Source organism: Leucoraja erinacea, chromosome 7 (genome assembly GCF_028641065.1).
Source record: "Leucoraja erinacea ecotype New England chromosome 7, Leri_hhj_1, whole genome shotgun sequence".
NCBI classification, from domain to species: domain Eukaryota; kingdom Metazoa; phylum Chordata; class Chondrichthyes; order Rajiformes; family Rajidae; genus Leucoraja; species Leucoraja erinaceus.
The window spans coordinates 22651470-22795648 of record NC_073383.1 but is presented as its reverse complement, the minus strand read 5'-3'; the positions used below and the strand labels follow the sequence as shown (position 1 = coordinate 22795648).

Genomic DNA, 144179 nt, shown 5'->3' with positions numbered 1-144179 from the left:
AGCAAGAAACTAGCCAAACGATGTTTCATGCTGAGCTTCGAATTAGCCTGCAAAACCCGTTTCTTGAGAGCATCTTTGACAACTCGAACAGACCTTTCCGCCGCCCCGTTGGAGGCTGGATGGTATGGTGGAAATAAGTGTCTGTTTTACACCATTCCACTGCATGAATTCTTTCAACCGTTCTGAACGAAACTGAGGCCCGTTATCAGAATCAGTAAACCATGGCTTGCAGAAATGGATCTAAACTCATCTATGGTATGCTCAGTAGTAGTGCTTGACCCCATATGCTAAACCTCAATCCATTTGGAATGACCATCTACTAGTACCAGAAAGTGATCATTACCCTTTTCGCAAAAATCTCCATGAACTCTCTGAAAAGGTCTAATTGGCCATGACCAGGGTTGCAGTGGTGTTTTTGGTGGTTTACTCTGGCAATTTTGGCAGACGCTACATTTGCTCACCGGTGACTCGATGTCATTGTCAATACCAGGCCAATACACAAAACCTCTGGCAATTGACTTCATTCTTATTATGCCAGAATGTTCGGCATGAAGTTCATTCATAATTTTGTTTGTCAAAGACTCTGGTACAACCACTCTGTAACCCCACTTATTGCATCCCTGCTCACATGATAATTCATGGTGTCGATTATGGAAAGGCTTCAGCTCTGAGTTCAGAACTGAGTTCAATACACTATCGATTTCAGTCCAACCGTTCAATGTCTGTTCATACACCCACTTCAGTACAGTGTCTTTCTCTGTTTCTGTCACTGGAAAGTCTTCATCTACAACTTGCAGTGTGTGGATTGAGTTCTCACTTCCCACGCCAGAGATCTCATGGGGCAAACAGGACAACACATCTGCAACAGCATTGCACTTGGAGCTTCTGTACTCAACCTTGTAGTCATACATGGACAGCAAAATTGCCCAGCGCTGCATCCTTGATGCTGCCATGGAAGGTATAGCTGACTTGGGACCAAGTATCACTAGTAGTGGCTTGTGATCAGTCACTAGGGTGAATGGTCTGCCAAGAAGAAACTGATGGAATTTATTGATTCCAAACACGATGCTGAATGCTTCCTTTTCTATTTGTGCATAATTGCGTTCACTCGGTGATAGGGTGCGGGATGCAAAAGCAATAGGCTTTTCCTGTCCGTCATTCATTACGTGGGAGATCACTGCACCTACACCCTAACGAAGCATCACAAGCAAGTTTCAACTTGCGTGTCGTATTGTAGTGAACAAGGAGTTTGTCACTTGTCAAGTTTTCCTTGCAGATGTCAAATGCACGTTGCTGCTCCTTTCCCCAAGTCCATTTCACTTCTTTTTGTAGCAGATGATGTTGCGGCTTTAACACAGTTGCTAAATCTGGAAGGAATCGTGCATAGAACTGCACCATCCCAAGGAATGATCGTAGCTCTGACACATTGTTGGGTTTTGGAGCATTCACTATTGCTTCAACTTTCGCCTTCACAGGGCGAAGTCCGTTGGCGTCTACTTTGAGTCCAAGGTAGACCACCTCTGACCGTGCAAATGCACATTTACTTTGTCGCAGTTTGACATTGTGGCAGTTGAGTCGTGTGAGAACTTGCTCGAGGATTTCCAGATGTTCTACCATGCCCTCTGTGAATATCAGTATGTCATCCTGGTTGCACACACAGTGCGGAATGCCTTGTAACATTTTGTCCATGACAGACTGAAACATTTTCGGGGAGGATTTCACACCATAGGGCAGCTTTGTATATGAATACAAGCCCTTATGTGTGTTGATAGTCAAGTACTGTTGACTCTCCTTGTCGACATTGAGTTGGGCGTAAGCGTGAGACAAATCCAGTTTAGTGAAGACTCTTGCTCCGCTAAGTTCTGCGTACAGATCTTGCGAAGTTGGTAACGGATATTGTTCGTCATCAACGGCTTGGTTGATTGTGACTTTGTAGTCACCAAATAGTCGAACAGTTTTGTCGGCCTTGGGTACGGCCACAATTGGCGTTGCCCAGTTACTCTGGTCTGTCTTCACGAGTACTCCATTACGCTCTAACTTGTCGAGTTCTTCCTCCACTTGTTGCTTTAGTGCATATGGTACAGGTCTTAGTCGACAATACACAGGTCTCACATCTTTCTTAAGTCGAATGTGTGCAGAGTACCATGTTATTCCCATGTAATTGTCGGCAAAAATGTTTGCATGTTTGCTTATGACGTTTTCAAGACGTGATTTGGACAAATCGACGCTGAAAATGTTCTTTCAGTCTATTCTACTCAGCTAATCCTTTCCAAGGAGGATTGGTTTATTTCTGTAGCTGGCCACTATGATGGGAAGTGTTACCGACTGACCATTATGATGAACTTTACAGTTCATTTGTCCACATGTCTCCAAAACTTCGCCCGAGTAGGTTCTCAGCTTGACTTTACTCTGAAACAATGGTATTTGTGGGAACTTTGTTTCGTGCAGGTCTTTACTCATGACCGAACAATCTGCTGCCGTGTCAATACACATATCGATTAACTGTTCATTAATCAATAGTTTCGTTCGAAAGTCCTTGCCTTGGCTGGTTGTAGGCTTATCGATGTTGGTTGCATAAATGATGTACAACCCATGTTCATTTCCATCTGGGTTCATCTCCAAGTTGTGAACTCCTCTCTGATGTTGTCGCTTGTTTCCCACAGATTGTTGGTTTCCTGTTTTAAGCTTGGCCCGACATGCTGAGGCGATATGGCCTTTCTTCTGGCAGTTATAGCACTTGGCCATTATGAACTGACAAAATTGGGAAGAGTGATTTCCGTTGCAACGGTAACAACTGGCTGAACTCGGCTCCCGGCCATACTTTGGTTTTGGTTTAGCACCTCTTGGTTTGGCCATTGTGACTGTAAATGGCCACTGCAGTTCGTGGTGGACGAAACTCACGAGCATTCTTTGATGCCATCTCCATTGTGGTAGCAATCTTGCGTGCTTTCTGAATTGCATGAATTTGCATTGCATGAATTTGTTCATCCACTAGACCACAAACAAGTCTGTTGCGTAGTGCGCGTCTGGGAAAGGTTCCAAACTTACAGTGCAAAGTTACGTTTTTCAAGGCAACAATGTACTCATTGATTGTCTCATTTTGCTTCTGGTTTCTAGTGCCAAATTTATAGCTTTCTGCAATTTCCAGAGGCTTTGGGTTGAAGTACTCCTCCAACTTCTTCATTATGTCATTGAATGGCACGTCTTTTGCCTTTATGGGTGCATGGAGATTCACGATTCTGCTCACGATCTTTGTGAAAAACATATTTGCTCTCTCCATATAGGAGCTGAACGGCTCTCTACTCTTGTCAAAAGTGCCGAGATTTCCGATGTAGCCCGTGGACGCTGCCATCGTGTCGTTCTCATTTTTTTAAAGTCTGTTCAAAAACCACGATTTCCTGTCTGATCTGGTGTAACAATTCACCTAAAACTTAGCTGTACAAAGACTATACAGCGTAAGGAACTTGACAAAAGAAACTCAGTCTAAAATGTTATACAATCTCAAGGATGACATCTTGCCACATAAACACAGCATAGAGATAGCCTGACAAACTCTCGCCGATTTGTACAGCTGCTGTTTTAAACTACAGTCCCCTGCATAGAAGGATCTGCGGCCTGTCGTGTCCAGCTAGCAAACAACTGCGACACAACTCCGTATTTACTGTTTAAAATGTTAAACAATACTGCATGTTACAAAACTGTCCTGCACTGTATTTAAAGGAATCAATCAATCAATCAATCAATCAAAGGATGAGTTCACAAACTCTATCCCATCCTCGTCGCCAATTTTGTTATATTCCGGCAGAATGAATAACAACTTACACGCTGGTTGCCTGGATCACGAGAGAGGTTTATTACCCAACATTCCCAGCTTATATTGAACACCAACTCATTAACATTTACATGAATATGTATGAATACATTACAAAGACACTTGAGTTTATTGAAGGTAGAAGTTGGGAAGCCAGTCAGGATAACCAGAATAGCATTGGATTAATTGAGTTTGGAAGTAGGAACATGGATAACAGTTTCAGTATTTGAAGAGCTAAGGCTGAAGAATATTGGTGAAGATGGAGGAAGGCAGTTTTACTGCTGATGGAGGGGATATGGAGGAGAAGCTCACCCCATGATCAAATAAATACTGATACTGCAAACAGTCTGATTCACCTTTTGGCAGTGGTTAGGAAGAGGGATGAAATTGATCTGAAGAAATTGATTTATGGTATGGAATTGATATTCTTATCAATATTCCAATGTTTAATAATCAAGGATTTATGTTCATATGGTGAGAGATATTGGAAGCCATCTTTACAGCGAGGTGATAGTGAAGGGCTCATGAGAAATGGTAGGTACATGTGAAGCTTGTGCTGTATTTTAATGTGAAGCTTTGCCTAAATGCAGAATAGCATGTGTGCTTGGATAGGTCTCTGGGGAACTCCAGAAGTAACAGTGTTGAGGACAGAAAGAGAAGCCTTGAAAAGGATTCTGTGACTATGAATCAAAGTTCTGCGAGAGTAGTCTTGTTCAGCTGGACCACAGAAGATAGACATTGAAGGGGGATGCTGTCGGCAATTGTCTCATAGGCTTCACGTTGAGTTATTGATGAAGGGGATATGAGGGAGAAGCTCACCCCAAGCTCAAATAAATAGTGAGACTCCAAACAGTCTGGCCCACCTTGTAGCAGTGGTCAGCAAGGGGGATGAAAATTACAGTCATCCGGGACGTAATTTATGACTTTGATTAGGACCATTTAGGTGCCGTGGCAGGCTGTACAAAATCTTAGGACTGTACTAGGAGAGAGCAACCATTACAAATAAGATTTAAATATATATTAAGAATGCAAATAACTTACATTGTTTGATTCCTGATCAGACTTCATGTGCTCTGCAATATATTTGACTCCCTCAATAGCACTTTTGACATCTGGATTTTTAATTAAAGGTGTATGGAAAACTGCACCTCCTGATACTTGCTTTCCAGAAATATCCGATATATCAATGTCCTCAGTAAATATCTGTTTATCTTGCTTCTCCTTAGCTGCTCGCTTCATTGTTGAGAAGAACATGACATTGGGTATAGTATCAATAAAAATCTGTAAAACAAAATTACATAATAAAAAGTTATAAATAAAATTGGTGAACGATATTATGTTGTAACAAACAATGTCTCAACAGCAACTTGCATTTATATAGTGGCATTGAATATATACATTGAATGTATATTTAACAATACTCACAAGTGTCAGATGAAAGAATAGATACTAATTTATAAAAAGGGTAGATTAGGAGAAGGAACAGAAAGATTGTTTGAAAAGGTTTTCAGAAAAACCTCAAAGGAGGAGCAAAATGATTAAGTTGAGAGTTTCGAGAGTGTGGGGCATAGTTAACTGAAGGCATCCTGTTAGTGCCAAGGAAGGACAATATCTGGGTCAAAGCTGTGAAAAGTTGTCAGCAAAAATTGTTCATGGAGAAAGTGAGCACATCCTTCATAAAGGGATTTAAAGATAATAGGAATTTTACACCGGAACAATTGGAGAACCAGCAGAAATTGTTTGTTGAAGGGGCAAGGGTGGAGCTGATCAGGACCTGGGTATCAAAGGGAAACCTTTGGAAGTTTCTAACCTTGAGTTAGAATGAACCGTTCAATGATTTAAAAAAAAAAGGCAGTCAGAAAAGCATTGGAACTGTTGGCTTTGGATGTTAAACAGGTGTAAGCAGGGCTTACTCATAAGGTCATGTCATAAGGTCATAAGGAATAGTAGAAGCAGGCCATTCGGCCCATCAAATCTACTCCATCATTCAATCATAACTCTCCCTCCTAACCCCATTCTCCTGCCTTCTCCTCATAATCTCTGACACCCATATTAATCAAGAATCTATCTATCTCTACCCCAAAAAATATCCACTGACTTGGTCTCCACAGCCTTCTGTGGCAAAGAATTCCATAGATTCTTTCTGACAAAAGAAATTTCTCATCTCCTTCCTAAAAGAACGTCCTTTAATTCTGAAGCTATGACCTTTAGTCCTAGACTCTCCCACTAGTGGAAACATCCTATCCACATCCACTCTATCCAAGCCTTTCACAATTCTGTATGTTTCAACGAGGTCCTCCCTCATTCTTCTAAACTCCAGCGAGCACAGGCCCAGTGCCGACTAATGCTCACCATAGGTTAACCTACTCAAGTTGAACTGGGTAGTTCGGCAGATGTCACTGTGATAGAGAGGATATGGGATTTTAAACTCAACCTAAGTACATGCCCTCCTCTACGACTGCCTGAGTTATGGACACCCCATAAAGATATGAATCCGTTTCCATAAATATCAATCAATTCAACCAAGAACCAATCATGAAAAAAACACTACAACCCCCCCACTGCAAGCACACACCAGTGTCTCTTAAGCACACAGACTGCCTGTTTAACCATGCAAGGCCACGAAATAGAAAGTGGCAAGCAATTGCTTCTTTTGATACATGGTACATGGATAGGATAGGTTTAAAGGGATATGGGCCAAACGCAGGTAGGTGGAACTAGTGTGGATGGGCATCTTGGTCAACGTCGGCAAGCTGGGCCAAAGAGCCTGTTTCCACACTTTATGGCTCCATGATACTTTTGCAAGATACTCTATTAAATCATTTAACAGCAGACAATTTAAGGCCGTTGAAACCAGCTTTTCAGAGTGGGACATCCTGATTCTGCACCTTTGTAACTTTGCTGAGGAAGACCTAACTAAATGTTTGTTAATTGGCTCTAATCAGCACCATTCCTTATAATGGTTACCATATTGAGTGTTTTCATGTATTTTCCGATTTACGGACATCTGTTAAAAACAGAACCTGTTCACAACCCAGGGATGGCCTCTATTGCAAATAGTCTGCTTCATCCCGAGACAGTGGCCAGGGAAGGAGACTGATTATTGGCAAGGATGCAGCATTTCTGGTGAAGCTTCAGCATTTCCAATAATGAACTGAGAAATATTGGGACTCATCCCAGACTCAGCATTACTCATCCTAGTAAAAAGACTATGGAAGGGGCAATATGGTAATGAAAATATGGAGCAGCACATAGAGCAACAGTACAGATGAAAGTAACTTCCATATCTATAAATATAAGGGACCCCCCCCCCCCCATCATATTATGTGACTGGGGTGCTGGAAAACAGGCATTGTGGTGACTTTTCCATAATATAAACCCTGCATTATCTGTGTCTTCATCAAGAAATGGGGGTTAAATCAAAATTATGCTATTTGTGATTTTATTCCTCATGTCAACTTTTGAGTACTTTTTGCTTTGTGAATTCTATAAGGTAGAATTCTGTGGTAGTGCTTTGTGAATTCTGTAAGTAGAATTTTTGTAACCCAAAAGGCCATAAAGCAGGGGTTGCCTGAAGGGACACCAAGCATGTGAATGATGCAGATGACTAGCCTTCATGGCACTCCATGCATATGTCATTGCTGGGAAAGATCTGGCTTAAGTCAAATTGATAATATCAAAACTGAAGCCAACCTGTCAGAGCGAGAGACATGGACTCATTCTCAATTTAAGTTAAATAGGTGTTCAACCCATCATATCTTCCAGACATACAGTTTTAGTTCTTTTTTTAAAGTTGGCAAACATGTAATAAGCCTGCCTCCTGCTGATGAGTATGACGACATATTGTTGGGTGGTCAGGGCCTATTTCCCTACCTTTGAACAGATCTTAGTTTAGTTTAGAGATAGTTTAGTTTAGTCTTTGACCCACCGATTCCACGCCGACCAACGATCACCCGTACACCAGTTCTATCCGACACACTAAAGACAATTTACAGAGGCCAATTCACCTACAAACCTGCATGTCTTTGGAATGTGGGAGGGAGCTGGAGCACCTGGAGGTCACAGTGAGAGCATGCAAACTCCGTACAGACAGCACATGTAGTCTACCGCTGCACCACTGTGCTGACCAGGTCTTGATACAACATCATGTATTTTAGCTCAAGTGTTTAATGCATTAAGGCAGCAAACCTCATAAAAAATTGAGTATAGGAGCAGCGAGGTTCTACTGCAGTTGTACAGGGTCTTGGTGAGACCACACCTGGAGTATTGCGTACAGTTTTGGTCTCCTAATCTGAGGAAAGACATTCTTGCCATAGAGGGAGTACAGAGAAGGTTCACCAGACTGATTCCTGTGATGTCAGGACTTTCATATGAAGAAAGACTGGATAGACTCGGTTTGTACTCGCTAGAAATTAGAAGATTTAGGGGGGATCTTATAGAAACTTACAAAATTCTTAAGGGGTTGGACAGGCTAGATGCAGGAAGATTGTTCCCGATGTTGGGGAAGTCCAGAACAAAGGGTCATAGTTTAAGGATAAGGGGGAAATCTTTTAGGACCGAGATGAGGAAAACTTTTTTCACACAGAGAGTGGTGAATCTCTGGAATTCTCTGCCGCAGAAGGTAGTTGAGGCCAGTTCATTGGCTATATTTAAGAGGGAGTTAGATGTGACCCTTGTGGCTAAAGGGATCAGGGGGTATGGAGAGAAGGCAGGAACAGGATATTGAGTTGGATGATCAGCCATGATCATATTGAATGGTGGTGCAGGCTCAAAGGGCCGAATGGCCTACTACTGCACCTATTTTCTATGTTTCTATGTTTCTAAAACTGCTCTTTAAAATTTACAACACAGAAAGTAGAATCTCAACACCTCACATTTCCTTTGCTATTCTTCTCAAATTCAATCAGAGCATCTGCTTGAATTTGATGGCTGGTTTAAGCTGATGGGATGTGACCCAGTTCAAGGAGTTGCTCGCAACGCAAAAATAAAGAATAGGATGTCCGAATGTGCATGCACTTAGCTGGGAACTATTCCTATCCTACACACGATGGCAGCACGGTGGAGCAACGATACAGTGCCAGAGAGACCCGGGTTCAATGCTGACTACTGGTGCTGTCTGTACAGAGTTTGTATGTTCTCCCTGTAACCTGCGTGGGTTTTCTCCGGGTGCACTGGTTTCCTTCAACATTCCAAAGACGTACAGGTTTCTAGGTTACTTAGCTTCCATAAATTGTCCCTACTGTGTAGGATCGAACTAGAACTGGAGTACGGGTGATCAGGGCAGGTACGGTGGGCTGAGGGCCTGTTTCCATGCTGTATCTCTCAACTAAAACTAAACTAAGTGGATGCTGCTTCAGATTTTCTGAATTACAAGTCCACACAGAATGTATTCTCTCTCATGATGGTCTCCAATCACACCATGTGTACTCAGGGCTTCACACAATAATACTGTTCATGCACAAATAGCTGAGCATTGTACTGTCGCTGCTCTGTAGGTTCTAAACTAAATTCTCAAGAACATAAAGAAACAAGGAACTACAGATGCTGGAATCTTGAGCAAAACACAGTGTGCCGGAGTAATTCAGTGGGTTAGGTAGCAATGTTACAACATTTTGAGATTTTAAAAATCAAGTCTGCAATTTATCTCATCAGATAAAGCATAAAATGAAGTTTAATTTGACACCTAATTCACTTTCATATCTTCAGTATTAAAAACGTTATGGCCATTTTCATATTCGGAAATTAGCATCTTGTTCCCTATTGCTTTTCCATTGACAACACAAAAGCTGTGATCGAGGACAGTCAAAAGCCCATAACTTTCTTAAAAATTAAGAGAACTGAAAGAAAATTTCAGTTATTGTAGATTGAAGCATTCTGAAACAAATATGAAACAATCTTACTTGGATGACCTGAAATTAAAGCATATAATTAGTTAGTTACCTAATTGTAGCTAATTACAAAATTCAATTACTAAATCTAAACATCTATCCATTTCTTAAGAAAAGGTTAACATTTTTAAATAGCCTAAGTGTGCAAATAACATTCACACAAGAATTCACAATATAACATGATTTTTAAATCTCATCGTCATGAATTTATAGGCCAAATGGAAGGAATTTAATGTTTAATTCCCGTAAATTAATGGCCATTTTAATCATCTTGCGAGTGGGTTTTTGTGGAACGCAATCGATTGGAACGTTGCGATTGTAGTGAATTTAAACCCCCATATCGGCAGGAAAAACACTGCCAGTTCGTATGGGGCCAAAATCACATTTTCACCAAGAAAATGTTGATTAAAGTCATCCTAAGAAGCAAGTTTATATGTAAAATACACAACTTATATTATGTTTTGTCCCCTACATGAGATCCATCCCCTTGTCGGCGTTGACGGCATTAGAAGTCGCCGTTTTATTTTACTCCAGCGATTAAATTATCCCGCAATTTTTTTTTTTAAACTTCCGAGAACGAAAGTCGGAACGATTTTTCTGCAGAGCTGGCAGGCCAAGAAAATATATCTCGGACAGGCAGGAGAAAACGGCATTTTAATCCCTCCCCCCCCTCAAATGCGCCAAAGTCCTGCACACGTCCAGTGGCAGAACTGCTGCGCCGCTGAAGGTAAGTATTGTAACATACCTAGGTTAGGCTGCATTTGTGGAGGACAGGCCCTTCAGAGAAGCTGCCTGACCTGCTGAGTTAATCTAGTACTTTGTGTCTTGCTTATCATCATGAATACCTTTGTTTGTGCACTCAATCAATAGTTTCTTCAATGTACTCTAGTTAATTAGCCAACGTAAAAAATCATTTTGCCTGGAGGAGCTGCAGTGAAGATGGCTCTCCTGCCTCAAGCCAAGAGCCCAACAACACTGCGCTATATTACCGGAGTTCCAGTGTTGAAATGTATAACAATGAAATCAAACTTTTAGTTGTATTGTTATATCATATTACAAATTCTTGCTCAAATCATTGTCTCTTTTGATGCCTTGTGATAAATTAAGTTCATAAATGGTTGTCTATGGTACCTATGTTTCCTAGCTCTAAATGTTACTTCCGACACGCTGCTTGTTAGTACATGAAAGATGACTCACCTTCCGTACCCAGTACGGCATTGTATGTGTACTTGGAGAGCGATGATGAGTATTAATTACAACAACAGTAATGAAGATGGAACTGATGACAAAAATCATTGTAAAAAGCATGTATTTGCCAATCAATGGCACAGCGCTGGAAGTTGAAGGAATCAGCTCAACAATAACCAGAAGGAACACAGTCAGAGACAGCAAAACAGAAATACTCAAAGTCATTTTTTCACCTGCAAGAAAAAGAAAGACCAGAGCTGTATAAAATACATGTGAAGTCACAACAAGAAAAACCTCTCCCATTTGTGAATGTATTTACAATGAGACGAGGGAGTATTTTTAAATTGATGGAACGAATATGGGCTGAAGTGAGATCAGGAAAACAAATCAATGAAGGAGTCTGTACTACAGGTAAAGAGCACAAGCAAACCTCATGGAGATTATAACCGTAGGAGAGAAAGCTCATCAATAATGGTATGAAGAAAGAGACAGGTTATGTTATCCTTTGATGGTGCAACAAAAAATAAATAATTTGACGAAAACAGGGAATTAAAGTACAATACATAGCGCACTGCAAGGGTGAATATAGGTGAATATGAGGTATGTGAGAGAGGGTTTAAGTACGAAACAAGAGAAAGAATGTGGGAGTGAACATGAGATCTATTGGAGAGTGGATATTACTTGGTATGTTTATGCCTAATGTGTTGTAGGATTGTCACTGAATTGTATGTAAAAGAAGGTAGCAAATGTCATCCCACTTTTTAAGAAAGGCGGGAGAGAGAAAACAGGGAATTATAAACCAGTTAGCCTGACATTGGTGATGGAGAAGATGCTGGAGTTAATTATAAAAGATGAAATAGCGGCACATTTGGATAGCAGTAACAGGATCGGTCCGAGTCAGCATGGATTTACGAAGGGGAAATCATGTTTGACTAATCTTCTGGAATTTTTTGAGGATGTAACTAAGAAAATGGACAAGGGAGAGCCAGTGGATGTAGTGTATCTGGACTTTCAGAAAGCATTTGATAAGGTCCCACGTAGGAAACTTTTAGATCTCTTCCCTGTGGACGGGGACCTGACCTTTTCCCTGTTGGGTCTCCGTTGCCGTTGGGGCCTAGCGCCGTGGAGCGGCCTCCAACCGGAACGACAGCTCAAGTGACGGAGCCGGCGGAGCTGCGGACCTACCATCGTGGAGCTGGCCGGCTTCGGAGCGTGGAGAGCTGTGGTGGCGCGCTGCTGCGACCCGACTCCGGTGGATGGTGACACCGGGAGCTCGCGGGTCCCCGGTGGGAGACTGCTTCACGGAGCACCAGCAGCAGTAACTTCTCCCGCCCGAATTGCGGGGTTGTAAGTGACCTGGAGCGGGGCCTTACATCGCCCGGCGCGGCTTAAACAGCCGCGGGACTTGCTAGCGCCCGCCGGGGGCTCCAACATCGGGACCCGGAGCAGGGCCTTACATCGCCCGGCGCGGCTTTAAGTGGCCGTGGGACTTGCTAGCGCCCGCCGGGGGCTTTGACTTTGGGAGAGGAATGGAGAGCAGGGGAGAGACAAGACTTTGCCTTCCATCACAGTGAGGAGGAGATTCACTGTGATGGATGTTTGTGTAAATTGTGTTGGTGTGTGTCTTGGTTATTTTCTTGCATGACTGCAGAAACCAAATTTCGTTTGAACTTCATGTGAGGTTCAAATGACAAATAAACGGTATTGTATTGTATTGTATTATCTGAATGGTGTCAAATTGGGAAAATGGGAAGTACAATGAGATCTGGGGATCCTTGTTCATCAGTCACTGAAAGTAAGCATGCAGGTACAGCTGGCAGTGAAGAAAGCGAATGGCATGTTGGCCTTCATAACAAGAGGAGTTGAGTATAAGAGCAAAGAGGTCCTTCTGAAGTTGTAAAGGGCCCTAGTGAGATCACACTTGGAGTATTGTGTGCAGTTTTGGTCTCCAAATTTGAGGAAGGACATTCTTGCTATTGAGAGAGTGCAGCATAGGTTCATGAGGTTAATTCCCGGGACTGTCATATGTTGATAGAATGGAGCGGCTGGGCTTGTATACTCTGGAATTTAGAAGCATGAGAGAGTATCTTAATGAGACATGTAAGATTATTAACGGTTTAAGCCCGCGAGAGGCAGGAAACATGTTCCCAATGTTGGGGAGAGTCCAGAACCAGGGGCCACAGTTTAAGAATAAGGGGTAAGCCATTTAGAACGGAAATTAGGAAAAACTTTTTCACACAGAGGGTTGTGGATCTGTGGAATTCTCTGCCTCAGAATGCAGTGGAGGCCAATTCTCTGGATGCTTTTAAGAGAGAGTTGGACAGAGCTCTTAAAGATAGCAGAGTCAAGGGATATGGGGAGAAGGCAGGAGCAGGGTACTGATTGTGGATGATCAGCCAAGATCACAGTGAATGGCGGTGCTGACTCTAAGGGCCGTATGGCCTACTCCTGCACCTGTTGTTTATTGTCTTACATAATTCCACCATACATGTGACAATACCAGTGAACCATTGAGTCTAGGAATGAAGGTGAGATACACCACGGAGCCCAGGAGCAAAGATGGCATACATGAAATAATGGGAATGAGAGTGGAAAGAGAATGGGAATGAGGACGAGTTCATGAAAGGATATGGAAAAAAGGGGGCGGGACAATGGTTAAAAACTGGAGAGAAGGCAAGTGAAACCCAACTTTGAACACAACAAATGTCAACAGAAGGCAAGGAGAAAGCACATAACAAATCAAAAATTGGAACAATCTCAATTTGCATTTTACACTTTCTGATAGTATGGAGTGAAAATTTCCCTGCAATTACGGCAAAATATAGTAAAATATTTTAAAATATTCTTTATCCTCAACAAAAAAAATGTAGCGGAATGCGTGGCAGAATGAGAAGATGAATGCGAGGTATATGGGAATGGGTTTAGGCACAAAACAAGAAAAGGAATGTGGGAGTGAACATGAGATAGACGGGAGAGTGGATGTGTGGCACATCAGAAAGTCTAGGAATAAAGGTGAGATACATGAAGTAGCTTAGGAGTAAAGATGGCTTACATTCAATTATGGGAATGTGAGTGGAAAGGAAATGGGAATGAGGAGGAGTTCATGGAAGGATATGGAAAGGAATGGATATAATTCCCAGGTTGAACAAGTTAGGGCTTTATTCTTTGGAGCGCAGAAGGTTAAGGGGGGACTTGATAGAGGTTTTTAAAATGATGAGAGGGATAGACAGAGTTGACATGGAAAAGCTTTTCCCACTGAGAGTAGGGAAGATTCAAACAAGGGGACATGACATGAGAATTAAGGGACTGAAGTTTAGGGGTAACATGAGGGGGAACTTCTTTACTCAGAGAGTGGTAGCTGTGTGGAATGAGCTTCCAGTGAAGGTGGTGGAGGCAGGTTCGTTTTTATCATTTAAAAATCAATTGGATAGTTAAATGGATGGGAAGGGAATGGAGGGTTATGGTCTGAGCGCAGGTATATGGGACTAGGGGAGATTATGTGTTCAGCACGGACTAGAAGGGTCGAGATGGCCTGTTTCCGTGCTGTAATTGTTATATGGTTATATGGTTATATGGTTATACATAAAATTATGGGAATGCGAGTAAGGAACATGAGAGAGCACGAGGATAAGTTCACAGAAGAATGTGGGTAAGAAGGGGAGGAACAATGGTTAACACCAGTAGAGAAAGTGAGTGAATGCGAAATTCAAACCAAATTGCATTGAATCTATTTTACTAAAATGCCGCGGAATTATATATTGTTTGACAGAGATCACTAAAGGACTGCTGCGGAGAGCCTAAAAGATAGATTTGTAAAAACCTGTGAAAAACACACAGAAAATTAAGGAACACCGAAGACAAGAACATTACTAATCAGAGAGTGGAAACCAGGAACTGCAGATGCTAGTTTACAAAAAAATACACAAAGTATTGGAGTAACTCAGTGGGTCAGGCTGCATCGTTAGAGAACATGGATAGGTGACAATTCAGCCTGGACCCGTAACGTCACCTATCCATGTTCTTTAGGGATGCTGCCTGACCCGCTGAGTTACTCCAGCACTGTGTGTCTATAAGTAATCGGAAATTGGAACTATCTCAAATTTGCATTTTAGAATGGAATGAGATATTCCCTGCAATAACTGCAAAATATATCAACTACCTTCAAATATTCTTGTCATACCTGAATCAGTTGGCAAGTAAAATACTAATCCGGTTAAGAATGAAAAGAGCAGACAAGGAATGATGACATTCACAACAAAATACAGAGGGATGCGTTGCATGATGAAGTGGTAGGTGATGTCCAGGTAAGGAGTATCAGGACAGCAGGTGTAGTACACCCAGTGCTTCCATCCACGGTAATCTTTCATTACCCATTCTCCACTCTCCATAAAGGTACTCAAATCAGGACGGTCACTTTCCTGAAAAGGAATCAGAACATTGTAATTATGTATCAAGTTAAATCAACAACTGAATATAAATATATATTTATATATATACATATATGAAGATATTTGGACAGGTACATGGATAAGAAAGGTTTAGAAGGATATAGGCCAAACACAGTCTACACAGGTGGGACTAGTGTAGATGGGGCATGTTGGTTAACATGGGCAAGTTGGGCCAAAGAACCTGGTATCATGCTGTATGATTCCATGACTCATATACACATATATAATACAGCATAAAAACAGGCAAACGGGACCTTCAGGCCAACTTACCCATGCCAACCACAATGCCACATCTACACTGGATGTCGACCATCTGTATTCTATCGCCTGTCAGGTTTTTTTCACTTCCAGTTTTTCCCCCACTCTCCCTACTACAATCAGTTTGAAGAAGGGTCCCGAGTCGAAATTCACCAACCCATGTTCCCCAAAGATGCTGCCTGACCCGCTGAGTTACTCCTGCATTTTGTGTCTTTTTTTGATCAAAAGATTTGTTATTTTATGATCAACTGCATAAAGCAGGTGCTATCTGATGAGTAAATACAGGATTAAAAAAAACAGGTGAAAGAGGAGTTTCCATTTTATCCACGTAAGTGACCTTGGGCTGTAGCTTTGTGTTTGCTGTGCTAGATTAAGATAGGAACACAGTGGGAGAAGAAGGGAGAATGGGGGGCTCCACTCATGATGTGTCAAATGTCATTCCTGGTTGGTGCAGCTCGAACTAGATCATTTATTCCTGACGATCATTTTCCATTTGTTCCTATTCCATCAACCATGATGTTTATGCCGATCATGATGCCTGGTTCCCCACAAACCCCTCTGCCTGCACGGGATTCATTCCCTTCATTCCCTGCACATGCATGTGCCTAACTAAACACCTCCAAAATGCCCTTATCATATAAACCTTGGCAGCCAGGCACCAACCACAAACAGAATGTGTAACAAACTTGCCCGACACATCTCCTTTAAACTTTGTCCCCCTCACCTTAAAGCTCTGCCCTCTAGTCTTTGACATGTCTACCCTGGGAAAAAAGATTTGACTGTATCTCTATGCCTCTCAGAATATTATGTATTTTCATCAGGTCTTGCCTCAGCATCCGACGTGCCAGGGAAAATAACCCAAATTATATATTTATCACTTTCCCCGTTTCAGGTATGATGTTAATTTCTACAATAATGTTTCTATTTTCAATAATTCATACTAAAATATAGTAGATATACCAGGAGCAGGATGAGTCTGTTATCTGGAGTAAACCTATTTCTCTGACCTGCCTACCCATTAAGATCATGGCTACAAGTGACATCATTTTGTTAACGGACAGTTTCAACTTGGACTACAGGCCTTACAGCAGACTTCAACCAGTGACAAATGTCACCTTTTATTAGTATAACTGATATTATGGAGAGAAGTTGCATCCATGTAATGTACCTGGGATTCATAGTGTATTTACCTAGCCATTATAAACAGGATTTTATAAAATGCTATTGAATTGGATTAACTTTAATTAGCCTGGGAATCTATGTGTTTTGTTCTTTAATTAACTATATAATAATGGTTGACAAATGTAGGTTAAGATAGCCTAAAATTAAGGTTATTCATTTAATCTTATTAAAGTATTAATAAAATATATAATTTAAACAACTTTGTATAAAGAACTTTTTTCTGATACAGAGTAATCGCTGAACTGTATTTTCTTGTCGCTATCAATCAGTAGATTGATAGAAAAAAGGGATTTTGCTGAGATATTAACGGTCACAATATTGGCAACTACTTTGTATTCAACCTTACAAGATACAAAAATACCCAAGAGAGTTATATTACCCTGATATTTATTCTTAGTGCAAATTGTAGCTGAGAATAATACTTTCTCAAATATATCATTAAACAATAGAAAATAGATGATAGCATTTTCTCTGTGCTTTCGGATATATAATTTTCAGACGCCAATTTTAAGATATAAAATGTAAAAGGTATAAGTATCTCTTCAAGTTAATGTGATTAAAAAAAAAACAGGAGTGTCTTTGCAAGGAGGATTGGTATAAAATCTAAAATATCAGCATCTTTCTCAGGCTTGTTTTTTTGGATGAATAAATATTGAACATTTTGGTTATGAAAATGGCACGTGCTTTTTAATCATAATTACCGGGTACTTCCAAGGAGAATCCTAAGTAGAAGGAAATGAGGGGATGGATGGGAGGAATGTTGGAGGATAGTTAAAATATTCAATCAACTTGTCCCGGAACTCCAACAACCACCCTTCCCCCTTTTCTCTCCCATTCCCTCCCCTTTTCAACCCCTACCCTGTGTTACAACTGGACTCCCTCCTATTTCTCTCCTCCTCTTCCTTCTTTTACACTCCCTCTTCTGGCTTCAAAATTTGCAACTTTCAATCAGTCTGTTTCACAACTTTACTTTTTATCTCTGTGCTTTATTCCAACAATCTGCCTATCACATAATTATTCCCCCTCAACTGTATCACCTATATCCACCAATCACTCGCCATGCTTTGCCCTGCTCCTCTTCTCTCCCAGCTTCCTCCCCTCCCCTTTACAAGTAAGCCTTGTCTGCGGAGGGCGCTCAGCGTCGCCAAGGACTGCTCTCACCCCAACCATGGACTGTTTACCCTCCTACCATCCGGGAGGCGCTACAGGTCTCTCCGTTGCCGAACCAGCAGGTCGAGGAACAGCTTCTTCCCGGCGGCTGTCACTCTACTCAACAACGTACCTCGGTGACTGCCAATCACCACCCCCCCCCCCCCCCGACACTTATTATTATTTATTCAAATCATTTGCTATGTCGCTCTTCCAGGGAGATGCTAAATGCATTTCGTTGTCTCTGTACTGTACACTGACAATGACAATTAAAATTGAATCTGAATCTGAAGTTTGCCAGCCCAAAACAGAGGTGTTGCCTGACCCACTGAGTTACTCCAGCAATTTGTGACCTTTTCTGGACCTGACCTGTTGTGCGGGCATTGCCTGGATTTACTTTTCTCTGCACTAATGGACCTTCTGCCTTTGAAAGGAAGCCTATGAGGCTGAGAATTTCAGAGCCACAAATAGGCCTCAGCGCATGGTACTATAGGAGAACCAGCCAAGGAATGTCCCGACGGCCTTCAACAGGTTGACCCTGTCATGGGCTTTTAGCCCTGATAGTTAAACACTAACAAATAGTTCAAAACCTTAATATAAAATAACAATAGCTTATCTCTGGCCATCCACTTAACGGAGCGGAGTTGCACTTCCAATACCACCTATCCCCACCTTAAGCTGATGGCCAATGTAAGATGTGACCTCCCCCTCTCATCATACATCTGGGCCCCACTGCCAGACTCAATGACGAGTGGCATTGGCAAAGCAGAAGGTCAGATGTGTAGCATCTTCCATTCTGGACATTTGGCGCATTTTAGAGGATGCATGGGGTGTTGGAGGTGTACAGGACAGGGAAGAGCTGAACATCAAGGATTCACCATGGAAGCGATGGATGCAAATATGAACAGTTCAGCTTTTCTGAAGCTGTGCTACACAGTTCTGCCACTGGAGGTCCCCCATGAGCTTTGAGAATTTAGTGTCACGAAGCAGGAAATTATCTCTTTAATTTCATCTACAATACATATGCCTGAACATTGGTATTGGTTTGTTATTGTCACGTGTAACAAGATACAGTGAACAACTTGATTTGCGTGCTGTTGAGTTAAATCACACCATACAGGGGTACAATCAAACCATGCACAAGTACAACGGACAGTGTGTGACTTGATTGTACTAAAGAAAACAGAATACAGTGTTAAAGCTTTACAGTGTTTCTCATACTGAGAAAGTGCAGATAATAAACTGCAAGTGTCACAATGAGGAAGGTTGGGAGATCAAGAAATCACTCTTAGTTTATAGTCTGATAACAGCAGGTAAGAAACTGCTCCTGAATCTGGTGAAGAGTCTTTACTCAGAGAGTGGTAGCTGTGTGGAATGAGCTTCCAGTGAAGGTGGTGGAGGCAGGTTTGTTTTTATCATTTAAAAATAAATTGAGATAGTTATATGGATGGGAAGGGAATGGAGGGTTATGGTCTGAGCGCAGGTATATGGGACTAGGGGAGAATACGTGTTCGACACGGACTAGAAGGGTCGAGATGGCCTGTTTCCGTGCTGTAATTGTTATATGGTTATATGGTTAAGAGGACTGTCAAGCTTTAGTATCTTCATGCCAATGCGAGGAAGGAGAAGAGGGAATGACCAGGGTGTTAATGGTCCTGGTTTATGCTGGCATGTTTTTCCCGAGGCAGCTTGAAGTAAAGATAGAATCAATGGGGGTGGGGGGTTGGGAGGCTGTGCTGTGTGAAGGACTGGCCTGCATCCATAACTCTGCAATTGTTTGTAGTCTCAGTTTCAAACCAAGCTGTAATGAATCCTATAGTATGTTTTCTACAGTGTGGCACGGTGGTGCAGCAGTAGAGTTGCTGCCTTACAGTGCTTGCAGCTCCAGAGACCCTATGGGTGCTGTCTGTACAGAGTTTGTACGTTCTCCCCGAGGCCGGAGATCTTCGGTTTCCCCCCACACTCTAAAGACGTACAAGTTGGTAGATTAATTGGCTTGGTAAATGTAAAAATTGTCCCTAGTGTGTGTGTAGGATTGTGTTAATATGCAGTGATCACCGTTCGGCGCAGACCCGGTGGGCCGAAGGGCCTGTTTCCACGCTGTATCTCTAAACTAAAGTGTATCTTCAGGAATTGATAAGATACCAAATTGATACCAAATTTCATTGGTTTCTGAGAAAGTGGAGATGTTGGTGAGCTTTCTTGGTTATAGCATCAATGTGATTAGACCAGGACAAAGTGTTGGTGAGATTTATGCCCAGCAACTTGAAGCTCTCAACCATCTCCACTTCCGCAACATGAATGCTGACTGAGACATTTACTACACCCAACTACCTTAACTCCACAGATTCACCACTCCTGAAAAATCCATGACTGATCCCTACCTTAAACTTCAAGGGACAGATTGGGAACAATCTTGCACTACTCAACGTTAATTAAGTTTCTATAAAATCCCCCCTCAATCTTGTAAATTCTTGCGTGTACAAGCTGAGTCTATCCAGTCTTTCTTCATATGAAAGTCCTGCCATCCCAGGAATCAGTCTGGTGAACCTTCTCTGTACTCCCTCTATGGCAACAGGACAAAGTGTTGGTGAGGTTTATGCCCAGGAACTTGAAGCTCTCAACCATCTCCACTTCCGCAATAATAATGCTCCATGACTTTTGCTGAGCTATAAGGATAGGCCAAGTTATATTCCATGGAGCTCCCTCTTCATTCTGCCAAAGGCTATTTACTTTTGTAACTCCCACTTAAACAAGTTTTCTAAGTTTGTTACAACAGATGTATTCAGCTTTCTCGGTGCGCTGACAATCTATTATATGCTTCCACCACTCAGTGTGTAAAATACCTTAAAGCTAAGTTATCATTTCATTCTGCCAAATTGGAGTTTCCTTTCACAACTACCACTGAATCAAGTTTTCTAAGTTTGGTGCAACAACTATGGAGCAAGGAGTGCAGCATTCCCAATAAGGATACAATAGATCTTCCATTAAGGAGCAGAAAATTAGAAAGACCGAGAAACTGATATGGGTCCCACTGGGTACAGTGATCATCCAACAACCCAACCTGGAAACATGTATGAATATGATCAGGACACATTACAACTAACTTGGTTTGAAACTGTTCTATCCAACACTGAAAGAAATAGCAGTGAATTGTGGATGCAGCACAGTCCATCACACAGACCAGTTTCCCTCCCAATCATTCCATTGTCACTTCACACTGACACATGGAACCTGGGAACATTTGTGGGAGAGAATAAATGAGTATTCTGCGTAACTGAGAGAAACAGACTAAGAATAGACATTTTGACTGGTGTTTAAAGAATAGACATTTGGACAAGTAATGAAGGCCTTCCATATCAATATCTGAAGATGAGGTTGACACAAAGTGCTGGAGTAACTCAGCGGGACAGGCAGCATCCCTGGAGAAAATGGATAGGTGATGTTTTGAGTCAGAACCATTCTTCTGACTGATTGTGGGAGGGGGGGGGGGGGGTGAGTGGAAGAAGGGAGGTTCCATGATAGGCCGATTGTTGGCTAGGGACAGTGTGATCAAGAGGGATACATCGTTACAAACTGTGGAACTGGTTAACTGACTTTTAGTGGAGGAAGGAGGAACGAGGAGAAGGGGGGAAGGGGGGGGAGCGGGGTGAGAAAAGCAAGGGGAGGGGGAGGGGGAGGGGATTGTTTGTCCGAAGAAGAGGTGTTAGGCTTCACATGAAAAGACAGTGCTCAATTTCATTTAATATTATACAAATGGCAACATTTTTGATGAAGATTTAAACATACCGGGGATATGGAAACTTTTGTACCATCATATGTCCAGATTCCCAGCTTCATGCTACAATTTTGTTGATCAAATGGGAAATGTGTTACAATAATTTCACAGTAGCTTTTGAAAATTGCTGGAGGTGTCCAGATTATTTTTCCTGTATGTTCCAAAAGGACTTTGGTCATTTGAACAATGGCAAAATCACCATCAGCACTGTAGGGAGATAAAACAATTATTACTGAAAACTATTTTTTTTTTTGGCAAACAACTACATTCAGATGAACTTGCGTCATTAGACAGCCAAATATATCTATGGATACATTAATCTCTTGTTAAATTCCAATACTCAAAGTAAAATTTAAAAAAATGAATTAAAGAATATAAAATCCGGTGTAAATTGAGGTTCATTGTCACGTGGACCACGGTACAATGAAAAGCTTTGTTTTGCATACGATCTAAAAAGATCAGATGTACCATATATAAACGCGATGATTGTCTTCTACATTTGAATAATTTTACTAATAAATGCATTTTTTTAAATGGCATTTTTGTTTTGTTGATTTATATCTGTTTTTTTTCAATTCCTCCCTTTTATATGTATTTTTCCTATGGTTTGCCAAAGAAAATAAACCTAAACATTCATATAACTGATAAAAAATATATAAATAGTGGCATATGTTTACAATAGAGAAATTCTTAACCAACGGCAAGTGGGAGATCACTTGATAACAAGATTGATTGCAGTAAGAGGTTTGGGGAACTGTACCAGTTGCACAGCCCAGCAGCGTGACCATGGAATTCCCCAAGTAACAGTGATGGAGCACTTTCGTTGCAATGATGTTATGCTCACTATTGCAAAGGAAACACCATTGCAAAGAAATAACACCATTGCAAAACATAACGCCATTGCTAAATTCATTCTGATAACAGAACATTTAGAAACAGGAACATTATTAGCCAGAATCAACATAACTTTATGATAGAGAAATGTTGCTGAACTCATTTGGGAATAGATTGGGTAAGTGTCCAGAGCCTTTTGCTCACAGTAGGGGAATTGAGAACCAGAGGACATCGGTTTAAGATGAGGAGGGAAACATTTAATGGAAACCCGAGGGGTAACTGTTTTACACAAAGGGCGGTGTGAATAAGCAACAAGATACTGGAGGAGGTAGTTGAGGCAGGTACTATCATAACATTGACAATTGGATAGGACTGGTTTAGAGGGTAATGGACCAAGTGTGGTCAGATGGGACGTGTAGCTGCGGCATGTTGGTCGGCATGGGTAGGTTGTGCTCTAGGGCCTGTTTCCATGCTGTATGACTCTATGACTCTAAATGTATAAGAATGATTTGAGGATGTAACTAGCAAGGTAGATTACAGGGACTCACTAGGTATGGCATACTTTAATTTCCTATGGGCATTTAATAAGGTGCCACATAAAAGTTTTGCTTGGAGACAAAACTAGGAGCATAAATTTTACAACTTAACAAGCTGTGATGAATGAGTGCCTCTGGGACCAGTGCAGGTCTAAAGTGACCTACAAATGATGTTTATTACAAATTAAAGGTCCAAGTGCAAAACAGCTACATTTGCAGATAATACAAAGTTAGGTGGAAAGTAAATTATGATAAGGACATTAAATATCTGCAAAAGCTCATAGGTAGGTTGAGTGAATGGGCGATAAGTTGGCAGATGAAATACAGCGAGTAAAAATGTGAAGTTACCCACTTTGGAAGAACAGAAAGATGGTTTATTAAAATAGTGGAAAATTATCAAAATCCATTGCACAAAAAGCCACCAGGCAGGTATACCTGTAATTAATGAAAATAAAATGTTAGTTTTCACTGCAAGTGCAGAAGTTAAGCGGTCCTGTTGGAAATGTACACATTTTTAATTACACCACACTATGGATGCAGAGAATAGTTTTGGTCACCTAATTTTAAGACGCACATGCTCAATTTTAACAATATTTTATTTTACAATAAAATTTTACAATAAAAGTTCATAGGACTGATTCCTGGGATGAGAGGGGAGGGGATTTAAATAGGGGGAGATTATTAAAACTGGTGCTCAAAATGCCACCGCGTATTCTTGTAATTAATTAAAATAGAATGTTAATTTTCACTGCAAGTACACAGGTCAAGAAGACTTGTTGGAAATGTACATGCTTTAAATGAGCACACTGTGGATACCGAGCAGAGTTTTGGTCTTATTTAAAGTAGCACGATTGATTGAAAAGTTGATAATTTGCTCTGATCTGATAGACTTTGGGATATGGTCTCAGAATAAGGACTTAAGACTTTTCAGTCTTAATACTTAAGACTGAGATGTGAAGACATTTATTTTCTTACAGGGTACAGATCGGTGAACAACTTCAAATATTGTAATTAAGTAAATTCAAAACAGGGATATTATTATTTATGCACTGTAGGTTAATGGATAAATGTGATTGGGCAGAAAGATGTGTTGCAGCCAAATCTCATATCAGATATCATTTAATTTGATGACAGAACTGACGAGGGCCCCTGTTGTCTACTTATACTCCCATGTCTTATATTCTTTCTTCCAAATTCAGTTTCGTTGAGTTTAAAGATATACCTTAGGGCCCATGGCAATGAACTATCGTCAGTACACTAGTTCTGTCCTACACACTAGGAACAATTTACAGAAGCCAATTCATCTACAAACCTGCACGACCTTGGAATCTGGAAGAAATAAGAGCATCTGGAGAAAGCCACGCAGTCATGAGGAGAATGTACAAACTCCATACAGAGAGCACCTGTAGTCCGGATTGAACCCGAGGCTCTGGCACAATTAGGCAGCAACTCTACCACTACACCACTGTATCAAAATATCATTCATCAAAATAATTCAAACTTTGAAAAAGCCAGGGTTTCTAACCCAAGCTTACATTTTTTAAATATTGCTGTTTACTTACTTGTTGTACAGAACTATATCTGGTAGCCAAATATCTGAAGAAGGCACCCTGATCTTTTTAATTCCACCATAGTCCTCTGGAGTCCAGCGAAGCTTCACGTCAACCCATTGCTAAAGAAGAAACAACTTCCCAGTGTCAGTTCAATCATGCTAACTAACTTTAAATGTGGCTAGGCAGCATTAAGTACTACTTTTTAGACACAGTGCAATGCTAAGCATTTAGCAGAAATGTTTTACCAATATTGAAATGTAGAGCTCAGGGAATAAAATCCATTTACCTGCCTGAGGCGCACATTTGTTTCCACAATTTGATTGACTTCATCCTAATGGAACAATTGTACAACTTCAGCCAAGAATCAAAATACACTATTATTCTAAACAGACAGTTATGTGTAGAACTGTAAGAACATTCAGGTACACACACTATGCAGCAACCATGTACATTAAAATATAATAAAGCCCTATTTTCAAACTAAGTCAATACTTTCAACTGTTGCATTGCATGGTCTCAAAATATCTACCAGAAACTTAATTGAAATTGTACTATCTTTTGGAGATTTCAGAATAATAAAAGAAAATAATCCAAAGATATGATTATTTTAAATAATAATAAATGCTGGCATTCCATTTACTTAATTTCCAGATGGTATTGAAACATTTAACTAAAATTTGAGATTTGTGCCATGAAATTTCAAAGAAATGCAATTGGTCCTGTAATAGTTAATTGGGGGCATAATCTACTTAGCTTGTTTTGTGCTGGTAAAACAGAACAGTCACTTTCCCAAACAAAGATTTGGCTTTCTTCGAGATCTGCCTGCAAATTCCCCCATTTAAATATGGCAATTCATTTATAATTTTCATATTTTGATTTTGGAATAACGTGAAGGTACATTAGAGGTATCAACGCAAGTCAGCGGCCACCCGACTCGACCGCGGGCCCAGTGGACGACATCGTCGGGAGCTCGCAGGTCACAGGTTGGTGACCTGTTCTCCAGAGCTCCCGCAACAACAGCTGCGTCAGCTGGACTGGAGGGCGGCAGCTGCGGCAGCTTCGACCACCCCGGGCCGCGGAGTTGAACCGCCCGTTCGCGGAGCTCGGATTCAGCCGCGAGACTGACATTACTTACCATCGCCTGGCGGGGTCACAACATCTGAAGCCTGGATCGCCTCGGCGCAGAGGGAGAATAAGAAGGGATGAGACAAAGACTTAAGACTTTTGCCTTCCATCACAGTGAGGAGGTGCCTGGTGAACTCACTGTGGTGGATATTAATTTGTGTTTATTGTGTGTTTTTGTCATTTTTACTATATGTAGGACTGCAAGGCAACAACATTTCGTTCAGACTGCAAGGTCTGAATGACAATAAAGGCTACTTTGACTATGAATAACCAGGCAAAAGAACATAGAACAATATAGTGTAGGGACAGGCCCTTTGGTCACAATGAACCTGCCAAACGTGATGTCAGGTTAAACTCATCTCCTCTGCCTGCACATGATCTATATCCTTTTGCTTCCAGCATATCCATATGATTATTGAAAACCCCTTAAATGCCCCAATTCAATACCATCTGCCTCCACCACCACCACCCGCCAGTATGTACCACCCTCTATCTGAAAAAACTTGCAAATCTCTGTAAAAAATTATGAGAGGCATATATAGGGTAGGGTTGGGAAACTAGGGTTTCCCAACCTTTTTCGTCCCATTTACCCCTGGCAACTTTAATAGCACATAACAATGTTATTTCACTTATTTATGAACAACTAAGGATGAACAGATACCGGCATACCAGAACCAAACACAGTCAGTCAATGAGAAAAAATATGTACAAATCCAGAATCAACAAATTTACCCCCTAGGTAGGTGAAATCTACCCCACTGGGGGTACATTTACCCCATGTTGGGAACACTTGGGGTAGACAGTCACACTCTTTATCCAGGATTGAAAAGTCAAATACCAAAGAGCATACCTTTAAAGTGAGGGGTGCAACGTTTAATTGAGATGTGCGGGGTAACTTTTGTTACACAAAGGGTGGTGAGCACCTGGAACGTGCTACCAGGATTGGTGGTTGAGTCAGATCAATTAATGACATTCAAGAGGCTTTTGGATAAGCGGTGGGATAGGCAGGGAATGGGAGGGATATTGATTATGTGCAGGTCAATTTGAGATGGTCTTGGCAATATGCTTGGCACAGACATTGTGGGCCGAAGGGACTGTTATTGTGTTATACTGATCTATATTCTATATTCTACCAACTTTGCTGGTCTTACCTTAAAGCTATGCCCTCTAGTATTTGATTTTTCCAACTTGGGGAAAAAGGTTCGTACTGTCTATCCTATCTATGCCTCTTGTAATTTTACATATCTATCAGGCCTCCCCTTAATCTCTGACACTCCAGTGAAAATAATTCAAGTTTGTCCAACCTATCCTTAAAGCTAATGCCCTCTAATCCAGACAGCATGCTGATAACTTTCTTCTGCATCCTCTCCGAAGCCTTAACTTCCTTCCTATAATGGGGTGACCAGAACTGTACACAATACTCTGAATGCAGCCTAACCAAAGTTCTATAAAGTGGCAAAATGCTGACCAAATGCTGACTGGATGGCCATTACGCCGAACTCTAGTCCTCTGTCCACCAAGGCCATCTCTTGGTTGCTAACCATTTTAACTCCCTTTCCTATTCCCATAACGACCTGTTTGTCCCTGGCCCCCTCCATTGCCAGAGTGAGATCACATGTCTGCTCCCATCTCAGAGCTTTTTCTCTAATTTTCATCCCTAGACTTTGTCTACCCATCTGCCAATCAAACCCCTTTCACCTGTATCCACCTATCACTTGCCTAGGTTTTGGCCCGCCACCAGCTTTCCTCCCCCCTACTACAAACAGTCTGAACAAGGGTCCCGACCCGAAACATCGCCTATCCATGTTCTCCAGAGATGCTACCTGACCCGTTGAGTTACTCCAGTGCTTTGTGTCTTTTTGTAGAGTGTAGGTCCAGTCTACAATATATGAGGCTAGGATTATCGGGTCACAGGTCCCATGAGCTATGGGTATTTTCCCTTAGCCTCAGTGGAGGCTCACCAAGACCACACCTCACATTTTAGGCTCTGCTGGTTGCCTGACGCCACATCCTCCTGTACATTATGTAGTCCACTCAGAAGAGCTGAGATTGAAAAAAACAAAGCATGAGCTGAGTTGTGACCAAATGTTCAGTCCTGCTTAGTATAGTAGCAGCTGCATGTTTTACTCTGCTTCTGAAATTTGTTTCAGGCGACCAGAACTTTGGAAGTAGAATTGAACGCAGCCACTTATATATGTTGAATTTAGTGTTAGCAGCCAGAGATGAAATTCTAGATATTTTTGGTATCAGAGGAATCTGAAGTAGGATTAGAAATTCAAAAAGAATCATTCTGCCTCACATGCTCTCTGTCTTATACTTTGTTTTTATCCTCCTCCCCAGCAGTTGCCGTTCAGTGATAGATGAGTAGGAAATTAGATTTCAAACTAAGAATGACTTACCATCTCCCCTTGGGATAGCTGTAAAAGTCTGCAGCTGTCTCCTGCTTCACAAGAATGCCACAACAACCATATAAATAGAGCATAGAAATGGGCTCTTCATCCCAACATATCTTTTTATCCATCCATACTAATTCCATTTGCCTGCAATAGGTCCATATCCTTCTATGTCTTGCCTATTCGAGTGCCGGTCTAAATGCCTCTTAAATGTAGTGATTGTGTCTGTTTCCCCACCTCTGGCAGCACATTCCAGGTGCCATCCCAACTCTAGTAAGATCATAATATCATGGGGCATAGGAGCAGAACTAGGCCATTCAGCCCACTCAGACTGCTCCACCACTCATGGCTGATCTATTTTTCCTCTCAACCCCATTATTCTGCCTTCTCCCCGTAACCGTTGATGCCCAGGTGTACCACAGACCACCCACAAAATGGTGGTGGAATACTGAGTGAACTCTTGTAGAGTTCAAAGGCCTTTGGAACTTTCTTAAGTTCTAGACTCAGGTAACTGAAGAGAAACCCCCCAACATGTAAAACTTTGCACTGAAATCCAAACTAATTATAGAATTGTATTAATCAATGTAATCTAGTTGTTTTTTGCTGATTATTTATTGCGCTCATGTATAAAGTTGGTACTGCAATTAAACTCTGAAGTTGGTGCAACACAGTGGTGCAGCTGGTATAGCTCCTGTCTCACACCGCCAGAGACCCGGCATTGACCCTGAACTCGGGTGCTGTTTGTGCAGAGTTTGCACGTTCTTCCTGTGACCATACAGGTTTCCTCCGGGTGCTTTGGTTCCCTCCCACATCCCAAAGATGTGCAGGTTTGTAGAATAATTGGGCTCCGTAAATTGCCCACTTGTGTGTAGGGAGTGGATGAAAAAGTGGGGTCACATAAAACTAGTGTAAATGGATGATCAATGGCCAGCAAGGACTCAGTGGGCTGAAGGGCCTGTTTCCATGCTGTGACTCCAAAGCTAAAACTAAACAAATGCAAGGCTATAATTGGCCATGTGAGTGGCAGTTGAACTATGCAGGTCATCATTCTTCCACAAACACAGAAATGACTAGCTTCATACCACATTGATGAGTTGAATCAGCTGCAGACCCACTGTGACATTCACACAATGCTTGTGATTCTCCACCGGACGAATCACCTTGTTATAGCTTTGGAATAAATTAGCCACCAAACGCGTTTCATGTTCAGAAGCCAACACCAGACCTGTGAAAAGACAAGACGGAAATACATTTTGTAATATGTCCTTGATCATAGAATCGCGGTAGCCTTATTTTAATTCTCATTGTATTTTTCCAAGTGATAATTGGTTTATTAACATTCGAGCATTTTATAGACCCATAGAATCAAACAGTGTGGAAATAGGCCCTTCAGCCCAAATGGTCCATCAACCAAGATGCCCCATCTAAGCTAGTTTACTGGCATTTAGCCCATATCGATCTAACCTTTTATTCCTATCCACCTAACCTTTTATTGTTTTCTCTCAATTATCTGCATCTTAGTTATTCTTTTCTTTCTTCCATTCACTTAGACTCTTCACTATAACTTAGCCAAAAGTAACGGTTAACTGTGTTGTTATACTGGCTATCAGGAGATGAGAAAGAATCCTTTGCAACACCTTTCTGTTCATTTCCCAATGTGTAGAAATACCTCAGCACTCTGACTTTATTAAGGGTTTCATGGGTGTCCTTTTACATTCTTGTGTTCTAAAATGTATTTTTCTTCCAAAAAAATCATTATATTTGATATTGTTTTCTTCACGTTAACACTGAAACACCAGCATTATGTTATCACCAACTCTTTGGCTATGTTTTTTTCTATAAATTGTCATAATACCATAGGTATAACTTCCCACCAACTAATAGCGGAAAGGGACAAAACTACTGGTTTAGATGACAAAAAGGATATCAGATGCTAGTATCTTGAGCAAAAAACAAACTGCTAAAGGAACTCAATGGTTCAGACAGCATCTGTGGAGGGACAGACAACTTTCGGGTATAAAACTTTCAAAAGATCTCCCCAGATCTACAACCTAATATATTTTCCCTTCTCTAATTCTGGTCTTTTGATTATCCCTGTATTTAATTACTCCATCATGAGTACCTTTAGTTGCCTTAGTGTTGATCCTAAGGTTCTAAATTTAAATGTTTCTCTCTCTCTCCCTCTCTCTTTGTATCATTCTTCCTTTCAAACTGTATCTTACAAGTTAGCTTTTTGACTGTACCTTTATCATCTTCCCCAATATTTTACATGGTTTGACATCAACATTTTTATTGAAACCCTCTGCAAAGCACCTCAGCACACTCTGCAGCATTAAACCTTAGAGGATGCCCACGTGGTCATAGTAACATACACCAATTATTAGCTGAGGTTCAAACTGAACTTTGATAATTGATTTCTGAAATTAGGACAACATTTTCCAGGTGGGCAGGTTGGTGGAATTGTGCGATTACTTCAACTTTGTGTTACTTCAACAAAATTGTGTTACTTCAACAAAGATCAGTAGAATCTAAAATGGAAATCGCGTAAGGAAACACTTCCTTGGGATTTCGCCAAACTGGCCTTCAATAGGCCATTAAACGAACTCGCAAATAAATTACTGATTTTTATGTCAAATGTTTGGCTTCTCAAATATTTACAAGGATTATGTTTTGCAAACACAAACCATTGTATCTGCCATCCATTTACCATTTATTTTATATCATAATTGATTATATTTGGTTTTGTATTGGCTCAAATTCTCACATGAACTGTTCTGTAATAAATTTATTTTGTTACCTAATATTTGTTTATGTACATGGTAAGCTGACAAAAGACATCACAAATCTCTTCATGGCAATAAGTAAAGATTCTATTATTTCAACTAAATAATAATATTTGATCTGGCTTTAATTTAAATATAGTTTTTAATTATTTCAACATGTTTATTACCTTATACCATTTCCTTTCATGATTTCTGGAACTATGTATCCAATTACTATTTTTACACTCAGGAAGAATTACAGCATGGATTATTCCACATGTCACGTTGCAAAACTTCAAACAGCTGCCGTGTATCCATGAAAGTTTTTGAATAAATAAATCTGTAAAATGCAGTCCAATGTATAGTCAGCAGACATATCAAATTTCAAGGAACTAACCGCAAAGTTCCAAAATAAACCCACTGATTTTCAGTGTCTTATTTACTGTGTGGCAAGCAGAGAGATATGAATGATATTGGCTTATTACCTTCCAGATAACTTCTACTAGCTCACGCTGGCTTGTCAAACCATGAACAGTGCATAAAATGCTCAAATGAATCAAAAGCTTGATTAATTCAGCTTGATCATAAAAAGAAATATCCTAAGCTGCAGTACATGCCATTACGCCACATTCCAGAATCATTACTATTGCCATTGCAAAGCAACTATTTCCGTTGTGTAACATAAATCCTGCTACGCTGACCAATCCCTCTCCCCAGGCAGACTCCAACTAGTGACCTTGGATAAACATTGACTATTCCAGACTCGGAGCGGAAATTCAGACCATCCTCAAAGATTAATCCAAAATCTCTCTCCCTAAAATAGGAACAATGACCATGCTGTAAGTTACTGTGCATTTCGTATAAACTTGATGATATAAAGTAATAAATTGAAATTCTGCATTACAAAACACCAACTATGTATTCATTCAAAACTTGGACATCAGGCATTTTTATCATGGAAATCCAGGAATAGAACCAGGCAGCACATGTTGCCGTCAGTCTAAAATACCAAACACCTCTCTGAACATTTCCAAAGCAAACTATATAAAATGAAAACAAATATATGAAACAAACATGTTGCAGTTTTCAACTGAATCAAACCAGCACACCATATGCCCTTACCACCACATGAAAATAACAGTAGCATCAACCCCACGTGCGAGTAATCGGACAGAATCATTCTCCAGCTTTCTATGTTGGGCTTTTCAAGCAAATCTGGCACTTCCAACAACTAAACTTGATGAACTTGTCAAGTCTTCTGGACATCTGAGTGTAGCTCTATCCTAGTGAAGAGATGAGTTCTCAACTCTCCGTTCCCCTCTTCTGCCACCTGTCTCTGTGACAGCTGATAGTTGGTAACTGAGGGGAATGTAGGGGAGGGGTTAACAAACATACCAGCTTGGTTATAAGAGAGATGCATCAGTAAGAGCTGGAAACAATGAGCAGCATTAAAGCAGAATCTGCACAATGAAAACCATTTACTGTATGTTACGATACACTTCTGCTTTCCATTAAAGTGGACCGTTGACAACACTCTAATATCCAGGTCCATTCCTTTAGTATTGAAGAGGACAATGAATACAGCCTGTGTGATACTGAAGTAAACTCTTGGTGGGGGAAGAGATGACAAGTAGAGGAGTTTGGGGATAGGGGTGGTGATTGGTGTAAGGTACAAGACTAAGCAACTGGGAAATACGGTGGTTCACAAATTCAGGTGTTGGGATTTCTACATTTACAAATGGTATTAAATAGCAGCGCACTGTTCCAGGGTACAAATGCTACGTGCATGATATAATGCTGCATATCATGTCTGGCTTGGTATCGTGGGCCAAAAGGCCTGTTCCTGAGTTCTACTGCTTTATGTTCTGAGTTGTTTTCAATACAAAAGAAGAACTATAACAGCTAAATAAAAGGCAGTCATAAACTTGCTATTCACCTATATAATTTTCAAAAATGTAAAAAAAATACTCCCATTCACCTCCTTGGAGACCTTCGAAGTATCTTTAATCAGACTTTATTGAACTTCATAAGAGCATAAGAGTTAGTAGAACTAGGCCATTTGGCCCATCAAGTCTACTCTGCCATTCAATCATGGCTGATCTACCTCTCCATCCTAACCCCAGCCTTCTCCCCATAACCTCCAACACCTTTACAAATCAAGAACCTATCTATCTCTGCTTTAAATATATCCACTGACTGCTTCCACAGCCTTCGGTGGCAAAGATTTCCACAGGTTCACCACCCTCTGTCTGAAGAAATTCCTCCTCATCTCCTTCCGAAAATAATGTCTTTTAATTCTGAGGCTATGGTAGGTATGTTACAAAACTTACCTTCAGCGGTACTGCAGTTCTGTCACTGGCCGTGTGCGCGACTTTGCCGCCTTTGGGGTGGGGGGTCGAGGTTAAAATGCGGTCTTCTACCGCCTGTCCTGGATTATATTTTCTCGGGGAGCTAATTAACGTTGAAGATTTGTTCCGACTGCCATTCTGGGAAAAAACATTTTTAAATCGTTGGACCATTTGAGCGCTGGAGTAAACTAAAAAGCCGCTTCTAATGCTGTGAATGCCGACAACGGGGACGGATTTCAGTTATGGGACAGCGAAAGGAAAGCCGTTTATTTTACATATAAACATGCTTCTTAGGGTGACCTTAATCCACATTTTACATTGCAAAACGGTGATTTTGGCCCCATATGAACCGGCAGTGTTTTTCCTGCCGATATGGGGTTTAAATTCACCGCAACCGCAACGTTCCAATCGATCGCGTTCCACAAAATCCCACTCGCAAGATGATTAAAATGGCCATTAATTTACAGGAATTCTACAGGAACACTAAATTCCTTCCATTTGGCCTATAAATTCATGACAATGAGATTTAAAAATCATGTTATATTGTGAATGAATTCTTGTGTGAATGTGCAATAGGGAACAAGATGCTAATTTCCGAGTATGAAAATGGCCATAACATTTTTAATACTGAAGATATGAAAGTGAATTAGGTGTCAAATTAAACTTCTTTTTATGCTTAATCTGATGGGATAAATTGCAGACTTGATTTTTTAAATCTCAAAATTGTGTAACATTGCTAGCTATGGCCTCTAGCCTTAGACACTTGTGGAAACATCCTCTGTTTTTGATTGATCATTTTATCATTACTGTTTACTTTGTGAGCTTCATGTGAACAATGAATATCATTAAATACCCCAGCGTGTAAGGTGACAGCAAACTGAATTTGAATGTCGAGTGTAACACAGCAGTGTAACAAAATAGCAGAACTCCACCATCATTGCAATATCAACGTTTGGGCGTTTCTACTTTTAAGAGTTGTGCTGAGTGAACCCTCCGTACGACCGACGAATAAATACATATTTCTAGGTAACAGGGGACGCATGCAGTCAATCAGAGGCAAGGGGTCTCGCCAATAAACAAACAATAAAAACGTACAAATGTTAACTTATACTTGCCAGCTCATAGCAGCCCCTTAAGGACCAGGTTTAACCCCATCAACACATGTAACTTCTGGGGAGACACAAGAAACTGCAGAGCAGGGGTAGTGTAGAGGCTGGAGTCTTGAGCAAAACACAAAGTACTGGAGTAACTCAGCGGATCGGCGAGCATTTGTGCTGCAGAGATGTTGTTTAATTGATGAATGAATACGTTTATTGCAATCCAAGAGTTACAAATATAAATTCTGATATCGCATGTGAGAACAACTGTGGTGTGATGGAGTAGAATGAGCAATCCAAATAAAGAAACATCTAGGATGTGGAGGGGGAGGGAGATTAATAATCAGTGTATAATTGCAGCAGTATAGCAGAGCTGCAGTAAAAGGATGTGCCCCGTGTGAGGATCGAACTCACGACCTTCAGATTATGAGACTGACGCGCTACCTACTGCGCTAACGAGGCTCTGTCCCGAACTTGCGAGCAGAGGCCATGTAGCTCTAGCGCGTTCGTCCATTTCTTCAATATTTCTGTCGACGGAAATTGCTTTTGTAGTTTATTTATTTGTTCAACCTTTTATTTATTTGTTTTGATCAATCTGGAGACGAGTCCCGACTGGAACAGTCGCCTGTCCGCGTCCTCCAGCAATGCTGCCCGAGTTATTCCAGCACTTTGCGAATTCTCTTGTTTATTTCCGGGCAGTTAATCAGGTTACAGACGTTTCCTGCAATGATTCGTTTCCTCTCATGGATATAACGATCATGGTCTCTGTCGTGTTGTCAGTCGGTGCCGTCAACGCTGTGCTGGGCGGCTGCACCGAGATCTCCACTGTGCAAAACACACAGCCTGTGCAAAACACACAGCCTGCACCGAGATCTCCACCGTGCAAAACACACAGCCTGCACCGAGATCTCCACTGTGCAAAACACACAGCCTGCACCGAGATCTCCACTGTGCAAAACACACAGCCTGCACCGAGATCTCCACTGTGCAAAACACACAGCCTGCACAGTGACTGCATGTATAAACTGTGATTATTTACACCCTTAACCTTACTGTGCATGTGCACACCTTCCTTTGCTGACTGGCAAGGGACATTTGGTAGTATTTCTATTGCTAAAGATGTGGGCAGCAAGATTGGTTCAGTAAACAAGTCTCACCAGAATAGTGGAATATTTACAGCATCCAAGCATAAAGTAAAATACTCATTACATACATTATCAGAGCAAACTTTGCATCATTAAACAGACTATACAACTTTAGCAACACCTTACACTGACAAAGGAAAACTTAGTTGTCCTAAATTGTTATTAATTTATTGCATTTTTGTTCATTGTATATTACCATATGTATAACGTTTACGGGCCTGTTATGCTGCTGCAAGTATAAATTTCATTGCTCTGTATTAAACACTCTTGATGATATTGACTCTTCAAATGGCCACTTAATTTCTGATATCAAAGAAATCACCTTTGTTTCAGCTAATGCCCACCCACCGAGGCGACATTTCACATTGGGCCCCTTCTTCCCCAAAATGTTGACTATCCTTTCCCTCCACAGATTCTGCCTGTCCCACTGAATTCCTCTTTGCCTTTTTTTAATCAAGATTCCAACATCTGCAGTCTCTCGTGTCTCCTTATACCTCTTTTTCTCAGTTCTGATCAAAGATCAAAGAGCAGAGCAAGATAGACCACTCGAAGAAAAAGCCGTAGTAGGTCATGGGTAAATTTTAGTGCCATCTTGGTAAGCAGGTTCGTGAGAATCGTCATGGCATGTACATGTACTTCTACAAGCTCAGCTCACTGTTCTGCTATAAATTGCATAACCTCTGGTGTTCTGCCCCACCCAAGACATTAATTTCATCCATGTTATCTTGGACACCACAGGAGTCGCTGTGAGCTGGAGTTGTGTGCCAGTTTTCTTCTTGGCCTGGTGCTACTCCATTGAGATCTTCATACAATTTTGAAACTATTCCAATGGATTTCTTTCAGGTTCAGAGACCAAAAGGGTAATTTGGTTTATGCCAACACCACCTTAGTACTAAACTCCTAAATTTATTTTCCATGAACGCCAAAGCTGAGAAAACCAAGCCTAATGTTAAACAGTTTGCCAATCCATTAACAGACCATTTCTGGCCTGTAACTTTGGGCCAATGGAGCAGTGAATTAAATCATCAGAATGACAAGGTGACTTCTTAAAATACATCACAAAAAGAGAGCTAAAAATCTTCTTCTTGCGTATGGTGTGTACAGCCTAAAGTTGTAGGACAACTGGTTCTATTTAATCTTATTTGATTGTGCACACCGGGTTGATTGCATTCGTCGAAACAGGGCGGACCACGTGAAGATGGCAATCTTCCACCCCAGAGCTAACTATAATGAGCAAGAACAAACACAAACATTGAACACACAGAGCATGCAGCTGGTAAAACTGATGGACTGGAACATAGGAAGTGACAAATCAGTGACTCCATCTGCCAGTTCAATACGTTGCAGCTGTCAAAATACCGGAACTCTGTAATCAGATACGTAGATATCAGATTAGTTTCGGTAAAGATATCTCAGAAAGAAGGGATCAGGATAGTCTCCAGATCTACGCTGTGTTTCCCAGTTATTGGTTTGATGAATGTTTCAGTCAGTTATTTTTCCTCTGAAGTTGCTCTGAAGAAAAGCAACTTAAATATCATGATGGGAGTCTTTGCTCCATTCAAACAGGACTAGTGATGCAGATAAATCACTTGAAACTACAAAGCTACCAAATATATATTTAAGATTACAGTAAAGAAGTTAAGCCCAGTGCTGTACTGAGGGCTAAAGATTTTATCGATTTCAAGACCAATTTAGTAGGGTTTAAATTTCCAAAGCATATTGCTCCACTACAGATGATTTTTAGAACCTATCCTACACAGCCCATGAAACGCAGTTGGAAAATATTTTAATCATTCTAAATATAAATAGTTTATAGTCAGCAGGTGAGCATGTTGCAGTCGAGTGGAGAAATAATCTGGTAGAAAGTTTAGAGTTTAGAGATACAGCATGGAAACAGGACCTTCGGCCCGCCGAGTCCACACAAACCATCGATCACCTGTTCACTAGTTCTATGTTATCCCACTCTCTCATCTACTCCCAACACATTCCGGGCAAGAAGCCAATTATCCTACAAACCCACGTCTTTGGGGTGTGGGAGGAAACCGAAGCACTCGGGGGAAACCCACGCCTTCACAGGTAGAATGTACAAACTCTGCATGGACAGCACCGGAGGTCAGGATTGAACCCTGGTCTCTGTCGCTGTGAGGCAGCAGCGCTATCAGCTGAGCCACTGTGCTGCCTAAAAGTAATGGGCTGAACTGTGCTTGACTCAGTCCACGACTTGCATTTTCCACCCATGCGATCCCTGCTACCTTATTGATTTTTGGCAATCAATGTTAACAGGAATGCTGTTGTCTGGGGATGGTGTTACTGTAGCGGCTGTTCCACAAAGTAGAGTGGTCTTCAAATGACTACACCTCCTGAGGGCCATTCCCCGAAGTGCACAACCGGTTTGGAGTTTAGAGATACAGCGCGGAAACAGGCCCTTCGGCCCAACCAGTGATCCCCTCTACACTAGCACTATCCTGCACACCAGGGGCAGTTCTGAATTATTATTGAACCCAATTAATCTACAAACCTGTAGGCCTTTGGAGTGTGGGAGGAGACAGGAGCACCCAGAGAAAACACATGTAGTCACAGGGAGATTGTACAAACTCCATACAGACAGTACCCATAGTCAGGATCGAAACCGGGTCTGGGCGCTGTAAGGCAGCAACTCTACTGCTGCGCCTGTGTTAAATGTTATCACTTCCATGGCTTTTCATGGTGTAGAATTCCACGAGTTCACCATCCTCTGACTGAAGAATTTTCTTGGTTGTAAATGGTACATGCAAGATCTTAAGGCTGCCATCCACAATTCTGGGCTCTCCAGCCCTCATGGATGTGTTCCTCTGTCTCTGATCCTATTGCTGATTTGCAGTAGACTTGCCATTGAATATCATGGGAAGATGGTTAAGATCTCTCTGACTGAAAATGGTTATTATCTGGCACTTGATTGGTGTGAGTGTTACTTGTCACTTATCAGCCCAAGATTAGATATTGACTGGATCTTGTTCCATGTGCTCACAGACGGCTTCATTAGTTTGAGCACTTCAAATGGAAATTCATATTTTGCAATCATCACCATGCAAACTTAATTCTGACATTATTTAGAGTCATGCAGCACAGAAACAAGCCCTTCATCTTGCATACACCGCCCAAATTGCCCCATCTACATGAGATTGGCCTCTATCCTTCTGAACCTTTCCTATCCATGTACCTGTCCAGTTGCCTTTTAAGGAACATTATTGATAAAGTAGATGTGGCTGGTTGAACGAAAGATGCTGTCTATGGGAAAGTCAACAGAGATAGAGAGGATGGTTCCACTATTCAGAGAGTCTGGGACCAAAGGCCATAACTTCAGAATAAATGGGCGTACCTTTAAAAAAGAGATGGGGAGGAATTTCTTTAGTCAGAGGGTGGTGAATCTGTGGAATTCATTGCCACAGATGACTGCAGAAGACGACATTGGGTATTTTAAAAGCGCAGATTGACAGATTCTTGATTAGTAAGGGTGCCAAGGATTATGGGAAGAAGACAGGATAATGGGGTTGAGAGGGTAAGTCAGATCAGCCGTGATTGACTTGATGGCCCAAATGGCCAAATTTTGATCCTTACCTAATGAAGATGAGATGACCATGAGCTGAGTTGAGTGGCCGCCAATAACGACGTCATTTTCCTTTCACCAGGTATGACTCCAACTCCACTCAATGGAGATCTCCCTTGATTGTCACTCTCCGCTGTTTAACTTTGGTCCATTTATGCCACTCAGTTAGATGTTGCCTCGATGTTAAGATCAATCATTCACTCTTCACTTCTGAAATTCAGATCTTGCATCCATGTTCCAGGCAAGACTATGGTGGTCTTGGTGGAACTCAGGCAGAGCAGCAGAATGTCAGTGATGTCTCCAAGGTCTCAGTAATTTACTACAATTTGTAAGCACCAGTGGCTTACATACGACTTCTGGATTACCAGAAGAATTTAGGTTCATTCACACATGTTCACCAAACATCATGTTGCCAGAACTCGATGGCCTGAGCTATTGGGAGAGGATGGGCACACTAGGACTTTAGTCCTTGGAGCTCAGGAGGATGATGAGTGATCTTATAGATATGTATAAGATCATGAGGGGAATAGATAAGGTAAGGGAGAATATGTTAGCCAAATGAGGGGAATCAAGAACCAAGGGACATAGGTTTAAAGTGAGAGTGGAAAGATTAATAGGAACCTGACGAGCAACTTTTTCACTCAGAATGTAGTGGGTATATGGAATTGGCTGTCGGAGAAGGTAGTTGAGGCAGGTCCTATATCAACATTAAAAATACATTTAGATAGGTACATGGACAGAAAAGGTTTAGAGGAATATGGGACAAGTGTATATGGGGCATCATGGACAAGTTGGGCTGAAGGGGCCGCTTCCATGCTGTATGACTCTATCATGTATTGTCAGCTGAGTCCTTGTGTGTCCTGCTGACTGACAGCACTGTAGATTACCTCTTCCCCCACATTGTTGACGATTGTGATAACATCATCGGTGGTTCATTTGAAACTACAATCATCCTAAATCATAAGGATCCAGAAAACACAAGATTTATTCCTCAATCAACTTTTCTAGACCACATTATCCAGGTGCCATCACATGGCTGTTGCATGAAGCTTACTCTGTCCAAATTAACTGTCAGAGTTTAAAAGTGCAGAGTATCAAAGCTTCAGGAACACCATGGCTGCATCTATCCAAGAAAGTGGTTCGAATCCGTCACAAGTAACAGGAAGGAGTTGAGCCATTCACCCAGTCTTTTCCTGCTGTGATACCTATGGCAGTTACATTGCAGATACAATCTTTAGAGTGTGGGTTGGGTGCCAGTGTGGCGGTGACCATGCCCAGATCTAGAACCCTGCACCCAGATTGTTGGCAGGACCAGAGGTCTGTTTGTATGATCACTGTCCAACTCTCCATTACAGCATAAATAAATCAAAATTAGATTGCATTAAGATTATGAATAAACAACATATTACAAGCCAGGGGAACGAAGGGATTTATGCTTTAGTTCATATACTTGTATATAGTGGTAGCTGTGTGGAATGAGCTTCCAGTGGAAGTGGTGGAGGCAGGTTCGATTTTATCATTTAAAAATAAATTGGATAGGTATATGGACGGGAAAGGAATGGAGGGTTATGGTCTGAGTGCAGGTAAATGGGACTAGGGGAAAATAAGTGTTCGGCACGGACTTGAAGGGCCGAGATGGCCTGTTTTCCGTGCTGTAATTGTTTTATGGTTATATGGTTATATACACACAACACTGTTTGAGGGTAGTGATTGAGAAAGATTGTGTAATATTGTAAAAGGCATGCAATGCAAGAGGAACAATGATAGAAACGGCAAGATACTTTCAACTTAAACAACACTAGTTTTAGAGATGAGATTTATATTAATAGTCACTGAACAATTAAATTACTTTATGAGAAAGGATTAGAGGTATTAGCTACAAAGAGAGACTGGACAAACTTGGATTGTTTTCTCTACAATACCCGAGGTTGAGGGGAGACCTGATAGAAGTATATACAATTATGAGAGGCACAGATAGTCTTGACAATCAGAACCTTTTTCCCAGGGTGGAAATATCAAAAAATAGAGGGCATAGCTTTAAGGTGAGTGTGGCAAAGTTTAAAGGAGATGTGTGGGGCAATTGTTTTTACACAGAGAGTGGTGAGTGCTGGTATATGCTGCCAAGGGTAGTGTCAAGGCAGATACATAGTGGTGATTAAGAGGCTTTTAGCTTGACACATTGATATGCAGGGAATTGGGAGATATGGATCATGCGCAGACACATTAAGTTAGTTTATCATAGCACCCAGACATGTGGACCAAATGGCATGTTCCTGTGCTGTACTCTCCTATGTACTATGTACCTATTATCCCATTGTAATCTGACATAAGAAGCTTGAAACCATCAGACTCAGAAGCAGCTTCTTCCCCTTTGTTATCAGGTTTCTAAACATTACTTCCATAAGTCAAAGTCAGTCAAAGTATCCTTTATTGTCATTCAGACCTTTTGGTCTGAACGAAATTTTGTTGCCTTGCAGTCATACATATAATAAAAATGACAAAAACACACAATAAACACAAACTTAACATCCACCACAGTGAGTTCACCAGGCACCTCCTCGCTGTGATGGAAGGCAAAAGTACTAGGATACTGTCCAATTCACCTCTATCCCATTGTGGACATTGGACTTTGTTTATTCAACTGTGCTACATTAATGAGGACTATATTCTGCAGTCTGTATTTTCTCATTTGCACTACCTGTTGTACTTATATTTGACTTAATTGTTTATATGTATAGAATTATCTGATCTGATGGAATCACATACAAAACAAAGCTTTGCATTGTACCTTGGTACACTTGACAATAATAAACCTAAACTTAGATAACTTTCGTCACCGTTCATTAAAACCAACTTTAATGACATTTGCAAACTTAGTAACCATGCCATCAGCATTCACATTCAAATTGCTAATATAAATAATGATCAACAGTGGACCCAGCACTGATCCCTCTGGTAGATCACTTGGAACAGGCTTCCAGTTTGAAAAACAACTCTCAACTACTATCCTCTCTCTCATACCTTCAAGGCAGTTTTGTATCCAATTGGCTAACTTGCCCTGGATCCCATGTGATCCAACCTCCTTGACCAGCCTATCATGCTGCACTTTGTCAAAGACCTTGTAAACACCATCCACCGCATTGTCCTCATCAGTCCTCTTGATTACAGCTGCAAAAAACTCTATTGAAATTTGTGAGGCAGATTTTCTAATGCACAATGCCATGCCGTCCATTCCTAATCAGTCCTTGCATTTCCAAATGCATGTGAATTTAGTCTCTCACACTCCTCTTCAATAACCTAATTGAATTGAAAATCAAAAAATTGCAGATCCATGAAACATGCAGATTAGGCAGCTTCAGTGGAAAGAGAAAACAAAGTTAACTTTTCAGGTTAGAGAACTTTCCACAGAACCTGGAAGGAAAAAGAAGTAATAAAAGAAGAAAAATGAAAAACACAACTTTATAAATTTCTGATAGGCTTGTCCAGTGTCTTTTTCTGCAGTCGCTGCCTAACCTGCTGAGTGTTCCCAGCATTTTCTGTTTTTATTTAAACTGGCTTAGGAGCCATAAATACATTGCACAAATTGTCTGCTTCATGTAGGGGAGACCTAAATCACAAATTTAAATGTCCTTAGGCCATTATTTAAGGACAGACATTGTATTGTGCCACCATTGACCTTGTTATTGCTTTTAGGGGGAAAAAAAGATTTATTCTGTTAAACATTCAATATGAAAGATAATGACATTTTGGGATCTGCAAAAATCAAAAGTGTTTCCATTTTTTTAATGTCTGTTTTTGTGATCTTGTTCCCAGCATGGCTATAAACCAGAAGGCTATGCAATGCTTTGCCTTCTTATTAAAACCAGCTGCACAGTTAGTCGGAAGTCTGTTTTTGATGAAAGACATGCATAAAAAAAAACAGGAAGTGCATCTTGAGGGCATTAACATCCTTCAGCAATTTAATTCAATAACCCACCCACACAGTTTGCAATGCTGTGTTGTGCTTTATCTTTGAACCAATGACATAACCCAGCCATTTTGCTTTTAGCACTGTGCGAGACTCAAAGCAAAGGGTTCTTGTCCAAACATGAGATTCTTCTGTTTATGTATTAGGGATAAATGAAGACACGATCCACAGCATAAATCAAGAAATGGTAGAATTTGTGTTTCAATTGTGCCACAGTGCTTGTAAGTTTGGCAAAGAGCATGTTTACTTAAACCGAATGTTAGAAGCCAGTGAACACAAGCTGAATAGGAAAACAAACCAATCAGATTCAATCTTTAAAATCGAGCTTTACGAGCATTGTAGTTAATCTTCACCATGGTCCTCGGAGTCAGAGTTGAACCATATTAATGGCTGGATCATCATGCCATTATTTACTCAGTAACTTGATGTGATAATCATTTTGACCACATGTTTAACAATTGTATACAGTATACTGCATATGGGGTGGATATAAATTCCACCTACTCAATTGAACAAATTTGTCAATTTGTATGGTGAGGCAACATTTAAATATTTTAAGATCAAACTACTAGCGCTAATCAGAGTTCATTAGGGCAGTTCATTGATTAACAAGGCTAGGAATCTAACAAATCAACTTCAATTTAAAGAGGCAACATATAAGCATCTTAGAAAGGGACACAAAGAAATCCAGCAGTTCAGGCAACATATCTGGAGAACATAGGTACACAAAAATGCTGGAGAAACTCAGCGGGTGCAGCAGCATCTATGGAGCGAAGGAAATAGGCGACGTTTCGGGCCGAAACCCTTCTTCATGGTTAGGCCACTGGGTGGCGCCCGTAATGGCTGCCTCGCCAGCAGTCTGTCTCGTTCCTTCTCTGTTTTTATTATTTGAAGTATGTCTTGAATGTTTGTTTTAATGTCTCTCTGTATGTTTCATGTGGGGGGTGCGGGGGGGTTGGGGGAAACTTTTTAAAGTCACTTACCTCGACAGAGGTGCGATTTTTCTCCGTGTCACATCTTCGTCCCGTCCTGCGGCCTACAACGTGGAGTGGTGCGGTTTTTCCTGGAGAACGACCCGGAACTTCAAGTTGTGTGCGCGGCGCGGGCTTACCATCACAGGACCTGGGATCTTTTGCCGAGGATCGTCAGTGTAGGAGCTCCGACCTCGGGACCTTTGGACTTTAACACCATGAAGCAGCGGTCTCCGGTAAGAAGTGGCTGACTCGGGAGCTCCATGCCGCGTAGTGTTCCAATCCGTCTCGACGTCGGGGTTTCGATCATCCCGACGAGAAGGCTTGAACATCGGACCATCGGCAATGGCAAATGCACAGGGTTCAGACTCGACCACAGGTGAACAAAGAAGGAAGATGACTGAACTTTATTGCCTTCCATCACAGTGAGGAATGTGGATGTTTATGTTAAATTTTATTTTATGTGGTTGAATTGTGTATTGTTGTTTTTCTCACTTAGTATGGCGGAATGTAACTCAAATTTCACTGCACCGTAATTGGTACATGTGACAATTAAATTGAATCTTCTCAGTGACGTTTTGGGTTGGGGACCTTCTTCAGACTCATTCAACCAGCAGTCCGAAGAAGGGTCTCGTCCCCAAAATTTACCCTTCCATGTTCTTCAGAGATGCTGCCTGACCCTCTGAGTTACTTCAGCTCTTTGTGTCCTGTTATCATGTCAGCATCTGCAGTTCTTTTTGTCTGTACTATAATGCTAGACTTGTTTATAATACTTTGGGATATGATTCTAAGTATTATATTTATATTTATGTTCCTTTCATTTTAAAATGAATAATTTGAAACACCTGAAAATATATAATAAAATATAATGCCTGCTGAAGAAGGGTTTCGGCCTGAAACGTTGCCAATTTCCTTCGCTCCATAGATGCTGCTGCACCCGCTGAGTTTCTCCAGCTTTTTTGTGTACCTATAATGCCTGCATGTTCCATTTATGGCTCGGGAGCAAAACAACCTGGAAATCTGTATGTGAGTTAGGTTAATTTTGATGGAAAACTTGGGTCAAATGGTTACATCACTCATGCTCTGATGGAAGCTGCTTCCAACACTATTTGATTTAGACAATAGACAATAGAGCCAGCACCGCCATTCAATGTGATCATGGCTGATCATCCCCAATCAGTACCCCGTTCCTGCCTTCTCCCCATATCCCCTGACTCCGCTATTTTTAAGAGCCCTATCTAGCTCTCTCTTGAAAGCATCCAGAGAACCTGCTTCCATCACCCTCAGAGGCAGAGAATTCCACAGACTCACCACTCTCTGTGAGAAAAAGTGTTTCCTCGTCTCCGTTCTAAATGGCTTACTCCTTATTCTTAAGCTGTGGCCCCTGGTTCTAGACTCCCCCAACATCGGGAACACGTTTCCTGCCTCTAGCGTGTCCAAACCCCTAACAATAACCAATGGTTTCATGAAAGAGCAATATTGGCACAAGGAATATTGGCCATGGATCAAGACCTTCTTTGAAATTTATCAGACAAGCTATATAGCACATATTGATTGATAGTGTGACAGACATGATGAAGAATTTTCTAATTGAATATTTAAAGTTGATCATCTGGTGTGCCAATAAATCAACTTGAATAAAAAATAGTTCCAATCATGCTACTCATTAATTTGGATCCACCAACAATATGCAAGGATGCAAGATTAACAGCTCAAAAATTACAAACATATGTCATTAAATAATGGCTAGTATTGCTGTTGGGGAAAATGTATTCACATCTCAGATAGCAATTATCACCTCTCATCTACCTTTTCAATGCAAGCGACTTCTGTTCCCTGTTCAATTTAGTTTTGCCATGAGCACTAACAAAGCACAAGGACAATTACTCAAAGGCTTCAATCTCTAAACTCAATGCTGTTCCATGATCAGCTATATGTTGGTTGTTCCAGACTTGGAGATGAAAATAATCTATATATTTTTATACCAAACTTAAAAGAAAGAAATTTAGTATATTCTGAAGCACCTCAACATGAAAATAAGTTCACACACTGTGTGAATATCCAGGCACATAGGTACTCCGAGAGAACGATATTAATTATTTTTAAAGGTTTAGAGGGATATGGGACAAACACGGGGAGTTGGGAGTGTAGATGAGGCATCTTGGTCTCATGGGCAAGTTTGACTGAAGGACCTGCTTCCATGCTGTATATGACTATAAACTATGATAATATTGTATACATATTTAGTTCCATTAGTATGTTTTTATTGCTAACATCAAACTACACAATTTAAACCCCCAAATGATATTATTCATAGAATAATTATATATTTATGTTAGATTTTATTTCATTTACAAGGTGAGTTATAAAATCTGATTGCATGAAAATCAATGCAAATATCATGATTGCCAGCATAATAAACTGAGCAATTGCAGGTATAGTCAATTTTAAATTAATATTGTTCTTTCAGGGCAGTCAGATAATACAGGGAGTCCAACCGGTAATGGACCCATAATGATATCAAATTTACTTTTCATCTTAACATGCAAACCAATTATTAGTCTCTGTCTATGATAAGATTTTAATGTAATCTATTTTTATACAGCTCTGTTGTTGATTAATTAGTTGGTATTAATCCTTGATACCATTTATAAAATCTTTCACATTTCAGCAAACATGGATTGTCGAAAGATTTAGCTTCAAATTAATATATAAAACATTAACAAATAAATAAAGCATTGCCTGAAACATGAAAGTTTCAGACAAAACCACAACTAACAGTGATGGCTCACTGTATCTGATATGATAGAAGGGACAACGATATCCACATAGAACTTTATGTAACTGGTAACACAGTCCGTGAGTCCATTAATGTCCTCTCCATGGGGACTAGAGTGCGTCCCAGTGTGACCTCAAAACAACCTTGTAGAGCTTCACAGGCCTCCTGTGACCACCTCCTCACTGGCCTTGTGGCCACAGACAGCCTCTGGACCATTGGCTTATACCTGGGTAGGAGGTGAACCAGGCTGTGGTCGGATCTTCCCAGTGAAGGAATGGCTATGGAGCTGCATGCCTCTTTAACATTGACATTCAGCAGGTCTAATGTTTTCATATCCCTGGTGGGACAGTCAACAAACTGAGTGAAAGTGAGTGGGTTAGGGTCAAAAGTCACGTGGTTGAAATCCCCCGAGATAGTGATGAAAGCACTCGGGTGCTGTGTCTGGAGTCTTGTGGTGGACGACGTCACTTGCCCGCAGTGGGTTGGCGGACAGAGGAATGTAAACAGCCACCACAGTGGCGTGTGATGATTCCCTGGGCATATAGAATGGACAGAGACCCACAGCCATCAGCTCAATGTCCGGGCTACACACACGCTCCTTAATTGTGATGTAGCCAGGGTTGCACCACTTGTTATTAACAAGAATAGCAAGTCCCCCACGTTTGCACTTGCCACCCTCTCTGGAGTCCCTGTCCGCCCGAACTGTCTGAAAGCCGTCCACACTCGCGTTAGACTCAGGGATGTCCTCGTGGGGCCAAGATGGGAGGATTGGGTACATTGCTTAAACTTTCCAAATGAATAACCCTGATTTAATTAAAGAAAATGTTTTATAAAGAGATTTAATTTATAGAATAACTGAATAAGATTAAAGCAACAGGATATCTAAAGATCAGCCCAGGTTTAACCCCGGCAATGTGCACAGGTAACTTGGGCATTAATAGAGCTGTCACTGTTTTACAATCACTTTTAAATTAGTGGGGTGAAAATAAGTGAGAGCTCCCATTACTGCTCAGTATTCCAGACAAAGTATAAAAGTGTTGGTGAATAACGTCAGTTGTAATGTTCATCACTACAAAACTGAAATTAAAACAGAAGCTGCTGAAAACACAAACTACGTCAGATAGCATCCGCAGGCAAGGAGTCAGAGGTAATGTTTCTGGTCAAAGAGCCTTCATCAGAACTATAAAATAGTTGCTCACACTTCGTCCAGATCATCAAGTAAAAATGGTCTTGTTGGAAGGGTAGTTTAAAATAAAAGGTAAATATGCAGGTGATAATGAAAAAATTAAAAAGAATTAATCCAGACTTCCAGAAGTCTTTCGACAAGGTCCCACATAAGAGATTAGTATACAAACTTAAAGTACACGGCATTGGGGGTTCAGTATTGATGTGGATAGAGAACTGGCTGGCAAACAGGAAGCAAAGAGTAGGAGTAAACGGGTCCTTTTCACAATGGCAGGCAGTGACTAGTGGGGTACCGCAAGGCTCAGTGCTGGGACCCCAGCTATTTACAATATATATTAATGATCTGGATGAGGGAATTGAAGGCAATATCTCCAAGTTTGCGGATGACACTAAGCTGGGGGGCAGTGTTAGCTGTGAGGAGGATGCTAGGAGACTGCAAGGTGACTTGGATAGGCTGGGTGAGTGGGCAAATGTTTGGCAGATGCAGTATAAATGTGGATAAATGTGAGGTTATCCATTTTGGTGGCAAAAACAGGAAAGCAGACTATTATCTAAATGGTGGCTGACTAGGAAAAGGGGAGATGCAGCGAAACCTGGGTGTCATGGTACACCAGTCATTGAAAGTAGGCATGCAGGTGCAGCAGGCAGTGAAGAAAGCGAATGGTATGTTAGCTTTCATAGCAAAAGGATTTGAGTATAGGAGCAGGGAGGTTCTACTGCAGTTGTACAGGGTCTTGGTGAGACCACACCTGGAGTATTGCGTACAGTTTTGGTCTCCAAATCTGAGGAAGGACATTATTGCCATAGAGGGAGTGCAGAGAAGGTTCACCAGACTGATTCCTGGGATGTCAGGACTGTCTTATGAAGAAAGACTGGATATACTTGGTTTATACTCTCTAGAATTTAGGAGATTGAGAGGGGATCTTATAGAAACTTACAAAATTCTTAAGGGTTTGGACAGGCTAGATGCAGGAAGATTGCTCCCGATGTTGGGGAAGTCCAGGACAAGGGGTCACAGCTTAAGGATAAGGGGGAAATCCTTTAAAACCGAGATGAGAAGAACTTTTTTCACACAGAGAGTGGTGAATCTCTGGAACTCTTTGCCGCAGAGGGTAGTCGAGGCCAGTTCATTGACTATATTTAAGAGGGAGTTAGATGTGGCCCTTGTGGCTAAGGGGATCAGAGGATATGGAGAGAAGGCAGGTACGGGATACTGAGTTGGATGATCAGCCATGATCATATTGAATGGCGGTGCAGGCTCGAAGGGCCGAATGGCCTACTCTTGCACCTAATTTCTATGTTTCTATGTTTCTAAATCAAAAATGCTGAAATAACAGTCTTTGACCTGAAATGTTAAATGTGTCTTATTTCACAAATGCTGCCTGACCTGCTGTGTATGTGTCCAACATTTTGTTTTTATTCTAGGTTTCCAGCATCGACCGTTTGATTTTAATTTACCTCACAGCAATGTCACATTTTAAGTAATAATCATATTCTTATCAGGCCAATATTTTATATGTACAAGATTACATCATTATGTACATATAAAAAAGGTTTTATATTTTTGTATTAAGGAAGCAAAGCATAACATAACCTACCAGATCTGATGATTTAGGAAAGGGCTATGTTTTAATATTTTTGAAAAGACTGAAATTGTTATGATTTGAATTTATAAAAAAACCACAGAGGGGAAGGTAAGGTAAGAGGGGAAGATTGAAAGGTAAGAGTTTAGATGTTCTTTTTCTCTGCTGCATTACATGTAGTCACAATCACATCCATGTTTGCCCCCCCAAAATCTTTCTTTTTTTTAACCTCCTGAAGCCTCCAACTCAGCAATGGGCACCAGGTTGGTCTCAGATTCTACCTAAGATAGACACAAAATGCTGAAGTAACTCAGCGGATCAGGCAGCATCTGTGGAGAAAAGGAATAGATGACATTTTGCATCAAGACCCTCCCTCAGGCTCAACATTTCTCAGCAACAGAACCATGTCACAACCCGGGCCCTTCCTGCACTGCACATTGATCAGCAACAGTGGTACAACATTCAGCAGATTTACAGATTGCAGGTGGTTTGAAAATTCCTGTTTAGTTAAAGAAAAAATGAAAGCAAATATCTCTACTCTCTCTTCCTACATTCCCACAAAGTGGTAAATTACACCAGCATTGTGTGATTTCAGAGAGCCTTGCCGATTGTGTAGTTTTGGGGCAACGTGCTAATGTGTTGTGGGATGGTGAATCTGTGGAAGTCATTGCCACAGATAGCTGTGGAGGCCGTCAATGGATATTTTTAAGGCAGAGATTGACATTCATGATTAGCATGGGTGTCAGGGGTTCTGGGGAGAAGGCAGGAGAATGGGGTTGAGAGGAAAAATATAGATCAGCCATGATTCAATGGCAAAGTAGACTTGATGTGCCAAATGGCCAGATTCTGCTCCTATAACTTATGCATTTCTATAGATATGGAGAGGGAGTTTGCAAAGGTGAGAAAGGCTCTTCCATTTGGCACATGTATTATAGGTTGTAATTTGTTTGGTTGGCCACCCAATTCTGACCAGAAAAAAACATGACTAAACTTCTCTGCCATCCTACCCCTTTTCCCCATCAACAAACCTTTGGTGCCTGGTTTATGGTGCATCTAGGTAGCATTCCTGGGAAATCCATTGTTCCATTATAATTAGTTTCCATAGTGAATTCCCTATTCTTCTCTTTAGCCCTGGAAGTTTACTCATGGGGAGATGATTTGTTAAATGCTAATGCACACTGCCCTTAGATGGTGGTTACCAACTCTTGTGTCAACCTATTTCCAAACATGGTGGACAATACTCAGAAATCATAACCTGCATGTTGATAAGACCACTAACACTGTCCAACATAGACTAGTACAAGCTCAAGGAACAGAATCTCATGTATCTACATTAGTTCTGCTGAAAAATCAACCTGTATTACGCACTTGTTTTTTCTCTCAACAGATGTTCTGTACCTTTCGAATATTCTCAGCAAATGCCATGAATAGTGTCGCAGTTTTACTCCCCACAATGCTTTGTCCTCATTAATCTTCTATTTCCAAACATGTTATGAATACAAGATATCGCCATTCCCAGCTGGCACCACTATCATATGCCATTCTCTTTTGGTGTCTCCTCTTTATCATAAAGATTCATTATGGTTTCGCCACAATTTAAAGAATGTTTGATTTGTAACTTTTCTTTAGTTCTGATGGACAACTTCTTCCCAGCTGTTATCAGGCATCTGAACCATCCTATCAACAATGCGAGTTCTGAGCTAACATCTACCTCACTCCGACTATTTTTTTATTTGAATTTACTTACTGGAGTTTATCTTGCACTAAATGTTATTCCTTTTATCATGTATCTGTACACTGTGGATGGCTCAATTGCAATAATGTATTGTTTTTCTGCTAAATAACCTAAAATGCATATTTCTGCTTTTGCATATTAAATAAGCGTATTTTGCTGGCAGTCTGTTCGTTTTTTCATTCTTTTTGTTATTTTTTGGTGTTAAAATAGTTTGTTTTAATGTTCTTCGGTTTGTTTTATGTGGGGAGGGGAGAGGGGATCGGGGGAAACTTTTTTTCAAGTTCTTACCTTGCCGGAGATGTCATTAATTTTCTGATCATATTCTCCGGGTGCTCTGCGGCCTTCCATCGATGGAGCTGGAAGCCTCCTCGGACTGACTTTGAGCCCTATCGCGGGGTGCGGACTTAACATCTGAGTTGATCCCTTGCCTGGGATCGCTCCCACCGCGGACTTTACCATCAAGCTCGCAGTCGGGAGAGGCTAGTCGGGAAGCTCCAACGTCGCAGAAGGTTTGACCTGCCCCGACGCGAGGTTCGATCGCCCGGCGCGGGGGGAGCTGACATCCCCCCAATGCGGGAGCTGATCGCCTCGACGCGTAGGACCCAAACGCCGCTGGCTACGGGAGTCAAGATCATCCCGTCAATGGTAGATCGAGGCCCACGACCGAGGAAGAACTAAGAGAAGGAGTTGAACTTTATTTTGCCTTTCATCACAGTGAGGAATGTGTAGGAATGTAATGCATTTCGTTGTCTCTGTACTGTACACTGACAATGACAATTAAAATTAAATTGAATCTGAGGAGTCACTGTGGTGGATGTTCATGTTAAAATGTGTTTTTGAGTAATCTGTTGCTTTTAATTGTATGACTGACCTGGCCAATGAAATTCCTCGTATGTTGCAAAACATACTTGGCGAATAAAGTGTGATTCTGATTCTGATAATGTTTCATGAGAGAGGAGCTTTTATATGTGATTTGAATTGTCATTCTAGCTTTTCTGAAAAAGTTGTGCTCTGACCATAGTAAATGGCTTGGCTACCTCTTTATAAAATCTGATGTGCTCATTACCAAAATGCTTTTGTCAATGTGTTTCTACAAAGGTTTCTTCAGCATACATTTGGAAATCAAGCCACTGATAGAATTTTGAGTGAGAATTTCTACAATCGTCCAAAAGTATAGATTAAAGTGCCAGCAAGTTGTTAGCCTTGACCACATACTTCAGCTCCATTGAGCGAACAATTCTACAGTTGAGTTTTCTTTTATCAAAAGTAAATTAGCAAGAAAGCAAAATGGAGGCACAAAGGACTGCAGATGCTGGTTTACAATAAGTTATTACAGCACTTTGTAAATATATAGAGTAGGTGATAGTTCTGCATTGAATTTAAACAGGGAATCTGAAAGATACCATGAAGGTAAGTTGAGATCTGAAAAGTATTCAATATATCTTGACTAATGATTATTCAACATTTTGTTTTTGTGATCACATTCCAGAAATTGGAACAAGTTCAGTAGCATATCTTTACAGATGCAAAATTCCTGAAATGGCTGACAATGTTTATCAGAATGACAAGGAAAGTTCTGTTCCATCTTTGGATGTGTCTGTGTTTCCCTCATTAGCCTCACGAGTTACTTCAGAACCAAAAACACTGGAGAAGTGAGTCAACCTCAATCTCAAAGTATTGCTAAAAAAATAGTAAACTGGTAAACTGTAATCATAATGATTAATCACATACAGTGCCATCCATAATAATTGGGACAAAGATCCATCATTTAATTATTTGCCTCTGTACTCCACAATTTGAGGTCTGTAATAGAAAAAAAATCACGTGGTTAAAGTGCACATTGTCAGATTTTATTAAAGGCCATTTTTATATAAATTGGTTTCACCATGTAGAAATTACAGCTGTGTTTATACATAGTCCTCCCATTTCAGGGCATCATAATGTTTGGGGTACATGGCTTCACAGGCGTTTGTAATTGCTCAGGTGTGTTTAATTGCCTCCTTTATGCAGGTATAAGAGAGTTCTCAGCACCTAGTCTCTTCCAGTCTTTCCATCGCCATTGGAAACTTTTATCGCTGTTTATCAACATGAGGGCCAAAGTTGTGCCAATGAAAATCAAATAAGCCATTATGAGACTGAGAAACAAGAATAAAACTGTTTGAGACATCAGCCAAACTGTACACTTACCAAAATCAACTGTTTGGACCATCATTAAGAAGAAAGAGAGCACTGGTGAGCTTACTAATTGCAAAGGTAGACAATAGACAATAGGTGCAGGAGTAGGCCATTCGGCCCTTCGAGCCAGCACCGCAATTCAATGTGATTATGGCTGATCATCCCCAATCAGTACCCCGTTCCTGCCTTCACCCCATATCCCCTGACTCAGCTATCTTTAAGAGCCCTATCTAGCTCTCTTTTGAAAATATCCAAAGAACCGGCCTCCACCACCCTCTGAGGCAGAGAATTCCACAGATTCACAACTCTCTGTGAGAAAAAGTGTTTCCTCGTCTCCATTCTAAATGGCTTACCCCTTATTCTTAAACTGTGGCCCCTGATAGGATAGGCGACAAAATACTAAACATGACTACTTTCATTTGCATGACATTGCTGTGTCCCAAACATTATGGTGCTCTGAAATTGGGGTCTATGTATAAACACTGCTGTAATATCTACATGGTGAAACCAAAATGTGTAAAAATGACCTTTAATAAAATCTGACAATGTGCACTTCAACCACGTGATTTTTTCTATTACAAATCTCAAATTGTGGAGTACAAAGACAAATGATGGGTCTGTCCCGAACATTATGAAGGGCACTGTACCAACATCTACATCATTGTGAATGAAATTAGCCAGCAAATTGGTACTTCAAATGTAAAATACTATTCAGCTTTCCTCCTGAAAATAGCTACAGATATTATGCCTATCTGCAATTCAGATTAGGTAATAAATGTGCAAAGCTTTTCCACTTCAATGCTTTCTGTACTTAAATACCTGATGAAGGGCCAAGGGCAAGATGCAGACTGTTTAAACTGACAATGAATGATTAACAGAATAACATTAGGAACTCTAAATCAGTAGCAGTCATTTATTGCTGATGTATCTGAAAAATTTAAACTTGACAACACATCATTTAAAAATAACAGCTAAGCAAATCAATTAAAGCCCAAGACGTTCTTTCTCGATGATAATCCAAATTTATTTTGGCAGTCAAGCAGTTCACAATGATACTTCTTAAATAAAGCACATAACTCACAGATAATAGCAAACAACTCTCAATGTCATATATATCTATCCATTGATATATTAAAGATGGCACTTCAACACATGCAGATTTCACACTTCAGATCTCACTATTTTACAGATACAAATAAATTCTACAAGGCTTGTTGGTTTTCAGCGGCAACCAAAGCTAGTGGGTATTTTCAGATCTGCAAAGTTTTCTGATCTACCACCAAATGATATTTACTTAAAGCTCTAAAGTCTAATTGTTTTAATGGAAACAGGTAATTTAAATGAAGCTCCACATTATCAGCAAATAATATTTTGGGCATTATAATCTGTAATACCTTCATTATAAAACTATGTAATCCAGTTCACCTCCACAGTACCAATTATATATCCAAAAGGAGTTTAATTTGTTTTCCACATTTCAGAAATACTTAGTGTACATTATGTAATTCCCCTTTTAAAATACATTATTGAAATCTTGCTGGGTTTACTTGACTTTAGCAGGTCATGTAATTGAAATCTCATGCCAATCTACACAGAAAATCATCAAATTATTCTTGGGATGTAAAAGGGAGCAATTATCCTAATATTGATTACCTGATTTTCCAAATTTTTAAAGTAATCACATCTTCTAGTCTTAAGGATGCACAGCACCATCTTAGCAGCAGCCGTGTGTACTATCCTCACAGGACAGGACATTATCTACCATCGGCAATCCTTTGGAACTCTATTGTTTGTATCTATATTCTGTTACACATGGATCTGTCTGGCTTGAATATCATTCCTAAAACAAATAAATTGCAACTAGATCCATAAAATGTGTGAGAAAACAATTATTGCCATGTGACTCCTGCTCAATTTCATCTCATAGTCTCAATCCAACAAAACAGCTGAGACTTACATGCATCTGCTTTAGTCAAACTCCCTCCACAGAGTTAATTGATAAACTCAATATTTCCTATGAGAATACTGTATGTGATTATAGAGATATTCTAGGTTAAATTCAGCTTGAAGTTGGTAAATCACAACTTTTCGCACCGTCCAATCATATCCATTATGAAAATGTAATTGATTCCCTTTGTTTTTAGATAGTATACTGTGCATTATATGGTTTAACACATATAATTCAAAGTGATTTCACCCTTGCTTTGAACAAAATAATAGAAGATACACCAGGCAAAAGTATTTACACTCAGATAAAGCTTTTAAAATATTTCTAAGTTATAATTGGGCATGTTTTAAAACATTTAAATTAATACATTTCCCAAGAGAAGCATTAGTTAACGTAATATTCATTAGAAGTTTATTTGTCTTATTTGATACAGTTTAGGTTCTTCCAAGATCAGCGGTTGCAAAACATGGAACTAAGAAAACTTTAGTTACAATGCGTTCTGTGTGCATGGCCCACCACCAGCTCCTGAAAGTTAAACTATTTTAATATTTGAGAAAACGATTAAAAAAATTACTATAAGCAAAATATAAAATCCAATAGTTCTTTAGGGTTGTGATTTGAATAACCATCAACGCTAGAACTAATTTTGGAGTTATATTGAAGCTGTTGTTCTACCAGAAGATTTCCCTCAATACAATTTTGTAATTGACAACATTTTTTTGTCCTCACAGCATATCAAAAACAAGTTAGCTTTCCTTTTCTGATCATTGTTATAACACTGATACTTAAAACTAACCTTTGATTAGTCTTGCAAGATATTTTGTATAGATACAGAAGCTTGAAAGCATGCTTCATCGGACTCTGCATGAACAGTTTCTTGCCTTCTGTTATCAGGATTCTGAACTGTCCTTCCATAAGCTAGGGTATTATCCAATTCACCTCTACCACATTGTGGACATTGGACTATTTATGGAACTGATGCGCTACGATGCTGAGAACTATATTCTGCAATCTGCATCTTCCCCATTGCCCTATGCATTGTACTTGTGTTTGACTTAATCGCATTTATGTATAGTATATCTGATCTGTTTGGATCGCATGCAAAACAAAGCTTTTCACTGCATCTCAGTACACGTTGCATTAATCACAAATTTAAATCAAGAGTCTCTTAACCTTAGAGTCTGAAATAACAGAGTATTTTTATGGATTGTTCCCTAGGAAATATCAAAGTCCTTTAAAAATGTTGTATCAACTCATAACCATTGATGGGATAGTGTTGGTATTTGCTTGTATGATCCTATTACTAACTGAGCATACATTTCTGAAACAATACACAAGTCCTTGAACCACACAGGTGAGCCTGGGACCAAGCTACCTTGAAAAAAATAAATTGGTCCAGAATTTCCTGAGAGGAGCAAGGAGCCCATGCTCACCATCCCTTAAGCGCCAGGTCCCAAGTTGCCTTGTTTGGACCTTTAAGCAGCAACTTTGTCAAAGACAACCCAGGACCTCCTGATTGTAAATAGTAGGGCCTAAACATGCACCAACCACAAAAAAGCTTTGACATCTGTTTAAACCACAATCCTAGGCTTAATCGCCTCTGAAGAAAGCTCAAATCTATTTGCATATTTCTGCCATTTATAGGCAATTAAACAACTTAAAATTCATCACTACATAAAATGTTTTTAAATTATCAAAAATATAATTAAATTAAAAGTTAGAAATATCAGAAAATAATTCATGCAAGTAAACCTAGATAATTCAAGATAATTATCTGAAAGTTACCACTTTCCTTTGTAATCATTCATGTCGATTGAAATGAATATAGCTTCTAGATATGTGACAGGTCCAACCTGCTGTAAGTTAAGCTGGCATTTTTCATACTGCAACTTGTAGAAAACTGTAGTTAACTGCTGCTCTACTGTTGGACTGCATGAAGAATCCAAGGCAGAAGTGTAGACAGGAAATCACCAGTGATCGTAGGAAGTTTGAACCTTCCATATGGCATTTCTCAGAAGAATTCAGACCATTTATACAATATCCCTTTGACGAATCTGTGACCATTGTCAACTTTCTAAAAAAGAATGTCCATTCTTAATTTCGCATTCATTCATTCTAAAACAATTTCAAATGCTTTATTAAAAGCTACACGAGACGTTTCTGTGATATTAGTAAATACATTTTGTAGCACTGCCAAATTGCACCTCCTTCATTATATTAAATATTAAACAAATGTTTTTATTCCTTTATCACAGCACTGTCACATGTCTGAACTTGAGGAAATCTTTTCCTTGTTTGGCTATTAGATTTCAATAATATTATTCAAACATAATGCATAAATGTGTGCAGAGCAAAATAATCGAAGGAGTAAGTAACACCACTTTGAATTCATCTAATCAAGAGATAGAGCTTATATCCTCTTAAACTCACTATGCAAAATAAGTTTTGAAAAATGATTTAACTTCTGACATTAAAGGCAGAATTACGTTGTTAATGCAATTCAGAGTATATTATTCTGAATAAGTATTATTCTTCGGCTCAGACTAATACTGCACTCCAAAGTTGGTGCTTCCTTGATTTTGCCTGCAAGTTATAAATATACTTTCAATCTTCTAGGGCCAGTTCTTCCAAATGTTTAATAACTTTTAACTGCCAACAATATTTGTTTTAGACCATTACTTTACACTGACTTTGAACTCATTGCAATTAAGTAACCACTCAGGAATATGACGAAATGCAAAGAGTATCACTGAATATTTCTCAGTTGTTTTCTTAAAAATACATTGATGAAAACTTTAATAAATTAATGTAAAAAATAAATGTTAACTCCAAATGAAATAAATACCTGATGATATTTGGTACTGATTCACATATGTTGTACAGAAATATTATACAAAAGAAATTACTTCAGAAGAAGATTTACGTGTGAAGTGTATACAACAATGATAAATTATACCATGGTTCAAGACTGAAATGTTCAATCGCAAGTGTTACTGATTGCAATTATTTTTATATTATATCCTGTTTATAGCCTCATCCCTAGTCTAAAATTATCAACTACAAGTGCAGTTGGATTATTTAACAAACACTCAAACACAACTCACAAACATGCAAGCTCATTTGATACTATTTTTTTTAAAAAGCAGCAACATTTCTGATGCTCCAATCAAGATGACAAAAATAAGAATCAAATCATGCAAATCATAAATTTAGCTGTCATTATGGAATCCAAGTACAATCCAGCAGTTTTAGTATTCAAAATTATGTCTGAGCTACCATACAAAAAGTACAAAGGATTGCTGTCATTTTGATCTGTCCACTGAAACAACTACCAGCATAAAACAGCATAAATTAATCTAACTCATTCTTTCTATGATTGTTTTAAAATGCCCTCTCAACAAGTTCAAAATAAAACATCTTCATTTTGGATGAGCATCTCTACTAATTGTCTTTGATAGCGTATGTCATTTAAGGCTGCCATGGGATCCTGCTCTGGGGCTCGCATTAGAGTTGGTCCGAAAACAATCCCAAGGTTCTCCGCATTCATCAGGTTGTCCTTCTCATGTCGGGTAACCCTGTGAGAAATAATCATCCATTTAAGTACACTACTTGTAATATTCACTCAGGCACAAGATACCAAAAACATAACTTCAATCAAGCCTTATTGTAAATTAATATAGTATGCTTTTTACTAAAAATCCTACATATTTACTTTATTTGCTCTCTAATCAAACATCAAGGATACCCCCTAGTAAGTAAATTATCACTGAGCTTTCACACACAATAGAGGTAGATACCCAATTCACAAGAACAAATCTTGAAATAAGACCACTTAGCCCACTCGATCTCTTCCATCCAACAGACCAAATATAATCTGTATTGTCACTTTTGTTTTAGGCAACTTAAAGCGTGAACTTGGAAGGCGCTGGTGAGTTCTTTACTGGCTTGCGTTGCAGACAGATGTGAGTGGTGGAGATCTTGGGAGATCTTGGGAGGAACTCAAGATACTTAATCAATCCAGTACTTCTCGTTGGACATTGGTATAAACAAGTTAGCCTATGCTTTACATTCATGTGCTGGCCTCCACCATTAGTTAATGGTGACTTTCATGGAGTCTCCTGTGTCCAGTTCTATACAACAGAAATGCAACAGAACTTTGGTCTAATCTATTTTTTATGAAATTGCTTATCTCTCCTTACAGCACACTCCTTCTATGGTTTAGCATGCTTTTGGTCCTGTGCTGTAGCTTCTGCAGGTCTGCATTGCACTTTTAGGTGCCCTGCTGCTGCTGCTGCTGCTAGTCAATTAAATTACATAATTGCAGTTTAATAGAAATTTGCTGCTGTGGATACGGTGCAAGATACTGGGTGTTTAATCTTAGTTACAAGATGTGTTTGAAATCCACCTCGTTTAACACCATTGCAGTGTCGTACAACATGGTGAAGGTTGTCACCAATGTGAAAGTTGTCCTTAGACTCCACATGGACACTGTGATACTGCAGTCTATTTATAATATCATGGTTAGAGGCATCTATAATAGGGAACCCGATCTGGACAGAGGTAAAGTTGCATTTCCACAATGGTTCTTTTATTACCTACCACAAGCTGCTAGTCATCAACTTCAAGACTTGGCCAGCACAATCTGCAGTTCAACAATTGACCCTTTCCCAGCAGTCCCCCAAGGCAGATTCTGTTCTTTTCCTATACCTAATGTTTCTTCCGTGGTAGTCAACATTAAATGTTGATATATCAATCTGAGTGATGGAAGTAGACGATAATGAATCGGGAGTTTCATTGTCCACATTTAGCCTGATTCCATGAGTCTTCACGAGTCCAGAATTAACATTACAAACTCCTGGGACCACCCCTTTCTTAACCCTTGATTCATTGGTTAGTGCTGCTGGGGAAGATGAGGAAGAAGCGTGGAATGTTCAGTAAAAAAAGTGTTTATGGAACAGGACAGCCAATGTTGGCACGTTCCCCTACATGGTTGAACGTGTTCCTTTTTTATGGGTTCTCCTTTATTATGTCTTAGTCCAGTGCGTAAGCTAATGCAAAGTGGCCAGCCTGATTGTATTAACATTATTTATTTTTTGAAGCAGTTTCATACAAGGGGTGCTGGACCATTTCAAAGATAGTTAAATGTCACACATATTACTTTGGGACGTAACAAACAAGCCTGACTGGATCAGTCTGGTACGTCTTAGGTGGAAATCATTAAACTAAGTAGGTTGATGTGACAGTCTGACATTCCTCATAGAAATAAAAATCTAGCTTGTTATTCAGGATTTGTGAAAATAAACATATATAAGTTTCCATCTGCTGTGTAGGGAACTGAGCTGGTGTTTCTGAACTATTAATTTACACCTTTGATGTGCTTGTTCAGAAATATAGCTGCTATGCTGTTGTAACACAAATTTAATGAAATCAATAACTAATCTATATTTGGAAACTACAGAATTGGAATATCTTGGATGCTGTCATCATCATTAACTGTTTAAATGTAGCTTAAAATAAACAATGTAGCTACCTTTACACTTGTAACTGGGACTTTAGAATTTGAATCCCAAGTTCAACAAATACTTCTAATATGGCTTCTAGTCCGAGACTCTCCCACTGGTGGAAACATCTTCTCCACATCCACTCTATCCAAACCTTTCACTATTCTGTACGTTTCAATGAGGTGCCCCCTCATTTCTCTAAACTCCAGCGAGTATAGGCCCAGTGCTGCCAAATGCTCATCATATGTTAACCTACTCATTCCTGGGATCATTCTTGAAAACCTCCTCTGGACCCTCTCCAGAGCCATATGGGAAATATGGGAAAATGAAGGAAGAAAGATATGAAAAACAAACTACTGGAGGAAGTCTTGAATACTGGAGCCAAGGTACTGGGTCAATGTTTGGACTCAAGACCTGGTATCAATCCTTTTGTTCCTCCAGCAGTTTGACTTTTGCTCCAGATTCCAGCATCGGCAGAATCTTTTGTCAACAGAAATATAAACATGTAAATAGATTTTATGAGTGTAGATTTAATTTCCGATAAGCAAACATTTCTAGTCAAGAAAATGAATACATGTATCAAAGAATACATGTATCAAAGTCAAATACAATTTTTGTAAAATTTCTATCAAATCTATACAAACTGTTATCAATAGCTATAACATACCTTTTTAGATGAGCCATAAGGTATCTCAGAGTTTCACAGTGTGCAGGTGGTAACATTTTTAATGCTTCATGAACGGACTCTAATCGCTCTTCTGGATCTGTAATCTCTGGAATAAAAACAAAATATAAATCATTCAAATATTTGCAAAGTTTCACAAATTATTCAACCTTGACATTAAATAGAAATTGTTTAAAAGTTATGCAAGGAAAAGAGCATTTTAACAAAATACTTCTGCCATAAATAAAACTACAATGTTTATTCCCTGAACGAGGATTCTTCTCATTTAGCTTTTACAAAAGCAGGTTCACGAAGACCAATCTTCAAATGGGAAAACAATTATAAACAATACTTAATGTTGCAACTCATTTGCTGGAAATCAGTTTTCCCTTAATCCCTCTGATCTCAGACTGCTGAAGTTTCTGGTGCTTCTAGAATGATGCTGAACAGTGAGAAAACTTTCTGAATCGAATTAGGACTGTTCTTCAACAGAGCAATTTATGGGACTCTTGTGAGTTTTGCTGAAGGTCTTTAAAAATAATGAATGTTTGAAACAAAGTCATGTTACGTTTATTTCACCAGAGAATATGTTCTGAAACCGTTATGCCCAAGAAATGTGATAAACATAAATTCAAAAAGACTAATCAAATGCTAATCACTAATCAGAGACATCGACCGTTTATAAACAGTGGTTATTGAAAGGTTTCTTCCTGAAACTATTTGCAAAGCAAAGTTCATCAGTATTAGAGTTATCGAGAGATGCAGCATGGAAACAGGATCTTTGGCCTATCCAGTACAAGCTGAATATCAACCACCCATTTATATTAATTCTACATTAATCCAATTAAAAAAAATATTCCCCACATTTTGATCAACTCCACACAGATTATACCACTCAACTATCCACCGGCCAATTTACAGCAGCCATCTAATCTCCCAACCTGCATAACCTTGGGACATGTGGGGAAACTGGAGGACCTGGAAGAAACTCACATGGTCACGGTGATATTGTGCAAACTCCAGCACAAACAGGTCTCTGGTTAGTGGCTGTATTAGGTTGTGCTATCATGCCACCCTTGATTGACACACAATTGAATATTAAGAATATCTTCTTATATTAAATTGTAAACACTTAAAATAACTTTACTCACGAGCTGCTTCAATAAATTTTGGATATGCATCATATGTGATAGTTGGAATAGGCAAATCTCTGAAGTAAAGTTTAAGCGCTCCAGTGATGATATTTATATCTTCATAAATATTCACAGAAATGTCTGCTTTCTCACCATCTAGGAGCCAAACGGTAAACAAAATCAAAATAAACAGATATTCAATTCAATATCAGTATGGTATTACATTCATGACAGATTCAATATGTCATTCGAATCCTGCAGATTCCTGCAGAGAGCATAGCAGGTTATTACTTTAGTTCCAACTAACACAACAATATTCAGAAAGGTGAGCAATTGTTGCAATTGCAAGCTTCATATTTCACCATGAATAGTATCAAGTTACAGACATTTTAGGTACAATCATATCAAAGTCTTATTATGACCCAGGAAAGAGGCCATTGAGCTCATCATGTACATGCAGTTCTCAACAGAGCAATCCCATCAGTCCCATCCCCCCTACTACTTTATGCTCTCACACATTCAATTCCCCCTGTGAGTATTTCAGTTACCCTAGTGGATAATTTACTGCAGCCAGCTAACTGATCAACGCACCTTCTAGATGTGAGAGGAAGTCAGACAAACAGGCAAAAACCTACAGTCACAAGGAGAATGTGCAAACTCCAGACAGACACCACAAAAAGGTCAGAATTGAACATGGTCCCCTGGAAATATGAGGCAACAGCACTAACTGCTGCACCATTATGTCACTGGTCCACTGAAGATGGTGAAAATCTACAACATTTGTAAATTGCATTTCCTTTCATAATATAGCACATACTGATTTGCAGTGGAAATGTTGATATCTAGTTTGGGATTATGATATTATAAAAGATGACTTTATAAAATTAAACACAATTGCCATTTTAATTGTAAACATTTTCAGCTAAGGTTGCGTGGTTTTGATGAAAAAATATTAGTATACTTAAGGTTTAGCCGAAATATGATAACCTAACTTTTACACTGCTTGAAAAGGGTAGAACAGTGGACAATTGCTTTTGGTTGGGTGACTGTTTAAGGGGCAAATTAAAGCATTTTTATAAATATTTACACTGCTTGAGCAAAATATTGCAAGAATATTGCAGAACTTGTTAATAGTTGCCAAGCCATATGAAGCCAATTAACCTACGTTTTCGTAGGTTAATTGGCTTCCGTAAATTGTCCCGAGTATGTAGAATAGTGCGAGTGTATAGGGTGATCGCTGGCTCGTGTGGACTCAGCGGGTCCAAGTGCCTGTTTCCATGCTGCAAGTCTAAAGTAAAGGCACAGGTTACCCCAACTATGTTGAACCAACAGTGGACTTACATTTTCTACTACCCGTGATGGCTTGTTGCCAGCCAAACCACCTCAATGGAAAATGGCAAGGCACTGTGCAACAGCAGGGCACAGAATGATGCAATGCTGCCACTCTGAGGATGGGGGTGAGAACTACTTGGGTTTTAAATTGGACAAGTGTGAAGTGTTGCATTTTGGGAGGTGAAATGTAAGAAGAAAATATACAGTAAATGGCAGGACATTTGGAAGCATAAATGTTGAGGGATCTTGAGATCTTGATACCTGAATGTGCAACACACATAGATGGCGTGGTAAATAAACCGTATGGCTTTCTTGCCTTCATCAGTTTGGGTATTGAGTATAAATGTCAGAAGTCATTCTGTCGCTGTATACAACTTAAGTTAGGCCACATTTGGAGTATTGTGTTGAGTTCGGGATTCTGCATTAAAGGAAGGATGTGGAGAATTTGAAGATGGTGCAGAAGTTCACTGGGATGTTGCTTGGATATCAGTGTCAGCCAAAAGGAGAGATTGGACAAACTTCGATAGTTTTCTTTGGAGCATTGGAGGCTGAGGGTGATCTGGTACGTATATAAAATTATGAGAGGTATAGATAGGATGGATAATCAGAGCCTTTTTCCAAGGTGGAAATGACAAATGACAGAGGCATTGGTTTAAGGTGAAAGGGGGGGAAAGTTTAAGGGTGATCTATTAGGCTTTTGTTTTAAATTTACCCACAAACAGCGAGTGGTAGTAACTGGAAAGTGCCACCAGGGGAAGTGGTAGAAGCAGAAATGTTAACAACATTTAAGAGGCAGTTAGACTCTGACTCAATACCTACCAAAATAAACCCCAAGTTACAGACTTATTTGCATGATTTTACTGATAATCAAACAGAAATGCTTAAGCTCAAAGAATAAATTGTCTCCAATCAAGAAAAATAGATTTATCACTCTTTTCAACCGGCTGCTGTTATATTTCACAAAACATAGATCAGTACAGCACAGTACAGTTAATCAATCCACAATGTCTGTGCCAAGCATGCTGCCAATTTAAACTAATCCCATCTACCTGCACATGATCCACATCCCTCCATTCCTTACATGTTCAAGTGCCCGCTCAAATGCTTCTTGAACACCACTATTGTATCTGTTTCCACCTCCTCTGCCCTCCACCTGAGAACACATTCTAGGCACCTACCACTATCTGTGTAAAATGACTTGCCTTGCACATCTTCTTTGAACGTTCTTCTTCAATTTAAAGCTATGCTCTCTGGTATTTGACATTTCCAGTCTTGGAACAAGTCGTTGACTTTCTATCCCATCCTACTCTATCATTACTCAAGAACCTCTATCGTGTCCCCTCAGCCTCTGAAGTTTCAGAGAAAACAATTCAAGTTTGTTCAATCTCTCTATACAGCTACTAGCCTAAATTCACACAGTTACCAAACTGATATTAGCTTTTGTGACTCTCCTACTAATCTAGCTTCAGAAGCTCTACTGAACGTTTTTCCTTCCATTATTTATTATGTAAAGGAATATGTATGTTATGATTGTGTTTATAATTTGTTTGGTTGTTTTGTTGTTTGTCTTTTGCACAAAAGTCCGCGAGCATTGCCACTTTCATTTCACTGCACATCTCGTATGTGTATGTGACAAATAAACTTGACTTGACTTGAAGTTGGAGCACTGAAATATTTATAGGGTTTATTTTAACCTTCAACTGTTGTGAAACAAAACAAAATCTGATAATCTTCATTTTCTTTTATTAGATTGATATAATTCAATAACTGAAAACTAATTGGACAGAAGTCTAAAAAGTAAGTAAATATAATAGTGTCAATCTGCTTGCTGTGAATACCAAATACTGCACTTCTGTTTGTTGTGCAAAGTTTAGTGACACATACCTCTGTCAAATGCCAGCTTGACATCTTCAATCAGATCACTAAATCCTGATACTCTGTACAAGCCTTCTGACATCAAACCTACAAAATGTAGAAATAATAATAATAATAATAAATGGAAATTGAAAGCTGTATTAGTAAAGAAAACTGAAGCCAGAGAGACATACAGCAGACATAAGACCTTTGGTCCATTAATTCTGCACTGGCCATTAACCACCCATTTACACTAATCCCACATTAATTCCAATTTTTCTTTATACATTGCTTATGCTTATCCAACCGAATATTTTGAATTAAATTGAATACTTTCACACATGTGACAGTGAAATTATTTGACTGCATACCCAAAAGACGCCATGTAAAGGTCGCTGACAAAGTAAAAAAGTATCCCGCGCCACGTCCTTCTTTGTTCTCCCTCTTCCCCCTCCCCCTTCCACCCCTCATGGCTGTTCCTCCACGCCGGATCCACCTATATTCTCCTCCCTCCCCCTCCCCCATGCCATGTCCTCCTTCGTTCTTCCACCCCCCTCACAGCGGTTCCCTCTCGCTCCAGTTCCACCTTTGTTATTCTCCCTCTTCCCGAATGGCCTACTCCTGCACCTATTTTCTATGTTTCTATGTTCATTAACATGATATCTATCAATCACTGTCAATATCCAAGATGATTTGTGGTTCCTACCTCTGCTTTCAATTTCTCGGATGCACATATCCACCACCATTGGTCTTTTTGTATTATGTGCTTTAACCAGTGTTGTCAGGTCGCAGCTGTAAACTTTTTTCACATGTTTCAAATCAGGCTTGCAATCATGTGGAACCATCTTGGAACACTGTTTGTGAACATTCAAGCCACAATCTAACAATAGAGAAAAGGAGAAATATTTAAAATGATGATAACATTACAATTATTCCAACACAAATAATTTAGATCAATTATATTGTATTTATTTTCTGCAATCACCTGATAAAGTACCTAAAATTTGTGTTGACCGCAGCCATCATTCATTTTTCACTCGTTTCAGAAGTGGCAACAAGGCACTCAGAGAACAAAAGTGGTAGTGTTGTACCTGGCTCATAGCTCATGATTTTGCTGTAATTTTTTTAATTTTCCAAACATTTCCTAGCAATTTGTATTTCCATTATGTGGATGGAAATTGCAGAAAGATTGTGAAGGCTCCATTTTGAAAAATGGACACTGATTAAAGCATGGCTGTTAAAAGGAATACTGTGGAATACATTGCATTTGTGACGCCAAAGAGGTAATCCCTTGCCTTTGCGCACTTTGGTTTACCCACTTTTCGTCTATTCCCAACACATTAGGGGCAATTTTTAGCGGCCAATTAACTGATAAACCTGCATGTATTTGAGAGGAAACTCATGCAGTCACAGGGAGAACATGCAAACTCCACACAGATCAAACCCAATTTTCTGGCATGGTGAGGCAGCAGCTCTACCTGTTGTGCCACCCTACAAGAACTGCTAAACAGGTTGGGTATCTATTCTTTGGAGTTTAGAAAAATGAGAGATGATCTTTTGAAACATACAAGATCCTAGGAGGGAATGACAAGATGGATGGTGAAAAAAAAAAAATTGGGGGGAGAATCTTGGGCATTTTAAGAGGCTTGTCATTTGAATCCTAGATATGTAGGCATTTATTTTCATAGAAGGTCTCTGATATTCTCTTACTCAGAGTGCTGAAGATTATTATAAGTATTTAAAGTGGAGGAAGATACAATTTTGACAGATCAGCAATATCTATAAATATTTTGAAGTAAAATTCCACAATTGTTTGAAGAGAAATGTTAAGTGACATGGGAAAATAAACATTTGGGATTAGACTTGGTAACTTAGGGAGAAAACACAGATGCAAACATGATGGGATAAACAGTTTGATTATTTTAGCATAACTAAAAAAGTAGACTTTAAGAACTAATGGGCATGAATTTTCCTAAGTGTCCTGATTTGACATTGATAAAATACTGCCATAATTATCAGTGGAATTGAATAATTTGATTTTTCTGCACTATACCAATCAGACATTTAACATGCATTTGATACTTAGAAAGCAAAATCATAAATAGACAATTTATAATACATTGTTTGATATTCCACCCCAAAATGGCAACTTTTATCTCTGTACTTTAAAAAAAAAATCACAAATAGATCATAAATAAAGTAGAATTGGCAACCTTGTACAAGGTTCACTTTAAATAGGGTTAAAGCTGGCTTTTATCATTTAATAGTAGCATTTTGACGAAAAGCATGCAATTTTAAGAAATTACTTAAAGATTTCATTGTTAATCATGTTTAACGTACATCCAAACATATTTCAATTCAAAAACCAAATTATGAAAATAAAATTATTATTTAAAAGAAGAAAGTACCTGCACATTTCACACCCTGAGCAATTAAGCCCCACATAAAATTGGCACAGTATTCACACCAGTGAGGCCCTCGGAATGTGTGAACCTGTAAAATGTAACATTAGGAAAATAACATTGTATATGACGGCACCAAGATTTACTGAAATGAATTGTTTGATTAAAATGCAGAACCATTCAACAAAAGTTGAAGAGATATTTTAAAAATAACAATACTTTAGTCTTGAAACAAGTAATTAAAACATTAAGTAAAAAACTCATAACCACTAAGCGTTTTCATACAACCCATTGGACATGAATACATTACCATGGCAACCAACAGCAAGCAGTATGAGTATTTTTAGATTCTCAGGAGAAACAATATTTTAACAATAGCCATTTTCAGAAGTGGAACACTGCTAATTTATTCCAACAATATTTTTTTTAAATCAAAGGTGCATTAGTAAATACTGGAATATAGTAAAACTAAACTGGCTAAACTTGTTGAGGCTTTCCCTTGCAATTTGTTTGAATATGGATTGAAAAATAAATAATACAAACATTACCAAACAAGACGTTTGTAACTATTGCTATACACAAATATATAATAATTTTTTTTTGCTGATGCTGAAAATAAGCAGAGTGAAAATAAATTATTTTTCAGACTGCAATTGTACATAAACAATATAACTGGCAGAGCTAACAATCATACATAATATTAAAATAACGATGTAACAATGTTTTATCAGATTCTGTTCAAAGAAGCATTTATTCTGTTCTCTGAAAAACATGGCAATGATTAAACGCACTCAAAGTATTATTAACTTTATCAACTCAATTGATTGATAAACATTAGATAAACAAATAATTGCAGAAGCTCTAATGTTTAAGCATTTCCGTTGATTAAATAACAAACCACGAGGTTACTGAATATCAATTAAAAAAAAGAAAAATACCTCGAGGAATTAAAGCCCCTTATGAAATGCTTTTGGGATATATTTGCTACTTTAAGAATTCTATCCAAAGGGAACTTATGTCAAGTCATTGTCATAAATATTTAGAAACAGTCTTAAACGGCAAAAATTGCTTAAGGGCAAAAATGTTTTAGTGCTCTTTCACTATTGTGCAGAGTATAAGAGAATTATAGTACAAATACCTCATGAACCTATGCATTTCTATTCACAAAGGTTGGGATTATTTTCTGATTATGACCGACTCTAGTAAAAATGATATTAGAAATAATAGAATTTACTATTTATGAGTACTAGTTCTATCTTTTATTACAACTATCTAATTAGCATTAGAAACAATACAGCCCTCCGCTTCTAACAGTCAAGAAGCCCAATCTTACACCCGAGGCAGGTAATATCTGCAACAAATATCAAAAACATCAGACTAGGCTTGGCAAAAAGGATTTAGCTGGCGTATTAAGTGAAGATGCAACTAAATATAAATTTAATTTCCTAAAATAAATCATATTCTTAAAGAACTAAATGTATGAAGATGTTACTGTTAAAAATGTGCATTTTGTTTCAATTGATTGTGGGTTAGTCCAACCGTGAATATTTAATTGCATGTGTAGTATTTTTTAAAGGTAATGGTCAGAAGAAATGATCACAGACAGCATTATATAACATCCAGTACTCCAGTGAGTATTTTGTAAATTTAACAGGTTTATTACAATTTAAACAAGGTTTTAATAAAAGTTCAATTTGCTAATTTTTCAATAGGAATTGTGAAAAAACATTCAATTTAAATTCTATAATCAATTCTAAAATACAAACATTACCTGAAGACGATCATTTATAAATTAAATTATCAAACACATTATTTCATTTTGAAATTCACAAATGCACATTTTAAATGATATTAAATTCACATCCTTACCTTAAAATTATGTACTTTTTCATATTTAGGAATCCGTTCACTTTCCTTAAGTGTGGCTCTTCGAACAAGTGAAGTCAACTGTGAATAAGCAAACTGTTTTAGTGGTTGCCACAAAGATGAGGATACCTTCTGGGGTGCCATTCTCATCCCTAGAACTGTTACTAAAAGTCCACGGTAGTCTGATTGCTTTGATTCACAAATTCTGAATTTATAAGATTTTCTACCATACCAAGGTTGTTTGGGTGGCATTTTTGTCGTACACTGTGATTTTATAGACAAACTGGAGCGATAATTTCCTTTAATAAAAATGTCCTAACTTATTTTTTTTATCTAACATAGATCAAAGAATAAAAATTTCACACAATTCTAAACTTAAAAAAAGTAATCTGACGAATGAAAAAACTTAAAGTTCTGCACGTGATATGTTATATTAATAAAAAGCAATACAAAGTAGCCAAACATTCATTATCTCAGCGTACAACAGATCATGTCTGACATTCACTTTGGAGATATGAAATGAATAAACTAGCACACATTCTCCTTTCATCAGATGAAAACACACAAATCAATTCAGCTAGTTATATAAATTAATCTTCAAGCTGTGAGTTAGCTTTAGCACCCATTTAAAGATATATCCCACTGCACATTTGTTCAGATGACTTCCTAAATTAACAACGCTGCAAGTCTTGTCACAACCAGTTTGTGGATATCAAGCTCTTGACAACTCAAATCCCATGGAATGGGGTGGCAGGCGGGAAAATAGCTGGGGGAGGGATTGGGGGTTGGATTTCAGCAAGCACAATTAATCAGTCAGGTCACATTTAGTCAGAAATCAACTAGCCAATAAAAAAATAACTGGCACAGATCCATTGCTCCCACGGACAGATATTTTCATCACATTAGATTAAAAAACAACCATCGGTAAGAAAATAATGAGCAAGGAGTGAATCATACATCATTAAAACATAACACCATGTAACTACATTTTAAATGAAGCACAACCAGTTTCGGATATATATTCTCTTATTTAGTTCTATGAAATGTTAAGAGTTATTCACCCAAATATTGAAAATGTTTACCCCATAACCGCCCTATCCACTGACGCACAGCCCCCAATTCGCAGGCGCGTCTAGAGAGGGTGGGAGGTGCAGAGAGTGAGGGCAGAGAAAGAGGGGGCAGGGACAGAGAGAGAGGGGCAGAGACAGAGAGGGACAGAGGGGCAGAGAGAGAGGCAGGGAAGCAGAGAGAGGGACAGAGAGAGAGACAGACAGAGAGGCAGGGAGAGGGGGGAGAGAGAGTGGGGAGAGAGAGAGGGGGAGAGAGAGGGGGAGAGAGAGAGAGAGAGAGGGGGAGAGAGCGAGGGGGAGAGGGGGAGAGGGAGAGAGCGAGGGGAGGGGGAGAGAGGGGGGGAGGGAGGAGAGGGGGGGAGGAGAGTGAGGGGGGAGGGAGAGGAGAGGAGGGAGGGAGGGGAAGAGGGGGACTATAGACAAAAGGTGCAGGAGCAGGCCATTCGGCCCTTCGAGCCAGCACCGCCATTCAATGTGATCATCCGCAATCAGTACACCGTTCCTGCCTTCTCCCCATATTCCCTGACTCTGCTATTTTTAAGAGCCCTATCTAGCTCTCTCTTTAAAGCATCCAGAGAACCTGCCTCCACCACCCTCTGAGGCAGAGAATTCCACAGACTCACCACTCTCTGTGAGAAAAAGTGTTTCCTTGTCTCCGTTCTAAATGGCTTAATCCTTATTCTTAAACTGTGGCCCCTGGTTCTGGGCTCCCCCAACATCGGGAAAATATTTCCTGCCTCTAGCGTGTCCAAACCCGTAACAATTTTATATGTTTCAATGAGATTCCCTCTCATCCTTCTAAACTCCAGAGTGTACAAGCCCAGCTGCTCCATTCTCTCAGCATATGACAGTCCCGCCATCCTGGGAATGAACTTTGTAAACCTATGTTGCACTCCCTCAATAGCAAGAATGCCCTTCCTCAAATTAGGGGACTAAAACTGCACACAATACTCCAGGTGTGGTCTCATTAGGGCTCTGTATAACTGCAGAAGGACCTCTTTGCAGGCAGCGGGCACGAGCGAAGCCCAGAACAATCTGAGGACTGTCAAAAGCAGTGGAGGGCCGGCCGATTGTGGCTTCTGCATGGGTAAGCCCACCCAACAGCGTGATAGACGATCGGGCAGGGGAGACGGAGAGGAGGTCGTCCCCTGTGACGGCTGCCACGGCCACTTCTCCACCGCTCTTCCCCGCACGCTGCTGCGACAACTACCGCTGCCATGATGTAGGACTTCAAGGAGCGCGCAGCATGACTTGAGCACGTGTTTAGCGGCTTCTGTGCAGCTTGCTGCGAGGAGCAGAGTCATTGTGTCGTCATCAGCTCGCTTCAGCTCGTTAGATTTTAAAAAGATCTCAGATTGGTGACCAATTTTAGTAAAAAACGGGAAATAATGGATCATAGTTTCCGATGAGGTGATTTTCGAGATCATGAGGTAAATCTGTAAAAATGTCACCATTAGTACGTCGGGTTTTCGTGGAGATGTGAATCAAAGAAAAAGACTCAAGTAAACAAACAAATAAGTAAACATCCAAGATCAGAGTTTTATAATATAGATATCACTGTTCCATGCAAGAAGAAATAAAATGGAATCAGAATTTCATTCATTTTCATTAATATATTTAAATTGGATTGATATTAAACAATAATATACCCTGGGCCTTTCACCAAAGGATTAGTTATTAAAGAAGTGCTCATCTCGATCAAATATGACCAACATCTTTCAGGGAAGTTTTAATAGAAGAAAATTCTATTTCTTCAAGTTTCAACTGCTTTTAAAAGAATTACATCAAGAGTGATCAAAGACAGGAAGACAAGCTACTTCTCTTGTTGTTATCCAGTTCTGCTATTCTGAGCCTTCCCCAGATTATTATTATTATTATTTTTTTATTCTTCATTTCGAACATCACGCTATAATCACCCTTCCCAATACAATCAGTATAACAAATATCCCAAATCTTAAATTTCTCTTTGTATCCAAAAGTTAATTGACACTTAACTAATAATTACTAATTAATTAACTTATACAGTGCCGTCCATAATGTTTGGGACAAAGACCCATCATTTATGTATTTGTCTCTGTACTACACAATTTGAGATTTGTAATAGAAAAAAAATCACATGTGGTTAAAGTGCACATTGTCAGATTTTATTAAAGGCCATTTTTATACACTTTGGTTTCAACATGTAGAAATTAGAGTTGTGTTTATATATAGTCCCCCCATTTCAGGGCACCATAATGTTTGGGACACATGGTATCACATGTATTTATAATTGCTCAGGTGTGTTTAAATGCCTCCTTAATACAGGAATACGAGAGCTCTCAGCACCTAGTCTTTTCCCCAGTCTTTCCATCACCTATGGAAATTTTTATTGTTTATCAACATGAGGACCAGAGTTGTCCCAATGAAAGTCAAATAGGCCATTATCAGACTGAGAAACAAGAATAAAACTGTTAAGTGACATCAGCCAAACCTTAGGCTTAACAAAATCAACTGTTTGGAACATCATTAAGGAAGAGAGCACTGGTGAGCTTACTAACTGCAAAGGGACTGGCAGGCCAAGGAAGACCTTCACAGCTGATGACAGAAGAATTCTCTCTATAATAAAGTAAAATCCCCAAACTCCTGTCCGACAGATCAGAAACACTGTTCAGGAGTCAGGTGTGGATTTGTCAATGACCACTGTCTGCAGAAGATTTCATGAACAGAAATACAATGGCTACACTGCAAGATGCAAACCACTGGTTAGCTGCAAAAATAGGATGGCCAGTTTACAGTTTGCCAAGAAGTACTTAATACAATATAATACCGTTTATTGTCATTTGAACCTAAGTTCAAACAAAATTTTGTTTCTGCAGTCATACGAACAATAGAAAAAGGCACACAATTAACACAGACATCCATCACAGTGAATCTCCAAACACCTCCAAAGTCTTGTCTCTCCCCTGTACTTTATTCTTCTCTCGATGTTAAAGCCCCCGGCGGGCGATGGTAAGTCCCGCGGCCGTTAAAGCCGAGCCGGGCGATGTAAGGCTTATTAATAAGCCAAAGATGATTAATTCCCACCCCTTATTCAACTGCTTATAATTATCTTACACAAATTTAGCAGCTATATGTACACCATATGTACACCACCAGCTATAAGTACACCAAATTATTTACATTTATACACTAATCAAATATTTACAAAGCCATACAAAAAAACCCTCATATACTATACAGTATCTCTTAGTCGTATATACAACCCATCACCCTATAATCACCCTTCCCAATACAATCAGTATAACAAATATCCCACTCACAATCACCTATCCTCATCCCAATATCCTTTGTAAAAAGTGTTTTTGTACATCTTTTTAAACTGAATTATGTTTGTGCTAAGTTTTATCTCCTGTTCCAGACCATTCCACAAATTCACCCCACAGATTGCTATGCACATACTTTTAAGAGCTGTTCTGACATTGAGTTCTTTTAAATTATGTTCCTCTCTCAAATTATACCCACCCTGTCTTTCCATAAACAGTTTGTGTATATTTCCTGGAAGTAAATTACTTCTTGCTTTGTACATGATTTGTGCAGTCTTAAATTTAACCAGATCGGTGAACTTCAGTGTATGTGACTTTAAGAATAATAAATTGGTATGTTCAAGATATCCAACATCATTGATAATTCTTATTGCCCTTTTTTGTAATGTGCATAATGGCTGTAGGTTGGTTTTGGAGGAGTTAACCCATATCTCCACACAGTAACTCAGATATGGCAATATGAGTGTATTATACAGAGTATGTAATGATTTGTGGTCCAGAATGCGTCTTGAATTTCCCAATATTGCTATTGACTTTGCCAGTTTTGCTTTGACGTGGTTTATATGTGGTTTCCAGCAGATTTTGTGGTCTAAGATCACACCAAGAAATCTATTTTCATATACTCTTTCTATACTTATGTTATCTATTTTCAATTGTACTTGAGGGTTTGTTTTATTTTTTCCAAATAGCATAATCTTTGTTTTGCTTAAATTTAGAGACAATTTGTTGACATCAAACCACTGTTTTAATTTATTCATTTCTGATGTGATGACCTCCAAAAGCTGCTTAAAATTGTCACCGGAACAAAAAATATTAGTTTCATCGGCAAATATAATCAATTTCAGTACATTTGATACTCTGCATATGTCATTAATGTATATTATGAAAAGCTTTGGACCCAACACAGACCCTTGAGGTACTCCACAAATTATTTTTATGTAAGTTGATTTATGTTCATCTATTTCTACAAATTGTTGCCTGTTTCTTAAATAGCTTCTCACCCAATCCAATCCCTCTGATGCCATACTTATCCAGTTTCATGAGTAAAATGTCGTGATTTACTGTATCAAACGCTTTTTTTAAGTTATGAATATACCCACTGCAAGTTTTTTATTATCTATGCAATTTGTGATTTCCTCGATTAGTTTCATTAGTGCCATAGATGCTGATCTGTCTGTCCGGAATCCATATTGACTGTCGACCAAAAGCTCGTTTCTGTAAAAAAATATTCCAAGGATCTTGGAGAATTGGGAGAGTAAAGAAACAGGCCTGTAATTTGTGAAATGGTGTCTATCCCCAGTTTTATATAATGGTATTACTTTTGCTATTTTCATTTTGTTTGGAAATTTTCCAGATTGGAAAAAAATTACAGATATGAGTTAATGGGTTTGTAATTTCTTCAATAATGTTTTTTATTATAATCATATCAATGTCATTCCAATCAGTAGAGAATTTGCTTTTAGATTTTCTTACAGTGTCTATGATTTATTTTCCTTTAACTGCTCGAAGGAAGATAGAGCTAGTATTTCTATCCCAAAGATCAGTATCCGTCCCTTCGTTTGTTTCTGGGTCATTCATTTTTTCTGCCATATCTGGTCCCACATTTACAAAAAATTTGTTAAAACCATTAACCGCATCATCTATATTATTTATTGTCTTGTCTTCCTCAATAAAATACTCAGGGTAGCCTGTATTTTTTGATCCATTTTTAATAATACTATTTAGCACGTTCCTTAAACCTTTCATGTTGTTTTTATTATTCTCTAATATTTTATTATAGTATTCTTTCTTACATATCCTCATAATACTGGTTAAATTTCGATATTTTATGAATTGTCTATATAGTGTGTTTTTCTTTTTGCAGGCATTTTTTAAACCCTTAGTGATCCATGGACTATTTGTTTGTTTTTGTCTATCACTATATTGTTTCACAGGACAGTTTTTGTCATAAAGTGATTTTAAAATATTTAGAAATCCATTGTATGCTTTGTCGACATCTTCACCCTACTACCCTCCAATTCTGTTTCAGTAATTCATTCTTAAATGCATTTATGTTTTCTTCGATTCTCACTCTTTTGTATTTGAAATGACTGGTGTTCTTAGGTTTCCTATAACTATAGTGATAAACAATAAAAGCAGTTAAATGGTCACTGATGTCACTGTATAATAGTCCGCTTACTGTGTTGTTTTCCATAATGTTTGTGAATATGTTGTCTATTAATGTCGCACAATGAGAAGTAATTCTACTAGGTCTGGTTATTTTAGGATATAAACCCATACTGTACATAGTATTGATGACGTCTTCTGTCATTTTATGCTTTTTGGATTCAACAGGTCAATATTGATGAACATAATCTTTTGTAATGATTTTGTAAACATGTTTTCCATTCAATCTTTAAATATTTCAATACTGGATCCGGGAGCTCTGTATATACAGCTCACAATAACATTTTTGGTCTATTCCATGCACATTTCTACTGTAATACATTCCAACAAATCGTCAACAGACGATTGCCTCAGCGCAGAGGGAGAACAAGGAGGGAAGAGACAGAGACTTTAAGACTTTTGCCTCCATCACAGCGAGGAGGTGCCTGGTGAACTCACTGTGGTGGATGTTAATTTGTGTTTATTGTATGTTTCGTTATTTATTATTATATGTATGACTGCAGGCAACGAAATTTCATTTAGACCGAAAGGTCTGAATGACAATAAAGGAATCCAATCCAATCCAATCATGTTCTCCACCACCTTATATTTCAGTCGTTTATCCACATAGATCACCACACCTCCTCCACTTTTTTCCCCTTCTGTTTATATAATTCAGTTCATAGCCATCATGTCAAAGTCCACACCTTTCTCAGGACTGATCCAGGTCTCTGATATTGCTATAAGATTAAATGGGTTCTTGAACTGTCTTAAATATTATTTTATGTTGCGGAGGTTGGCATATAGACTTCTGCTATTAAAGTGGATATTATGTTCTGATTGGAAAGTTATATTGAATTGCTCATCTGTGTAATAACTGCAGCTGTTGTTGATATTGTTAAATAAGTTATTTTCCGGATCAATATCATTTTCTATGTCATGTGCATTATGCTCTGTATATGCAAGGGTTTCTAGTCCTGATAGAGATATATATTTTTTGTCAGGAATTATCATGGTTGTGGTTTTTATTTTATATATTTTTATATTGCTACTAAGTGTATTCCATTACCTTGTTGTGGTTTGTCACCTTGGTATTTATCCAGTTCATCCAGGTCCCTAATGACTAATACTTTGGCTTGTTCTGGTGGTCCGTTCAGCTTGATGAATATTTTGCAGTTTGCAGTCCATGTAGATTGAATGTTCTTCTGCTTTCTCAGGAGTCGGGCCTTTCTGGCGATGTCAGCATTTTTCTTTGTCAGGTGTTCATTCAAATACACATCCGAGCCCTTTAGCTGTCTTCCCTGTTTCAGCAGTTCAGTTTTGTGCTTCCTGTTAGCAAACCAAATTATTATGGCTAGTTTATCCATCTTGCTTCTCCGTGTGAGCAGGTGAGAAGCCTTGATGTTGTCCCTGTCCAACTCGTCCTGGTCGCTCGTCTCCCCTTCGTTCTGCATTGTCACCGCCCGTGCATATGAGCGGGGTTTCGTCTCCAGACCAGTGACGATATTGTTCATTCTCCCAATGATCCCAAACATACTGCTAAAGCAACAAAGGAGTTTTTGAAAGCTAAAAAATTGTAAAGTCTTGAGTGGCCCTTTTAAATGATGCTGAGGTCACACTATTTAAGTTTCAGACTGGAACGTTGAAGTCCAATTTCTGTTCATGATTTTTACAAATGCATGCAACTGGTTTGCCCTCGTATTCAGTTGTTTTTGATAAAGTGTTAAAACATTTATTACAAGTTGTAAATAACCTTAAGTAGATAATAGATGCAAGTGTCATACAGTGCCCTCCATAATATTTGGGACAAAGACCTATCATTTATGTATTTGTCTCTGTACTCTACAATTTGAGATTTGTAATAGAAAAAATCGCATGTGGTTAGAGTGCACATTGTCAGATTTTATTAAAGGCCATTTTAAAGGACACACACACCATTGAGGATAAATGGGGATTCTGTGGATAGGGTGCGCTGTTTTAAATATCTGTGTGCTCAGCCCCCTCCTCTACTCCCTCTTCACCCACGACTGCATCCCAAAGTACGGATCCAACGCCATTATTAAGTTTGCTGACGATACCACGGTAGTAGGACTGATCAGCGACAACGATGAGTCGGCCTACAGGGAGGAGATCCAGCACCTGACAGCCTGGTGTGCCAACAATAACCTCGTCCTCAACTCCAAGAAGACGAAGGAGATTATTGTTGACCAGGCAGACCAAAGGAGGCAGTCATACCGCCATCCATATCAACGGGACTGAGGTGGAGCGCGTCTCCAGCTATAAATTCCTCGGGGTACACATCTCGGAGGATTTGTCCTGGTCCCTCAACACCTCCAAGCTGATCAAAAAGGCACAGCAGCGCCTTTACTTCCTGAGGAGGCTCAAGAAAGCCCACCTGTCCCCCCGGATCCTGACCAACTTTTACCGCTGTACCTGAGAGTATCCTGACCACCTGCTTCACGGTATGGTACAGCAGCTGCACTGCTGCGGACAGGAAGGCACTACAACGGGTGGTGAAAACCGCGCAGCACATCATCGGTGCCCCGCTCCCTGCCATGGATGCCCTCCACCAAAAACGGTGTCTGAGACGGGCTGGGAAGATCATCAAAGACCCCTCACACCCCAACCATGGACTGTTTGCCCTCCTCCCATCAGAGAGGCGGTACAGGAGCCTCAGGTCACGTACTAGTAGGATGAGGAACAGCTTCTACAACAATACAATCACATTGCTGAACTCGGAGTCCCGCCGATAGATTTCTCCGGTCCCTCCGTCCCCATTGTTTAATTATTCTGTATTTTTTGATTATTCTGTATCTTCTCTCTTTCTATTTTTTTTTATTTCTTTATGCACAACTACTACGGACTGACGCAAAACTGCATTTCGTTGTACTCATACTTGTATTTGTGCGATGACATTAAAGTTAAAATGAATTGAACTCCAGAATCGATGGGACTCTTACAAGAAGAAATAACACTGCAGAGGGTAAAATTCGGAACAAAGCTCAGAACTAAAAAAGTAAACAGGATATAAACGTAATATGAAAAATAAAACTAGAGCGTTGAACTTATGGGCCTGTCCCACTTAAGCGACTGCAGGAGACAATGCGGTCGCCACATGTTCGTGGGTGGTTGCCGGGTAGTGGCCTTCATGGTCGTAAGGTGTTTCCGCATTCTGGAACTAGTCGCACGGCATCATTATGGTCGCTGCGAATTTTTCAACATATTGAAAAATTAGCGCCAACCAGAATGAAGTTGCCATGGAGAGTCACGAGAATTCTCGTGCTGTAGGTGGGTCGCCAGCAGGTCGAAGGTTGTCGTAGGTTGTAGCCGGTGTTGACTGGTGAATCTCATTGGCACATTGGGAAAACCTAAACAGTAGTTTTCAGAACCAAGGATAACCGACCGGTAATGTTTATGTCCGTCGAGCTTCACAGCCGTGTATCTCAACGGCTTCTTAAAAGTGGTCTCCACCCCTTCTCTTAAAGGACTTACGTGACCCTTCCCGTACACTGTGCTTTCATCGTCTTAATTACGGCACCAACCTTCCTGTTCATCACGGTGTGTGTGTCTGTATCACATTGGCTTTGTGCTGTGTAAATTTCACTCAGACAGCCCCCCACACCCGCTTGCCCTGTCCCCCGCCTGGCATAACAGTCTGGTGAAATAAACGGTGTGTGTGTGTGTGTGTGTGTGTGTGTGTGTGTGTGTGTGTGTGTGTGTGTGTGTGTGTGTGTGTGTGTGTGTGTGTGTGTGTGTGTGTGTTTCACTCTGACAATCGCTGTTCAATTTGCTGGTTTTTCAGGCGACTGCCGGCGACCTCACATTCGCCGGTAACAATGGACAAAGTGGGACAGGCCAATTAGACAAGATGTTTCTCAACTCTCCAAATGCAAAGGATCTGACGAATATAACTGAACAAACAGGTTATTGGCATGGTGGAAAGGATGTTGCCGATGTGTATGTTCAGAAAGCCTTTCATGAGAATACACAAGATTATCCGAAGAAAAAAGTACATGAAGCTAGAAATAACTTGATAACATGAATTGGTAGTTCGTTGCAAACTAGAAAAAGAGTAGAGATAATTAAATATTGCTTAACTAGCAAAATGTAAGTAATGATATTTTTCAGGGAACTATAAAGTAAAGTAAAGTAAAGTAAAGTAGCCTTTAGTGTCATTCAGACTTTTTGGTCTGAACGAAATGTCGTTGCCTTGCAGTCATACATATAATAAAAATGACAAAAACACACAATAAACATAAATTTAACATCCACCATAGTGAGTTCACCAGGCACCTCCTCACTGTGATGGAAGGCAAAAATCTTAAAGTCCTTGTCTCTTCCCTCCTTGTTCGCCGCTGCCACTGCCACCGGAACAGCTCCACAGCTCCGATGTTGCTGCTGGAACACTGCCCCAGCTCCGAGGCTGCCAGCTCCGCCATTAGGCCTCGGCGCAGACTGAGACGGACACGGGGGATACGACAAGAGAAGTCGCATCCCCCTCCGAAGGAAGAGACCAAAAACACGTTTCTCCCCCCCACACCCATACACAACATAATAAAATAAAAATAAAGCCACAAATTAACTAAAATAGGACATAAAAACAACCAAAAAAGAAAAAACAAACGGACTGCAGGCGAGCCGCAGCTGCTAAGGCAGCGCCGCCATCTTAAATACTCGAGCCCCAGAGCTTTTTACGATATTTATTAATTACTTTGATGAAGAGTTACCTATGATAGCACAAAGTTAGAAGCCACAGTAAGTATCATGGAGGTAACAACAAATTATGGAGGGACATGGGCCTACTTGTAGTTGGTCCAAGCTATGGTGGATTACATTCAATACAGGAAAATGTGATGCCACCCGTTTTGGATCTACGAAAATCAAATTGGTATGTTTTACTAGCAGCGACTTAGTGGGGAAAGTAAAGGTATTTGGGTGTCATTGTTCTTATATTACAATATCACGAGTTTTGCGTCGGTGTTATCTTGATCTTCAAACACCTTTATCATTCCCATAGATGAAATCCATCCTTCATCCAAAGGAGTACTTCATTACTCAGATATGCCTTTACTGAAAGTGGCTCCTGAGATATGCAAAGTAGCCCATGGTGACCAGCTTCATGCCACAAACCTTTATTGTCATAGGGGTTTTTGTCTAGTGTGGGATGGCTGGTAGGGGACCTTTGTTTTGTGGACATTGAGTGCAAGGCCCATCCTCGTATACTTGAGTAATAAGTTGATGATGACAACTTGGAGCTTGGCCTCTGAATGTGTGTGCACGGCAGCTCAACTGCTGGAGTCTGGGTGACCTTGGATGTGGACTGCAATTGCCATAGGCTGAACAGTTTCCAGTGGTCCCGTAAACCAGTTCAATTCATGCAAGTAGCTTTTTTGGAAGTGAGCTTCAGAACTGTGGAAAGAAACACTGAAAAAAGGTCAGGGTAATGAATGATGCAGCCTTGCTTGATGTGGCTTTCACTGGCTTTGACTACTGTGGACCTACTGATTAGGATCAAGGTGCATTCTGGTGGTGATGATATGTCCTGGGACAAGCACATGGATGCAATTTCAAAGAGGTTCGATAGGTCTCCGAATACTCAAACAAGCTTCTACAGGTATACTGTCGAAAGTATCTTGGAATGTGTCCAGGAGTTCAAAATAATTTCCACAGATTTCAGATGAACTACATCCAAATTATCGTGGCCACTCATTTCCTTATAGATTGGTGAATCTACTATGCCATTGCTTATGGTGTTAAATTTATAATGAAAGTATTTTTATCAAATCATTTTTTTTTAAATGATTTGCGTATTAAGTAGTTTTCCATAAAAATCTATAAAGTGATTAAAAGCGATTTACCAAGAGATTTATGTCAGGTTGAACACCGAATTTCCAGCACCCTCAGGTCCAGAGCCTTTCTGGATTATCCGTTTGATAATGTATAATTAAGTCAATGTTAAACACTGTGCTAAAAGGATCTATGAGCCAAGAGTGGGGAAAGGGTAGAAATCTGTGAGTAGAGAAAAATAATAAATGCAAGTTGTTAGGAAGAGTAAGCAGCAGGCTGGCAAACAAACCCCCAAATTTAGACCTTGGGTTAGGGTGTTTTTAAATAAGGATATAACACACTTGTTAAAAGAAGAACTTTCAAAATAAAACTAAATCATATGGATTTATGATAAACCACAAGGAAATGAGTTAACCAACATGTGTTGGTTAAAACAGTTGGTGACGGGTGAGAGTAGATCAGGGCAGACGGTCAAGACAACTGAAAAGTAGAATTTAATAATTCAAAGGATGGAAAATAGTGTTCATAAAGGATTGAGGAAGGTGCATCTGTGGTGTAACAAATTAATAGATTACGATGCACACTGAATCAATAAATGAATGAAGTGGTGACCACTTTATGAATTAATAAATGAATGGAAGAGCAACCAATCAATAAAGTAAGGAAGCAGCAGCCAGCACTTAACGATATAACCACTGCTGATTTTATAAAGCAACAAGCATATCAATAAATTATAAGGGCAGCAATGAATGGATATTCTTTCCTATTTTTATTATTGCCTAATCCAACGCCATGGTCACCAGATAGATGCGTTTTGCAGATTTCATCAAATAAATTTTAAAATATTGCATTTGCATTTGCCAAACGTAAAGCAGAGCTGGAAAATGAAAAAAGCCTTTTTTAATTATCAGTATTCATATAAAATCGGTATTCTGTTTCATACATCTATATATTTTTAAAACTCTGTGGTTGTGTGGGTGTACGGCGTTTTGCATTTGATTCCTTACCCCCCCTCTTTCTCCTCCCCTCTTACTCCCCCCCCCCCTCTCATTCTCTCCCCCTTTTTCCTCCCCACCCCCCTCTTTCCCCCCCCCCCCCTCTTTCTCCCCCCCTCCCTCTTTCCCCTCCCCCCCCCCTCCCTCTTTCTCCCAGCCCCTCCCTCTTCTCTCTTTCCCCCCCCCCCCCTTCTCTATCTGCCCTCACTCTCTACCCCCCCTGCGAGTTGGGAGCTATGCGTCAGTAGATAGGGGTAAAAGGAGCAAATTAATAATATTAATATATTAACAAGGGGGGTAGTTAGCGTGTGTGCGGGGTGGGGGTAGTTAATGTGTGTGACGCCGCATGCCGCCCCCCCCCCCCCCCCCCCTCAACCGCACGTTGGGGGAACAGACCCAATGGGTCTGCACTTGGTCTAGTTACAATTAAAAATGTGCAATTAATTTTCAAGCCTTCATCAAAGCTGGTAAAGCTACAGTATGTACAAGGCCAGAGGCAACCACAATCAGACCTTTAGGACGACTTTGGGCCTGAGGCAATGTGTTCTGAGGTCTTCTGCTCAGAACAAGCTGATAGCCTTTCACAGATGTCAGTTTTTTTAATATAAGATTGCAGAAGATTCATGGCAACAACCTGATCAGGCACCAGTTTTTCTATGTCATCTTCCAGACAAGGGACCACAATGATGTCCACATCACCTGCTAGATAAAAGGACTGATCACTGCCTAATGCTCAATGAAGACCTTGCTAAACTGGACAAGTACTGCAAAACCTGGCGCCTAAAACCAAGCCCAGAAAAAATGGTCTCCAGTGTGTTCCACCTCCATAATGCAGAAGCCACAAGAGAACCAAACATCTATCTGAGCAGGACCAAACTGAAGTATGCCCCCACTCCAACCTACCTCGGAGTGACCCTTGACAGGACTCTATCCTTCAAGGAACATCTCAAAAGAACAGCAGCTAAGGTGAAGTCCAGAAACAATCTCCTCAGTAAGCTTGCTGGCTCCTCAGTGTGTCCCACCTCCATAATGCAGAAGCCACAAGAGAACCAAACATCTATCTGAGCAGGACCAAACTGAAGTATGCCCCCACTCCAACCTACCTCGGAGTGACCCTTGACAGGACTCTATCCTTCAAGGAACATCTCAAAAGAACAGCAGCTAAGGTGAAGTCCAGAAACAATCTCCTCAGTAAGCTTGCTGGCTCAAAGTGGGGGGCAGCAGCCCCCACACTGCGCATTTCAGCACTAGCCCTTGCATTTTCTTCAGCCAAATATTGTGACCCTGTTTGGTCCAGATCATCCCACACACACCATGTGGACACCCAATTGAACTCAACAATGAGGATCATCACAGGAACAATCCGCTCAACACCATTCCCCTGGCTCCCTGTCCTATCCAACATAGCCCCTCCACACATCCGGCGAGTAGTCCTCACTCAAAGGATGCTCCAAAAGACCAAAAACTCTCCTCACCTGCCAATTCACATGGACATCTTCAACCCACCCACTGCTCGACTTCCATCTAGACGACCAATTTGGAAGAACCCACCACCAGCTGATTTCATCATCCAATCAGCTTGGAAAAAGGAATGGGAGTCCAAGGACATCCCAAATAAACATCTGGTGTCAGACCCCACCCTACCGGTCCCTGGCACCAATCTCCCAAGGAAGCAGTGGACGACGCTGAATAGATTCAGGACTGGACATGGCCCCTGCTTGGTCAGCCTTCACAAATGGGGCAGCAGTCCAACCCCACGGTGTGCTTGTGGAGAGCAGCAAACAATGCAACACTCATTGATGCATGCCCTCAACAAAGACTCAAAGTAGGACTTGTCACCCTTCATACAGCAAATCAAGAGGCAGCTGCTTGGCTAAACGACTTTGCATTCGCTAAATAAAATACTGCCTAATCCTCCCTCGTCTATATCGATCTGGGTATAAAACAATAGCAGCTAGAAAATCGAAGTTGAAGATGCAAAGTGGGACTATACTTTCATTGCTCCTCTACTGGGCTCAGTGGAATTTAAGTTATAGACTTTACACCTTCGGAAATTGAATAGAATGGCATTGCAATAACCTAGCAACAAAATGGATAGTCAAATATACTGGCATGCGATCATCGATAAAGACAAAAATGCAATTATTAAATGCTCAGTTTTAAGAGAATAGAAGTTTCCCCCCAGTTTCTTAGTTAGTTACTAAGTTACCTATGCATTTGCTATTTTTTTTTCAAATACCTTATGAATTGTATTACTGGTTTTGGAAATTATGTTCAACAATGTACCTACAGTCTGCGAAGTTAAAAAGTCTGGCCTGGCAGCTTAACTTGTTCAGCACCTATAATTAGAAAGTTCCAAACTTGGTCACATCAGTGATATTCTCGCACGTTTGAGCTCTGCAAAAATGCACAGCAGTAAATCATTCCTTGAACGAAGCACAAACTGACACTGCCCAAGTCACCCTGTTCCACAGATAATGGATGATAGCTGTGGAAGAATCTGGGCCAGACTGTTCAACTTCCGAGGCTGTAAAGTCTGTAGCTTAAACGCAAACAATTCAGTTAAACAAATTTAAAGGGATTGCCAAAATTTCTGTGAAAATTGAAATCGCAAATAATATTTTATATGAATTATTCTTGAAGTTTTTGCAAGTTATTATTAAAATGATCAGTTTGCTTTTAGTACACTACTTTACATTTTAAGAGGCATAATCTGAATGCATGACAGATAATTTTCAAATATTAAAGCTGCCTCCACAACTCGCACCTGACATTTGAATGTTTTCCATTCTCCATATTTGTAGTATAAATTTAGCACTCCATTGATTGTTCTGCATATTATTATAATCATTGAATATTCCAGCCTATTCTTCATTGGCATCCATATCCAAGGTGTTTTTCCTTCCTCAAAAAAACTGAACATTCAATTTCAAAATTCTTGTTGTTATCTATAAAACTGGCATGTCGAGCCCCTCATTTACCTTCTAATTACTATTAGACTTATTTTCCAATATCAATCTCAGACTTGGCCTCCTCTACCCACTATTTTCAAGAACAGAGCCTTCTGCCACACCTGTATCGTGCTCCCTTTACCTCCTCTCTTCCCTTGGGCCTCTTTAAAATCAATATTATCCGATCAACTGCCCATCAACTCGGTTGTTGCTCTTTGGCATTCGGCTTTTCCACGTTGTAGAATTTTGAGTGATTTAAATACATTGATACTGTGACGCGTACAAATTATTGATCAATACCGCATTTGCATATTTTTCTACTTTTGCGAAACAATCTTTGCATGCGTTATACACGATCATTAAATCATTGTGAGAAATTGTCATTTTAGAAGTTCTATAAACACTATTTATTTTCTCTGTGGGGATAATACTCTTTCCAGAAAAGTGAATTAACAAGATCCTTCAAAACTAAATTTGAATTAGCTACGTAAGATTTGGAAAAATAGCAATCAAAGTTGATTTAATCTTTTTTAATTACATTCTGAACCCTACTGTAAAATGTAATGATTTTTCACTAATCCATATAACTTCACAATATTTAAATTATTATAACACATACATTTCAGAAGACTAAAACTGGAAAATGTATGTGCAACAGTTTGGCTACTATGCATATAAAATTGATTCAGTAAGACCTTCAAGATGATGATTTGCAGAAGAGAAAAGGTGAATTCATTTCTTTTGCATTGTAGAATTAGCGTGTAATAAGGTACAATTTGAACAAATAGGAGAGGGGGTGATAATTTATCAAGTAAAAATGGCTGAATTAGTCGTCTCCTAAATTAATTTTTGTTATTTTACTTAAAGGCAACAGAAATGAAGGGTGAATCGAGGGACCATGCCAGACTGAGGGAATTATTTTTTAAAATGCATATTAGGGCATCATAAAAAGGAGCCTTGGTAACTGTAAAGTTGTGCAAAAACGTGCACTAAAGGCTAATTGAGATTTTGAAACCGCAGATTTAAGCAGACAAAGTAAGGACAATAAGCACCAATGAGAGTTACAAAATATGAATAATACGAATCTTCAGAAAAAAATCCTCAAAAAAATGTTATAAAGATATATTCATAATTAACATTTCCTTGTGTATTCAAAGATTTTAAAACGTCACATTTCTAGATCACATTTCAAATACAATTTAACTTTTCCCTACAGTATATGTGTTAGATTCAAACAATAAATCTTACAATAACTGCTCATATATTTTTTTCGGTTTCCCTACTTAATGTAGGTGCTGCGCTAAAGTACTTTATGCAATACATTATTATGAAAGTATTTCAATGCACTAAACTACAACAACGTACCCAAAGTAGGAATACATAAGTTGTTGTGCCATTAAACACATTGCTGCAGGATCACTCAAGTTACTTTAACTTGGTGCTTTACTTTTTTTTATTGGATGATTAGATTATTTAAGCTACATTACAAAGTAGGTCAGCTCTAAAACAATATAACAATCATGTATAAATGTCACAGTGAGGTATAGGTCTGGATCTAGAGAAAAAATAAAGCATCTTTGATTCTTACCCTTTCTTCTGGAGTGTCATCCTCTTTGGCAGATTCGGGCTCTGCTTGAACATCTCTGAGGTCTGGAAGACATTTTGTGCTTGTAGGTTCACGATTTAAAGTTGTATAGCCAATATGTTCATAGATTGGATTAATTGTCATCTTGGCTATATATTCAGCCGCCTTAGTCTCAATGTACAATGTAATCAATCCGTCTGTTACCAGGTCATGAATCGACTCAAACCGTTTCTCTCCCACAAAGTGTTTCCCATCATAATAAAGACGAAAATTTCTGGTCTGAATCCCAAATCTGTTTCAATTGAAAAGAAAATATAGAACATGATAAGCAGGCTCTGTCCAAAATATCAAACTACCAAAACATACACTTGGTATTGTTCTGTGGCTGCCTTATAAAATTGGATTATAAATTGAGATTGACATATTATTCCAGACCAAATGTGTAAAAATCAGAGATGTTTACTAGTTCACCAATGTGCCCATTCATCGTAAGACCTAAGTCTATACAATTGTAACATTGTGTATTTTCTATATATCTCAGCATGTTATTATGTATAATATGACCCTTTTAAAGTGTTTGATAACCTTCCTGGTTCTATAAAAAAAAAAGAATATATTGGTATCAGTAATTTGATAAATCACATAAATGCTCCTCAGCTTCTTCCCGCAGGCTATAAGACTGCTAAACGGACTTTGCCCCCTGCCAAAGTATCGCGCACCAACCACCAACCTGGACACACTGCAGCAGAGCCACTGATGTGCCGCTGCCGATCGGAACGCCTGTTGAATGTTTAGTAGAGTGTTAAATTTGTTCATGATATATGTATTTTTATTTCTATTTATTTTTAATGCACACTGAATGGACACTGGTTGAGCAACGTTTTTTTGTTTCCTCTGGGTATGTGAATACTCAGGAAATGACAATAAAGATATACAATACAATACAATAAAATATCAAAATATCAATATATGCAGGATTTGTGGTAGGTGGCAATTTAAAACTAATAATACTTGATTATTTTACAAATGAAAGCATGCAAACATATTCATCTAATGCACACTTCTACTGTCATAAGATCAAAATGCACCTCAACTGGGGGGGGGGACAGAATGAGAAATACAATGAGCCATTTTCACATGCATTTGTTACAACTAATACCAGTACATTTTAGCAGTAGCTAGGGCTTATTGAAAAGTGAGGCGTATCTACGTGAAGCAACTTCCTTAAATAGGAATCAAATGCTTCTGTACACATACAAATATTATGATCAGCCTTAAGTTAACAGTTGCAGCTTTAGATTTAAACACATTTGCTTAAAAGCAAAATGCTATGGATTCTGGATATATAAAATGTCAAACAATATTAGAAATACTCAACAGATCAGGCATTATTTATGGAGATACTAGACCAAGTGGGACCTGTTGGGTCCCGTTTCCCCCAACGCAATATTCCACCACTCATCCAGAGCCCCCAACTGCACAGGCGTGGCACATCTCTCCTCATCCCCCAGCATACCCATTTCTTTCCCCTCTCCCCCTCTCCTTACAATAATGTAACAAATCTCTCATTGCATTGGGAATCCTGACATTGTAACTGGCTTTCCATTGTGACGTCATACGCTGATAACTGCCAGTGCAGATGGAAGAAATTATACCATCCATCTGAAGGAAACTTGATACTACACACCACAGGACAATGGTGAGTAAGGTGGTCCAAAATTGTAGCGCTATCGTGTACTGTTTTGGCGTAATTTCAGGACATCACAGACAGGCAGACAGACAAACAAACATGATGAGAGTTTCTGACTTTATATATAAAGTTTAAGCACCTTGAATTTAGATTGGATCATTAAGCTATTATTCACTGTGAAAATATGTTGAGCTATGAATCAAATCACAGTGCTGTTTCTTCACTGCTACATACAGTGCCCTCCATAATGTTTGGGACAAAGACTCATAATTTGTTTATTAGCCTCTGTACTCCACAATTTGAGATTTGTAATAGAAAAAAAAAAATGTGGTTAAAGTGAACATTGTCAGATTTTATTAAAGGGTATTTTTTTATACATTTTGGTTTCACCATGTAGAAATTGCAGCTGGGTTTATACATAGTCCCCCCATTTCAGGGCACCATAATGTTTGGGACACATGGCTTCACAAGTGTTTAATTGTTCAGGTGCGTTTAAATGCCTCCTTAATGCAGGTATAAGAGAGCTCTTAGCACCTGGTCTTTCCTCCCGCCTTTCCATCACCTTTGGAAACTGTTATTGCTGTTTATCAACAAGAGGACCAAAGTTGTGCCAATGAAAGTCAAAGAAGCCAAACAGAGACATCAGAAACTTTAGGCTTACCAAAATCAACTGTTTGAAACAGCATAAAGAAAAAAAGATAGCACTGGTGAGCTCATTAATCACAAAGGGACTGGCAGGCCAAGGAAAACCTTCACAGCTGATGACAGAAGAATTCTCTCTACAATAAAGAAAAATCACCGAACACCTGTCCGACAGATCTGAAACACTCTTCAGGAGTCAGGTACGGATTTGTCAATGACCACTGTCCGCAGAAGACTTCATGAACAAAAATACAGAGGCTACACTGCAAGATGCAAACCACTCGTTATCCACAAAAATAGGATGGCCAGGTTAGTTTGTCAAGAAGTACTTAAAAGAACAACCACAGATCTGGAAAAAGTCTTGTCGACAGATGAGGCGAAGATTAACATATCAGAGTGCTGGCAAGAGCAAAGTATGGAGGAGAGTGGGAACTGCCCATGATCCAAAGCATACCACCTTATCTGTGTAACATGGTGGTGGGGGTGTTATGGCCTGGGCATGTATGGCCGCTGAAGGTACTGGCTCACTTATCTTCATTGATGATACAACTGCTGCTGGCAGTAGCATAATGAATTCTGAAGTGTATGGACACATTCTATCTGCTCAAGTTCAAACAAATGCCTCAAAACTCATTGGCCTGCTGTTCATTCTACAGCATGGCAATGATCCCAAACATACTGCCAAAGCCACAAAGGAGTTTTTCAAAGCTAAAAAATGTTAAATTCTTAAGTGTGCCAAGTCAATCACACGATCTGAACTCAATTGAGCATGCCTTTTATATGCTGAAGAGAAAACTAAAGGGGACTAGCCCTCAAAACAAGCATAAGCTAAAGATGGCTACAATACAGGCCTGGCAGAGCATCACCAGAGAAGACACCCAGCAACTGGTGATGTCCGTGAATCGCAGACTTCAAGCAGTCATTGCATGTAAAGGATATGCAACAAAATACTAAAAATGACTACTTTAATTTACATGACAGTGCTGTCCCAAACATTATGGTGCTTTGAAAACCACGTGTGATTTTTTTTCTATTACAAATCTCAAATTGTGGTGTACAGAGGCAAATAAATAAATGATGGGTCTTTGTCCCAAGCATTATGGCGGGCACTGTATCTGAAAATCAATGTTACACAGTGTAGAATGTGACTACAGCACAGAAAAAGCTGAAGATACTCAGCAGGTCAGGTAGCATCGGTGGAGAAGGATAAAGTGCTTGTGTTTCAGGTCATCAGCCCTTCATCAGAACCAGAAGGTACAAAGGGCTGAAACAATAAACTCTGCTTCCCTTCCACAAAAGGTATTGGATACTCTCTCTTGAATTTATTGACTTACGTAGTCTTCTTCGTGTCCCCAAACTCAAACAAAACAGTTCCGACACCCACTCCTAAAACTCAGAAACCGCATCTTTTGTCTCGTTTACCTATTTGGTTCCAACCCACCAAGCCAAAAATCCAATCACACAATCATTCCACCCATTATTCAAACCCCTGGCCCTTTGCCCACACTTCTTCCCCTTCCAACTGATTCACAATTCATTCGGTCAACAACAGACATTTGAGATAATACTCAGAGACATCTGACTGTCTTCCAACCCAAATTATAATCTGAGACATTTGCACTCACATGCAACCTCTCCTCCCCATGGTCCTGGACTATCTTTCTTATGTACAATGTTTTCCATAACATCAATTCAATTGTGTCCTGGTCCTCGGACACTATCAAACCTTCATGCACTGTGCCATGACCAAAATGCTGTTGGCACACCGTCCAGTGACTGATTAACATGCTTCTGCAGATAACTATGAAATTCAAGATTCGATGTTCCTTTTCTAGTTGAAATGTGATTTTGTTTAAAAGTGGAAAATCATGCAATAGAGTATACATGGGAATACAATATAGAGAGATTTGTTCACAATGCAAAAGGGAAAAACAAAAGCTTTAAGAATAGTAAACTGTTCCTGTACAACTGATCCTGAAGTGGTGTTAAATCCAAAGCAAATGCAAAAATTCAGTGTATTGGACATCAAAAGTAAGTGTTTCATTAATTAATATTTAGTGTAATAAAACATTTCCCTTTTGAGGTTCAAATGAAACTTCAGATTTAGAGAATGTAACCAAATGTAAATTTACAAAACAGCATTTTATTATGCAGGCTATCCACATTACATGCTTACTTCTTATTTGTTCAATTGTTTTGTGTACTTTAGTTTAAAGATATGGCATGGAAACATACCTTTCGGCCCATTGGATCCACCCTGACCATTAATCACCCATTCACACTAGTTCTATGTTACCTCACCTTCCTATCCACTCCCTACACACTTAGATCAATTAAGTTACTAACCCACACGTCTTTGGGATGTGGGAAGAAACCCATGCAGTAACAGGGAGTACGTGCAAACTCTGCACAGGCAGAACAAGAGGTCAAGATCAAACCAGGGTCTCTGGTGCTGTGAGGCAGTTTTGGTGTTGAGAAACAGGTTTTAAAACTATACATTTTTATGTCAAAAGCCAGAAATGTCAATGTCTCCTCAATTATTAAACAGAACCATTTTTAATTACAACTTTTAATTGTTACAGATGTCAATTGTGTGGGAAACACATCAAGTTTGGGATAAGCTTATTTTCAGAGGAAAGTAATTCATGGGAAGGAAATTCAAGGAAAATGTAGATTCATAATGTGGTGTAAACAGAACAAGACAAATGTGCATTACCTTAAAATATGTCCAAACATTTTCTAAGTTTAATAAACAATGAAAACATTTTCATTTGGTGGAAGCGCTTAGAAGTTAAACAAGTGGAAGTTGCAGCTCAAGAAGTTTTAAACAGACAAATTTCCATCAACTATCACAAAACCTGAACAAAAAGCAATCAAACTAGATTTACAAATGAAATCTGAAATCTTTACAGGCACAAACAGCACACTTTAATTCTTGGAAATGTGAGGAATGATGTTGCTTCAATAAGAAAGTGCAAAAAAATTCAGCAGCCACCTGTTTTACAATTCTTGATTTTTGCTTCCTAGTAAGCTGGGATAAGAATTTAAAAGGCTGTGCTTTGATTTATTTTTCCCTTTTCCATGTATATTAAAATGAAAATAAGCTTGTTTTTATCATTACATATATTGTTCTACATCCGACATTTATTGCAAGTTTACATATTTTGTTAATTTTGATCACATACTTAATCATGCATAATATATTTAATTATACGTCATTAATAATTATTGATTTAGGAAAGTTTTTGTGTCTTCAAATATATATTAATGCGTTTTGACCACCAAATGCCAAAAAAGAGCTTTTGGGCACCTGGTCTTATTATCTACTGTTTTCAAAAACATCTTAAAGAGATACAAAGGAAAATCCAGAGCTTAATGCAATGGTTGTTGAAAGCACAGTTCAAACAAAGAATTGAGGAAAGATGAGCATGGTTTTGGCCTGTGATATCTTTCTCAAAAGCATTAAATAAGAACGTGTGTTTAGAAAGTTGGTAGTGTGGTGTCGGGGATGACACCGGGTTCAACTTACACTCGTAGTAGGGTGGACTTGCACGATGTATTTTATTTACAATGGTAAGAAAAACCAGAACAGCCCAGGGTGCTGACACTGTCAGGGCACATGTGTGATGACACTGGCAATCTCAGCATTGGCCCGGCAGTTGTCCTGGCTTTTGAAGGAGGTGTGGCGATCTCCGGCTTCTTACTGGAGTTCACCCTTGCCTTGAGAGAAGCAGCTGTCTTGACAGGATTATCCTGGTGGCCAGTTCTTGCCTCTGTATGTGTGGGCACTGTCCCTCGCTGACTGTGGGCAGAAAGAGGCTCTGGCATCTCAGACTTGCCCCAGCCACTGTCTTAACCTCAGGTAAAGGCACTGGCCATCTCTGGGTGATTTCCCAACAGTCCAGTCTCACAACACGATGGCGCTGGTGGTCTCAGGTTTGTCCCTTGGCTCAGTCTCCCTCGATGCTGCAACTGGGGAACACAGCTAGCAGGGAGGCACTCCACTTTGTTCCCTTCTTCACTCTCTTCTTTCTTCCTTCTGCCTTCTTCCTCCCTTTCTCTCCTGCTTCTTCTCGCGTCCTCTCCCTTTTCCCCTCTGGCTAGAATGCCTAGGAACCGGCTGACAAAGGTCAAGTTGCCGATCAATATCAGCCTATTGGCCCCAGCTGTTATCAATAATGCTGGTGTTTGGCCTTTACTTGTCAGTCAGCCACTGTAAGGGATCAGACCGACATTCAAGGGAGAAGACACTGGTTAAATGCCACAATTATGGGTGTTTTGATTTTACAACAGAAATGAGTGATAATGGTAGTTCTAAAAGTGGAGGGTAGCAGCATAATAACATTGAATTCAAATTTGGAGGTTAAAAAATTCAGTTGGAATAAATTCCTGTGAATAGGAATGGGTTCTTAGTCAACAAAAGCAGATCAGACAGGAAAAGTCAGGAGATATGATAGAATTTGGTCAAATACTGGAATGAAGAAGGTGTCAATCTTAGTGACCAACATTATCCATAAATGGTTACACGTTATTAGAGAAGACACGGTAAGGTGGTGCCAGAACAGGTTATGATCGAAAAGACAAACTGACATTAACTATATATTTCTGGATAACCTTTGAATAATAAATCAATTTTAACCACAGAAAGTAAGATATTATAAAACTTAGCATGTCCAGTCAAATCTGGGTTTGTGTTTGGAGATGGCTGATGAAGCAAAAGCAGGAACTACAGATTCTTTGCAACACATGTGCTTGAGGGTCCTATTTTCATCCCAAATATTCTTTCCCCACTTTGAGTGGCCGTGGACAATTGATTCCAAGATGTTAGCAAGGATGTTTATAGGTTATAGGTTTGAGCATTTTCTTGAATCTATTCTACTATTTGTTTGATAATCTCTTCCACATCAGTGATTGGAATAAGTTTCTGCTTCGGGAGTCTGTTGTCAGGCATGTAGCCAAATATCATGATTCTAACTTGGAAAATTGTGGTGTCAAATAAGACTTCATCAGTGTCCAAATATTTTTCTCAGTATTTCTAACTGTAATGTTGCAACTCACCTCCAACAACCTTCCCATGGGAGTGGAGCTTATCTTCAAAACTAATTCAAACTATTAAAAAAAAGTGTCCTTCAAGGTCAGGGATGTCACTGAACGGCTGCAGAACATTCTGGAGGGGGAGGGTGAACAGCCAGTTGTCGTGGTGCATATTGGCACCAACGATATAGGTAAAAAAAGGGATGAGGTCCTACAAGATGAATTTAGGGAGCTAGGAGATAAACTTAAAAGTAGGACCTCAAAGGTAATAATCTCTGGATTACTACCAGTACCACGGGCCAGTCAGAGTAGAAATAGGAGGATATTACAGATGAATACGTGGCTTGAAAAATGGTGCAAGGGGGAGGGATTCAAATTTTTAGGGCATTGGAACCAGTTCTGGGGGAGGTGGGACCAGTACAAACAGGACGGTCTGCACCTGGGCTGGAATGGAACCAATGTCCTTGGGGGAGTGTTTGCTAGTGCTGTCGGGGAGGATTTAAACTAATGTGGCAGGGGGATGGGTACAAGAGCAGAGAGGCAGGGGGGTGTAAAATTAGGGTAGAAGCAATAGGTAGCACGGTGAAAAGTAAAAGTGGCAGGCAGACAAAACCAGGGCAAAAATCAAAAAGGGCCACTTTTCAACATAATTGTATAAGGGGTAAGAGTGTTGTAAAAACAAGCCTGAAGGCTTTGTGTCTCAATGCAAGGAGTATTCGTAATAAGGTGGATGAGTTGAACGTGCAGATAGCCATTAATGATTATGATATAGTTGGGATCACGGAGACATGGCTCCAGGGTGACCAAGGCTGGGAGCTGAACATCCAGGGATATTCAATATTCAGGAGGGATAGAAAGAAAGGAAAAGGAGGTGGGGTAGCGTTGCTGGTTAGAGAGGAGATTAACGCAATGGAAAGGAAGGACATTAGTTTGGAGGGTGTGGAATCGGTATGGGTAGAGCTGCAAAACACTAAGGGGCAGAAAACGCTGGTGGGTGTTGTGTACAGGCCACCTAACAGTATTAGTGAAGTTGGAGATGGTATCAAACAGGAAATTAGAAATGCGTGCGACAAAGGCAAAACAGTTATAATGGGTGACGTCAATCTACATATAGATTGGGTGAATCAAATTGGCAGGGGTGCTGAGGAAGAGGATTTCTTGGGATGTATGCGGGATAGTTATCTAAATCAACATGTAGAGGACCCAACGAGAGAGCAGGCTATTTTAGACTGGGTATTGAGTAATGAGGAAGGGTTAGTCAGTAGTCTTGTTGTACGTGCCCCCTTGGGCAAGAGTGACCATAATATGGTTGAGTTCATTAGGATGGAGAGTGACATTGTTAATTCAGAAACAATTGTTCTGAACTTAAAGAAAGGTAACTTTGAGGGTATGAGACGTGAATTGGCCAAGATTGACTGGCAATTAATTCTAAAAGGGTTGACGGTGGATATGCAATGGAAGACATTTAAGGACTGCATGGATGAACTACAAAAATTGTTCATCCCAGTTTGGCAAAAGAATAAATCAGGGAAGGTAGTGCATCCGTGGATAACAAGGGAAATCAGGGATAGTATCAAAGCGAAGGATGATGCGTACAAATTAGCCAGAAAAAAGCAGCATACCAGAGGACTGGGAGAAATTCAGAGACCAGCAGGAGTATTGCGTACAGTTTTGGTCTCCAAATCTGAGGAAGGACATTATTGCCATAGAGGGAGTGCAGAGAAGGTTCACCAGACTGATTCCTGGGATGTCAGGACTGTCTAATGAAGAAAGACTGGATAGAATTGGTTTATACTCTCTAGAATTTAGGAGATTGAGAGGGGATCTTATAGAAACTTACAAAATTCTTAAAGGGTTGGACAGGCTAGATGCAGGAAGATTGTTCCCGATGTTGGGGAAGTCCTGGACAAGGGGTCACAGCTTAAGGATAAGGGGGAAATCCTTTAAAACCGAGATGAGAAAAACTTTTTTCACACAGAGAGTGGTGAATCTCTGGAACTCTCTGCCACAGAGGGTAGTTGAGGCCAGTTCATTGGCTATATTTAAGAGGGAGTTAGATGTGGCCCTTGTGACTAAGGGGATCAGAGGGTATGAAGAGAAGGCAGGTACGGGATACCGAGTTGGATGATCAGCCATGATCATATTGAATGGCGGTGCAGGCTCGAAGGGCCGAATGGCCTACTCCTGCACCTAATTTCTATGTTTCAATCTAGGAACTTTTAAAATCTTGAGCTTTCTATTCATCTCACCTCATAAGGTGTAATATTGCTCTGTGGATCAAAAATATAAAGATTCTTTGCATTCTTCAGATTGTATCTTTTCATTTGTCCATTCTCTGTCCATTTCGGACACAAATAGGAGAAAGCAGAAATTGTAAGCACTGCCAAGGTCTGATGTGAACCACATCATCCAGAGAGAATAGCTCAGGTTTCACCAGATCAGGGAAATTTGAACTTAGTTAATAATTTGAATGAATGAATGCTGTGTCACATGTGACAAGTCACAGTGAAAGTCTTAGTCGCCACATAGAGGGCGCTTACAAAGTGCACTTGTGCCAAGTCCCCCTTTGTTCTCCACTCCCCCTTGAACAAAAATGGCTGTTATCATTCATGGAGAAAATTGCCACCTTTTATACACAAATTTACATGAGACCACAGGGCATAAACAATCTAATTGAGGTTTTTTTTCTTCTTTCTTTTGCTTTTTGAAAGGGCAGCATGGTGGCGCAGTGGTGGAGTTGCTGCTTTAAAGCGCCAGATATCTGGGTTAGATCCTGACTACGGGTGCTTGTCTGTTCGGCGTTTGTACGTTCTCCCCGTTACCTGCATGGGTTTTCTCCGGGAAGCTCCGGTTTCCTCCCACAGTGTAAAGACGTACAGGTTTGTAGGTTAATTGGCTTGGTATAAATGTAAAATGACCTCTAATGTGTGTAGAATAGTGTTAGGGTACGGGTATCACTGTTCAGTGTAGATTCAGTGGGTTGAAGGGCCTGTTTCCATGCTGTATCTAAACTAAACTCAGCGGGCCAAGCAGCATCCGTGGATCTAAATGGATAGTTGATGTTTTGGGTCGGGACCCTTCATTGGGTCAGTCACCAACTATATAAAGGCTGTGGCAGCAATAGCTCAACTGCCGAAGAGATTAACCAGGTTGTTACCTGCAATAGAGAGCTGTAGTTATAAGAAAGGATTGAATAAGCTGCATTTATTCTCACACGAACATGGAAGTCTGAGAGGGTGGCCTTATAGAGGTTATACAATTATGAGAGGCAAAGAGAGGAAAGATAGAATATTATTCCCTGGGCAGGAGATTCTAGAACTAAAGGATACAGGTTTAAGAGTAGAGGGGAGAAATTTAAGAGAGATTTGAGGGGTAAGTTTTTTCTCCTCAGAGTTGTGATCTAGAATGAATTGCTATAAGTGGTAAAGGCAAGTACAATTACAATTTTTAAAAGGCATCTGGAAAGGTAGGACACAAAGTATGGAGTAACTCACTGGGTCAGGCAGCACCTTTGGAGAATATGGATAGGTGTGAAGGATCCTGACCCGAAATGTCACCAATCCATGTTCTCAAGAGATGCTGTCTGTCCCACCTAGTTACTCCAACACTTTATGTCCTTTTGTGTAAACTGGCATCGGTTTCGAAATTTGGCCAGGTACTTGGTTAACAAAGGCATAGAGAGAGTACAGGCCCAATGCAGGTAAATTGAATCAGCCTAGATTGGCATCACTGTAAGTGTGGACGAGGTAGGATGAAGGTGCCCATTTGGACTGTATGATTCTAGATGCAAGTTCTATTGTTCTTCATTTAAGAAAGATGAGAAATAAAGAGAGCCATGCTTTGATTATCTCTGCTATTGATGGCCTGGTAGCAAAATAGCAAAAGCTAAACTGTCTTCATGGTATATACATAAGATATGAAAATTGATTTTATGACAAGTAATGTCCGTTTTAAAATTTAACTGATTAATCTTTATTGCTGAAAAATGTACCATAATGATTTTTAAAGAATTTTATTTGAATAAAATGTAGAAAATATAAAGCCATCAAGTTTGCACACATTAAAGAAATAATCAAAATATATAATGTGCATTTAGATTTCTGTTAGAAAATTCATGCAATTTTGAAATATGGGGACATGAAGGTGAAGGAGAGAAGCTGCAGGCAATTTAAAATTATTTAAAAAAAGTTTTCCATGATGATAAATTATCTACCCAAAGCAGTTTTACCTTCAGTGTGCTTCAAAATACGCAGTTATGCAGCACTGCAGATTTTTTTTAAACAAATAAAGATACTTGACATTTTGGTTTGACAACTTAGCAAAGACAAACAACATCCACCTCCTCAAGCCCATTTTTAGAGTCGAACAACTGTCACCATAATTGCAGTTAAAATAAATTATATAACAGCAGTTTTATAGATAAATAATTGGTAGTGTGACACATACTGCGGACTAAAGCCACCCTCTTTCTGTTCAAAAGCCTGCATATTTACAATGTTAATAAGAATGCCCTTCTCTATTAACTGTGAAAAACAGTATCAGTTCCTTAAAATAATTAAAGAATAATATCTGACTAACTTGGACGTTTAAATTGGCAGAAACCATTCTGATTCAAGACACCGAGAAACCACCATTTCTGTAGGAATTTCAATGAAACGGAATGCTTCTGGAATTTGAATGCATAGCACATTGCAGTCAATTGCAAAAATGTCTTTATAAAAACAAATTAACAATTAAAATATTGGTTTTAAATTTCTTCCCAAAATAAATGTCATGTTCATCAAGTTGAGTGATTGGGGAACTGAATGCAGTGTCCATATCATGCATTTCCAAGTTAGGTACTACACAAAACATTACACCATGCTCTAAATCCAAACAAGCACTGCCTTTTGTACCCGTGTTCCTTTAAAAAAAAAACTGTAGTTCACAATTGGTACCAGCAAATCTAACCTCAACTTTGTATGAAGTAAACTTAGATTGCCTTAAGATATAGCACACAGAATGTTCAGCAAAACATTTAAAGTCAAAATCTAGATAGAAAAGAAGAGATAATGTTCCCATTAGTTTTAAATTTGAACAAAGGTCTCAAATTAAGACAATTACTTAAATGACAGTCCAAGAGATACAGCATGGAAATAAGCCCAGAGTTCACAGCAACCATAAAACATATAAAAGCCTGATATTTTGTTCTGTCAGCTTTATAAAAAGATAACGAAGCTTAATAGTGGGAACATAGTTTTATTAGAAAAAAGCATTGATTGATATAATGGAACGTAGCAATTTTTGTGGCGGCTACTCTACCAATGGAAGGCTACATTTCAGCCCAGACTGAAGGATAATCCAGTTAATGGCTTGCAGATCTCCATAGAAGTGGTCTTCATAAATAATTATGCAGTTATTTTGTAGCCTGATAACCAAAGCATTATTTAGCTATGACATTTTTATGCACCTCAGTATTAAATTAAAAAAAGTTTACTTTGTCACTTATTAACAAGGTGTTATCATTAACAATCTTAAAGTAGGTCACTGTATTTAGTAAATAGTTAAGATGGTGTTGGAGAGTGACAGCACTGTGCAGATCTACCCTTAAAACAAATTCTTACGGTCGATTCCCATTATACATCGGTTCCAGCACGAAGAGTAATTAAATCCAGCCCCAAATATTTCCTATCAATCATCACTATTGAAACACTTGGCCTCCCCCCCCTCCCCTGCCCCCTCCAGAATACTTCTAAATGTTCAATTACTGGAGAAAAAAAGTTGAAAGAGCTTTGACCAGGCTTACCAGCTCTTGCCCAACCCTTCTTTATAGTGACTACTTCCCCTCTACCATTTTAGTCCAGATGAAGGGCCTTGACCCGATACCCCTCCACAGCTGCTACCAAAACTCTTGAATTCCTCCAGGGCTCTCATTATTTTGCTTCAGAATTTCCATAATTTGGCTGCACCCAATCCATCCCGTTGACAAAGCCATTCCAGGTTGAACCTGAAGGATTTGTGCTCCATTATAAATACCTTGCAGTAGATTGCAGCCCATTAAACTAAATCAACTTTCACCTGCAAAAAATAAGAACCTTAAACCTATGAATGTGAGTTTTAGAGTTATTAAAAACTATTTTATAAATCACATAAAGTAAATTGTAAAACAAATCTGTTATATGCTCTGTTTTAATGATAATTCATGCATGTCAGAAACACATGCATTTTATTGTTTTCAATTTTCAAATGTTTCTTTCTGTCAGCAAATTTTCAACCACTTCAAAAGTATTGGGAAGCAGGGGTTATGAATTGTGAATTGTCAATTTTGCAGTTAGTCAGAAGCATGTTAAATTTTATTCAAAGTTTCCCCCCCCCCGAAAGACTGAAACCTATGCTCTGTCTTTCAAAAATAAATCTAAATAGTTACCCAACACCGATTAACACATAAAAACTGAGGTGGGGGGGGGGGGGGAGTGAAGAAAATAATTCACTATAAAATATCCAAATGCAAAATTCAAATATTTCCATATTTCATTCATATTGAAAATTGTGTTTCTTTGGGCTCAGAACTACATCCGTTGAACAAATAAATATTCAAGGTTAGAGAAAAAAAGTTCTGTATTTAAGTAACTATTAGCTTGATTTTAGAATTCTAACTTTAATAATTTTTAAATGATTCTGATTGTCATTCCGAAACACCCAAAATTGAGGAGCTTTTGCAATTGAACTTTGAAAACTGAAGTAATACATAATCCTTCCAGCCAAAAAGAAATGTTGCCTTTCCAACTGAAGCATTCTCTTCACCCAGGAATTTGGCATTCTTTTGTAAAGAACTTAGCAACTCATGCTACTGCTCATTTAGCTGAATGTTTCAGGGTATAATAATGTAGTAAATCTCTTTCCCTGAATACCAACAAACCATATTCAATAAACACAATTAGACAGAATTAACAAAATTAGACAGAAATTAGACAAAACGATTCAATATATAAACGTCCTTTTATAAACAATAGTCCTAACATCATAAACACAGAATCTGACCTACTTTACTTATAACCACATTGCAATAAGTGTGCATTTTTTATTAAAGGGTGAATTAATACTCCTTAGATGTGTAGAAAAGAACTGCAGATGCTGGTTTACACAGAAGATTGTCACAAAGTACTGGAGTAACTCAGCTGGCCACGCAGCATCTCTGCAGAAAAAGGATGGGTGGCGTTTTGGGTTGGGACCTTTCTTCAGACTGAAGAAGGGTCCCGATCCGAAACATCACCCATCCTTTTTCTCCAGAGATGTTGCCTTGCCACTGAGTTACTCCAGTTTTATTTTACTGAATCATTCAATATAACGTATGGTACATGGTACAAAAATGTATGAGTTTCTCAACATTGCATAATAAGAGATATTGACATACAGACCTATTGTTCAAATAAGCATGCATCTTAATGCTTTTTTCCCCACAATCAACTGTGTGCATTTGCACTCTATTACTGAATTTCAGTGATGCCTTATCTAAATCATTGAGACGCCTAGTGATCAGGAGAGATCGCAATGTGTGTCTTCTAGACCCCATGATTAGGCCCCAGTAAGATATTTTTACCAACAATCTTCCAACTTGAAACCTACCATCATTTCTCTAATCAACATTGAATGTCAAATATCCTCACCTTCCTAATACTTTATCCAACAGCTCTATAAGTGGCATTATATCAATTCATTTCTGAGAATTATACTTGAAACAACAAATGCACTATCATTCACCATTAATCCTGCCTCCAAAAAAATAATGAACCAGTTTTCTCAAAATACTTTATTATCAATGATAGAAGTGCAGCAGACAACTGGAACTGATTGCATAAATGAAATAGTCTTAAAAGAATTTTACAGCAATACATTTGGAACAATAATTTGTTCCAAATTAATTCTACTAATAAAGAAAATGATTCAATTTATTAATTCCAGGAGCTCATGTCTAGGTGGACATAAAAAATAACTTGCAAGAAGTTCCATAAGGAATGAGCTGCCAGAGGAAATAGTTGAGGCAGGTACAATAACAACATTTAAAAGACATTTGGACAGGTACATGGATAGGAAAGGTTTAGAGCGTGATAGACCAAACGCAGACAGGTGGGATCTAAGGCCTTGCTTGTGATGAATGACTATGACACTATTAGACATTGTAATTTATTCAAAACCTTGAGCGTTCAAGACAACATTCAATTACTCAATTGACTTTAATACTCCCTGACCGAAGCTGGATTGATCACACTTGAAGATTCATGCAATGAATAAACCCATTTTTCAACTAGCATAGCAGTTACTAACTTTAATTACTTTCAGAAACTTCTTTCAGTTGTTAACACTAATTTCAAACCTAGGTTTTATTAAACATTTAGCATTTTCAGAAAAAGTCTAATGTTTTCAAAACTGTTAAAAAATAACTCAAGCAATGGTGTGTTTAATCCTTGTTGACCGCTCTGAATTTTTTCCCAGGGACAAACTCTAAAATGGGTCACAGAGTGAGAGATGTTACTGACAACGTTGTTGTGCCAGGAATCTGGCGGAGTGCTCAGCCCTCTGCTGGTGCTCCCATTGCAATGAAATAGTAAAAATGATCTCATCATCGCATGATTCAGTGTGGAATGAGTCACCAAGGTAAAGGCTGCTTGTGAGAACTGGTGTTCAGCAGGTTGCAATGACGGTAGCCGCTCAGCACTGGCCCAAGGATAAATGCTCCAGATGTTTAACAGTCCTGACTCTATGGCCTCCATCATCACCTTCTATTGGCTGCAATGGAAGCTCCCGTCTCCCCCATCTGATTGATCCGTTACATAGTTCTTGAGTTTCAGTTGAACTAAACAGAGAGGTAAATACGATACACAACCATGGACGTCCCTGCTGGTCCCTACTAGTGACCCACTTACTGTTCCAGGCCAGATAAACCCGTGTGCCCTGCACCTTAGCACCGAGCAGTGTTATAATTTGATCCAATACTAAGTCCTCATGGGCAACTTGGTGATTCACTCTATATTGAGCTGTGCATTGATGAGTTCAGTTTCTCTTTGCTGGTAGCAACAGCAGAGAGCAGGGGTTTGCTCCAGGTGTCTGGCACAGCAGCATGCTGCCTGTGGGAATGTCATTTTTTCCAAATACTGTATGGTTAACAACTGTGCATATTTAGACTCCAAGTGTTAACAGAAGCCACTCTGTATTGTAATAGTTTAATATGAAATCAAGACAAGTTGACATGAAAAAGGTATATATGCAATCAAATTAGGAATTGCTAATATGTAGGTACAATAAAGTGATGCAAGAACAGGCAAATCTAAAAAAATATATATTTCTATCAATACATTGCCACTATTATTCTATTGTATCTTTTCATCTTAATGGATAGCTTGTGTGATACAAATTTCTCACTGGGGATTTAATTATATAATTTACCACCAACCGTAGTGCTAAGGTGTAGGTACCAGGCTGGCGTTGACTTTCCCGAATAATATAACTTCCCTCTGCTATACTTAGCAGATGATCGGTTGCTTCTCGTGAAATCATTCCATGAAACCTATTTGCAAAAAAATAATGAAATGTTGTCATAAAAGGCTGCAGCAGCAGCACCTACAATTTATGTGGCTCTGATGTATAAAATCAATTCTCCGTGCCAATCAGTTTGAATGATTAAATACATTTAAGTTTTTACGAGGCATCCATGGGATGGGGGGGGGGGGGGGGGGGGGGGGGGGGGGGGGGGGGGGGGGGGGGGGGGGGGGGAGGGAGGGGGATTAAAATTAAAAGAACAGTTTTCAAATAAATTAAAGATAATTTGAATTTGAAAAATGACAAAGAACAACAGTGATGTAAAACTATAATTTATAATTGATGAAAGAACAGAATCGTAAAGGAACAGATGTAAACAAAATGCTGGGTAACATTATTCCAGTTGCTGTGCCTGTTCATGTGGCAGGGTATTTCATGACTCGTTTGCCTTTTACCTCAACCGCATCTCAAGTCTAATGGACAGGGCCTGTTGAATAGAGGCAACCACTCATGTAATTAACACCACATATTTGGATTCCAACTGTGGAATTTCAGGAGAGATCGCTTTCCCTTATCTTCTCTTTAACACCGTGGGATATCAAGGCACTGTTGAAATCAGATGAACTACTTTACTACATTAGGGATGGTAACCTGGGATAACATTTAATGCTGATCTATGATGGGAAATTCGTCTTGATTATGATGGCCTTTTATTGCCTTCTAATGAAATATGTTTTACCGTGTGGTCTTCATTAAGTATTCAGGGTGTACTCCCAGGAATGAGTATGTTAACTGAATCAGTCCAAAAGGAGTTAATACACATTACACTCTCATTAGCCAAGTGCCAATGATGTGGCTCAATTTCATTGGCTGAATGAACATGAATTATATGGATTTATTTGGAAGTTGGTAAGCTTCATAATTTTATTCTTTTTTTAAATCTTTTCTAGTTTCACAAAAATATTTTTCCATGGGCTAAGAACACTATAATAGACTAGCATACTGCAGAGTAACACTAGGCAGTGTACCAATGTATCTAAAGCAATACAATGATTCTCTGTAAGAGAGTTAGATAGAGCTCTAGGGGCTAGTGGAGTCAAGGGATATGGGGAGAAGGCAGGCACGGGGTATTGATAGGGGACGATCAGCCATGATCACAAAGAATGGCGGTGCTGGCTCAAAGGGCTGAATGGCCTCCTCCTGCACCTATTTTCTATTACTCAATCTTATTTGCTAATAGAAGTTCAGAATATCCATCTATCTTCCCATGAGTTCTAAAAACAATGATGCAATTATAATTCAGAGAAACACAAGAAGCCAATAGCAACACCATAACCCCCCCTTGCTAAATTAAAATCATTAACCATTTCCTGCACAAAATTGTTATTAAACCCAAGATTATATCACATTGCTAATCACTCTACACACAAAATGCAAAAGGTAGAAATAATAAGGCTTAAAAACAACAACTTAAGTTAAGCAAAATTATGACCCTGGTCTGGTATAATACTCATTGCTTAAACACCATAAGGCATCACCCTTTCCAAATTTGCACCTCACTTATAAAGATGAACAGTATTAAACTATACTATTATTTGTATATCCTGCCTAAGGGTAAAGAAGTTTAGTTGTGTTAAAGATCAGTTGCTGAGAAAGTACACTTATTAAAACTGATTATGCAGTCATAATAAGAAGCTAATGCTACATAACTTACCATGCACTTCAAATTAATAATTCTACACAAAGCACTTACAAACTTAAGAGCAAGCAATGATCTATCTATCTATCTATCTATCTATCTATCTATCTATCTATCTAGCATCTATCTATCTATCTATCTATCTATCTATCTATCTATCTATCTATCTATCTATCTCTATCTATCTATCTATCTATCTATCTATCTATAGTGAGGTTCAACAACAATAAGACTTTGAGCACTTTTAAAGCCAAAAATATAGACATTTGAATCACAATTCTTTTTCAGGTTGGACCAATGCAATTGTTCAACTATAACAAAGCTTGCAAGCTTCCAATCACATGGTGCCAGGAGCAATGAAGCCATTGCATCAACATGCAAGCTCTACTAGCATAATTCAACTTGGATTTTTCAGCACACTTAGATGTCTAAGGAGGAGATCGCTGGGTGATTGGGATTCCAGGAAGGTGTCAAAGAGAGAAGCACAGCATTTAAACAGGCTTCTTTGTAGTCCTCCGTTTCCAAGACCGCAATGAAGTAACTCAACCTCTTATGAACATCAATGGCAAAACCACCAATTATTGTCAATCCACAAATGCACTTCACTGAGGATGCAGTCACATTACATTTGTGGATTGTTTAATCCTGGATTGTTACGTGAAGATTTGGCCGAGGTTTAACCCTGTAATCATTAGTCAGTGAATCTCTGCCACTGTTCTCCCATGCTCTCCTATGAAACTACCACTGCACAAGTTTTACTTAAAGACTGCCAAAGTTCAGCAGATTCACTTAGGATTTTACTGAGTGGTACATGTGTGCCCTGTGAGCTCAGGCTGAAGAAGGCTCTCAACCCAAAATGTCACCAATTCCTTTCATCCAGAGGTGCTGCCTGTCCCGCTGAGTTACTCCAGCATTGTGTCTATCTCATGTGTGCCCAAATAGGCTAATGCAAAAATAAGGCATGGGTAGGCTGGATGTTCTAGCCCACAAAATCCCTGGGATAATGGGGACTCTACTGCCTTTCTGTTGGAAAATAATGGACTTCAGTCATTACTTATCAGACCCATAAAGAACTTGAATAAGTGTTTTACCATTCAGGACATCTAATGTAACACTTTTGGGGGATGAGGCAGACAGGTACCTTTAATCCTGGCACCATCATACTTTTCTGATAAGATCTGATTATTTGAACTCCAAATTGCACTGGGTGTTACAGGATGTGTAGGGGGGAGAGACTGCCGGAGTCTATTGGGACTGCTGAGGTGTCACCAAGTGGTGACCATCATAGCCTTTACGCTCAGGTAGCAAGCTGGCGAGTGACAGGTTAGGCTTTCTAGCCCTGTATATCATCTTTCACAGGTTCAGGTCATCCCAAAACATTTGCAATCAATAAAGTACTAAAGTGTAGGGATAGTTCAGGGAACCATGGTATTCAAAATGCACACAATAATATCTCACACAAGTTAATAATGACTAAACAGTCTGGTTTTTTTTTAGTTGCCAGGGGGACAAGACATTTGACTTAATTTCCTTGATCTTCTTAAGTAGAACCATTGAACTGCATACATGCACCTGAGAATGCAAATAGGGTCTTAGTTTAATCTGCAGGTTGACGTATATGAAAACACAATGCTTCCTCATTTCTGCTGAGAGCATCAGTCTGGATTTTAACTCAATTCTCAAGGTGGAACTTGACCCTTCTCAGAAGCACGAGTGCTATTACTGAATCACAATGGCATTGTAGGGCGTACAAATTTGCTGTTGATATAGAAGCATTAAGAATACAGTTATTTAATAGAATTAAATTCAAATTATTTTTGAAGGATTTATTTCTGCTGTTCCATTTATAAAGTGTTTAAACAAGCAATTACAGAAACCAGAAATTAAAAAACTAAACCTGCACTCACTCTCTTCCATAGTACTTGGGTCTGTTTTCCACCTGTAATTAAAAACAAAGTCTACTTGGTTAAAACAAACACATTATAGTGCATGCATAAACTTATATTGTAAAATTACCAATAGGAATACAAACTGCACTTGGTGGACAACAAATATGCACTATAGAAATCTTCATCAGATGTTTGGCTCATTTGTGGCTTACAGACAAAATAAAATACAAGCAAAATCATTTTTTTTAAAAGAACATATGGAAACTATGGAAAATTGTTCAATGGATGAAGTTCAGAATAAATGTTAAAAATATATATATTATCAAAAATGTAAACATTCAAGGCTGAATATTGGAGAGTCTGTGAACCAATTCAAAGGGCACTTTCTACTCTCAAAATAAATTTCTATAAATCCTTTAACTAATTCTCTCATTGCAAGATTTTAGCAACTGCATGAATGGAATGCCTTTATAACCAAAATAAAATACACTTAGAAAAAGCTTATCCTTATTCCTAGTTTAATTAAATGTGTAAAAATTAGGCTGACTATGCCAATAAATGCATATCTGTTAATTTAATAAAGGATTAACATATCAGTGGCTCTTTAAAATAAGAACCCTTGTGGTTATCGCATCTCCTAATTCAGAATGCTCTCAAAGATGGACCATTTTGAGATACTACGAGTTTGAAGGAAAGTAGAAGTTTAAACACATTTAGCGCACGAATGCTGTCAAAACTGCCATGGCAATTTCATCTACTTTGCATCTGCTGCTTCTCTGAAATACATTAAATGGAAATATTTGTATCCTCTTACGTTTAGTCATGCACGTTTTGAGATCGCAATTATGCAGTTGTTTATGGCTCAAAAGTTGACACATGTACTGTATAAATGTTTGAGGTACAGGTGACCTCCGCAATATTGTGTGGGGGTGGGGGAGTGGGAGGAAATGGTTGTGTTACTAAAAAGTGGGTAGTATTACAATTTTCCATAGCATGCGGTCACATCATGTGCACATGTATCATGAAATGCAGGTTGAAAAATAAAATTAATTGTATTATCTTAGTTCAAACGTGTGTATATTATTTCATTGCAAAAAATCTGATAATTTTAAAAAACTTTATTAAATCTCTCACCTTCACCTCCAAAATATATTGTGAGTTATGCTACCAGCTAGATTACATTACATCAGGTCACTCTTCATGTACAAGACAAGGGAGAAAGGTATTTGAATAATCAGAGATTTCACAGTCAAATTAAGTTCACCTCTTACCCAATTCCATATCACGGCATAAGGGTCACTTGAAAGTAATTACAAATATAAAGTCTGGTGATCTTCCTCTTTAGTTCAAGGTCAAAGAAACTAAATTTCGACTTTAACTAAGCATTGTTTCCCAAATTGTGTAGAACTTTTAATTTGCAGGATTCACACCAATTTTAAAAGAATCAAACGATTAGGGAGTTAATTATATTTTACATGCAAAACTCAATGAAGCATTCAGGGCAAGGCTTCAACATCTTCTCAAATAAATTTTGATCAAGTATCTACTAAATGTCTTAATAAATATAAATAATATTAAAAGTAAAGCTGTATCAATCCTATCACTATTGTGTTTAAGGTATAACATTTCTGCATTGGTCATACTACATACAACCCACAAGAGTTATATTTTATGCGTACTAACTTGACCAATATCTAGTTCTTAAATCTGTAGCTAAAATGGTGCCTTCCCAAAGGTTTCCCTGTAGCAACTCACCAATCTTATGATCACATCCTCCCCCATTCTTGCAATCCTTGCTCCCAACAAGAGTAGATCGATCAGGCAATGCCTACCACTTGCAAACTATCTTAACTTTAGGATATTCATAAGATCATAAGTGATAGTAGTTGAATTAGGCCACCCGGCCCATCAAGTCTACTCCGCCATTCAATCATGGTTAATCTATCTCTCCCTCCTAACCCCATTCTCCTGCCTCCCCTCTGACACTAAGCAAGAATCTATCTATCTCAGATTTAAATATATCCACTGACTTTGCCTCCACAGCCTTCTATTCACAGGCACTAGCACAAAAAGTGTAATTCAATATACATTATCTTTTTACAATCAACATTGCTACAAAAAAAAGCACCGGCTTGAGAAAAAGGCCAGCTTCTCCAGACAATTATAAAATAAAACTTTACTATTATCAAAATCCATAAAACAAATTGTAAAGAAATTCCTCCTCTGTACAGAGGGGTGAGAAGAAAGTAGTACATAATAGCCTCCATTACAACGCTATTATTTTTCTGGTCAGATATTCTAATTCTGTCCAGTGTACAATGCTGGGAGTCGCTCTTGTTTTTTTGAAGAGAGAACTACATCTATTATGATTAATTTTAAAATATCTACTTAGAGTAACAGGAACAAAGTCCTGCTTCAGATTGTGTACAGCAGGATCAGAGGCCCAACCTAGAAGACGATACGTAGCAAACACAAAGGTCCAGTGGGATACACTTACTGCCCTTGTCACATGGAGTGGCACTAATTAAGCTGAAGCAATGGAAAAATAACTTTAAATACAACTGCTTATTCACTTGACACCTGTAAAGTTACTAACAGGTTTACCTTCAATGTCAGCTCATTTTGTTACGTAAATCAATCTATCTTTCAAACAACTGGAGAAAAGCACTTGGGGACATAAAAGAGTGCATCTGTCAAGAGCTCACGATTACAACTTCCTAATCTTACTATGACAAGGTATTGCTATAAAAGGTAAACTCCTAATCATAAGTGAGTGGAATGGAATCTGCAGCAATGACACCAAAAGTTACTACAAACAGAATTTCTAACAAATTTTTAAGGCTGATATTTGTTTTAATTAGTTACCAGAAAAGATACAATTCACATGTGACCTTTCCAATTTCTCAGTTAAATATCAAATTTATGTTCAGATGTATCAAGAAACACATGAATTTTTAAAAATATAGCATTTACTTTTTAAAATAAACATGATTAAATTCCATTGATCATCCACTACTGAGTATATTCCTATTATAAATATCTACTCATATTTCTGAGCCAAAAGTATATAATTTCACAATTATTTGCTTTGTTGGATCTGACAACGTACTCATTCCATTAACTATGCAATCTCTCTGCAACTGCCACCTCGAAGCCAAATAACCTACAAACCTGTACATCGTTGGAGTGTGTGAGGAAACCAAAGATCTCGGAGAAAACCCATGTGCTCACGGGAGAACGTATAAACTCCATACAGACAGCACCCATAGTCGGGAATGAAACCGTGTTTATAAACAAGGAAATGGCAGATGTTGAACAGGTACTTTGGATCCGTCTTCATTAAGGAGGACACAAACAATCTTCCTGATATACTAGTGGCCTGAGGATCTGGGGTGTCGGAGGAACTGAAGGAAATCCACATTAGGCAGGAAATGATGCTGGGTAAATTTAATGGGACTGAAGGCTGATAAATCCCCAGGGCCTGATGGTCTGCATCCCAGGGTACTTAAGGAAGTGGCTCTAGAAATCGTGGACGCATTGGTGATCATTTTCCAATGTTTTATCAATTCAGGGACCACAGCTATTTACAATATACATCAATGATTTAGATGAAGGGATTCAAAGTAACATTAGCAAATTTGCAGATGACACAAATCTGGGTGGCAGTGTGAACAGTGAGGAGGATGCTATGAGAATGCAGGGCGACTTGGACAGGTTAGGTGAGGGCAGATGCAGTTTAATGTGTATAAATGTGTGGTTATCCACACATGGTAGCAAAAGCAGGGAGGCAGATTGTTATCTAAATGGTGTCAAGTTGGAAAAAGGGGAAGTACAACGGGATCTGGGGGTCCTTGTTCATCAGTCAATGAAAGTAAGCATGCAGGTGCAGCAGGCAGTGAAGAAAGCGAATGGTATGTTGGACTTTATAACAAGAAGAGTTGAGTATAGGAGCAAAGAGGTCCTTCTGCAGTTGTACAGGGGCCTAGCGAGACCACACCTGGAGTATTCTGTGCAGTTTTGGTCCCCTAAATTGAGGAAAGACATTCTTGCTATTGAGGGTGTGCAGCGTAGGTTTACAAGGTTAATTCCCGGGATGGTGGGACTGTCAAATGCTGAGAGAATGGAGCAGCTGGGCTTGTACACTCTGGAGTTTTGAAGGATGAGATAGGATCTTATTGAAACATATCAGATTATTAAGGGTTTGGACACGCTAGAAGCAGGAAACATGTTCCCGATGTTGGGGGAGTCCAGAACCAGGGGCCACTGTTTAAGACTAAGGGGTAAGCGATTGAGAACGGAGACAATGAAACACTTTTTCTCACAGTTGTGAGTGTGAAATTCTCTGCATCAGAGGGCGGTAGAGGCCGGTTCACTGGATACTTTCAAGAGAGAGCTAGATAGGGCTTTTAAAGATAGCGGAGTCAGGGGATATGGGGAGAAGGCAGGAACGGGGTACTGACTGGGGATGATCAGGCATGATCACATTGAATGGCGGTGCTGGCTCGAAAGGCTGAATGGCCTACTCCTACACCTATTGTCTATTGTGTGTGGCTGTGCCACCATGCTGCCCTTAACAATCTAATACTATACGTGCTGGAGAAACTCAGTGGATGCAGCAGCATCTATGGAGCGAAGGAATTAGGCAACGTTTTGGGCCGAAACCCTTCTTCAGACTGATGTAGGGGGGGGGGGGGGGGGGGGGGGGTGGGGAGAAAGAAAGGAAAAAGGAAGAGGAGGAGCCCGAGGGCTGAGGGAGGGCTGAGAAGGGGAGGACAAAGCAAGGGCTACCGGAAATTGGAGAATTCAATGTTTATGCCACTAGGATGCAGACTGCCCAAGCGGAATATGAGGTGCTGTTCCTCCAATTTCCGATGGTGCTCACTCTGGCCATGGAGGAGGCCTAGGACAGTGAGGCCGGATTCGGAATGGGAGGGGGAGTTGAAGTGCTGAGCCACCGAGAGATCAGGTTGTTTAATGCGGACCGAGCGGAGGTGTTCGGCAAAACGATCGCCAAGCCTACGCTTGGTCTCACCGATGTAGATCAGCTGACATCTTGAGCAGCGGATGCAATAGATGAGGTTGGAGGAGATGCAGGTGAACTTCTGTCGCACCTAGAATGACTGCTTGGGTCCTTGAATGGAGTCGAGGGGGGAGGTAAAGCGACAAGTGTAGCATCTCTTGCGGTCGCAAGGGAAAGTGCCCGGGGAGGGGGTGGTGCGGGAGGGAAGGGAAGAATTGACCAGGGAGTTATGGAGGGAGCGGTCTTTGCGAAAAGCAGACAGGGGGGAGGGGAGATGGGAAGATGTGGCAAGTGGTGGGGTCACGTTGGTGTTGGCGAAAATGACAGAGGACTATTTGTTGTATGTGACGGCTAGTGGGGTAAAAGGTGAGGACTAGGGGGACTCTCCTCTTGTTATGAGTGGGGGGGATGGGGAGAGAGAGCAGTGTTACGAGGTATGGAAGAGACCCTGGTGAGAGCCTCATCGATAGTAGGGGAGGGGAACCCCCATTCCCTGAAGAATGAGGACATGTCCGATGCCCTGGTGTGGGACACCTCATCCTGGGAGCAGATGCGGCGTAGATGGAGGAATTGGGAGTAGGGGATGGAGTCCTTACAGGAAGCAGGGTGGGAAGAAGAGTAGTCTAGATATGTACTCGGATTCTTATTGAATTTAAAGTGTTTGTGCTGTTCAAATTTTTTGATAGTCAAACTATTTGAATGCAAATCCACAGGAATTGTTCAAAGATAGATGGTCAACATAAGACTAACCTCACATGTGCATGTAATTCTCCTTGGATTAGGAGCTTCTTGTTGTAACTGATACACTGGAAAGTGGGAAGTGAAAAACCAAAGTTAAATTATAATTTATAACACAGTTGATGTACAAAATAATATTAAATTGTTGCTTAATAATTGTAAACAAACTAAAATATTACCTATACAAGGTAACACAACAGATCAACTGATCTTAAAAACATGGACATTTTTTTCATAGTTCAGTGAAAATTGATAGAGCCTATTATCTTGTTTTCTTTGTTTCTGCAGATAATAATTTAGCACTTAATTTCAGTAGAGACAATTACAATTTGAAAACTCCGGAGCACAAACTGTAGTGGTAGAGTGCGGAGCTTTTTACTGTGCTGTTCACAATTGCAGAATGGTCATCGTCTTTTCTTAACAGCATGTTTTTGTTTTAACTTTAATGTATTTGAAATGCTAACTGAGCCCATGTTAACCAATGGAAAGTTACACATTAAGCAAAGTTAGCTTTCCCCAGGTATTCAGAGGGCAGTTTTGAAAGATGAACACGAATAATTACTACCAAACGGAAACTGCATCGATTTATTGTATCAATTTAGATTTATTTGTTTTTCTCAAAGCAGTTGTGTCTGAGGATGTTCAAAGATTTCTAACAATACTTTAAAGCTAACAAGGGAAACTGAACATCTTTTCTGAGCACGTTTTGAACGTAATATTTTGACAAGACACAAAGTGATAGAGCAACTCAGCAGGTCAATCACTTGCTCCAGCACAATGTGTATTCTTCTGTGGACTAGCATCCGCAGTTCCTTGTATCCATAATATCTTGACAGTTTGTGGTTAAGGCAAGAATATACTACCATCACATTTCTAGCCTCACAAAAAGTATTTTGTTCTTTACTTCAGAGAACTATAAATCGGCATCAAATTGTAATATAACTCCCGTGGGGGGTAGACTAGCATAAAACTGCTGCCAGGGGCAGGACAGCATATTTTATTGAACCAAATTTAGATTAAGTACATGGGACCTAATAAGCAGTTTTAGAAAAGGAATGCACAGAAAAAGCAAATTGAATACTAGAACATAGACAAAAAAAATGTTTTAGAAATAGTATACAAATTAGATAAAATGTGGCTGCATTGCTGGAATTATTCTAACCCTAAATAAAGTTGGATTTATAATGCAAGCTCAAAAATGTTTCTGCTATATTCAGACATTTGAGCTCAATCAACTGCTTAATTGTGAATCTAGTATTGGAAAATTTGTAGCAGTTTTATGCTCAAATATAAAATACTAAAATAGATTTCCCTTTTTCATTACCTCGCCAGAAAAATGCCTCTGAGGGGATAGTTTTCACCAGGCAGTTTTGGAGTTAATGACACAATATTTTGCTTCAATCAAATTGCATTTTCAATCTTCTGTTCGATTTTGATGTACCAAACTTCTCGGCTTCATCAAACATTGGCACAATTGAGATAGGGTAAATTTGCAAACACCAGATAATGTGCATTGTGCCAATGCATCACCCAGGAATGAGGACTTTAATATATGAAGGGCTTACTTAACTCTTTTACATTTTCTTCTGCATGGGTTAACATATGCATTTTTCTTTGGGCAGGACTGGTGTACCATGAGACCTGGGTGTCATGGTACACCAGTCATTGAAAGTGGGCAGGTGCAGCAGGCAGTGAAGAAAGCGAATGGTATGTTTGCATTTATAGCAAAATGATTTGAGTATAGGAGCAGGGAGGTTCTACTGCAGTTGTACAGCGCCTTGGTGAGACCACACCTGGAGTATTGCGTACAGTTTTAGTCTCCTAATATGAGGAATGACATTCTTGCCATAGAGGGAGTACAGAGAAGGTTCACCAGACTGATTCCTGGGATGTCAGAACTTTCATATGAAGAAAGACTGGATAGACTCGGCTTGTGCTCGCTAGAATTTAGAAGATTGAGGGGGAATCTTATAGAAACTTACAAAATTCTTAAGGGGTTGGACAGGCTAGATGCAGGAAGATTGTTCCCGGTGTTGGGGAAGTCCAGAACAAGGGGTCACAGTTTAAGGATAAGGGGGAAATCTTTTAGGACCGAGATGAGAAAAACATTTTTCACACAGAGAGTGGTGAATCTCTGGAATTCTCTGCCACAGAAGGTAGTTGAGGCCAGTTCATTGGCTATATTTAAGAGGGAGTTAGATGTGGCCCGTGTGGCTAAAGGAATCAGGGGGTATGGAGAGAAGGCAGATACAAGATACTGAGTTGGATGATCAGCCATGATCATATTGAATGGCAGTGCAAGCTTGAAGGGCCGAATGGCCTACTCCTGCACCTATTTTCTATGTTTCAATATTTTTAATATCATGGTCATGATAGTCTGTGATGAGAAGATTTCAAGTTGGGGTAGCAACATTCGGACACATTTTTCTTCTAAATATTTTTACACTTTGATAATTTGTGGCACTTCACTTAAGACTCAGCTGATAAATCATAGAACTCACCCAACTGAGGCAAGTGAGTTCCAGTGAGAGGCAGCTCTGTGACTTGAACTCGTGACCTTCTGGTTGGAAGTCGAGTGTTGTACCACTACAGCTATTGGGCTACCAAGACTTTATCATTTCAGAAGTCTTCAGATAATCTATATACAATTATTGAAAGTACTGTAAGACACTTCATTCATGAGGAAATTAATAGATTCTTCTACAATACAGTACTTCAATCAGACTTCAACTTAGCAAATTTCTCTTCACTTTAATATAACAGCATAAAATAATAACCAAAACTATATTCTTCCTGAAACACAATTGTACGGATATCAAAAGAATGCTTGTTTATGAGCTACCTGGTAATCTCAAAATTCAGCTACTTATTTAGGGATTTCAGAAAGGATGTCAAAAAACTGGAGAGGATTTTTAGGAACTTGCTTTTGTAATAATTCAAGTCCACTTTAAATCTCCAATTTGAATTTTTATCAAAACAAGTTTGTACTTACAGTAAGATTTCCAAACTGGAGGCTTATATTCATCATTTTCTGTGTACAAAAAAAAGTTGAAGACAAATTACCAGAAAGTAAATTAAATTTCATGAACAAGTAGTATTGACAAATGGTCCTATGGGATAATTCCTACATTTTTCCAGAGGCTGAATTAGTGAGGGAAGAGAGATTTTGAATGGTACTTTTACATTTCAAACGACTCATGTTTCAGGAAGTTGGTCATTCACTTGTTACATGTAGACCGTGGGCCAAGGTGCTTTTTTGTTTCATTTCGTGACCCAAATCACGTAACTACTTCTATATATAACATGTTGTGTAAAAATATTATAGAAATCATACCCAAAACTCGTCAAGAACAAAACCTGCACATAATTTTAAAATAGGAGGAAAAACCTCAAATTTTGTGAGTAGTAATTGTCCACTCAAAGCACGTCTCACATTGCGTCAGATGCCAATTGACCAATCGCGCGCTTCGTTTCATGCTAGCTAGGCAGCGAGCGAGCACACTGGGATCATGGCTGCCTAATAACATCACAACAATAGCAAGGTTTCGAAGGAAGGATGCTAACCATTTGCTGATATTTTGTTTTACAACTGATTTATCTTTGTAAAGTATGACGTTGTGAACTGTGAAATAAAAATAAATAAAAATGTAGAGCTAGGGTTAGGGTCAGGGTTAGGCATTTTCCTCTCAGTGGAAGAGGGTTAGGGTTAGATCCAGGGCAGGGGTCGGCACCTTCGGCCCAGATCCTGCCCGTAACCCAAAAACATCCAGCCCGCAGGACTTTTTTCTGAGGACTTCCGTGACGGAGCCGGCGCTATGGGAGTGCTGAAGGGCGGCCCTGGGCCGAGCTGAGGAGCAGGGGGGAAGAGAGGGGGTCATTCAGTCGATCAGGATGTCGACCGACCAGTGGGTGCAGTGAGGGGTCGGTCTGGCTGATGGCTGGACAGTGGTTGCTGTGAGGGGTCGGTCAGGCTGTCGGGCGGCCGGTGTTGCAGCGAGCGAACGGGTGGACTGACTGAGCCGGCGCTATGGGGTGCTGATGGCGGCCCGGGCGGTGTGCAGGGCAGTGCTGCTCCCCACCATGTTGATATTCGGTGTGATCGTGGCATCGGGTGGGCTGCTGCTGATGATCCAGAAGGGCATGCTGGCCGAGGTGGACACGCTGAGCAGCCACATGTACGGTCCCAAAGCGGCTCCAGCCGTGGGCAGCTCTGGAAAGGGGGCGAGTTAGGGTTAGGCATTTTCCTCTCAGTGGAAGATGCCTTAGCCTTCCCCCAGCCTGGCACTGCCCCAGTCCCACTATGGCCGTGACCCCCACTCTGCACACTGGCAGTCAGTGGGGTTCAGTAAACTGGGGAACGCACATGATCTGCCCTCATCCACTAATTAGGTGGTTCAGGAGTCGGTGAAACCCGGGACCTCTGCGGCAGTCCCATATTCAATCTTCCCATGTACAGCTATATATTATTGAGCACAAGAGGGCGCTGTTACTTTTTCTAATTAGCTTAATTAATTAGTGTGCAACTTTTTGCACTGACGAGTTATGAATTTCGTTATCAATGATGTTTTATCTAAATCTGTGCCAAATTTCAAGTAGATACCAGACATGGGTCACGAAAGTTAAAATCTAGAGTCCTTTTGCCACCTCAGCCCAGGCCTAATGTTACAAAAAACACAAGCAGTATTGCATGATACGGTTCCTTTATGAACAACATTAACTTAAATATTAAAGAAAAACCTGCAGATGTTGAAACTTGAAATAAAGGCAAAATTCTGGAGAAACACAGTAAATCTGATTGCATTAGTAGGGAGACAAACATTGACAGAGTGATAAAAAGTATTACATCTGGACCACTAGGAACATTACCAGCTAGATATTAGTAAGTAAGAAATTGCTCCAACAACTTTTTTTTAAATTACATTAATATTAAATTGTGCCCATTCTTAACTGCACCAAAAATTATCATTAGATTATTGGAATATTAGATTATTGGATTAAACTGATCTCATTTAGGATGAAAGGGCTACAGAGGGAGGTAAGCATGGAAAGGTTTAAGGAGATGATTCCAAGTATTTGATGCCAAAGCAGTTGGAGACTTGTAGGCAATGGAGATGTGATTAAAATCAGGCACGTTCTTGAATCACAACTGCAAGAGTTTTTAGATGTCCTAGAGTGTTGGAAAACTGTAAGAAGTTGTTGAACAGGAGGGGCATGGGGCATGGCATGGAAGAATCTGAATCATACAGCACAGAAACAGGCTCCTCCAGCCCACTTCATCTATGTTAATCCCAATTGCCTGCATTAGGCCCTTATCCTGCTACACCTTTCTTATTTCAGCACCTGTCCAAATGTCTTTTAATTTTATTTGCCTCTATTACCCCCAATGATAGCTCATTCTAGATAACCACCACCTTCTGTGTGAAATACTTACCATTCAGGTTTCCTTTGAATTTCTCTCCTCTCACAAACTAGTGCCTTCTACTTCTAGCCTGCCGTCGAAAAAAATACTATCCTATCTATGCCCCTCATAATTCTATAAACCTCTACAAGATCACCCCTAGTCTCCTACGTTCCTCCTCATCCTTACTAATTTCTCCTTATAACTATAGCCCTCCATTCCAGGCACCATCCTAGTGAATTTCTTCCTCACTCGCTCCCTCTCTATTACTATAACTGCCTTTCTATAGTATGGCGACCAGAACTGTACACAATACTTCTAGTGCAGGCTAAACAATATTTTATACAGCCGAAACATGACATCTCCACTCTTATACTCAATGCCTTGGCCTTTGAAAGCAAGTGTACAAAATGTTTTCTTCCCTTCTGTCACCACTTTCAGCAAACTATAGACCCCAAGATACCAACTATGTTCCGGTAGGCGGCGCGACTCTGGTCAGCAGCGGCCTCTGCAGCCTGTCCGCGTTTTTATTATTTTTTTGTCTGTGTTTTTATGTAGTTTTTGTTATTTTATGTTGGGGTGTGTGTGTGGGGGGGGGGGGGTGGGGTGGGAGGGGGGGGGGGAAACTTTTGAATCTCTCCCTGCACTGGAGACCCGACCTTTTCTCGTCGGGTCTCAGCTGTCGTTGGGGCCGCAACGAGGAGCGGCCTCCAACAGGAAGAAGCCGGGGACTCAGGTGCCGACTCACCTCACCGTCGCGGAGCTGGCCGAGACCGGAGCGGGTGGAGCAGTGGAGGAGCGTTGCCGCTGCCGCTGCTGCTGCTGCTGCCGCCGCTGCTGCTGCTGAGTCGGAGGCTGCTGCTGCGGGTCTGCGGACGGCGGCACCGGGAGCCCGCGGATCCCTGGAGGGAGACCGCTTTTCAGGGCTCCTGCAACGGCGACTTCTCCCGCCCAAGTTGCAGGGTCGAAGAGCTCCTGGAGCGGGGCTTAGCACCACTGCCCCGCGCGGCTTGGAATGCGGGACTTTGCGAGCGCACGCCGGGGGCTCCAACATCAAGACCCGGTGTGCGACCCCCCACCACCCGGCGTGGCTTTAATGGCCGCGGGACAATCGCCATCGCCAGCCGGGGGCTTTGACTTTGAATCTGACATCGGGGGGGAGAGAGTGCAGTGGAGAGATAAGTTTATTTGGCCTTCCATCACAGCTATGTGATGGATGTTTATGTAAAATGTAATTATGTTGTGTCTGGGGTCTATTTGTGTGTAATGTATGGCTGCAGAAACGGCATTTCATTTGGACCTCCAGGGGTCCAAATGACAATTAAATATACTCTCTTGACTCTAGCACCACAAGTTCCCACTGTATATCAATGTTCCCAAGGTCTCTGCCATTTACGTTATATGTCCAAACAAATCAGTAACAAATCATACCCAATTCAAAATAAGAATCAAATTAAAAATGTACTGAGAAATTAATACATGGGAGTTAGTGCAAGTCATGAACAACATGAGGCAAGATTTGAATATAACATGATGCATTAAGTTAGGAAACTCGGTGTTTTGGGTGAGCACAAGCATACAAAGACAGGAAAACGGAAAGTGCACAGTAATAGTCAAACTTCGAAGCAACCGTTGGAAAGTATCGGCAGCAAATAAGCAGAGGAAAAAGTAGAGTCAGTTAACATTATAGAGATCATAAGAGGCAATTTTTAGGGTGGAGCAACTCGTGCTTAGAAGAGTAAAAGTTGGTGAATAATCAGTTCCACGCATGGCAGTTAGTATGAGAAAAGGGATCAGTGGTGAGCAAACAAACTTTGCACCAGGGACCAAATATTTAGTATGAGGATTTTTTTCCCCTTTGAGCACGGTGTATTATGAGAAACAGGCAGTAGAATGGACGACAGAAATGGTTGTGGCTGTCATCGCAGGGTATTTGAATTTTGAAGATCACAACTGAAGACCAGTCTGCAAATGGGAGGGGACCAAGAATAGATGAATCAGAGCAAACAGTACACAGCAGGGAAGTTACAATCCACGTCTTATTGGCCCCCAGTCCACCAATGCTTTAACGTTAAATTTTCCACCCTCTTGTTTCCAACAACCTCCTACCATTTCTGTTATCAACAGCACATTCTCAACAGCTGCAGCCCCTCAGAACTAACATTCTTCAACCTTTAAGTCAAAGTACCTTTAAGACCAAATATTTTAATATCCCCATTTTAGCGATGATCTATGAAGCAGCAAATATGTTAATTTATCTTAAAGGTGCTATATAAAAATACATTCCAATAGTGTATAATATGATCGTGAAAGATTTGAGACCTTGTTTTAATCATAAAAAACTACTTTTGTAGAACCTTGTTCCTTCAACTTGGAATTGAATTAGCAATCCAATGATGACTTTGGATCATACTGTAATACTTCAGTCAAAAAGGTTGTTCTCCAACCAATGCCTAAACCAAATCCAGGGAAACCTCCGAGCACATACCTTTAAGTGTGAATCTAACATTGTTACGGCAATTAAGCAAAAAAAAGAAAATATTTCTATTTTAATTTCATTTTGCTCTGGTTCCTCTGCGTATTTCATAAGAGGACAATAAATAAAAGCTAGTAAAATGATCTGCCACAGGATTCAAAAAAAAAGTGTGGAGAGTTCTTGATGGCAAGTTAAAGACTCTACAGGGAGGCAAAACATTTCCATTATTCATAATCTCAAGGCTCCAATCTGAATGGGGAATAACACAGCCAAAGGACACCAAGGCCTGCCGGTTTTTCAGTGCAGCCACAACATCCAGAATATGACCAGCCCATGTAAACGCTATGGGACCGAAAAACAATAGTTACATCCTTTCAGATGCACAACAAGAGAAAACCCCCTAGTGCATACTGCATATTTACTGAGGGGGGGGGGGGAACGGGACGGGGACGGGACACTTAAATTTTAGGATGTTTTGCATCAGATAATATTGTAAAATTTCCTCCACGTTCAGGGATACTCATATATTATCAAAGGAATAAAATACACTCATTGATGCCATGTCTTTTTAATGGGATTTCTGACCCAGTTCCAGAATGCCAATATCAGTGATATAAAAGGGAAATAAATTAAAATGTGACTGAGATGTTGCGCTTTGAAAGTGTGAACATAATTTTTGTTTTTAAATTGTCAGTATTCGGGCGTGAGGTGCCCAGATCAACAGTCTCTGTTTGGCCAAGTTTGCAGATGATACGAAAATAGGTGGAGGGGCAGGTAGTGTAGGGAAAGCAGGGACTCTGCAGAAGGACCTGGACAGGTTGGGAGAGTGGGCAGCGAAGTGGCAGATGGAACATAGTGTGGCAAAGTATGGAGTCATGCATTTTGGTAGTAGGAATAAAGGCATACACTATTTTCTAAATGGGGAGAGAATCCAGAGATCAGAGGTGCAAAGGGACTTGGGAGTGCTGGTGCAGGATTCTCAAAAAAGTTATTTGCAAGTGGAATCGGTAGTAAGGAAGGCAAACGTGATGCTAGCATTAATTTCAAGAGAGCTACAATACAAAAACAGGGATATAATGCTGAGACACTACAAGGCACTGATCAGGTCACATTGTAGGCTGTGGGCCGAGCATCAAAAATGTGTCTAGAAATAGGATTTTGTGACCAAAGTCACCAAACTACATGAAATTTTCACATGTTGTGTAACAATATTTATATAAATCACCCCTGAAACTCGATATGAAGAAGACTTGCACATTTTTATTAAATTAGAGAAAAAAAAAGGAAAAATGTTGGGAATTTTTTAGTCCAATCAAAGCACGTTTAACATTGATTTGTCTGCCAGTTGGCCAATTACGCGCTTTGTTTCAGGCTAGCACACAAAATGGCTGAGGGGGCTTCACAGATGCCTGTTTTACTGGAGATTCCGATTTGTTGTTCTGTGGAATAAATGTCGTGGAAACTTGCAGCAGGTTAATTGTATTTAGTGGGAAAAGCATTAAAAAGGCTGAAGAAAGTGCTGCGGTGGATTAAAGTGCATGAAAGCCTTCAAAGTCCCTGCTGATGTGCTGGAACACAAAGAAGGCCCCCATTAATCAACTCTAACTGAAAGGTAAGACTAAAGTCTGAATTTATGAAAATCTATCTGTATGGACTTTAACTAATTTAATATAATGTGAATAAATTCCTTCATTTATTCATTCACTCACTCACTCATTCATTCATTCATGAAATTGAGGGCCTAAACTATAACACAGTCAATTAAACATTGTCACTAATGCCAGTTTGTAGTAGAGTAATAAGTCTTTAACAGCTAATCTCGGAGCTGCCTGCGAAAACTTACCGTGAAAAAGTGCTCCGATCGCGGGGCCTAGGTACTCGCGGTAAAGTGAAGCCGCGGTCTCAATTAATAAGCGGCCGATTCGCGATCGCGGAGCCGTGGATCATCTCCGCGGGCGGGGGGAGGCTGTACATAGTGCCGTCTGTAGCGGTCATTTTCAGACCCCGATAACGGGAGAAAAACGGAGGGATATCGATCGCTATTTACCGCGAGTACCTAGGTCCTGCGATCGGAGCACTTTTTCCCGGTAAGTTTTCGTAGGAGAGTCTAGCACTCGAGGTCATAGTCTCAGAATTAAAGGATGTTCCTTTAAGGAGATGAGGATGAATTTCTTTAGTCAGAGGGTGGTGATTCTGTGGAATTCTTTGCCACAGAAGGCTGTGTAGGCTGTCAATTAATATTTTTAAGGCAGAGATAGATTCTTTATTAGTACAGGTATCATGGGTTATGTGGAGATGGCAGGAGAATGGGGTTAGGAGAGAATAATCAGCCGTGATTGAATGATAGTAGACTTGATGGGTCGAATGGCCTAATTCTGCTCCTATCACTTAAGCCACTAGTTTTAGGGTTGCTTGCCATCCATCACTATGCTATCAGGAGTTTAGTCATTTGACCTGAGCAAAGCAGATGATCGCCCCTTTAGGATTCCAGACTGCACTGATATTTTTCAACATTCCTACTTCACCAATGGGTAAGAACCTCATGCATGTGAAACCTTGATGTAGACACGTGATCTCTGTTTTTTTTTTAATTAGGGGGTGGGGATGGGGTTGAGGATAGGCAAATGTTGGCAAAGTAATATATTGCTGAGCTTCACTCTCATTAAGGTTGATTTTGATGCATTCGTAAACGATAAATAAAATGTTTGATTATTTATTTTTATTATTCTCTTTCTTTTAAGCAAGTGATAGGAAAACATCAGTGACTATTAGAGTCAAAGAGTCTTAGAGTGATACAGTGTGGAAACAGGCCCTTCAGCCCAACTTTCCCACACCGGCCAACATGTCCCAGCTACACTAGTCCCACCTGCCTGCATTTGGTCCATATCCCTCCAAACCTGTCTAACCATGTACCTGTCTAACCTTTTCTTAGACGTTGGGATAGTCCCAGCCTCAACTACCTCCTCTGACAGCTTGTTCCATACACTAACCACCCTTTATGTGAAATAGTTACCCCTCAGATTCCTATTAAATCTTTTCCCCATCACCTTGAACCTATGTTCTCTGGTCCTTGATTCCCCTACTCTGGGCAAGAGATTCTGTGCATCTACCCGATTTATTCCCCTCATGATTTTATACAACTATAAAATCACCCCTCATCCTCCTGCGCTCCAAAGAAGAGACCCAGCCTACTCAACCTCTCCCAATAGCTCAAACCCTCTAGTCCCGGCAGCATCCTCGTAAATCTTCTCTGAACTTTTTCAAGCTTGACAATATTTTTCCTATAACATGGTGCCCAGAACTGAAGACAATACTCTAAATGCAATCTCACCAATGTCTTGTAGAACTGCAACATGACCTCACAACCTCTATACTCAATACTCCGAGTATTTTTCTTCTTCCTGTCCTTATTTGGGACATTCCGAGGCAAAATCTCTAAAGGTTTATCTGTCAATCAGAGCAGATTACATGACCTAAGTTCCAAAGGCCATCAGGTGGCTTAGATTCCAGTCAAACTCATTTGGGAGTTCAAACTCATTGGTAAAAAAGTGCACAATATATATCGCACAGAGTAACAGCCAGAAATGTTCTAGTCCCTGTCTTTAACACAAAGCCACAACCCTGGCAATGTCTATGATTCTTGGTCCCAATAACAATGTTAAAGGAAATAATGGGTAGAATTGGACCCTTTTCAATTTTTTCCTTTCCAAATTCAGGCAATTGACAAGATGAAGCAGGAGAATACTCTGGAATTGTCTGATTTCATGTATGAACCTTGCATCACAGGTAGATACTCCAAATAAACATTCAGTGAGCAGCTGAAGCTTGAAACATAAGCATTGCCAGAGTTGTGGCTTTGTGTTAAGAACATTTGCGGACATTTCTGACTGCTTCTCAATGAGAAATACATCGCACTCTGTTTACCAATGAGCTAATTTACCAAATAAGCTTGACTGGAATTCATGCCACCTGTTGACCTTTGACACAATGGAAGGGTATGTAATCTGCCCTGATTTACAGGGAAATCCTTAAGGATTTTGCTTCATATATTTTCATACATGAACTGAAAGTTGAAATCTATGTTATTGCCATTTTTTGTGCCATTCCTCCTTTTCCTCTCAAATGCATTTTTTATTTATATTATCCATATGTTTCCTGACATTTTAGATCCCAAACTTCATATCATGCAGTGGAAGTTGGATGTTTTATTTTAACATGACATAGCTTATTTTAACATGGCATTTTTTATTGTCCTGAAATGTTATCAAACAAACTAGGCACTTTGACATGGAAGACCAAGGCCTTATCAATTAGGTACATTTTAAGGTCAGGACTAATAGAGAAGATGGAGAGTCAATGGGATTTAGGAATGAAATTCCAGAACCTGTGGCTGTGAAGGAAGTCTAATTGAAGAATTAAAGTTGGGGACATACAAAAGACTACAATTAAAGAAGAAATTGGTTTAAAATGTTTTAGTAAGATACTATGTTGAAATTATGACACAGGCAGCAAACTTTGGAGAATGTCAAGTTTACAAAGGTGAAAACAAAGGACTCTGGCATGGAATCCAATGGAATAGTCAAGCGACAAAGGCATGAATGAGAGTTTTAACAAGATAAAATGAGGAAGTTGTGGAAATAGTGTCTTCGGACAAATTAGTCAAACATTCAGAGCAAAGACAAATATAAACTTGAAACAATATACCTCAATTTCAAACTGTGTTGGATTAATTTTAATGTTATTTATGCAACTTTGAATAATGTACATGTTACTAATATCTATTGACTTTATACAGTCAGGGGCATGTCACAAAGACATATCCTTATCCAAAAACATTTTCTCTCATATTGGTCATTTAAATACAGGATGTGGTTCGCTACCTTTGCCGGCAAAACTTTACCGAGAGGGGGCAGAATTTTGGTGAGGTATACTGAAATAGTGACATAGAATTGGGATGCAAGTTGATTCTATGCAAAAATGGTAGTGTTTTTTTAATTGAATACAGAAGCATGATGGATGTTTCATCTTCGTGTGTCACAAAGATGCTCTGAAGTGTAGTGTATGAAAACATTTTGTTCAAAACAGGGGCTATGTAAAGATAAAGTAATAGCCATTGTAAAATTCACCATTTAAAAAAAATTTTGCACTACACATCCGCCTCATTATGCCCAACCACAGAATAATCCAGAAGTTTAAGTGAAGTATGTAATTTATGTAATTATTTATGTAATATATGTATTTATGTAATATTTATGTAATTATGTAATATTTATGTAATATAGCGCAAGGTGCAAAATGGTTGAATAAAAGTAAAAACCATTTAAATGAATATCCTGCAAGCATTTTTACTAGAAAGGCTGCGTTCTTAGCCCCCCTTCTTTGCTCCTTGTACATCTACGACTTTGCAGCCATGTATATATCAATTTTCAAATTCGCCGAAAACACCACCATTGTGGGGTAGATATCAAATAATGATGAGACGGAGTACCAGAAGGAAATCAGGAACCTCGTGTCGAGACAACAACCTTTCTCTCAATGTCAGCAAGACAAAGGAGATAGTGATCGACTTCAGGAAGCAAAGCAGTACACATACCCCAGTTTACATTGACGGTGCCGAAGTAAAGATGATTGAAAACCTCAAATTCCTAGGAGTCAATATCACCAAAAACTTCTCCTGGACATTGAAGCAACAACCAAGAATGCACACCAACGCCTCTACTACCTTAGAATGCTTGGGAAGTTCGGCATGTCCCCTACAACTCTCACCAACTTCTACATGTGCACCATAGAAAGCATTTTTTCAGGATCACATCTTGGGTTTGGAACAGCTCCATCCAAGACCACAAGAAATTACAGCAAATTGTGGACGCAGCCCAGACCATCACACAAACCAATCTCCCTTCCATTGACTCCATTTATACCTCACATTCCCTCGGCAAGACCAGCAGCATAATCAAGGACGAGTCGCACCCTGGCCTCCACTCTCCCATTAGGCAAAAGGTATAGTGTGAAAACGCACACCTCCAGATACAGGGACAGTTTCTTCCTAGTTGCTATCAAGCAACTGATCATCCGACCACAATCAGAGCTGTCCTGAACTACTATCTATCTCATTGGTGACCCTTGGACTATCCTTGATCCATATTTGCTGGCTTTACCTTGCACTAAACGTTATTCCCCTTAATATGTATCTATACACTGTAAATGGCTCGATTGTAATCATGTATTGTCTTTCCACTGACTGGATAGCACGCAACAAAAGCTTTTCACTGTACCTCCGTACACAGGACAATAAACTACTGATCTATGGATAGTAATTCTGTGGAGAATAAAATGTTGGGTCAATTATCATTCATCAGAACTCCAAAAACATTTAATCAGGGTTTTATCAGGGCTCTGTCCACTCTTGCGCTGCACCTTGTATGCAGAACTTCATCTGGACTAGCTAACCACATCCTCTAGGCACACTCCTTCCATACTACATACTCAGGATTGTGATGAAGGGTCATTGATTTGAAATGGTAAATCTGCTTCCCTTTTCATGGATGCAACCTGTTTGGTTGCATCTTTCCAGAACTGCCTGCTCGTTTCAGATTTATGTATGCAGCAGAGTTTTAGATTTTCAACAGAAAAGACCAGAGGCAAAAGAGCGGAAAAGGCCATTTATTAAATAATAGAGCACACCAAAATAAAACTATTCTTGTGATACCCTGAAGTCCGGGGAACTAAATGTGTAGTTAAACAAGCAGCCAATTATTTCACCTGTTTAGCAACCAAAAATATCGACTTAACCAATTTGTAATGTTTCTCAGGGTAACAGATGAATAGGTCTTTTTTATAGTCACGAAAGATGTACAAGTAAAACTTGTGAATGATTTCAGAAAAGTTTAAGCTGCCATCGTGAATTAAGGTTTTCCACACATTTGCAAAACAGGTATAATTTCTTAAACCATAAAATGTATTAAAACTAGAATTATTATTAATGGTCATAAAACATTGCATACAAAATCATTTTCTGATGATAGTACAACAAAATACAAATTAAAACCTTTTTTAAACCAAAAAGAAAATTTATGATCACTGATCTCCAACAGAGACCTCGCATTCTACATTTACATTTACAAAGAATCACATTGCAGCTAAACATGTCAACAGGCTGATGCAAACTATAATGGGATATATACTTAAACTGCAGGTCTGCTGCAACTCTCAGCTCTTTTAAATCTAGACTGAAGACTTTTCTGGCTGCCGCTGCCTTTCAGTAAACAATACAATTTATTAATTACCTATATTGCACTGTAACTTCTATTCCTGGTTTTATTCTATTTTAAATATTTTATTTGATTGCTTTTAATTTTGTAATTATTTTATCTGAATAATCTAATAATCGTTTTACATCTAAATGTCATTTCATATGTGTTTCTTTCCAATGCTTATAATGTTTTATGTAAAGCACTTTGAATTACCTTGTTGTTGAAAGGTGCTATACAAATAAACTTGCCTTGCCTTAATCAAGTTTACAAGATAATTTTTCAGCCAAAGAGAATCTTTCTTTTCTTAAGTTATAATCAGTCATAAATGAACAGATTAGCAGAAGAGCAAATTAATGAGTATCCAAGTGTAGTATCACGAACAACCTGTATGGTTGCAACAGACCATCCTTTCTTTTATATTCCACGCCTTTTGCAATTAAGACCAACATTCAATTCACTTTTGTAACTGCTGCATAGGATGCAGATGTACCAGTCAACTTTTACCAGCTTATCTTTTGTGTTTCACATACCATGACCTACAGTTTTCTTTATCATGCAACACTTTGTAGTCCCACTCTTTATATAATAATTTGCTTTTTTGTTTTTCTTTCTGATGTGGATAACCTTGCATGTCAAGAGTGTTTTACTGTCATATGTCCTAGATAGAACAATGGAATTCTTACTTACTGCAGCATAACATAATATTTAAACATAGTACACTGTAAACAATATGAGAAACGAGAGAGAAAAAAAGGTATTTTTGTATTCCTGTCACAATTTGCTACTTCACCTATCTATATATCAGCAAATCTTTCTAATAGTACACTCAGTCTCTTCAAAGTTATGAACATATATTGCAAATAGTAGAGATCCCAATTCCTGTGGCACCACATCGGTTTCTGTTACCAATCTAAAAATCACCCTTTTTTTCTGACCTGTTCACTATTCGCTAGTCTCTCCCCAATTAATGCATTGTCCTCTACTCCCTCCTGCCATTAGCCCATGCGCTCTGGAGTTGTGCACTTACCTTTTACATAGCACCTTTGTAAATACTTTATGGAATATGTTACATCATTTGATTCCCTCTTATCCATCCTGTATGTTACCATCCTCAAAGAACTCTTAACAAAATTATCAAACACCACTTCCCTATCTTAAACCACATCTATTCGACTTGATCAATTTCTTAAATGTCCTGCTAAATGACCTCTCTAATAGATTTCAACATTTCCAGAAGGATGGAGTTATGCTAACTGGTGTATATTTCCTTACTTTCTGTGTCGCTCTTTTTTTGAACAGTAATGTTATATTTGTGCTCCAATCCCCTGAAAGTTCTCCAGAATACAGGGAAGTTTGATAATCACATCTAATATATCTACTCTCTCTGTAGGCATTTTTTGACACCCTAGGATACAGGCCATCCTCCACTGGTTAACCTATTTTTTAAGTCCAGAAGATTGTTTTAAATTCCTGCCATCCTTTATCCCTTAATTATGTGCTAGCATTGGGATATTTTTATTATCTTCCACTGTAATGGTCAACCTAAAAATAATGTAGATTCTATATCTTTCCTCTATTTCCCAACATTATTTCCCCAGTCCCATCCTCTAAAGGACCAGTGTTTAATTTAGCAATTATCTTCCTTTTGTACATCAGAAACTCCCCTTTCCCCTGACTCTCAGTCTGAAGAAGGGTCTCAACCTTAAACATCACCTATTCCTTTTCTCCAGTGATGCTGCCTGACCCACTGTTTCTCCAGCCTTTTGGGTCTGTCCGGTTTAAACCAGCATCTACAGTTCCTTCCTACACAGAAGCTCTTACTATCTGTTTTTACAGCATTTAGTTTGCTCATATACTTTGTTATTCTTTGCAGCTTTCTAAAAATGTCCAAAATTTATTGGCCTACTACTAATCTTCATTGCAATGTATTCTTTCAATTTAATATCCCTAACATTCTTAGGTGGCCACACATCATATTCCTAGAGCGCTTAACTCTTAAATAACACTTAAACAAAGTTTATGAAATATCTATTTGAATGATTGCCACTGCAGAGCCACTAATTTAATATATTTTTCCTCTCCGCTTTAGCAAACTCTGAACTCACGCCAGTGTAATTACCTTTATTAAGACACGAGTTTCTCACTCTCAAACTGAATTTGAAATTCTATCAGATTATACTCACTCCATGACAGTCATCCTCATTTTTTTTCGGGAAAAAAATGGCGGCAGCGGGAGATTCAAATTAACAACGGTCCCTTACCGCGAATCGGCTTCAACTGCTTCAATTGCCGACTGAGGTTTATTTCCATCCTGGACGAGGTCTTGACCTACCACCTGACGTGGGACCAGGGTCGCTCCGGTCTGCGGTGTTTTTTGGCCGTTGAATGATCGCCTTGCGGCCTATATTGCTAGCTGCTAGCCGCCAGAACCGCTAGAATCCCTGCACGCTGCCCGGAGAGGATGCTGGCGTTGACTGTTCGCCGCTTCTCCGCCCGCTGTTTCCCCCCCCCCCCGTCTGTTACCTACCTGCCTGTCTGTTCCCAGCCTGTACCTGTGCCTGTGCACCATCGACGCTGGACACCTCCTGTGCCTGTGCACCATCGATGCTGGACACCTCCTGTGCCTGTGCACCATCGATGCTGGACGCTGGGCACCTCCTGTGCCTGTGCACCATCGATGCTGGACACCTCCTGTGCCTGTGCACCATCGATGCTGGACGCTGGGCACCTCCTGTGCCTGTGCATCATTGACGCTGGACACCTCCCTGCACCAGTGAGGGAGCTGGATCCTCTCTGCACCCGCACCGCTGGACAACCTCTCTACACCTGCACTGCTGGACAACCTCTCTGCACCTGCACTGCTGGATACTCTCTGCACCCTCATCACTGGACTACCTCTACACCTGCTCTGCTGGACAACCTATCTGCTCCCTCAATGCTGGACACCTCACTGCACCCGCTCTGCTGGCCAACCTCTCTGCTCCCTCACCGCTGGATACTCTCTCCACCTGCACCTGCACCGCTGGACACCTCTCTGCACCCTCACCATCATGCTCAAATATTCAACTCTACAAATGACTGGTTTCTTCAACAACCACATCCCATCCTGCATCCAAGTCATTAAACAGCTTAGACTTCTGCGTCGACCCCGTTTCATCCACAGAGGCTCTCGGCGCAGGCTTGTTTACTTCAACCACGGACATTCCATTCCATCCATCTGCTCACTACCACGCTCTGCCCCCCCTCAACTGCGTCACCCCCCATCCCAGCTAACCGCACGCACTGTCAACCGGGACCTCAGATCTCTCCAGCCTGCCCCCATCCCTCCACCCTCTCATAATGCCAACTTTGCCCTCCACAACACCAGGTCACTCAACAACAAAGCCTTTGCCCTCCATGAACTAATCCTTGACAACACTCTGGACTTCCTTCTGCTCACTGAGACCTGGCAACAACCCAATGTCTTCTTCTCCCTCAATCAAGCATCCCCACCTGGATTTAATTACATTTCCAAACCCCGCCCCTCCCGCCATGGAGGTGGCCTCGCTGTTATTTTCAACCAGAATTTTCGGATCACTGAACTCACCTTCCCCCCAGTAGCATCATTTGAATTCCTCGCCTTCAAAGCCCTTTCCTCCATGACAGTCACCCTCATTTACCGGACACCTAAATCAAACCCCTCCTTCCTATCTGACTTCACTGAACTCCTCACACTTGCCTCATCCCTCTCCCCACGTCTGCTGCTACTTGGTGACTTAAATATTCACATGGACTCCCCCACCTGCAAGCTCGCATCTGAATTCACCTTTTTACTTGACAACTTCTCTCTCACTCAGCACGTCACCTTTCCCACCCATGACAAAGGTCACATCCTTGACCTGGTCTGCTCCACAAATCAACCGGTACTTGACCTCCATCCATGCCTCTTCCCCCTCTCTGATCATAAGCTTATATGGTTCACCATCCCTTCTCCGACACCTCACCCCCGCTTCCTCCGAGAAATCACCTTCCGTAATCTAAAATCCATTGATCCCCACCATCTCTCTGACCCGCTCTCCACCACTCTCCCCCTGGACTCAGCCCCCATCTCACCTGATGATCTCACAAACCATCTCAACTCCACCTTGTCTACCTCCCTTAACACTATGGCCCCCCCTCAAAACAAGAACCGTAACTTTCAACACATCTTCACCCTGGCACACACCTGCACTTCGTAAACTGAAACAGACTGGTCGCCGACTTGAACGACTCACAAAGAAATCATCTCTCACAGACAACCTTGAAGCTTGAAACTCCACCTCACTGATTACAAAGATGCCCTCATTGCTGCAAAATCTGCCTACCTGTCCTCCATATTCACTGATCCCTGCCTAAACCACAGAACCCTCTTCTCCACAGTGGGCAACCTCCTCAAGCCTCGAGCCAACACTCTCCCTACCTCTACTCCGGATCTCTGCAACTCATTCCTCCACTTTTTCGCTGATAAAATCAGCACCATCTATCAATCTTTATCCCCTGTACCCGACTCCCTAGCATCTACTCCACCACCTACCAAGGCCCCTCCTTTCAACATCTCCACTGACCTCCTTACCCCTCCTCCACACTGCTCCCTTTCCCAGTTTGACCTGGTCACCCCTATTGAAATCTCCAAACTCATCAGCTCTTCCAAACCCACTACCTGCTCCCTCGACCCTCTCCCCACTCCCCTGCTGGTCCTGCCTCCCCGTTCTCTGCCCCTACCTCACTAATCTCTTCAACTCCTCATTGTCCCAAGGAATTGTCCCCTCCGCTTTTAAAACTGCTGCTGTCACACCAATCTTAAAGAAACCTGGTCTTGATCCCTCCTCTCTCATTAACTACCGCCCAATCTCAAACCTCCCCTTTCTTACAAAAACCCTGGAGCGTATCGGTGTGTCGCAACTTCATTCCCACCTCCTTGCGTATAACCTACTTGAACCCCTCCAATCTGGCTTTCGCCCCCTCCATAGCACAGAAACTGCTCTCCTCAAAGTCCTCAACGACCTCCTCACCTCTACTGACACTGGTTCCCTCAACATCCTCATCCTCCTCGACCCGAGCGCAGCCTTCGATACAGTGAACCATAACATCCTGCTCACCAGACTCAAAGACCTCGGCATTGAAGGCTCTGCACTCAGCTGGCTCCGTTCCTACCTTTCCAACAGATCCCACCATCTCTCTCCACAACCACACCTCTGCTACAGCCACAGTCACTCAAGGCGTTCCCCAAGGCTCCGTACTCGGCCCCCTCCTCTTCATCATCTACATCCTCCCCCTTGGTCAGATACTCCGCCACTTCAACCTGGACTTCCACTATTACGCCGATGACACCCAGATCTACCTCGGCACCAAATCCCCCCACAACCCTCCCCTCTCCCATATCAACTCCTGTTTGTCAGCTATAAAAACCTGGATGCAACATAACTTCCTCAAACTCAACAGCGATAAGACAGAATTCCTCCTCATAGGCTCCAAAGTCACACTCAGCAAATTCAATAACCCCACTCTCACCATCGACGGTACCACTGTCTCCCCATCTCCCCAGGCCCGCAACCTTGGCGTGATCTTTGATTCCACCCTCTCCCTTGAGCCTCACATCCGCCATGTCATTAAAACCTCCTTCTTTCATCTCCGCAACATCGCCAAACTCAGACCCTCTCTCACACCTCCCGCTGCTGAAAGACTCATCCATGCCTTCATCTCCTCCCGACTGGACTATAGCAACTCACTTCTCCTTGGCATCAGCTCCACCTACATCAACTGACTCCAACTGGTCCAGAACGCAGCCGCCCCACTCATCACCCACACCAAATCCTGGCATCACATCACTCCAGTCCTCAAACAACTTCACTGGCTTCCCATCTCCCACCGGATCACCTACAAAATCCTGATCCTCACCTACAAAGCCCTCCACCATCTGCCCCCCCCCCCCCCCCCATATCTCACTGACCTCTCCCCCTACCAACCCTCACGGTCCCTCAGATCCACATCTCAGCCGGTCTCCTCTCCATCCACAAGTCCAACCTCCGCAGTTTTGGGGACAGAGCCTTCTCCAGGGCAGCTCCCAGGCTCTGGAACTCCCTCCCCCAACTGATCCGCAATTCCGTGTCCCTCACCATCTTCCAGTTCCGCCTCAAGACCCATCTCTTCACCTCTGCCTATCCTTAGCCCCACGTCCCCCTCCCTTTTCATCTGTGCATTAATTGCCTCATATTGTGTTTTGAATTGTATTCTGTCTTTACTTTGTGTACTAGTCATGTCTCTACTATTTATTTCATTCCCCTTACATGTTTTTTCTCTACCTGCTAAATTTTTGTAAGGTGTCCTTGAGACTCTTGAAAGGCGCCCATAAATAAAATGTATTATTATTACTCTTTCCCAGGGGTTTGTTTACTTATGGGATTAATACAATATAACATTTAAAATAGCATACTTCGTGTTTGCTTCCTTGCAGGCTGTGTTTTCATCACCCACATTTCACCACCTGTCTTTATTATAAATCATAACCAATGCCCATCACAATTCATATCCTTAACTCAAGAGAGCACAACAGGAATTGCTGTCTGCAGAAGGTGCAGCTTCATACATTTTACAAATCAAATGCTCATAGACATCCTCTTGGGCATAGAAACTCAAGAGCAATTTCACCAACTGCAGTCCACCGAGTCAAGAGCAATTGGTCAGGATAGGCCAGGAATTGTAAAATAACAGCTTGTGCTTCTATTGCATCCTTAATGCGAAAATTATTACATAATGCAAAATTTCTCAAACTATTGTTTCATGCATTTCAACTACAGAGATTTATTTTCACTCACCTTCTCATACTATCCTTACTATAAACATAGATTAAATCTACAGGTATTTGTTTTTGTAATTCTTACTTTGCACCCTACTGGGTGAAGGTGGAGGGCAAACACATTAGTTGCAGCAGTGTATCAATTAAAGTTTCACTCCAAGCCACACTAGATGGTGATCATAAGCTTGGTTCTAAAGATAGGTTTTAACTGGTATCTCAGTATAAGAGAAGGTTAGCAGGACTATTCCAAGAATTTATCACCAACTAAATTAGGAGATGACCCCAAGACCAAAACTAAAGCTGTACAGATATCCTAAATAGTTATAATGTTGAAGGACATTATAGAGAAGAGGGGAAAAGACCTGAAAACAGAACAGAATTGTGTTGCATTAATCTTGTCATACTGTTTTTGCTCACTCAGGAAAGTTTTTGCTCACTCAGCAATGTATGTCATACAAACACTTACAATTTAGTGAGCGTGGAGGGTTCAATAGAGGTGCAGGTGAGGTAGAAATATGCATTGTTAACATGTGGTTCAGATGTTTGTTTGTGAAACAAGTGTGGGGAAGCCAAGAATTGAACCTTGAGGCACAGAGATAATGACCCAAACATCAGAAGATAAGCCATTGCCTGAGATTCCATGTCTATATTTGGACAAATAAAAATGGAATAAAACATGCGAAGCCTGACCCAACTTTGGAAATGCAGTGGAAGATGGCACAATAAACAATGCACAAAATTACCAGGGAGGCAAAATGGGCAAGAAAGGTAGATTATCTTTCCACAAATAGCAGTGCATCTCTATAATGGCTTTGCTGAGACCCCTTCTGGTAATGCAGCAAAGGTGAAAACCTAATGAGAAAATGCGACAGAGATCTGAAAAGAGAAACTGAAGCAAATTTCAAAGAACTATGTGCTCAACAACATTGGGAAGAAAAAGGATAGAACATTGCAGTAATTTGTCAGCAAATAAAATGCGGCAAGTACTTTTTCAGGAAATGGGAGATTTCAGCATACAATGGGGAAAGAACTGTTAGCAGTATCAGTTAACATGGAGGTCAAAAATGGAAATTGGTTAGTGGAAAGAACTGGGAGGAAACCTGAAGGTTTGGTTTGGGCGAGCCAAAAGAAGGGAGCCTGGCAGCTGATAAGACGGTTGGAATATCAGTAACAAATATGTCCATGAACTATGACATAGTATTGCTGGAGGAGATGGTGGAGAAGATAAAGGAACAAAATGACAGTTTGCCATAAAGAACACATGAGAGAGGTTAGACATATCTTTCAGGATGATCCTGGAATAACTAACCAGTCTTGGTAGATGAAAACAGGATCCAGTACTTTTTGTGGCAAAGCTATTTGTAAGCATGATATGCCATGTTTAAGGGATTGTGTATGTTTAACGGATAGAATAAAGGTTATAACAAGGGGGTGGGGGGTCCATGAAGGGAGCAGTCTTTTGGGAAATATACTTCTGACTTATGATACCCTCAATATGTCATGAGAAAACTGTTTATAGAACTTCCCTTTCCATTTGCACCATGTTGATGGCACACTTTTATATTTTTCTTGCTGCAACTTAATAATAACACAAAATGGGATAAACTACTATCTTGTGTGTTATATTACTGGTTATAAAAACAGGTATGTCTATATGGAGACAGGAAACCAAATGCTGAAATCTTGAGGAAAAAGCTGGAGGAACTCAGCAGGTCAGGCAGCATCTGTGGGGGGAAATCAGACTGATGGAGTAGAGAGGAGAAAGCTGGAAAAGGGAGGGCAAGTGATACATGGATACAGGTGAAATGGATGATTGACAGATTAGTGAATAAAGGCTCGAGGTGAAAAGGAGACAAAAAAGTGTGAAGGGCTAAGGAATAGCCCAAGATTAAAGATTTTTACTACCCATTTGTCAAGAATTACTGAAATATACCTACAATATCTACAATCCAGCAGAAACCAAGTCACTTAAAAATGTACATATTTGAAAAGAGTGAAAAGATTTTGAGTACATTTTTTAATGTTAGGTTGTCCCAAGGTAATTTCATTGTCAGTGGAGTACATCTGAAGTCTAGTCACATATCCAATGTAACAGTGATCCAATTTTTGTTTTGAAAGCTGTTGTTGCTTGGGTTACTGCATGCTCTTCATCTGATAACTGACAAAAAAGAGGCACACCTGACAGGGCAGGAGTCTCCAAGTATAGCACTGAACTGTGAGTTTAAACATATGTCCTCTTTGCAGTAAGACTTCAATCTAATAATCAGTTGCAAGATTCATAGCCGCAAGTGACAACATAACAGGAAAAGTAGTACCAAAGGATTACTTTAGAATGCTCTTATTATAGGCATGCCATCAGCACAAATCTTCTCCTGTTATTGTAAATGTTGTAATACTGAAATAAACCAACCTTGTTTACCTGAATCAGTAATGTATACGGCCTGCTCTGATATGAAAAATCTGACCATTGAAAAGATTTGAAGTTCAAGCTACACGGACAATGCAAAACATATGTTTAGTTTCATCGTCAATCTGGTCAAGGATAAATTTCCAGGTTAGATCAACTCAAACTGTAGATTACTTTATTTTAATTTTATGAATTAATTTGTTGTTAAGCAGATGATGAAATAAAAACAAATTAAACTGTATTCTGCTTTACAAATCACATTAACACTCCGATCAACAAAAAACACAGCCTTTAGTGTTAGAAAATTAAAAAGCCATTTTTGTTAGAAATATTTTCCAAATCAGTATCGCTGATTAAAAATAAGTTTAGTTGGAATATTTGTGTTACATTAAATATTACTTACACTATTATCTTTAACTCATCTTCCCTAAATAATATTTGGATGGGGATTTCAATTCCACAGTTTAAGGCAGTTTTGGATTAATGTACAATGTTGTTTACTGAATATTTAAATTACTCGTTTTCCGACCGCAACCTGCATACTGTAAATAAAACAAACGCTCGTTGTATGAAAAGTTCTACAATTGAACTCTTCATTTCACTGTTATACTATGTTTTAGCTGCACACACCCTTAAATTTAAGCAATAAACACAATGACCTTCCGTAATTTCTGCAAAACCGTTTTAAAAAAAAGACCTTTTCGCAGACCTATTGCAACCCTTTCCATCCGAGAAGAATAAATAGAGACATCGTTTGGCTTTGTATTCAAGTTTTTCCGTGGAACTTACCAAACACACTTAGAGCCATCATTGCTGGGAATCCGATTCTCTCCTTTTGCAGCTCCTCAGCGTCCAGTCACCGGCTCATTTACGCCAATGCCAGACACCCGCCTCATGCGCGTAAGGACACCCAATCGTTCCTTCTCTAAACAAGAAAAATAGTTAAATGCTATTGATTACATATCTGAAGCTTAATCTCTTAACTTGCTAAATAACTGAAAAGAAAAACAAAACATCTTATTCCGATCAGAGGCCGTCTTCGTGAATAAGGCAGAATATATATCATGGATTTATGCAAAATAACGTTAAAAAAAATACGATTTCAAAAAAGGACACAATACAAGGGATGTGTGCACCATGAACCGCACTGGAACGGTGTATTGTAAAGATCGATTACCGGTGCTGGTGATGGGTTCAGACTACATCCTCCGTCCAACATGCCGCCATTTTGCCTCAGCACATGACCATCTTCCCCCTCTGGTGCAGACCGTCAATGCGGTAACCATGGCGACCTGTCTCCGCGCTGCACCGCTCCTTCAGGGGAGCAGAGGCGGTCAGCTCAGGCGGTCCTTCCTTCAGGGGAGCAGAGGCGCTCAGCTCAGCCCGCGCCCCGACCGTTGGTCTCCAACCGCCGCGCCGAGCCGCGCGCTCCGGGGCACAAGGACGAAGGTGGTCTCTCCGCGCCGAGCCGCGCGCTCCGGGGCACAAGGACGAAGGTGGTCTCTCCCCCCCGGAGCAACTGCCGGTGCGTTTTCCTTTCGCAGACGCAGACAAGCAATGACATCCACGCAAATGGCCACCTCAGCTATGGAGCTCTTCTACCCTAGCCCATTCTCAAGGTGACATTCTGCTTTGTGAACCATTTTAACGTCCTTGGTGCAAAATTGCACTTCCACCGCAATTACATAGCGTTTCTATCCAAAACTGTTAACGAATCCAAACAAGTTGATCTGCGTCGCTGTGTTCACAAAAGGTGGAGGGCCTGTGTTTCCACCATTAATCTAAGTCTCACCTCGGAGCTCCTGCATCCCACTGAGGTAGAGACTTCCAAAGACTCACCCTATCAAGGTGAACACATTTCTTCCTTGTCCTGAAATGCCAATACTCCCTTATTTTAAGACAGTGATTCCAGGCAACACATTAAAGAAAATCATCATTGCATCTATTTTTTCAAGCCCTGTAGAATATTGCTTTGATAATGAAATTATCACACATTCTTCTGAACTCAAGTGTGCTCATTGTTTAATCGCATTGAACAAAATCTGATGCAAGGAATCAATCTGGTGAACATTTTAAGCACTTCCCCTTTCACAAGTATGTTCTTCCTTCAATACACACCTGTAGTATTCCTTTCTCTACACCTCGCTGTGCTCTTCCAGCTTCACCAACCATTCCTTTTCTACTGGCACTTTCCCAGACTATTGCAAATGCAACACTTGTCCTTTTCACTCTTTCATCCCACAATTCTAACAATCCTCCCAAGGTGAAGTAATGATTCAATTGCACTTCTTTCAATCTAATGTATTGCATTCAGGTTTACACAATGTGATTCTCCTCTTCAATGGAAAAAAAACAAATTGAGACTGACTTTGCATTTCACTTCCATTCAGTTCATATGTGCAATCATAAGCTTCCTGTTACTTCTCAATTTAATCTTACAATTCACTAATCTGTCTCTGGCTTTCTGCACTGTTATAATGAGACCAAATATCAACTTGAGGAATAGCACCTCATCTTCCATCTGCAGTGGATATTGAAGGCGAGACTCAATAATGACTTTGATATTGAGTCTAACCTCATAGAACATAGAACAGTGCAGCACAGGAACAGCTATTTGGCCCACAATGTCTGTGCCAAACATGATGCCAAAATAAACTAATTTCATCTACCTGCACATGATATATTCCTTGCATTTCCATGTGCCTACCTAAAAGCCCCTTAAATACCACTATCGTATCTGCCTTACCCACCACCCCAGTCAGGATGTTCCAGGCACTCACTATTTTCTATGTAAAAACAATAGCCCTGTACATCTCCTTTAAACTTTTCCCCTCTCACGTTAAAGCTATAGTCTCTAGTCTTTGACATTTCCACCCTGGGGAAAAAAGTTCTGACTGTCTACCCTATCGATGTCTCTCTTAATTTTATATACTTCTGTCAGGTCTCCCCTCAACCTTAACATTCCAGTGAAAACGATCCAAGTTCGTCCAATTTTGCCATTTAGCTAATACCTCCCAATCCAGGCAGCATTCTGGTAAACCTTATGCAAAAACCTCTTCAAAGCCATTACAGCCTTGCTATAATGTGGCAACCAGAACTGCATGCATTACTCCAAGTGCCACCCATCCTAACTCTCACAGTCTCATAATGATCTCTTGGCTTATTCTCAATAGCCTGACCAACGAGGGAAAGCATACATATGCCTTATTTGCACTCTACTTGCAATGCCAAATCCCTGTGTATTCAAAATTGAAATTAACAGGCCAATTCTACTGTACGTTTGTAATGTTGATTCAGTTTTTCTGTTTCCACTAACATGGACTGTTTTGCTGGGCATTTACTGCACATTTTCTACCTGTCCCTTTTCACGTGTTCTCTCTGTTTAACTTCCCATTAAGCTCTCGATCAGATGGCTTCATAAACAACCTATTTATGTTTTCTAATTTTTCCAATTCAGAAAAAGAATCTTTGATCTGAAATATTAACCATATTTCTCTCCATTGTCTAATCTGCTGAGTGTTTCAGCATTTTCTGATTTTATACTTTGTCAATATACATATATCATATTGATTCCAGGCCATATACTTTGGCAATATAAATCACCTTGATTCCCAGCCACCATGGGATAGTTAAAATCATTATAGTTGTGCTGTTCTTGTATTCATCACTGAATCATCTATAGATTTCTCCCTCTGTTTGGTGTTCTACATTGCGGAATGAAATTGTGAATTTTTCCCCCCCTTTATTAACTCAATAATATCTCTATAATTATAAAACTCTGATCTTGGATGTGTGTGTGTGTGTGTGTGTATGTGTGTGTATGTATAATCACATCTTCTCGAAAAAACGAAGTGAAAACGGTAAAATGTTTACATATTCCGGTAGAGATTTATCCCGTGGACTCCGAAATCGTATTATCTGAAAGATTCATGCATTATTTCTCGAGTCATTAATCAAAATGTTCATAAATCTGAAGAAACTTTGAAAATAAAACCAGCTGGCTTTGGCTGATGACGTCACAATGAATCTGCCTGCCTGCCGTTCTTGCTCGCGCTGTGAGTGACGTCACCCCCCCACCCCTTCCTCTCCCCATGTTATTCAAAAGTCGGGCCGTCGACTGAAGACCAAAGATCATAGTTGAAGACTGCGGCGGCTCAACCGTGTCCCATGCGCTGCGAGTGAAGAACGAGCAAGTCAGGCCCTGTACTAGAGCCCTCGGGTCCGTCTCTGGTCGGGTCTGTCTCGGGTCGGGTGCCTCTCCCCCCCCCCCCCTCCTCCTCCTCTCCCCCCCCCCCCCCCCCCCCCCTCCTCCTCCTCTCCTTCTCTCCACCCCTCTACCCCCTACCACCCATACCCCCCTCTCCCCAATCTCTCCACCCCCCCTTCTTCCCCCCCCCTCTCTCTCCCCCCCCTACTCCCCTCTCTCCCCCACTCTGCCCCCCCCTCTCTCCATCCCCCTCTCTCCACCCCCACCCTCTCCCCCCCAACCCCTCTCTCCACCCCTCCCTCCCTCTCCACCCCCCATCTCCCCCCCTGTCTGTCTCTGCCTCTCTGTCTCTGCCCCTCTCTCTCTGTCTCTGCCCCCTCTATCTCTGCCCTCTCTACCCCTCCTCCCTCTCTAGATGCACCTGCGAGTTGGAGGCTATGCGTCAGTGGATAGGGCGGGAATGGGGTAATAGGAGCCAATGTATAATATCAAGGGGGGTGGTTAGTGAGTGTGTGATGCTGCAGGCCACCCACCCCCACCCCACAACCGAGTGTTAAGGGGACGGGACCCAATAGGTCCCACTTGGTCTAGTAATGTGTTAGAACAGAATTTGTTGTGGCCACTGTCACCTCATCTCAAACTCCTCACCTAGACTTATAACAAGGAGGCTGTCTGTGGGTTCTGTTTATAATAGTGCTGGAAACCAACAGGACACGTCATCCTTCCACAGCAGTTCTTTTGCAAATGTTTGTATGTAGATTAGCATATTCCAATAAAAGATGTAAAATTGAGCCGGTGGGAATACTGCATCTTTACGGTATTGCTCGGATCATGCTCAAATCTGGTGGCAGTGCAGAAAAGAGAGATAGCCCATTGGAGCAATATATGACAAGATTTGATTTAAAAGAAGGACTTGGGTCAGTGTAACGCTGCATATTTGCATACACTGTAATCTATGAATAAATTTGTCATTGATTAATTATATTTCATTTTTATTTATTTGGTTTTCCTTATTCCACGTCACTACACTTACAAAGAAGCTTGTAACATAATTTTCTTCAAATTCTCAATTACATATCATTTAAAAGAAAATTACGTATTCCTTTACAATTACATATCAATTACATATTACATATTCCTTTACATTACATATACAATTACAATTTTTATCAAAGTTTAATTTAACCCTCTGTTATATAGTGATTATTAAATTATGATATTATTTAAAAATCTTTCCGCCTGCATGCACATGCCGTCAACTGCTTCCATTATACATTCCCAAGTCTCTGTTTATAATGGAAGATGCCTGTGCAAGCTGTTATGCTGAAAGTACACGCCCAATGGTACATGCCTTGAGACAGTATCACTACTGGCAGGAGGGTGTT

The 144179-nt window shown here is 40.0% G+C and overlaps 2 protein-coding genes and 1 non-coding gene across 8 annotated transcripts in view; all 3 read right to left on the bottom strand.

Moving 5' to 3' along the window:
* chrna1 (cholinergic receptor, nicotinic, alpha 1 (muscle)) overlaps positions 1-34861 on the bottom strand; it is a 37636-nt gene extending 2775 nt beyond the window's left edge. Inside the window, exons 1-9 of one of the 5 annotated variants that reach the window (XM_055637937.1) lie at positions 34349-34861; positions 29226-29368; positions 25761-25791; positions 24912-24956; positions 24635-24744; positions 21714-21909; positions 15068-15305; positions 10897-11120; positions 4853-5092 (exon numbers count right to left, since the gene is read on the bottom strand). In XM_055637937.1, coding sequence (XP_055493912.1) covers positions 4853-5092; positions 10897-11120; positions 15068-15305; positions 21714-21909; positions 24635-24744; positions 24912-24956; positions 25761-25763 — 1056 coding nt within the window. In that variant the 5' untranslated portion in view covers positions 25764-25791; positions 29226-29368; positions 34349-34861. Of the gene's footprint in view, positions 1-4852; positions 5093-10896; positions 11121-15067; positions 15306-21713; positions 21910-24634; positions 24745-24911; positions 24957-25760; positions 25792-29225; positions 29369-31093; positions 31231-31390; positions 31569-32027; positions 32595-34348 lie in introns of those variants that run through there. The other 4 variants (XM_055637940.1, XM_055637939.1, XM_055637938.1 and 1 more) reach the window with 4 other exon arrangements.
* trnam-cau (transfer RNA methionine (anticodon CAU)) lies at positions 34740-34812 on the bottom strand. Its single transcript has one exon. It is a non-coding gene; the product is annotated as a tRNA-Met (tRNA).
* A 19506-nt stretch (positions 34862-54367) lies between the features above and the next one.
* On the bottom strand, positions 54368-139923 carry chn1 (chimerin 1). Of its 2 annotated transcripts, none has more exons than XM_055637934.1 (14): positions 139765-139923; positions 139377-139512; positions 117232-117270; positions 114252-114307; positions 108500-108531; positions 104808-104921; positions 88015-88303; positions 70180-70257; positions 68317-68401; positions 66615-66788; positions 65939-66016; positions 62741-62878; positions 61593-61698; positions 54368-58999 (listed from the first exon to the last, which is right to left on the bottom strand). In XM_055637934.1, the coding sequence occupies exons 2-14, from the start codon at positions 139396-139398 to the stop codon at positions 58828-58830; spliced, it is 1383 nt and encodes a 460-aa protein (XP_055493909.1). In that variant the 5' UTR covers positions 139399-139512; positions 139765-139923; the 3' UTR covers positions 54368-58827. The 2 variants fall into 2 exon arrangements, with proteins under 2 accessions (XP_055493909.1, XP_055493910.1); XM_055637935.1 differs by lacking the exon at positions 139765-139923 and adding an exon at positions 116741-116877 and having other exon boundaries at positions 139377-139476.
* Between the last annotated feature and the right edge of the window lie 4256 nt (positions 139924-144179).

Coding starts and splice junctions, on each gene's coding strand:
- chn1 (XM_055637934.1), bottom strand. CDS start 139,398: ATGATGGCTCTAAGTGTGTTTG. Junction 62,879..65,938: donor CAAGCTGGCATTTGACAGAG/GTATGTGTCACT, acceptor TTTGGCTCCTAG/ATGGTGAGAAAGCAGACATT. Junction 61,699..62,740: donor AAAATTTATTGAAGCAGCTC/GTGAGTAAAGTT, acceptor TTTTTATTCCAG/AGATTACAGATCCAGAAGAG.